The sequence below is a fragment of the Phyllobates terribilis genome, unplaced genomic scaffold (genome assembly GCF_046119375.1).
Source record: "Phyllobates terribilis strain yellow unplaced genomic scaffold, ASM4611937v1 Scaffold_11__3_contigs__length_659146591, whole genome shotgun sequence".
Taxonomy (NCBI): domain Eukaryota; kingdom Metazoa; phylum Chordata; class Amphibia; order Anura; family Dendrobatidae; genus Phyllobates; species Phyllobates terribilis.
The window spans coordinates 583,989,095-584,133,273 of record NW_027362771.1 but is presented as its reverse complement, the minus strand read 5'-3'; the positions used below and the strand labels follow the sequence as shown (position 1 = coordinate 584,133,273).

At 47.4% G+C, this 144,179-nt stretch overlaps 1 protein-coding gene across 5 annotated transcripts; it reads right to left on the bottom strand.

Annotated features, from left to right (window-relative positions):
- Positions 1-37,248: 37,248 nt before the first annotated feature.
- Positions 37,249-140,929, bottom strand: DNASE2 (deoxyribonuclease 2, lysosomal). 5 transcript variants are annotated; one of them, XM_073654284.1, is made up of 8 exons: positions 140,840-140,929; positions 135,332-135,396; positions 50,946-51,086; positions 50,490-50,661; positions 44,396-44,468; positions 42,852-43,013; positions 42,573-42,770; positions 37,249-38,032 (listed from the first exon to the last, which is right to left on the bottom strand). In XM_073654284.1, exons 1-8 carry the CDS (start codon positions 140,912-140,914, stop codon positions 37,689-37,691), a joined length of 1,230 nt encoding a protein of 409 aa, XP_073510385.1. In that variant the 5' UTR covers positions 140,915-140,929; the 3' UTR covers positions 37,249-37,688. The 5 variants fall into 5 exon arrangements, with proteins under 5 accessions (XP_073510385.1, XP_073510389.1, XP_073510386.1 ...); XM_073654288.1 differs by having other exon boundaries at positions 50,946-51,054; positions 140,840-140,907; XM_073654285.1 differs by lacking the exon at positions 140,840-140,929 and adding an exon at positions 140,711-140,767.
- Between the last annotated feature and the right edge of the window lie 3,250 nt (positions 140,930-144,179).

Here is a 144,179-nt window from a genome sequence, read left to right as displayed (position 1 = left end):
GGAGATATAGGGGGATATATGGAGTAATAGGAGGAGATATAGGGAGGATATATGGAGTAATAGGAGGAGATATAGGGAGGATATATGGAGTAATAGGAGGAGATATAGGGGAGGATATTTGGAGTAATAGGAGGAGATAGTGGGAGGATATATGGAGTAATAGGAGGAGATAAAGGGGATATATGGAGTAATAGGAGGAGATATAGAAGGATATATGGAGTAATAGGAGGAGATATAGGGAGGATATATGGAGTAATAGGAGGAGATATAGGGGGATATATGGAGTAATAGGGGGAGATATAGGGAGGATATATGGAGTAATAGGGGGAGATATAGGGGATATATGGAGTAATAGGAGGAGATATAGGGAGGATATATGGAGTAAGAGGAGGAGATATAGGAGGATATATGGAGTAATGGGAGGAGATATAGGGAGGATATATGGAGTAATAGGAGGAGATATAGGAGGATATATGGAGTAATAGGAGGAGATATAGGAGGATATATGGAGTAATAGGAGGAGATATAGGAGGATATATGGAGTAATGGGAGGAGATATAGGGAGGATATATGGAGTAATGGAGGAGATATAGGGAGGATATATGGAGTAATATGAAGAGATATAGGGGAGGATATATGGAGTAATAGGAGGAGATATAGGGGAGGATATATGGAGTAATAAGAGGAGATATAGGGAGGATATATGGAGTAATAGGGGGAGAAATAGGGGGTTGTATGGAGTAATAGGAGGAGATATAGGGAGGATATAAGGAGTAATAGGAGGAGATATAGGGGGATATATGGAGTAATAGGAGGAGATATAGGGAGGATATATGGAGTAATAGGAGGAGATATAGGAGGATATATGGAGTAATAGGGGGAGATATAGGAGGATATATGGAGTAATAGGAGGAGATATAGGGAGGATATAAGGAGTAATAGAATTAGATATAGGAGGATATATGGAGTAATCGGAGGAGATATAGGGAGGATATATGGAGTAATAGGGGGAGATATAGGTGGATATATGGAGTAATAGGAGGAGATATAGGCAGGATATATGGAGTAATAGGAGGAGATATATGGGGGATATATGGAGTAATAGGAGGAGATATAGGGAGGATATATGGAGTAATAGGAGGAGATATAGGGAGGATATATGAAGCAATAGGAGGAGATATAGGGAGGATATATGGAGTAATAGGAGCAGATGTAGAGGAGGATATATGGAGTAATAGGAGCAGATATAGGAGGATATATGGAGTAATAGGGGAAATTATAGGGAGGATATATGGAGTAATAGGAGGAGATATAGGGAGGATACATGGAGTAATAGGGGAAGATATAGGGAGGATATATGGAGTAATAGGAGGAGATATAGGGGGGATATATGGAGTAATAGTAGGAGATATAGGGGGATATATGGAGTAATAGGAGGAGATATAGGGAGGATATATGGAGTAATAGGAGGAGATATAGGGGGATATATGGAGTAATAGGAGGAGATATAGGGGAGGATATATGGAATAATAGGAGGAGATATAGGGGAGGATATATGGAGTAATAGGAGGAGATATAGGAGGATATATGGAGTAATAGAAGGAGATATAGGGAGGATATATGGAGTAATAGGAGGAGATATAGGGAGGATATATGGAGTAATAGGAGGAGATATAGGGGGATATATGGAGCAATAGGAAGAGATATAGGGGGATATGTAGAGTAATAGGAGGAGATATAGGAGGATATATGGAGTAATAGGAGGAGATATAGGGAGGATATATGGAGTAATAGGAGGAGATATAGGGAGGATATATAGAGTAATAGGGGAGGATATATGGAGTAATAGGAGGAGATATAGGGAGGATATATGGAGTAATAGGAGGAGATATAGGGAGGATATATGGAGTAATTGGAGGAGGTATAGGGAGGATACATGGAGTAATGGGAGGAGAGATAGGGAGGATATATGGAGTAATAGGAGGAGATAGAGGGAGGATATATGGAGTAATAGGAGGAGATATAGGGGAGGATATATGGAGTAATAGGAGGAGATATAGGATGATATATGGAGTAATAGGAGGAGATATAGGGAGGATATATGGAGTAATTGGAGGAGATATAGAAGGATATATGGAGTAATAGGAGGAGATATAGGGAGGATATATGGAGTAATAGGAGGAGATATAGGGGTATATATGGAGTAATAGGGGGAGATATAGGGAGGATATATGGAGTAATAGGGGGAGATATAGGGGGATATATGGAGTAATAGGGGGAGATATAGGGAGGATATATGGAGTAAGAGGAGGAGATATAGGAGGATATATGGAGTAATAGGAGGAGATATAGGGAGGATATATGGAGTAATAGGAGGAGATATAGGAGGATATATGGAGTAATAGGAGGAGATATAGGAGGATATATGGAGTAATAGGAGGAGATATAGGAGGATATATGGAGTAATGGGAGGAGATATAGGGAGGATATATGGAGTAATAGGAAGAGATATAGGGAGGATATATGGAGTAATAGGAGGAGATATAGGGAGGATATATGGAGTAATAGGAGGAGATATAGGAGGATATATGGAGTAATAGGAGGAGATATAGGGAGGATATATGGAGTAATAGGGGGAGATATAGGGGGATATATGGAGTAATAGGAGGAGATATAGGGAGGATATAAGGAGTAATAGGAGGAGATATAGGGGGGATATATGGAGTAATAGGAGGAGATATAGGGAGGATATATGGAGTAATAGGAGGAAATATAGGAGGATATATGGAGTAATAGGGGGAGATATAGGAGGATATATGGAGTAATAGGAGGAGATATAGGGAGGATATATGGAGTAATAGAAGGAGATATAGGAGGATATATGGAGTAATAGGAGGAGATATAGGGAGGATATATGGAGTAATAGGGGGAGATATAGGGGGATATATGGAGTAATAGGTGGAGATATAGGGAGGATATATGGAGTAATAGGAGGAGATATAGGGGGGATATATGGAGTAATAGGAGGAGATATAGGGTGGATATATGGAGTAATAGGAGGAGATATAGGGAGGATATATGAAGCAATAGGAGGAGATATAGGGAGGATATATGGAGTAATAGGAGCAGATGTAGGAGAGGATATATGGAGTAATAGGAGTAGATATAGGGAGGATATATGGAGTTATAGGAAGAGATATAGGGAGGATATATGGAGTAATAGGAGGAGATATAGGGAGGATATATGGAGTAGTAGGAGGAGATATAGGGAGGATATATGGAGTAGTAGGAGGAGATATAGGGAGGATATATGGAGTAATAGGAGCAGATATTGGAGGATATATGGAGTAATAGGGGAAATTATAGGGAGGATATATGGAGTAATAGGAGGAGATATAGGGAGGATATATGGAGTAATAGGGGAAGATATAGGGAGAATATATGGAGTAATAGGAGGAGATATAGGGGGGATATATGGAGTAATAGTAGGAGATATAGGGGGATATATGGAGTAATAGGAGGAATATAGGGAGGATATATGGAGTAATAGGAGGAGATATAGGGGGATATATGGAGTAATAGGAGGAGATATAGGGGAGGATATATGGAATAATAGGAGAGATATAGGGGAGGATATATGGAGTAATAGGAGGAGATATAGGAGGATATATGGAGTAATAGAAGGAGATATAGGGAGGATATATGGAGTAATAGGAGGAGATATAGGGGAGGATATATGGAGTAATAGGAGGAGATATAGGGGGATATATGGAGCAATAGGAAGAGATATAGGGGGATATGTAGAGTAATAGGAGGAGATATAGGAGGATATATGGAGTAATAGGAGGAGACATAGGGAGGATATATGGAGTAATAGGAGGAGATATAGGGAGGATATATGGAGTAATAGGGGAGATATAGGGGAGGATATACGGAGTAATAGGAGTAGATATAGGGAGGATATATGGAGTAATAGGAGGAGATATAGGGAGGATATATGGAGTAATTGGAGGAGGTATAGGGAGGATACATGGAGTAATGGGAGGAGAGATAGGGAGGATATATGGAGTAATAGGAGGAGATAGAGGGAGGATATATGGAGTAATAGGAGGAGATATAGGGGAGGATATATGGAGTAATAGGAGGAGATATAGGAGGATATGTGGAGTAATAGGAGGAGATATAGGGAGGATATATGGAGTAATAGGAAGAGATATAGGGGGATATGTAGAGTAATAGGAGGAGATATAGGAGGATATATGGAGTAATAGGAGGAGATATAGGGGGATATATGGAGCAATAGGAAGAGATATAGGGGGATATGTAGAGTAATAGGAGGAGATATAGGAGGATATATGGAGTAATAGGAGGAGATATAGGGAGGATATATGGAGTAATAGGAGGAGATATAGGGAGGATATATGGAGTAATAGGGGAGATATAGGGGAGGATATATGGAGTAATAGGAGGAGATATAGGGAGGATATATGGAGTAATAGGAGGAGATATAGGGAGGATATATGGAGTAATTGGAGGAGGTATAGGGAGGATACATGGAGTAATGGGAGGAGAGATAGGGAGGATATATGGAGTAATAGGAGGAGATAGAGGGAGGATATATGGAGTAATAGGAGGAGATATAGGGGAGGATATATGGAGTAATAGGAGGAGATATAGGAGGATATATGGAGTAATAGGAGGAGATATAGGGAGGATATATGGAGTAATTGGAGGAGATATAGAAGGATATATGGAGTAATAGGAGGAGATATAGGGAGGATATATGGAGTAATAGGAGGAGATATAGGGGGATATATGGAGTAATAGGGGAGATATAGGGAGGATATATGGAGTAATAGGGGGAGATATAGGGGGATATATGGAGTAATAGGGGAAAAATTAGGGAGGATATATGGAGTAAGAGGATGAGATATAGGAGGATATATGGAGTAATAGGAGGAGATATAGGGAGGATATATGGAGTAATAGGAGGAGATATAGGAGGATATATGGAGTAATAGGAGGAGATATAGGAGGATATATGGAGTAATAGGAGGAGATATAGGAGGATATATGGAGTAATGGAAGGAGATATAGGGAGGATATATGGAGTAATAGGAATAGATATAGGGGAGGATATATGGAGTAATAGGAGGAGATATAGGGAGGATATATGGAGTAATAGGAGGAGATATAGGAGGATATATGGAGTAATAGGAGGAGATATAGGGAGGATATATGGAGTAATAGGGGGAGATATAGGGGGATATATGGAGTAATAGGAGGAGATATAGGGAGGATATAAGGAGTAATAGGAGGAGATATAGGGGGGATATATGGAGTAATAGGAGGAGATATAGGGAGGATATATGGAGTAATAGGAGGAGATATAGGAGGATATATGGAGTAATAGGGGAGATATAGCAGGATATATGGAGTAATAGGAGGAGATATAGGGAGGATATATGGAGTAATAGAAGGAGATATAGGAGGATATATGGAGTAATAGGAGGAGATATAGGGAGGATATATGGAGTAATAGGGGAGATATAGGGGGATATATGGAGTAATAGGAGGAGATATAGGGAGGATATATGGAGTAATAGGAGGAGATATAGGGGGGATATATGGAGTAATAGGAGGAGATATAGGGTGGATATATGGAGTAATAGGAGGAGATATAGGGAGGATATATGAAGCAATAGGAGGAGATATAGGGAGGATATATGGAGTAATAGGAGCAGATGTAGGAGAGGATATATGGAGTAATAGGAGTAGATATAGGGAGGATATATGGAGTTATAGGAAGAGATATAGGGAGGATATATGGAGTAATAGGAGGAGATATAGGAGGATATATGGAGTAGTAGGAGGAGATATAGGGAGGATATATGGAGTAGTAGGAGGAGATATAGGGAGGATATATGGAGTAATAGGAGCAGATATTGGAGGATATATGGAGTAATAGGGGAAATTATAGGGAGGATATATGGAGTAATAGGAGGAGATATAGGGAGGATATATGGAGTAATAGGGGAAGATATAGGGAGAATATATGGAGTAATAGGAGGAGATATAGGGGGGATATATGGAGTAATAGTAGGAGATATAGGGGGATATATGGAGTAATAGGAGGAGATATAGGGAGGATATGTGGAGTAATAGGAGGAGATATAGGGGGATATATGGAGTAATAGGAGGAGATATAGGGGGATATATGGAGCAATAGGAAGAGATATAGGGGGATATGTAGAGTAATAGGAGGAGATATAGGAGGATATATGGAGTAATAGGAGGAGACATAGGGAGGATATATGGAGTAATAGGAGGAGATATAGGGAGGATATATGGAGTAATAGGGGAGATATAGGGGAGGATATACGGAGTAATAGGAGTAGATATAGGGAGGATATATGGAGTAATAGGAGGAGATATAGGGAGGATATATGGAGTAATTGGAGGAGGTATAGGGAGGATACATGGAGTAATGGGAGGAGAGATAGGGAGGATATATGGAGTAATAGGAGGAGATAGAGGGAGGATATATGGAGTAATAGGAGGAGATATAGGGGAGGATATATGGAGTAATAGGAGGAGATATAGGAGGATATGTGGAGTAATGGGAGGAGATATAGGGAGGATATATGGAGTAATAGGAAGAGATATAGGGAGGATTTATGGAGTAATAGGAGGAGATATAGGGGAGGATATATGGAGTAATAGGAGGAGATATAGGGGGATATATGGAGTAATAGGAAGAGATATAGGGGAATATATAGAGTAATAGGAGGAGATATAGGAGGATATATGGAGTAATAGGAGGAGATATAGGGAGGATATATGGAGTAATAGGAGGAGATATAGGGAGGATATATGGAGTAATAGGGGAGATATAGGGGAGGATATATGGAGTAATAGGAGGAGATATAGGGAGGATATATGGAGTAATAGGCGGAGATATAGGGAGGATATATGGAGTAATTGGAGGAGATATAGGGAGGCTACATGGAGTAATGGGAGGAGATATAGGGAGGATATATGAAGTAATAGGAGGAGATATAGGAGAGGATATATGGAGTAATGGGAGGAGATATAGGGAGGATATATGAAGTAATAGGAGGAGATATAGGAGAGGATATATGGAGTAATGGGAGGAGATATAGGGAGGATATATGGAGTAATAGGAGAAGATAGAGGGAGAATATATGGAGCAATAGGAGATATAGGGGGATATATGGAATAATAGGAAGAGATATAGGAGGATATATGGAGTAATAGGGGGAGATATAGGGGAGGATATATGGAGTAATAGGAGGAGATATAGGAAGGATATATGGAGTAATAGGGGGAGATATAGGGGGATATATGGAGTAATAGGAGGAGATATAGGGGGATATATGGAGTAATAGGAGGAGATATAGGAGGATATATGGAGTAATAGGGGGAGATATAGGGGATGATATATGGAGTAATAGGAGGAGATATATGGAGTAATAGGAAGAGATATAGGAGGATATATGGAGTAATAGGGGGAGATATAGGGGATGATATATGGAGTAATAGGAGGAGATATAGGGAGGATATATGGAGTAATAGGAGGAGATATAGGGAGGATATATGAAGTAATAGGAGGAGATATAGGGAGGATATATGGAGTAATAGGAGGAGATATAGGGGAGGATATATGGAGTAATAGGAGGAGATATAGGGGGGATATATGGAGTAATAGGAGGAGATATAGGGAGCATATATGGAGTAATAGGAGGAGATATATGGAGGATATATGGAGTAATAGGAGGAGATATAGGGAGTATATATGGAGTAATAGGAGTAGATATAGGAGAGGATATATGGAGTAATTGGAGGAGATATAGGGAGGATACATGGAGTAATAGGAGGAGATATAGGGAGAATATATGGAGTAATACGAGGAGATATAGGGAGGATATATGGAGTAATAGGAGGAGATATAGGGAGGATATATGGAGTAATAGGAAGAGATATAGGGGAGGATATATGGAGTAATAGGAGGAGATATAGGGAGTATATATGGAGTAATAGGAGGAGATATAGGAGAGGATATATGGAGTAATAGGAGGAGATATAGGGAGGATATATGGAGTAATAGGAGGAGATATAGGGGAGGATATATGGAGTAATAGGAGGAGATATAGGGGGGATATATGGAGTAATAGGAGGAGATATAGGGGAGGATATATGGAGTAATAGGAGGAGATATAGGGGGGATATATGGAGTAATAGGAGGAGATATAGGGAGCATATATGGAGTAATAGGAGGAGATATATGGAGGATATATGGAGTAATAGGAGTAGATATAGGGAGTATATATGGAGTAATAGGAGTAGATATAGGAGAGGATATATGGAGTAATAGGAGGAGATATAGGGAGGATACATGGAGTAATAGGAGGAGATATAGGGAGAATATATGGAGTAATACGAGGAGATATAGGGAGGATATATGGAGTAATAGGAGGAGATATAGGGAGGATATATGGAGTAATAGGAAGAGATATAGGGGAGGATATATGGAGTTATAGGAGGAGATATAGGGAGTATATATGGAGTAATAGGAGGAGATATAGGAGAGGATATATGGAGTAATAGGAGGAGATATAGGGAGTATATATGGAGTAATAGGAGGAGATATAGGAGAGGATATATGGAGTAATAGGGGGAGATATAGGGAGGATATATGGAGTAATAGGAGGAGATATAGGGGGAATATATGGAGTAATAGGAGGAGATATAGGGAGTATATATGGAGTAATAGGAGGAGATATAGGAGAGGATATATGGAGTAATAGGAGGAGATATAGGGAGTATATATGGAGTAATAGGAGGAGATATAGGAGAGGATATATGGAGTAATAGGGGGAGATATAGGGAGGATATATGGAGTAATAGGAGGAGATATAGGGAGGATATATGGAGTAATAGGAGGAGATATAGGGAGGATATATGGAGTAATAGGAGGAGATATAGGGAGGATATATGGAGTAATAGGAGGAGATATAGGGAGGATATATGGAGTAATAGGAGGAGATATAGGGAGGATATATGGAGTAATAGGAGGAGATATAGGGAGGATATATGGAGTAATAGGAGGAGATATAGGGAGGATATATGGAGTAATAGGAGGAGATATAGGAGAGGATATATGGAGTAATAGGAGGAGATATAGGGGGATATATGGAGTAATAGGAGAAGATATAGGAGGATATATGGAGTAATAGGAGGAGATATAGGAGGATATATGGAGTAATAGGAGGAGATATAGGAGAGGATATATGGAGTAATAGGAGGAGATATAGGGAGGATATATGGAGTAATAGGAGGAGATATAGGGAGGATATATGGAGTAATAGGAGGAGATATAGGGAGGATATATGGAGTAATAGGAGGAGATATAGGAGAGGATATATGGAGTAATAGGAGGAGATATAGGGGGATATATGGAGTAATAGGAGGAGATATAGGGAGGATATATGGAGTAATAGGAGGAGATATAGGGAGGATATATGGAGTAATAGGAGGAGATATAGGGAGGATATATGGAGTAATAGGAGGAGATATAGGGAGGATATATGGAGTAATAGGAGGAGATATAGGGAGGATATATGGAGTAATAGGAGGAGATATAGGGAGGATATATGGAGTAATAGGAGGAGATATAGGAGAGGATATATGGAGTAATAGGAGGAGATATAGGGGGATATATGGAGTAATAGGAGAAGATATAGGAGGATATATGGAGTAATAGGAGAAGATATAGGAGGATATATGGAGTAATTGGAGGAGATATAGGGAGGATATATGGAGTAATAGGGGGAGATATAGGGAGGATATATGGAGTAATAGGAGGAGATATAGGGAGGATATATGGAGTAATAGGAGGAGATATAGGGAGGATATATGAAGTAATAGGAGGAGATATAGGGAGTATATATGGAGTAATAGGAGGAGATATAGGGAGGATATATGGAGTAATAGGAGGAGATATAGGGAGGATATATGGAGTAATAGGAGGAGATATAGGGAGGATATATGGAGTAATAGGAGGAGATATAGGGAGGATATATGGAGTAATAGGGGGAGATATAGGGGGGATATATGGAGTAATAGGAGAAGATATAGGAGGATATATGGAGTAATAGGAGGAGATATAGGAGGATATATGGAGTAATAGGAGGAGATATGGGGGTTATATATGGAGTAATAGGGGAAGATATAGAGAGGATATATGGAGTAATAAGAGGAGATATAGGAGGATATATGGAGTAATAGGGGGAGATATAGGGAGGATATATGGAGTAATAGGAGGAGATATAGGAAGGATATATGGAGTAATAGGGGGAGATATAGGGGGATATATGGAGTAATAGGAGGAGATATAGGAGGATATATGGAGTAATAGGAGGAGATATAGGAGGATATATGGAGTAATAGGAGGAGATATAGGGAGGATATATGGAGTAATAGGGGGAGATATAGGGGGGATATATGGAGTAATAGGAGAAGATATAGGAGGATATATGGAGTAATAGGAGGAGATATAGGAGGATATATGGAGTAATAGGAGGAGATATGGGGGTTATATATGGAGTAATAGGGGAAGATATAGAGAGGATATATGGAGTAATAAGAGGAGATATAGGAGGATATATGGAGTAATAGGGGGAGATATAGGGAGGATATATGGAGTAATAGGAGGAGATATAGGAAGGATATATGGAGTAATAGGGGGAGATATAGGGGGATATATGGAGTAATAGGAGGAGATATAGGAGGATATATGGAGTAATAGGAGGAGATATAGGAGGATGTATGGAGTAATAGGAGGAGATATGGGGGGGATATATGGAGTAATAGGGGAAGATATAGAGAGGATATATGGAGTAATAAGATATATATTGATTATTGGAAAAGTTTATATTGAGCACGTGGACATGACAGAAAGATAATTCTAGAGTCAGAAGAGAGAAATGTGTCCCTTATATCTGTGTAATGAACACTGCCTGGTTGTCGCCATGATGTGTGATTGATAGTGGATGGTTTCAGGGGATGTATTTTATGGGTGTATCCCCCTGCTGTGTTTTCGCCTCAGTATATCATCCAGCCTCTATTACTATAGGACTGATGAGCACATCCTAATGTGGGAGCAGCCGGGGTTATTTGTGGCAATGAGGGGCGTTACAGGGACAGGATCTATGGGAGAACAGGGCTTATATGTATCGCTGTTTGTGATCCCCCCTTTCTGTCCTCCCGCCTCCTTTCTACATGCACCAGCCACCCCTCCCTGCCCCCAGCATTTATCATACAGTCTGCCCTTAATGTCCTGCTTTTCTTAGAAAAACACATTCAAGGCTGCGGGGCGGGGAATGGGGTATTTAAGGACACAGTCAACATATGGTGACAGCAAACCTTTTACATTGCTACTAATCCCTCCCAAACTAGGGACAGACAGAGCATTACTCCCTGCAAACACCTACAGAGCATTGCTCCCCATTCACTGCATCAGGTATTAACCCTTTTGCGACAGACGGACCTGTAAACGCTTGTTCCTAAATTATTACATTCAGAGGGTAGATCACTGCTCACTTAAAGGGGGCAAGAATAGAAAATTAGTTTATTTTTTTCAATAAATGGAGCCACTTATTGCAGTTTATCTCTTTTCAAGTAAATGGAGTCAGGCTGCAATACCCAACATGGCCTGCGTTCAAGAGTGGTGCTGTTTCCAGAAAAAAAATTGTTGTCCTTTTTTACATTCTTATATAACGACCCCACCAATAATTTGCAGAATTGTTCTTCATTGACCCCAAAAGGAAGACAAAAACTGCAAGGTCTTACAGTATCGCTCATTAAAAGTTTTTGCTCTTACTTTATTCCTGCTGCTCCCGCTGTATTTTGTTTTGTTAAAATCCGCCATACGATTGCAGAGATATTTGCCTTTAGGTTTAGTAGTTATTTTCATGGTCTTTACCAAGGGGGCGTGGCTCACAGCATCATCGAGAGTGTGTCTTTAGGCTGCTCAGCATTAGTGAACCACACCCCCTTGTTAAATACCATAAAAAGTAGAGCTAAACAAAAAGGCCCATATGTCTGGAACCATATGGAGAACGGATTATTCAAGGGCGCAAAAATTGGTCATTTATGACCCGATGATAGGTATGCTTTAAAGGGTTGTCCTTAGTAGTTGAACTCTTTTTTGTTAGAGAAAGTTGTTCAGTAGTGAATAATCACAGAGTGTGTCATTAAAGGTGCTTTCTGGAATGCAAAAGCATGTGTTCAATTTCCCTACAGCACTCCCGCAGGAAGAGTGAAGTATTACAATAAAATCAGGCACACTGGGTCCTCCCAAGAAGGAGACACTCTTTGTATCTGCTCTTACTGTGGTTATTAGATGAAGTGTAGATCATTGGGCGACATGGTAATTCTGGGTCCACTGTCTAACCCATCCTCAACTTGACAAATGTGAATTGTGTCCTCCTCCTCCAAGATCACTCCATGGCACAGTATGCAGAATATTGCTCCTTAGACTGGCAGAGCACCGCTCCAGGCTCCTGCACAGATAGTTTTTTTTATGTAATTAGTACTTGCTCTGTTACATAAACATACAAAAAGTTTTTACACCACTTTTGGCTGTGAGCTTATTTACAAGGCAGCCGTGTCCGGGATGTGGGTGAAGATACAGGGCTGGCGTAGTATTTGGCAGATGTGTTGTGCGATGTTTCCATGTGGCCTCTTGGAAAGAAGCTTTCTGTCAATAATAATGTTATTCCTCCCTCCCTGTCTCCCTACTATATTACATCAAGAGTACATATAAAGTTGTAGAGATTAATTATGTGCGTATTGATAGATGAGAAAAACAATCCAGAAACTGAAGGCCAACAGGATGGTTGGATTATGGTAAACCGGATGGTCGGCTGATGGTCAATCAGATGGTTTGGCTGATGGCACAATCGTTGGTCAGCTGATGGTCAATCGAATAGTCAGCTGATGGTCAACTTGAAAGCCGGGTGATCATAAACTAGATGGTAGACTGATGGTAAACCAGATGATTGGCTGATGGTGAACCAGATCGTTAGCTGATGGTCAACAAGGTGGTCATCTGATGGTCAACCGGTTTGTCAGCTGATTGTCAACCGGTTGGTCGGCTGATGGTCAATCAGGTGGTCATCTGATGGTCAACAGGATGGTGTGCTGATAGTCAGCTGATGATCAATCGGATGGTCGGCTAATGGCCAACCGGACGGTTGGCTGATGGTCAACTGGATGGTTGGCTGATGGTCAACCAGTTGGTCAGCCTACAACCTTAGCAGTTATTTATCCTGACAATCCATATACATGAATGCTTGGCCTGAAAGAACAAGTTACATTTATGAATTCCAATATATCTGGAATGGAAAACCAATGTGTCACTTGTCATCAGCTGCGATCTGGGAACAATGTATGGTAATGCCATGCAAAAAATGTCACTACTTTTGGTGTTGTTTTGCCAGGAAGTTTAACTTTACGTTAGCATGGAGCTATCTGATGATGTGAGTCCCGGCTTAGATGGAAAGTATCAGGCAATAACCTGGTCATACCAATGATTTACCATCACGCTGACATTTCTGAGATGCATAACTGTGTTGTGGCTGTGTGATCATTACATGACCATGGAAGATCTTAAAAACGATAAGAAATATCTTGGGATCTCCATCATATGGCAGGATACATGGTGGTTGAGAGGGATGAGGGCACATTTCCTCTAAGCCACCATGACAATAGTGTTCTCCACATATGGGGAATGTATTTATGCTCAGTGGATCTGGGACATTTTCCAGCAATGTTGTACTTGTCTGCGGGTGAGTCCAGACCCCTGTGACCCAAACTTTACCAGTGGGATGAAGCAAGATAGTACCCTGCCTGTCCAGAGCGGCCATAAGTTATTGTAACCATCAAATGTTGTGAGTGCCACCGCCTGTAAATACATGGGGGCACAGTAGGGACAATACTTGAGGCACAGTATGAACAATACATGGGAGCACTGTAGGCACAATACATGGGGGCACAGTATGAACAATACATGGGGGAACAGTAGGGACAATCCATGGGTGCACAGTAGGGACAATACAAGGGGGCACAGTTGGGGCAATACATGGGGGCACAATACATGAGGGCACAGTAGGCACAATACATGGGGGCACAGTATGAAGAATACATGAGGGCACAATATGAACAATACACTGGGGTACAGTAGGGACAATACATGGGGGCACAGTATGAAGAATATATGAGGGCACAGTATGGACAATACATTGGGGTACAGTAGGGACAATACATTATGGCACAGTAAGAACAATACATGGGGGCACAGTATGAAGAATATATGAGGGCACGGTATGGACAATACATTGGGGTACAGTAGGGACAATACATTATGGCACAGTATGAACAATACATGGGGGCACAATAGGCACAATACATGGGGGCACAGTAGGCACAATATGTGGGGGCACAGTATTAACAATACATGAGGGCACAGTATGAACAATCCATGGGGACATGACCAATCCATGGGGAGTATGAACAATAGATGAGAGCACTGTAGGCACAATACATGAGGGCCCAGTAGGGACAATGCATGGGGGCCCAGTAGGTGCAATACATGGGGGCACAGTAGGCACAATACATGGGGGCACAGTGTGAACAATACATTGGGGTACAGTAGGGAAAATACACGAGGGCACAGTATGAACAATACATGAGAGCACTGTAGGGACAATACATGAGGGCACAGTATGAACAATCCATGGGGACATGAACAATCCATGGGGAGTATGAACAATAGATGAGAGCACTGTAGGCACAATACATGAGGGCCCAGTAGGTGCAATACATGGGGGCACAGTAGGCACAATACATGGGGGCACAGTGTGAATAATACATTGGGGTACAGTAGGGAAAATACACGAGGGCACAGTATGAACAATACATGAGAGCACTGTAGGGACAATACATGAGGGCACAGTATGAAGAATACATGGGGGCACAGTAAGGACAATACATGGGGGAACAGTAGGCACAATACATGGGGCACAGTAAGTACAATACATGGGGGGACAGTAGGGATAATACTTGGTGGAACAATATGAACAATATATGGGGGCACTGTAGGGGCAATACATGGGGGCACAGTAGGCACAATACATAGGGCACAGTAGGAACGATACATGGGGGCACAGTAGGGATAATACATGGTGGCAGAGTATGAACAATGCATGGGGGCACTGTAGGGGCAATACATGGGGGCACAGTAGGCACAATACATGGGGCACAGTAGGGATAATACATGGTGGCACAGCATGAACAATGCATGGGGGCACAATAGGCACAATACATGGGGGCACAGTATGAAGAATACATGGGGGCACAGTAAGCACAATACATGGGTACATGGGGGTACAGTAGTGACAATACGTGGGGGCACAGTAGGCACAATACATGGGGCACAGTAGGGACAATACATGAGGGCACAGTAGGGATAATACATGGTGGCACAGTATGAACAATGCATGGGGGCACAATAGGCACAATACATGGGGGCACAATAGGCACAATACATGGGGGCACAGTAGGCACAATACATGGGGGCACAGTATGAACAATACATGGGGGCACAATAGGCACAATACATGGGGGCACAGTAACAACAATACATGGGGTACAGACAGTAAGCGCAACACATGGGGGTACAGTAGACACAATACATGGTGATACAGTAGGCGCAATACATGGTGGTACAGTAGGCACAATATATGGTGGTACAGTAGGCACAATACAGAAGGGCATAGCAAGTACAGCGCAAAGGGTCGGCCAAATCTGAATTTTGATATGTAGTTCCTTACTGACGAGCCACAATATATTAGATAACTTTGCATGGTACAGTGAATAAACTTTATTTTTACAATTCACAACACTCCATAAACCATAAAAGTGCCAGTTTATATTGAGTGAGCAGCTATGATGCCACAGTATTAATCATATGCATGGAAAGTCGCTGACACGTAAGTCATTCTCTCAATATACCTGCCATAAATTATCACTTGCAGTGTGACACAGACAATGCCGCTTGTGTCACACCACTCATTGGGAAAGTGTATAACGTGGTGCAATGTGTCACCGTCACCGACGATTGACTGTACCGGAGTACCCTGCGTAGTCAGGACGAAGAAATGTAGAAAATGAATAAATAATATTTAACATCTGGTGTCAGGCCTGGACCTGGGTCCCTACGACAACACCTCCTGTCACTGTGGTCTGGCATCTCAGGGATATGAAGACGGCACTTCACTATGGCAGAGACAATAGAGCATTACATAAAATCCACAGAAATCCCCAAAAAAGAAGTCATGGACACACAGCCCCAGCCTTAAGGTCAGACTGCTCCAGTTACAGAAGTGATTCACCTAATAGAAGTGATGACATAACATCCCAAAATGTTACCTCTGTGCACTAATACCACAGACTGTCTGGACGGAGAGTGCATGACCCGAGATTATAAAACAGATTTTACAATAATCTGGGCTTTGAAAAGCAGCTGGCGTGTGTGGGAGTCTGAAGGTGATGTCTGGGATTAAGTAGCAGCAAATGAAGGATTTTTCTATCTACAGTGGATATAAAAAGTCTACACACCCCTTTTGTTATGTAAAAATAATCACACCAAGAAGAATCATTCAGAACTTTCTCCACCTTTAATTTCGCCCATAATCTGTATAAATCCATTAAGGAAAAAAATAAATAAATAAATAAAGTGATTGCATAAGTGTGCCTGTACTTAACTCAGATGTTGCAAAATAAAAAAGCTTCCAAACACATGACATCAACATGTGGGCAGTCCAGAATTGTTTAAAGGGAACCTGCTCTGTCCTGTCTACAATGTAAACTGCCCCAATGTGCATCACTAACACTAACACATTTTTAATTTAATTTCTCACATTCAGTGAGGGCTGGCGCTGCTGACGCACATGACTTCTGCTCCCGGCTTGCGCAGCATGACACAGCCAGCAAAGCTTGCAGCGCTGGGAGCCACGCATGCGCTGTGACGAGCGGCTCCCGGGCGTGCGCAGTGAGGCTGTGTAGTTCCCAGCAGCCTCACTACACAGCCTCACTGTGTACGGCCGGAACTACACAGCCTCACTGTGTACAGCCGGAACTACACAGCCTCACTGTGTACAGCCGGAACTACACAGCCTCACTGTGTACGGCCGGAACTACACAGCCTCACTGTGTACGGCCGGAACTACACAGCCTCACTGTGTACGGCCGGAACTACACAGCCTCACTGTGTACGGCCGGAACTACACAGCCTCACTGTGTACGGCCGGAACTACACAGCCTCACTGTGTACGGCCGGAACTACACAGCCTCACTGTGTACGGCCGGAACTACACAGCCTCACTGTGTACGGCCGGAACTACACAGCCTCACTGTGTACAGCCGGAACTACACAGCCTCACTGTGTACGGCCGGAACTACACAGCCTCACTGTGTACGGCCGGAACTACACAGCCTCACTGTGTACGGCCGGAACTACGCAGCCTCACTGTGTACGGCCGGAACTACGCAGCCTCACTGTGTACGGCCGGAACTACGCAGCCTCACTGTGTACGGCCGGAACTACGCAGCCTCACTGTGTACGGCCGGAACTACGCAGCCTCACTGTGTACGGCCGGAACTACGCAGCCTCACTGTGTACGGCCGGAACTACGCAGCCTCACTGTGTACGGCCGGAACTACGCAGCCTCACTGTGTACGGCCGGAACTACGCAGCCTCACTGTGTACGGCCGGAACTACGCAGCCTCACTGTGTACGGCCGGAACTACGCAGCCTCACTGTGTACGGCCGAAACTACACACCCTCACTGTGTACAGCCGGAACTACACAGCCTCACTGTGTACAGCCGGAACTACACAGCCTCACTGTGTACAGCCGGAACTACACAGCCTCACTGTGTACAGCCGGAACTACACAGCCTCACTGTGTACGGCCGGAACTACACAGCCTCACTGTGTACGGCCGGAACTACACAGCCTCACTGTGTACGGCCGGAACTACACAGCCTCACTGTGTACGGCCGGAACTACACAGCCTCACTGTGTACGGCCGGAACTACACAGCCTCACTGTGTACGGCCGGAACTACACAGCCTCACTGTGTACGGCCGGAACTACACAGCCTCACTGTGTACGGCCGGAACTACACAGCCTCACTGTGTACGGCCGGAACTACACAGCCTCACTGTGTACGGCCGGAACTACACAGCCTCACTGTGTACGGCCGGAACTACACAGCCTCACTGTGTACGGCCGGAACTACACAGCCTCACTGTGTACGGCCGGAACTACACAGCCTCACTGTGTACGGCCGGAACTACACAGCCTCACTGTGTACGGCCGGAACTACACAGCCTCACTGTGTACGGCCGGAACTACACAGCCTCACTGTGTACGGCCGGAACTACACAGCCTCACTGTGTACGGCCGGAACTACACAGCCTCACTGTGTACGGCCGGAACTACACAGCCTCACTGTGTACGGCCGGAACTACACAGCCTCACTGTGTACGGCCGGAACTACACAGCCTCACTGTGTACGGCCGGAACTACACAGCCTCACTGTGTACGGCCGGAACTACACAGCCTCACTGTGTACGGCCGGAACTACACAGCCTCACTGTGTACGGCCGGAACTACACAGCCTCACTGTGTACGGCCGGAACTACACAGCCTCACTGTGTACGGCCGGAACTACACAGCCTCACTGTGTACAGCCGGAACTACACAGCCTCACTGTGTACAGCCGGAACTACACAGCCTCACTGTGTACAGCCGGAACTACACAGCCTCACTGTGTACAGCCGGAACTACACAGCCTCACTGTGTACAGCCGGAACTACACAGCCTCACTGTGTACAGCCGGAACTACACAGCCTCACTGTGTACGGCCGGAACTACACAGCCTCACTGTGTACGGCCGGAACTACACAGCCTCACTGTGTACGGCCGGAACTACACAGCCTCACTGTGTACGGCCGGAACTACACAGCCTCACTGTGTACAGCCGGAACTACGCAGCCTCACTGTGTACGGCCGGAACTACGCAGCCTCACTGTGTACGGCCGGAACTACGCAGCCTCACTGTGTACAGCCGAAACTACACACCCTCACTGTGTACAGCCGGAACTACACAGCCTCACTGTGTACAGCCGGAACTACACAGCCTCACTGTGTACGGCCGGAACTACACAGCCTCACTGTGTACGGCCGGAACTACACAGCCTCACTGTGTACAGCCGGAACTACGCAGCCTCACTGTGTACGGCCGGAACTACACAGCCTCACTGTGTACGGCCGAAACTACACAGCCTCACTGTGTACGGCCGGAACTACACAGCCTCACTGTGTACGGCCGGAACTACACACCCTCACTGTGTACAGCCGGAACTACACAGCCTCACTGTGTACGGCCGGAACTACACAGCCTCACTGTGTACGGCCGGAACTACACAGCCTCACTGTGTACAGCCGGAACTACACAGCCTCACTGTGTACGGCCGGAACTACGCAGCCTCACTGTGTACGGCCGGAACTACGCAGCCTCACTGTGTACAGCCGAAACTACACACCCTCACTGTGTACAGCCGGAACTACACAGCCTCACTGTGTACAGCCGGAACTACACAGCCTCACTGTGTACGGCCGGAACTACACAGCCTCACTGTGTACAGCCGGAACTACACAGCCTCACTGTGTACGGCCGGAACTACACAGCCTCACTGTGTACGGCCGGAACTACACAGCCTCACTGTGTACGGCCGGAACTACACAGCCTCACTGTGTACGGCCGAAACTACACAGCCTCACTGTGTACGGCCGGAACTACACAGTATAACTGTGTACAGCCGGAACTACACAGCCTCACTGTGTACGGCCGGAACTACACAGCCTCACTGTGTACAGCCGAAACTACACACCCTCACTGTGTACAGCCGGAACTACACAGCCTCACTGTGTACGGCCGGAACTACACAGCCTCACTGTGTACGGCAGGAACTACACAGCGTCACTGTGTACGGCCGAAACTACACAGCCTCACTGTGTACGGCAGGAACTACACAGCCTCACTGTGTACGGCTGGATCTACACAGCCTCACTACACGGCCGGAACTACACAGCCTCACTGTGTACAGCCGGAACTACACAGCCTCACTACACGGCCGGAACTACACAGCCTCACTGTGTACAGCCGGAACTACACAGCCTCACTGTGTACAGCCGGAACTACACAGCCTCACTGTGTACGGCCAAAACTACACAGCCTCACTGTGTACAGCCGGAACTACACAGCCTCACTGTGTACAGCCGGAACTACACAGCCTCACTACACGGCCGGAATTACACAGCCTCACTGTGTACGGCCGGAACTACACAGCCTCACTGTGTACGGCCGGATCTACACAGCCTCACTGTGTACAGCCGGAACTACACAGCCTCACTACACGGCCGGAACTACACAGCCTCACTGTGTACAGCCGGAACTACACAGCCTCACTGTGTACAGCCGGAACTACACAGCCTCACTGTGTACGGCCGAAACTACACAGCCTCACTGTGTACAGCCGGAACTACACAGCCTCACTGTGTACAGCCGGAACTACACAGTCTCACTACACGGCCGGAACTACACAGCCTCACTGTGTACAGCCGGAACTACACAGCCTCACTGTGTACGGCCGAAACTACACAGCCTCACTGTGTACAGCCGGAACTACACAGCCTCACTGTGTACGGCAGGAACTACACAGCCTCACTGTGTACGGCCGGATCTACACAGCCTCACTGTGTACGGCCGAAACTACACAGTCTCACTGTGTACGGCCGAAACTACACAGCCTCACTGTGTACGGCCGAAACTACACAGCCTCACTGTGTACGACCGAAACTACACAGCCTCACTGTGTACGGCCGAAACTACACAGCCTCACTGTGTGTGGCCGGAACTACACAGCCTCACTGTGTACGGCCGAAACTACACAGCCTCACTGTGTACGGCCGAAACTACACAGCCTCACTGTGTACGGCCGAAACTACACAGTCTCACTGTGTACGGCCGAAACTACACAGCCTCACTGTGTACGGCCGAAACTACACAGCCTCACTGTGTACGACCGAAACTACACAGCCTCACTGTGTACGGCCGAAACCACACAGCCTCACTGTGTACGGCCGAAACCACACAGCCTCACTGTGTACGGCCGAAACTACACAGCCTCACTGTGTACAGCCGGAACTACACAGCCTCACTGTGTACGGCCGAAACTACACAGCCTCACTGTGTACGGCCGAAACTACACAGTCTCACTGTGTACGGCCGAAACTACACAGCCTCACTGTGTACGGCCGAAACTACACAGCCTCACTGTGTACGACCGAAACTACACAGCCTCACTGTGTACGGCCGAAACCACACAGCCTCACTGTGTACGGCCGAAACTACACAGCCTCACTGTGTACAGCCGGAACTACACAGCCTCACTGTGTACGGCCGAAACCACACAGCCTCACTGTGTACGGCCGAAACTACACAGCCTCACTGTGTACAGCCGGAACTACACAGCCTCACTGTGTACGGCCGAAACTACACAGCCTCACTGTGTACGGCCGAAACTACACAGTCTCACTGTGTACGGCCGAAACTACACAGCCTCACTGTGTACGGCCGAAACTACACAGCCTCACTGTGTACGACCGAAACTACACAGCCTCACTGTGTACGGCCGAAACCACACAGCCTCACTGTGTACGGCCGAAACCACACAGCCTCACTGTGTACGGCCGAAACTACACAGCCTCACTGTGTACAGCCGGAACTACACAGCCTCACTGTGTACGGCAGGAACTACACAGCCTCACTGTGTACGGCCGAAACTACACAGCCTCACTGTGTACGGCCGGAACTACACAGCCTCACTGTGTACGGCCGGATCTACACAGCCTCACTGTGTGTGGCCGGAACTACACAGCCTCACTGTGTACGGCCGAAACTACACAGCCTCACTGTGTACGGCCGGAACTACACAGCCTCACTGTGTACGGCCGGATCTACACAGCCTCACTGTGTGTGGCCGGAACTACACAGCCTCACTGTGTACGGCCGAAACTACACAGCCTCACTGTGTACGGCCGAAACTACACAGCCTCACTGTGTACGGCCGAAACTACACAGCCTCACTGTGTACGGCCGGATCTACACAGCCTCACTGTGTACGGCCGGAACTACACAGCCTCACTGTGTACGGCCGGAACTACACAGCCTCACTGTGTACGGCCGGAACTACACAGCCTCACTGTGTACGGCCGGAACTACACAGCCTCACTGTGTACGGCCGGAACTACACAGCCTCACTGTGTACGGCCGGAACTACACAGCCTCACTGTGTACGGCCGGAACTACACAGCCTCACTGTGTACGGCCGGAACTACACAGCCTCACTGTGTACGGCCGGAACTACACAGCCTCACTGTGTGCGGCAGGAACTACACAGCCTCACTGTGTACGGCCGAAACTACACAGCCTCACTGTGTACGGCCGGATCTACACAGCCTCACTGTGTACGGCCGGAACTACACAGCCTCACTGTGTACGGCCGGAACTACACAGCCTCACTGTGTACAGCCGGAACTACACAGCCTCACTGTGTACAGCCGGAACTACACAGCCTCACTGTGTACGGCCGGAACTACACAGCCTCACTGTGTACGGCCGGAACTACACAGCCTCACTGTGTACGGCCGGAACTACACAGCCTCACTGTGTACAGCCGGAACTACGCAGCCTCACTGTGTACGGCCGGAACTACGCAGCCTCACTGTGTACGGCCGGAACTACGCAGCCTCACTGTGTACAGCCGAAACTACACACCCTCACTGTGTACAGCCGGAACTACACAGCCTCACTGTGTACAGCCGGAACTACACAGCCTCACTGTGTACGGCCGGAACTACACAGCCTCACTGTGTACGGCCGGAACTACACAGCCTCACTGTGTACGGCCGGAACTACGCAGCCTCACTGTGTACGGCCGGAACTACACAGCCTCACTGTGTACGGCCGAAACTACACAGCCTCACTGTGTACGGCCGGAACTACACAGCCTCACTGTGTACGGCCGGAACTACACACCCTCACTGTGTACAGCCGGAACTACACAGCCTCACTGTGTACGGCCGGAACTACACAGCCTCACTGTGTACGGCCGGAACTACACAGCCTCACTGTGTACAGCCGGAACTACACAGCCTCACTGTGTACGGCCGGAACTACGCAGCCTCACTGTGTACGGCCGGAACGACGCAGCCTCACTGTGTACGGCCGAAACTACACACCCTCACTGTGTACAGCCGGAACTACACAGCCTCACTGTGTACAGCCGGAACTACACAGCCTCACTGTGTACGGCCGGAACTACACAGCCTCACTGTGTACAGCCGGAACTACACAGCCTCACTGTGTACGGCCGGAACTACACAGCCTCACTGTGTACGGCCGGAACTACACAGCCTCACTGTGTACGGCCGGAACTACACAGCCTCACTGTGTACGGCCGAAACTACACAGCCTCACTGTGTACGGCCGGAACTACACAGTATAACTGTGTACAGCCGGAACTACACAGCCTCACTGTGTACGGCCGGAACTACACAGCCTCACTGTGTACAGCCGAAACTACACACCCTCACTGTGTACAGCCGGAACTACACAGCCTCACTGTGTACGGCCGGAACTACACAGCCTCACTGTGTACGGCAGGAACTACACAGCGTCACTGTGTACGGCCGAAACTACACAGCCTCACTGTGTACGGCAGGAACTACACAGCCTCACTGTGTACGGCTGGATCTACACAGCCTCACTACACGGCCGGAACTACACAGCCTCACTGTGTACAGCCGGAACTACACAGCCTCACTACACGGCCGGAACTACACAGCCTCACTGTGTACAGCCGGAACTACACAGCCTCACTGTGTACAGCCGGAACTACACAGCCTCACTGTGTACGGCCAAAACTACACAGCCTCACTGTGTACAGCCGGAACTACACAGCCTCACTGTGTACAGCCGGAACTACACAGCCTCACTACACGGCCGGAATTACACAGCCTCACTGTGTACGGCCGGAACTACACAGCCTCACTGTGTACGGCCGGATCTACACAGCCTCACTGTGTACAGCCGGAACTACACAGCCTCACTACACGGCCGGAACTACACAGCCTCACTGTGTACAGCCGGAACTACACAGCCTCACTGTGTACAGCCGGAACTACACAGCCTCACTGTGTACGGCCGAAACTACACAGCCTCACTGTGTACAGCCGGAACTACACAGCCTCACTGTGTACAGCCGGAACTACACAGTCTCACTACACGGCCGGAACTACACAGCCTCACTGTGTACAGCCGGAACTACACAGCCTCACTGTGTACGGCCGAAACTACACAGCCTCACTGTGTACAGCCGGAACTACACAGCCTCACTGTGTACGGCAGGAACTACACAGCCTCACTGTGTACGGCCGGATCTACACAGCCTCACTGTGTACGGCCGAAACTACACAGTCTCACTGTGTACGGCCGAAACTACACAGCCTCACTGTGTACGGCCGAAACTACACAGCCTCACTGTGTACGACCGAAACTACACAGCCTCACTGTGTACGGCCGAAACTACACAGCCTCACTGTGTGTGGCCGGAACTACACAGCCTCACTGTGTACGGCCGAAACTACACAGCCTCACTGTGTACGGCCGAAACTACACAGCCTCACTGTGTACGGCCGAAACTACACAGTCTCACTGTGTACGGCCGAAACTACACAGCCTCACTGTGTACGGCCGAAACTACACAGCCTCACTGTGTACGACCGAAACTACACAGCCTCACTGTGTACGGCCGAAACCACACAGCCTCACTGTGTACGGCCGAAACCACACAGCCTCACTGTGTACGGCCGAAACTACACAGCCTCACTGTGTACAGCCGGAACTACACAGCCTCACTGTGTACGGCAGGAACTACACAGCCTCACTGTGTACGGCCGAAACTACACAGCCTCACTGTGTACGGCCGGAACTACACAGCCTCACTGTGTACGGCCGGATCTACACAGCCTCACTGTGTGTGGCCGGAACTACACAGCCTCACTGTGTACGGCCGAAACTACACAGCCTCACTGTGTACGGCCGAAACTACACAGCCTCACTGTGTACGGCCGAAACTACACAGCCTCACTGTGTACGGCCGGATCTACACAGCCTCACTGTGTACGGCCGGAACTACACAGCCTCACTGTGTACGGCCGGAACTACACAGCCTCACTGTGTACGGCCGGAACTACACAGCCTCACTGTGTACGGCCGGAACTACACAGCCTCACTGTGTACGGCCGGAACTACACAGCCTCACTGTGTACGGCCGGAACTACACAGCCTCACTGTGTACAGCCGGAACTACACAGCCTCACTGTGTACGGCCGGAACTACACAGCCTCACTGTGTACGGCCGGAACTACACAGCCTCACTGTGTGCGGCAGGAACTACACAGCCTCACTGTGTACGGCCGAAACTACACAGCCTCACTGTGTACGGCCGGATCTACACAGCCTCACTGTGTACGGCCGGAACTACACAGCCTCACTGTGTACGGCCGGAACTACACAGCCTCACTGTGTACAGCCGGAACTACACAGCCTCACTGTGTACGGCAGGAACTACACAGCCTCACTGTGTACGGCCGGATCTACACAGCCTCACTGTGTACGGCCGGAACTGCACAGCCTCACTGTGTACGGCCGGAACTGCACAGCCTCACTGTGTACGGCCGGAACTGCACAGCCTCACTGTGTACGGCCGGAACTGCACAGCCTCACTGTGTACGGCCGGAACTACGCAGCCTCACTGTGTACGGCCGGAACTACACAGCCTCACTGTGTACAGCCGGAACTACACAGCCTCACTGTGTACGGCCGGAACTACGCAGCCTCACTGTGTACGGCCGGAACTACACAGCCTCACTGTGTACAGCCGGAACTGCACAGCCTCACTGTGTACGGCCAGAACTACACAGCCTCACTGTGCGCGGCCGGAACTACACAGCCTCACTGTGTGCGGCAGGAACTACACAGCCTCACTGTGTACGGCCGAAACTACACAGCCTCACTGTGTACGGCCGGATCTACACAGCCTCACTGTGTACGGCCGGAACTACACAGCCTCACTGTGTACGGCCGGAACTACACAGCCTCACTGTGTACAGCCGGAACTACACAGCCTCACTGTGTACGGCAGGAACTACACAGCCTCACTGTGTACGGCCGGATCTACACAGCCTCACTGTGTACGGCCGGAACTGCACAGCCTCACTGTGTACGGCCGGAACTGCACAGCCTCACTGTGTACGGCCGGAACTGCACAGCCTCACTGTGTACGGCCGGAACTGCACAGCCTCACTGTGTACGGCCGGAACTACGCAGCCTCACTGTGTACGGCCGGAACTACACAGCCTCACTGTGTACAGCCGGAACTACACAGCCTCACTGTGTACGGCCGGAACTACGCAGCCTCACTGTGTACGGCCGGAACTACACAGCCTCACTGTGTACAGCCGGAACTGCACAGCCTCACTGTGTACGGCCAGAACTACACAGCCTCACTGTGCGCGGCCGGAACTACACAGCCTCACTGTGCATTCTCTCTCTCTCATTATTCTGCCATTTGGCAAATATTAAAAATGATGGTAATCCTAATTGAAATAAAACGGGAAAGATTTATTCTGATTTCATGTCAGATATTGAGAAAAACATGCAGATGTGTCTTTTTATATTGTGTATGTAAACTTCTGGTTTCTACTGTAGATGGCTACAAGAAACGTCAGCAATGCCAAAGGTGCCTTGATTGCAGCACATGCTGTTTCTTCTTTGAAATTGCAACATGGAAGTTGAAAAACAATGTTTTATTGCTGTATTACTTTGGACCACTAATTAAAAAATCCTGAGGATATAACTTTGGTACAATTCAATTTATTTCTGAAGATATTGTACAGTCTATGAAATAAATGAAGGGGTCCCAATAATGGTGAGGAGCACTGTATGTAGACTACGTACCGGCAGTGATATGAGGACACTGAAGCTGTTCTTTTAAGGCTGCGGTGAGCCCAGAGCCGCGTGTTCCCCTCTCACTACAGTACGGGAATGATTGAGTGCTATATTTTTGGCAGCTGAAAGCTGCTATCATTCCGGGCGTCTGTGTAACGCCATTCTTGGTGCGCATCATGCCACAAATGATTGGTCGCAGCAAAATCAGCTGACATACTGTACAACACAAACAGTGATCCCGGAGCACCCCGAGTCCTGCCCTCATCCGGATGAAGGCAGCTGCAGGAGACACGGGGTGGCGTCTGACATCGCAGCGTTCACTACATGGAGCTTAGACACGATGTTATTGGAAACGGAACGTTCGAGCTTTCTCTGTCCCTCCGGCACAGGACGCGGCTATTCCATTCACACCGTGCCCAGCTTGTGCGGGGACGGGCGGGCGGGCGGTTGGATCGATGTAAACAACTGGCAGATATAGTAATAGCCAAGAGAATATAGGAGGGGACGAGCTGTGCCACCTCCTTATACTTCCTTGTCCTCAAACGCCCGTCTGGACAGAGGCCCAGAGCTTGTTAATGTAAAACTGACAGTCTGCACGTAGCCGTCTGCAGACACACAAAAACACAGCGACTGATCAAGCAGGACATCACAACTTGTACAGCACTGAACCCAAGCAGCTTAACCCCACGCATACTGATATCCACCGTCCTCTGCTGCTAACGACATGTCTGTACATAATGAAGACACGTGCCGTATGGAAATCTCACCAGAAGCCGCCGAGGCAGTAATGAACATTGATTCACTTAGGCAAGGACATCATTCACAACGAAGCACGCCATATATATGACGTCAGGTTATATTCCGTCATGCATACGTTTCCATAAATCCACATGAATCGCAACTTAAGTCACAGCCGATATCAACAGGAATAATCAGTCCAATCCTACGTCAAATGCAAATGATCAAATATCAGAATATTCCACCCTTGTATGAGGGTACAAGAATATACCTACTATAATACTGCCCCCTATGTACAAGAATATAACTACTATAATACTGCCCCCTATGTACAAGAATATAACTACTATAATACTGCCCCCTATGTACAAGAATATAACTACTATAATACTGCCCCCTATGTACAAGAATATAACTACTATAATACTGCCCCCTATGTACAAGAATATACCTACTATAATACTGCCCCCTATGTACAAGAATATAACTACTATAATACTGCCCCCTATGTGCAAGAATATAACTACTATAATACTGCCCCCTATGTACAAGAATATAACTACTATAATACTGCCCCCTATGTACAAGAATATAACTACTATAATACTGCCCCCTATGTACAAGAATATAACTACTATAATACTGCCCCCTATGTACAAGAATATACCTACTATAATACTGCCCCCTATGTACAAGAATATAACTACTATAATACTGCCCCCTATGTACAAGAATATACCTACTATAATACTGCCCCCTATGTACAAGAATATAACTACTATAATACTGCCTCCTATGTACAAGAATATACCTACTATAATACTGCCCCTATGTACAAGAATATAACTACTATAATACTGCCCCTATGTACAAGAATATAACTACTATAATACTGCCCCTATGTACAAGAATATAACTACTATAATACTGCCCCCTATGTACAAGAATATAACTACTATAATACTGCCCCCTATGTACAAGAATATAACTACTATAATACTGCTCATATGTACTAGAATATAACTACTATAATACTGCCCCTATGTACAAGAATATAACTACTATAATACTGCCCCCTATGTACAAGAATATAACTACTATAATGCTGCCCCTATGTACAAGAATATAACTATTATAATACTGCCCCCTATGTACAAGAATATAACTACTATAATACTGCTCCTATGTACAAGAATATAACTACTATAATACTGCCCCCTATATACAAGAATATAACTACTATAATACTGCTCCTATGTACAAGAATATACCTACTATAATACTGCTCCTATGTACAAGAATATAACTACTATAATACTGCCCCTATGTACAAGAATATAACTACTATAATACTGCCCCTATGTACAAGAATATACCTACTATAATACTGCTCCTATGTACAAGAATATAACTATTATAATACTGCCCCTATGTATAAGAATATAACTACTATAATACTGCCCCCTATGTACAAGAATATAACTACTATAATACTGCTCCTATGTACAAGAATATACCTACTATAATACTGCTCCTATGTACAAGAATATAACTACTATAATACTGCCCCTATGTACAGAAATATAACTACTATAATACTGCCCCCTATGTACAAGGATATAACTACTACAATACTGCTCCTATGTACAAGAATATAACTACTATAATACTGCCCCTATGTACAAGAATACAACTACTATAATACTGCCTGCTATGTACAAGAATATAACTACTATAATACTGCCCCTATGTACAAGAATACAACTACTACAATACTGCCCCCTATATACAAGAATATAACTACTATAATACGGCCCCTGTGTACAAGAATATAACTACTATAATACTGCCCCCTATGTACAAGAATATAACTACTATAATACTGCTCCTATGTACAAGAATATAACTACTATAATACTGCCCCCTATGTACAAGAATATAACTACTATAATACTGCCCCCTATGTACAAGAATATAACTACTATAATACTGCCCCCTATGTACAAGAATATAACTACTATAATACTGCTCCTATGTACAAGAATATAACTACTATAATACTGCCCCCTATGTACAAGAATATAACTACTATAATACTGCCCCCTATGTACAAGAATATAACTACTATAATACTGCTCCTATGTACAAGAATATAACTACTATAATACTGCCCCTATGTACAAGAATATAACTACTATAATACTGCTCCCTATGTACAAGAATATAACTACTATAATACTGCTCCCTATGTACAAGAATATAACTACTATAATACTGCTCCTATGTACAAGAATATAACTACTATAATGCTGCCCCCTATGTACAAGAATATAACTACTAGAATACTGTCCCCTATGTACAAGAATATAACTACTATAATACTGCTCCTATGTACAAGAATATAACTACTATAATACTGCCCCTATGTACAAGAATATAACTACTATAATACTGCCCCCTATATACAAGAATATAACTACTATAATGCTGTCCCTATGTACAAGAATATAACTACTATAATACTGCTCCTATGTACAAGAATATAACTACTATAATGCTGCCCCCTATGTACAAGAATATAACTACTAGAATACTGTCCCCTATGTACAAGAATATAACTACTATAATACTGCCCCTATGTACAAGAATATAACTACTATAATACTGCCCCCTATATACAAGAATATAACTACTATAATGCTGTCCCTATGTACAAGAATATAACTACTATAATACTGTCCCTATGTACAAGAATATAACAACTATAATACTGCCCCCTATGCACAAGAATATAACTACTATAATACTGTCCCTATGTACAAGAATATAACTACTATAATACTGCCCCCTATGTACAAGAATATAACTACTATAATACTGCCCCCTATGTACAAGAATATAACTACTATAATACTGTCCCCTATGTACAAGAATATAACTACTATAATACTGCCCCCTATGTACAAGAATATAACTACTATAATACTGCCCCCTATGTACAAGAATATAACTACTATAATACTGCCCCCTATGTACAAGAATATAACTACTATAATACTGCCCCTATGTACAAGAATATAACTACTATAATACTGCTCCCTATGTACAAGAATATAACTACTATAATACTGCTCCCTATGTACAAGAATATAACTACTATAATACTGCTCCTATGTACAAGAATATAACTACTATAATGCTGCCCCCTATGTACAAGAATATAACTACTAGAATACTGTCCCCTATGTACAAGAATATAACTACTATAATACTGCTCCTATGTACAAGAATATAACTACTATAATACTGCCCCTATGTACAAGAATATAACTACTATAATACTGCCCCCTATATACAAGAATATAACTACTATAATACTGTCCCTATGTACAAGAATATAACTACTATAATACTGTCCCTATGTACAAGAATATAACAACTATAATACTGCCCCCTATGTACAAGAATATAACTACTATAATACTGTCCCTATGTACAAGAATATAACTACTATAATACTGCCCCCTATGTACAAGAATATAACTACTATAATACTGCCCCCTATGTACAAGAATATAACTACTATAATACTGTCCCCTATGTACAAGAATATAACTACTATAATACTGCTCCTATGTACAAGAATATAACTACTATAGTACTGCCCCTATGTACAAGAATATAACTACTATAATACTGCCCCCTATATACAAGAATATAACTACTATAATACTGCCCCTATGTACAAGAATTTAACTACTATAATACTGCCCCTATATACAAGAATATAACTACTATAATACTGCCTCTATGTACAAGAATATAAGTACTATAGTACTGCCTCTATGTACAAGAATATAACTACTATAAATACTGCTCGTATGTACAAGAATATAACTACTATAATACTGCCCCTATCTACAAGAATATAACTACTATAATACTGCCCCCTATGTACAAGAATATAACTACTATAATACTGTCCCCTATGTACAAGAATATAACTACTATAATACTGCTCCCTATGTACAAGAATATAACTACTATAATACTGCCCCCTATGTACAAGAATATAACTACTATAATACTGCCCCCTATGTACAAGAATATAACTACTATAATACTGCTCCTATGTACAAGAATATAACTACTATAATACTGGCTCCTATGTACAAGAATATAACTACTATAATACTGGCTCCTATGTACAAGAATGTAACTACTATAATACTGTCCCCTATGTACAAGAATATAACTACTATAATACTGTCCCCTATGTACAAGAATATAACTACTATAATACTGCCCCCTATGTACAAGAATATAACTACTATAATACTGTCCCCTATGTACAAGAATATAACTACTATAATACTGCTCCCTATGTACAAGAATATAACTACTATAATACTGCCCCCTATGTACAAGAATATAACTACTATAATACTGCCCCCTATGTACAAGAATATAACTACTATAATACTGCTCCTATGTACAAGAATATAATTACTATAATACTGCCCCCTATGTACAAGAATATAACTACTATAATACTGTCCCCTATGTACAAGAATATAACTACTATAATACTGGCTCCTATGTACAAGAATATAACTACTATAATACTGGCTCCTATGTACAAGAATATAACTACTATAATACTGTCCCCTATGTACAAGAATATAACTACTATAATACTGTCCCCTATGTACAAGAATATAACTACTATAATACTGCCCCCTATGTACAAGAATATAACTACTATAATACTGTCCCCTATGTACAAGAATATAACTACTATAATACTGCTCCCTATGTACAAGAATATAACTACTATAATACTGCCCCCTATGTACAAGAATATAACTACTATAATACTGCCCCCTATGTACAAGAATATAACTACTATAATACTGCTCCTATGTACAAGAATATAATTACTATAATACTGCCCCCTATGTACAAGAATATAACTACTATAATACTGTCCCCTATGTACAAGAATATAACTACTATAATACTGGCTCCTATGTACAAGAATATAACTACTATAATACTGGCTCCTATGTACAAGAATATAACTACTATAATACTGTCCCCTATGTACAAGAATATAACTACTATAATACTGTCCCCTATGTACAAGAATATAACTACTATAATACTGCCCCCTATGTACAAGAATATAACTACTATAATACTGTCCCCTATGTACAAGAATATAACTACTATAATACTGCTCCCTATGTACAAGAATATAACTACTATAATACTGCCCCCTATGTACAAGAATATAACTACTATAATACTGCCCCCTATGTACAAGAATATAACTACTATAATACTGCTCCTATGTACAAGAATATAATTACTATAATACTGCCCCCTATGTACAAGAATATAACTACTATAATACTGCCCCCTATGTACAAGAATATAACTACTATAATACTGCCCCCTATGTACAAGAATATAACTACTATAATACTGCTCCTATGTACAAGAATATAATTACTATAATACTGCCCCCTATGTACAAGAATATAACTACTATAATACTGTCCCCTATGTACAAGAATATAACTACTATAATACTGGCTCCTATGTACAAGAATATAACTACTATAATACTGCTCCCTATGTACAAGAATATAACTACTATAATACTGCCCCCTATGTACAAGAATATAACTACTATAATACTGCCCCCTATGTACAAGAATATAACTACTATAATACTGCTCCTATGTACAAGAATATAATTACTATAATACTGCCCCCTATGTACAAGAATATAACTACTATAATACTGTCCCCTATGTACAAGAATATAACTACTATAATACTGGCTCCTATGTACAAGAATATAACTACTATAATACTGCCCCTATATACAATAATATAACTACTATAATACTGCCCCCTATGTACAAGAATATAACTACTATAATACTGCTCCTATGTACAAGAATATAACTACTATAATACTGCCCCTATATACAATAATATAACTACTATAATACTGCCCCCTATGTACAAGAATATAACTACTATAATACAGCTCCTATGTACAAGAATATAACTACTATAATACTGGCTCCTATGTACAAGAATATAACTACTATAATACTGCCCCTATATACAATAATATAACTACTATAATACTGCCCCCTATGTACAAGAATATAACTACTATAATACTGCTCCTATGTACAAGAATATAATTACTATAATACTGCCCCCTATGTACAAGAATATAACTACTATAATACTGCCCCCTATGTACAAGAATATAACTACTATAATACTGCCCCCTATGTACAAGAATATAACTACTATAATACTGCCCCTATATACAAGAATATAACTACTATAATACTGCCCCCTATGTACAAGAATATAACTACTATAATACTGCCCCTATATACAAGAATATAACTACTATAATACTGCCCCCTATGTACAAGAATATAACTACTATAATACTGCCCCTATATACAAGAATATAACTACTATAATACTGTCCCCTATGTACAAGAATATAACTACTATAATACTGCCCCTATATACAAGAATATAACTACTATAATACTGCCCCCTATGTACAAGAATATAACTACTATAATACTGCCCCCTATGTACAAGAATATAACTACTATAATACTGCCCCTATATACAAGAATATAACTACTATAATACTGCTCCTATGTACAAGAATATAATTACTATAATACTGCCCCCTATGTACAAGAATATAACTACTATAATACTGCCCCTATATACAAGAATATAACTACTATAATACTGTCCCCTATGTACAAGAATATAACTACTATAATACTGCTCCTATGTACAAGAATATAATTACTATAATACTGCCCCCTATGTACAAGAATATAACTACTATAATACTGCCCCTATATACAAGAATATAACTACTATAATACTGTCCCCTATGTACAAGAATATAACTACTATAATACTGCTCCTATGTATAAGAATATAACTACTATAATACTGCTCCTTATGTACAAGAATATAACTACTATAATACTGCCCCCTATGTACAAGAATATAACTACTATAATACTGCCCCCTATGAACAAGAAGACACCCAATGTGCTATAATACTGCGAGTATAGAGTTAGGAATGTCTTCCTCAGTCAGTAGCATTGTGCTGAGCATGGTCAGGGTCAGTGTCGCTGGTGTTAATAGAACATTCAGTGGGATGAAGCAATCCTATCAGGATGTGTATAAGATAACATTACCAGGAGGCAGGACATGGTGGGTAATTTGCCTGGTAAATATATGGGTGAAAGTTTCTTTCCGGTGACAGGTAAACTGAGGTTACAGCATAATCAGTTTTGTGAACATGATAATTGAGAACAATGGCAGCGAGGAGTAACGATCTGGCGGATGAGCTCGCCTTCCTCTTAGCGGGAATTCTCTCATGTAAAGCGCAATCAAAGATTTCACAGGAGATCATTCCAATGAAATAGATAAAAAATGACTGGATGACAGGAGGGCCAGCTGTGTATAAGGGAAAAAAACGTCAAAAACGTTTAGGTGCAATGTGAAAGCCACACTTTTTGTTATAAAACAACAATGGGATTAAGGGTGTGTTCACACTGAGTCTTTTTGCTGTAGCAGAAACACCATGTTTGTGAGGACCTTTGCTTTTTTTAAGGAGGGTTTTGGAGTGTTTCTGCTCCAAAAAACTCAACAAGAAGACTCAATGTGAACACGCCGATAAGGCCACGTGCACACAGCAACTATTTCAGGTCTCAAGAATGACGAGGCCACCGGTGAAGCTGCCCCCGGAGTTTTCCTGAAGCAGCTTCGCCTGGGCAAACATGGTAGCTGTGCTTTTTTAATGTGGATTTTGGTGCAGATTCTGCTTCAAAATCCACATGAAAAATAGCTTTGAATGCCCTTTTAGGCGGCGTTCACACGACGAGCTGTTGGTGAATTTTTGATGTTGCAGATTTCCTGCACCCATTAAGCATAATAGTTTATTTGCATTTTTTCGAAAATACGCAGCGTAAAAAACTCACCAAAAACTCATTGAGGGAACGTAGCCTAAATAAGCTTCCTAGGATCTAGACTGAGTTGTTGTTTTTTTTGCTGACTTTTCATAGAAAAAAAGTCTCCAGCTTTTCAAGCAAAACTCACGGTTTTTTGAAGCGTTTCTGTTTCAAAAACTCAGCAAAAAAAAACTTCAGTATGAACACACCCCAAGAATTGCTATATTGCTTCTTTTTCCACATGGAAAAAAAAAAACAGGACAATGTACACTATAAGAGTGTTTTCCCACTGAAACAGCGTCTTTTTCAAGTGGATTCTGGCCAGAGAAGTCTCATACATAAACATCAATTCAAAAGCTAGAAAAAAATCTGCATTAAAAAATAACTGCATAAATACATCCTCAAAGGACATTCACATGACTTGAAGAATGGGTCCGCTTTTTTTTTTTTTTTTTTTAAGAAACAGCGCCACTTTTGTCCATAGGTCATACCTGGTACTGCAGCGCAGCCCCATTCATTACTCGTCATAACTAATCAGCGTGCTCCGTTCACAGTCTAACCTGCTCTGTGAAATTCATGTGCTGATCACATGTCCTAACACCAGGAATGGTGATGTACATGCAATTCAAAGTGTTTACCACAGAAATCAGTGATTGACTGCAGCGGTCACATTATGTCATTGGAGACTGGTCAGGGACAAGAGAAGAAGTAAGGAAGGAAATCAGGTGGCAGATCCCCTTTAAAATAAAGGCCAAAACAAAGTGCCCTGTAAATTTCATATATCACAAAACTTTTATTTTCTAGGTGGTATTATAGAAATAGTTGACCTAAACCCTTGTACTGAACTCCAAATTCTTCAGTTTACTTACCTGCAGTCACCACTAGAGGGAGCCTATTGAAGACAAAGCTCCCGTTCAAGTTAATAATAATTCTGTATGCAGTGAGCTCCCCCTAGTGGTGACAGACAGAATGAGATAAGGGAACTTCTTATCTTGTTGCAATGAAGATCTAGAAGTAGGTTTCCTGCTCTTCTGTGCAATGGCTGTAATGAATCACAGCAGAAGGCGCCTACTTATGCAGCCCTGCAAGCGAAACACAGGTAGACAGTGATGGGATACTGCCCTCTAGTGGATCCTACAGGTATTAATTTTTATATCTCAAGTGTTTACTCCGATGCTTATTTGCGTTTCCAGTCTAGGACACTTTTGATGCTTTAACAGCAGCTGCCTGACATTGGTTGCTAAAGTAACAAATGTCAAGTTAACAGTTTCACAATTTTTTATTTCAAACCAAAAAAATTGGCAAAAATCTAAATTTTATCAATTGATTAAATAGCAGAAAAGAAGTAAATCACCGGTAGAAAACAATAATAACCCAAGCTCAAAAGAAATATCTGCGAAGCGCAGGATGCACATACATCAATGACATCACTAGTGACATCACAGGTGTGGCAACGCTCACTGATGACATCACCAGGCTGGGAATCCGGTGGGGGACACAAGAAAGTATAGATTTTTTTTTTTCTAAAAATGTATCGGACCCCCAACGATCATCAAGTTATTCCCTATTCAATGGAAAGGGTATAACTTGATTTTTGGGAACAACAGTTTAATAAGTGTGAAAACACATTTTAAAGACAGTGATGACATCACATAACTCAACAGTGTCGTGATGTCATCATCACAGATGAGATCACTCTTTCATACTTTGCTACATTTGCTGTAATTAAATACTAAGATTTTAAAAGATTTCCAGATCATGGGGTCTGAGGTACACAATGTCCCCCCTCCTCTCTGCATTTCCTCAAAATCCCGATTCATATCACCAATGCAGGCCCAGCCCGGGGTGTCGGACCAGGTCACACACCACTTGGAGTGGTCAATATGAGACGAGTAACTGACAGAGGAGTCAAAGGAGATATTCTGAATGTCATATGTATGATACGATAAGGAGCAATTGGACGGGAGAATGCCCCGGGAATTCAACCAGAACTGCACACACAGGTCCGACTTCAGCACCGTAGACACCCAACCAGAATACAGATCTGTGGAGGTAATAAAGTGAGAACATGATATCCCTGTAACCTCTTATTACAGTAACCCGGCTCCTGATCCTCTTATTACCCTGTAACCTCTTATTACAGTAACCCGGCTCCTGATCCTCTTATTACCCCTGTAACCTCTTATTACAGTAACCCGGCTCCTGATCCTCTTATTACCCCTGTAACCTCTTATTACAGTAACCCGGCTCCTGATCCTCTTATTACCCCTGTAACCTCTTATTACAGTAACCCGGCTCCTGATCCTCTTATTACCCCTGTAACCTCTTATTACAGTAACCCGGCTCCTGATCCTCTTTCTACCCCTGTAACCTATTATTACAGTAACCCAGCTCCTGATCCTCTTATAACCCCTGTAACCTCTTATTACAGTAACCCGGCTCCTGATCCTCTTATTACCTCTGTAACCTCTTATTACAGTAATCCGGCTCCTGCTCCTCTTCTTACCCCTGTAACCTCTTATTACAGTAACCCAACTCCTGATCCTCTTATTACCCCTGTAACCTCTTATTACAGTAACCCGGCTCCTGATCCTCTTATTACCCCTGTAACCTCTTATTACAGTAACCTGGCTCCTGATCCTCTTATTACCTCTGTAACCTCTTATTACAGTAACCCAGCTCCTGATCCTCTTATTACCTCTGTAACCTCTTATTACAGTAACCTGGCTACTGATCATCTTATTACCTCTGTAACCTCTTATTACAGTAACCCAGCTCCTGATCCTCTTATTACCCCTGTAACCTCTTATTACAGTAACCCATCTCCTGATCCTCTTATTACAGTAACCCAACTCCTGATCCTCTTATTACCCCTGTAACCTCTTATTACAGTAACCCAACTCCTGATCCTCTTATTACCCCTGTAACCTCTTATTACAGTAACCCGGCTCCTGGTCCTCTTATTACCCCTGTAACCTCTTATTACAGTAACCTGGCTCCTGATCCTCTTATTACCTCTGTAACCTCTTATTACAGTAACCCAGCACCTGATCCTCTTATTACCTCTGTAACCTCTTATTACAGTAACCTGGCTACTGATCCTCTTATTACCTCTGTAACCTCTTATTACAGTAACCCAGCTCCTGATCCTCTTATTACCCCTGTAACCTCTTATTACAGTAACCCGGCTCCTGATCCTCTTATTACCCCTGTAACCTCTTATTACAGTAACCTGGCTCCTGATCCTCTTATTACCTCTGTAACCTCTTATTACAGTAACCTGGCTACTGATCCTCTTATTACCTCTGTAACCTCTTATTACAGTAACCCAGCTCCTGATCCTCTTATTAGCCCTGTAACCTCTTATTACAGTAACCCGGCTCCTGATCCTCTTATTATCCTTGTAACCTCTTATGACAGTAACCCAGCTCCAGATTCTCTTATTATCCTTGTAACCTCTTATTACAGTAACCCAACTCCTGATCCTCTTATTACCCCTGTAACTTCTTATTACAGTAACCCAACTCCTGATCCTCTTATTACCCCTGTAACCTCTTATTACAGTAACCCCGCTCCTGATCCTCTTATTACCCCTGTAACCTCTTATTACAGTAACCTGGCTCCTGATCCTCTTATTACCTCTGTAACCTCTTATTACAGTAACCTGGCTACTGATCCTCTTATTACCTCTGTAACCTCTTATTACAGTAACCCAGCACTTGATCCTCTTATTACCTCTGTAACCTCTTATTACAGTAACCTGGCTACTGATCCTCTTATTACCTCTGTAACCTCTTATTACAGTAACCCAGCTCCTGATCCTCTTATTACCACTGTAACCTCTTATTACAGTAACCCGGCTCCTGATCCTCTTATTACCCCTGTAACCTCTTATTACAGTATCCCAACTCCTGATCCTCTTATTACCCCTTAACCTCTTATTACAGTAACCCAACTTCTGATCCTCTTATTACCCCTGTAACTTCTTATTACAGTAACCCAACTCCTGATCCTCTTATTGCCCCTGTAACCTCTTATTACAGTAACCCGGCTCCTGATCATCTTATTACCCCTGTAACCTCTTATTACAGTAACCCGGCTCCTGATCCTCTTATTACCCCTGTAACCTCTTATTACAGTAACCTGGCTCCTGATCCTCTTATTACCTCTGTAACCTCTTATAACAGTAACCCAGCTCCTGATCCTCTTATTACCCCTGTAACCTCTTATTACAGTAACCTGGCTACTGATCCTCTTATTACCTCTGTAACCTCTTATTATAGTAACCCAGCTCCTGATCCTCTTATTACCCCTGTAACATCTTATTACAGTAACCCGGCTCCTGATCCTCTTATTACCCCTGTAACCTCTTATTACAGTATCCCAACTCCTGATCCTCTTATTACCCCTGTAATCTTTTATTACAGTATCCCAACTCCTGATCCTCTTATTACCCCTGTAACTTCCTATTACAGTAACCCAACTCCTGATCCTCTTATTACTCCTGTAACCTCTTATTACAATAACCCGGCTCCTGATCCTCTTATTACCCCTGTAACCTCTTATTACAGTAACCTGGCTCCTGATCCTCTTATTACCTCTGTAACCTCTTATTACAGTAACCTGGCTACTGATCCTCTTATTACCTCTGTAACCTCTTATTACAGTAACCCAGCTCCTGATCCTCTTATTATCCTTGTAACCTCTTATGACAGTAACCCAGCTCTAGATTCTCTTATTATCCTTGTAACCTCTTATTACAGTAACCCAACTCCTGATCCTCTTATTACCCCTGTAACTTCTTATTACAGTAACCCAACTCCTGATCCTCTTATTACCCCTGTAACCTCTTATTACAGTAACCCCGCTCCTGATCCTCTTATTACCCCTGTAACCTCTTATTACAGTAACCTGGCTCCTGATCCTCTTATTACCTCTGTAACCTCTTATTACAGTAACCTGGCTACTGATCCTCTTATTACCTCTGTAACCTCTTATTACAGTAACCCAGCACCTGATCCTCTTATTACCTCTGTAACCTCTTATTACAGTAACCTGGCTACTGATCCTCTTATTACCTCTGTAACCTCTTATTACAGTAACCCAGCTCCTGATCCTCTTATTACCCCTGTAACCTCTTATTACAGTAACCCGGCTCCTGATCCTCTTATTACCCCTGTAACCTATTACAGTATCCCAACTCCTGATCCTCTTATTACCCCTGTAACCTCTTATTACAGTAACCCAACTTCTGATCCTCTTATTACCCCTGTAACTTCTTATTACAGTAACCCAACTCCTGATCCTCTTATTACCCCTGTAACCTCTTATTACAGTAACCCGGCTCCTGATCCTCTTATTACCCCTGTAACCTCTTATTACAGTAACCTGGCTCCTGATCCTCTTATTACCTCTGTAACCTCTTATTACAGTAACCTGGCTACTGATCCTCTTATTACCTCTGTAACCTCTTATAACAGTAACCCAGCTCCTGATCCTCTTATTACCCCTGTAACCTCTTATGACAGTAACCCAGCTCCAGATTCTCTTATTATCCTTGTAACCTCTTATTACAGTAACCCAACCACTGATCCTCTTATTACCCCTGTAACTTCTTATTACAGTAACCCAACTCCTGATCCTCTTATTACCCCTGTAACCTCTTATTACAGTAACCCGGCTCCTGATCCTCTTATTACCCCTGTAACCTCTTATTACAGTAACCTGGCTCCTGATCCTCTTATTACCTCTGTAACCTCTTATTGCAGTAACCTGGCTACTGATCCTCTTATTACCTCTGTAACCTCTTATTACAGTAACCCGGCTCCTGATCCTCTTATTATCCTTGTAACCTCTTATGACAGTAACTCAGCTCCAGATTCTCTTATTATCCCTGTACCTCTTATTACAGTAACCCGGCTCCTGATCCTCTTATTACCCCTGTAACCTCTTATCACAGTAACCCGGCTCCTGATCCTCTTATTACCCCTGTAACCTCTTATTACAGTAACCAGGCTCCTGATCCTCGTATTACCTCTGTAACCTTTTATTACAGTAACCCAGCTCCTGACCCTCTTATTACCTCTGTAACCTCTTATTACAGTAACCTGGATACTGATCCTCTTATTACCTCTGTAACCTCTTATTACAGTAACCCGGCTCCTGATCCTCTTATTACCCTTGTAACCTCTTATTACAGTAACCCGGCTCCTGATCCTCTTATTACCCCTGTAACCTCTTATTACAGTAACCCGGCTCCTGATCCTCTTATTACCTCTGTAACCTTTTATTACAGTAACCCAGCTCCTGACCCTCTTATTACCTCTGTAACCTCTTATTACAGTAACCTGGATACTGATCCTCTTATTACCTCTGTAACCTCTTATTACAGTAACCCGGCTCCTGATCCTCTTATTACCCTTGTAACCTCTTATTACAGTAACCCGGCTCCTAATCCTCTTATTACCACTGTAACCTCTTATTACAGTAACCCAGCTCCTGACCCTCTTATTACCCTGTAACCTCTTATTACAGTAACCCAGCTCCTGATACCCCTATAACATGCCAGTACAAAAATATCTTACCATCTCCAAATCTTGCATGTTTGGCAAAACTAGTGAATTGTTTTCCGCCAACTGAGGTAAGGGTGATTTGCCGGTTCCATGGTGGTTTGGTTACTTGCTTCTTCATTGCTGCAGACGTCAGGTCAGGCAAGTCGCTACTGAAGGTATCGGGAATCGAAGAATCATAAGGGGTGATGGTGTTGTACATGAGCTGGGTGCCTACGACACAGAAAATATCAGACGGTCAGTCCTTCCCGCCCGGGATCAATCAGTTTGGTTACGGCTTTGCCCATTCCTTACCAATGTCTCTGAACTGTGCGTATGGGTACGTGACACAGATAAAGGACTGACCATTGTGAAAGGCATTGGAGGGCCAGTCGTACTTTTGTGAACTGGATGGCGGGAAGTGAGGAGTGCTGTGTATCAGCCAGAAGCCCTGATTTTTATCTAGGAGAACTACACCTGAAAACAGAGGATGATGAGAGTTCTCAGCTGTCGTAGACTTCATAACCAGACACAGAAGGAAATAAAATAATACAGCAATGAATAGAAGAAAAAACTAACTCTTGAGGTCATAGGAGCCCGAGAAGCGGTTCCTCATGGTGGAAAACGTTCCGAAACAAGACACTGTCCAATCCAAAAGCTGTAAATAATCACTTCAGAGAAAAGAAAAACTCTTTTGCAATGCTTCTGGAAATGAAAAACGCCTCCAAAAACTCAAAGATGGAGCATTTTCTGCCTAAGAAAAAAACATTTTTGACAGTCTCAAAAAAAAAACCCACCTTTGTGCACGTGTCCTTAGACAATGTTCACACAGAATTTTTGAGGCATTCAAAAATGAAGAATTTTTCAAGCTTAAATCAATTTTTTTTTGGAGGGGGGAGAGAGTTTTTTCTCTTTTCCTGAAGCTGTTTTGGACGAGGTTTTTTTTCCTGAGTCATTCTTTGCAGCCTTTTGAGAAGTGACACTTTCTTCACCCCCAGGTGTTTTTTTCAGGGCAAAAAGAAAATTAAAAAAAATCTCTCAAAAAACTCATATGAACAGCAAAGTGGTTGAAATTAATATAGAAAGTGTTAAATATTTTTTTGAGGAGAATCCGCTTTAAAAAAAACTATATGTGAACACAGCCTTGGGATATGTGTACCCAACATCTTTATCTACCGCCAAGGTTTTCTTAGGTGATGCCAATTCAGGAAAAAGTCTTCTTTTTCCTGAAGCGGCTTTGACATACTTTTTGCTCTTTTTTTGCAGCACTTTTTCAGGCACATTACAGACATAGCAGATGACAATTGGTGCTTTTAATATTCTATGGAGGAGGGAGGAGCTAGAGGTCGACACAGATATTCTGCTGAAAGGACAGTTCCATAGAACTTAATGAGCACCAACTGTCATCTCCTATCCCACTAATAGGAAAATCTGTATTCACGGAAGACAAATTTTACCTGCTTAACTGAGAATTTTGAAGATGAAAGATGGTGGTGGTGAAAAATTGTAATGTCAGCCCATGGCCTTTCTGGCAGTTCAGAACATCGAACTGTGTAAGTGTAATTTAGGGAAATTAGTAACGCCTTCACATATGCCTTAAAGGGGAGGTTCACAAAAACCGTCAGACTACGGTAATTAAGAGAAGAAATGCATAGACTCTTAAAGTTGACAAAAAATGTCAAAACTGTTGCATTAGTGAAAGTCATAAACTGCAGTTTTCCTATGTACCGCAGGGTCGCTGGCAGTCACGTGATCATCACTCGCCATGTGACTGTTTCAGTTTCAGTAAATAGAGTGCATGTGCATCCTGTAAAGTGCATGTGCATCCTGTAAAGAAGCGGAGTTAGTGATTCGGGCACCTTTGGTGTGGCCGCGGATGGCATTAGACACAGACGCAGGGGGCTGATCATTGTACAGCACATAAGCCACGTCCTATAAGAGAAAAACGAAACATTTAGCAACAGTGTGAACTGCAGCCACAGGTTGGGGATCCCTGACACAAAGTAACGGAATCATTCTGGTTTAAGTCTCACTCCCAGAGTACGAGCAATGAGTGGAGTCCCACTCTTCACTTTCGATTTTTTTACTCCTCGACTTACAAGAGCTAGAACTATTTTTTCCGTATATAGTTTTCTGTGATACCAACTCTAGTTTGTACCCTTTATCGTTTTGGGGTATAATCTAATTTTAATCCATTTTTTTGGCAAGTGAATTGACCATAAAACAGCGATTCTGCCATTTTATTTAAATTTGTTTCTTTCGTAAGGGATAAATATTATTAAATATTCTGATATTTTATTATTCCGGTTACGAATGTCTGATTCCAATTATGTCTTTCTTTTTCTTTTTAATTATTTTGTGGGGGAAAAAAAGGATGATATCACTGTTTATATAAATATAAAAAATAAAAGTTGATATCATCCTGCTTTTCCAATAAAATAATTCTAAATATAAAAAAATAAAGAACAAATTTGGTGTTGTACATTTGTAACCGGAATAGTAAAATATCATAATATGTAAGAATATTTATATATATATTTATAATAATGTACAAAAAAAATAAATAAAAAAAAAAATAAAAATATATATTTATATAAATAAATGTGTGTGTGTATATACAGTACAGACCAAAAGTTTGGACACACCTTCTCATTTAAAGATTTTTCTGTATTTTCATGACTGAAAATTGTACATTCACACTGAAGGCATCAAAACTATGAATTAACACATGTGGAATTATATACTTAACAAAAAGTGTGAAACAACTGAAAGTATGTCTTATATTCTAGGTTCTTCAAAGTAGCCACCTTTTGCTTTGATGACTGCTTTGCACACTCTTGGCATTCTCTTGATGAGCTTCAAGAGGTAGTCACCGGAAATGGTCTTCCAACAATCTTGAAGGAGTTCCCAGAGATGCTTAGCACTTGTTGGCCCTTTTGCCTTCACTCTGCGGTCCAGCTCACCCCAAACCATCTCGATTGGGTTCAGGTCTGGTGACTGTGGAGGCCAGGTCATCTGGCGTAGCACCCCATCACTCTCCTTCTTGGTCAAATAGCCCTTACACAGCCTGGAGGTGTTTGGGGTCATTGTCCTGTTGAAAAATAAATGATGGTGCAACTAAACGCAAACCGGATGGAATAGCATGCCGCTGCAAGATGCTGTGGTAGCCATGCTGGTTCAGTATGCCTTCAATTTTGAATAAATCCCCAACAGTGTCACCAGCAAAGCACCCCCACACCATCACACCTCCTCCTCCATGCTTCACGGTGGGAACCAGGCATGTAGAGTCCATCCGTTCACCTTTTCTGCGTCGCACAAAGACACGGTGGTTGAAACCAAAGATCTCAAATTTGGACTCATCAGACCAAAGCACAGATTTCCACTGGTCTAATGTTCATTCCTTGTGTTCTTTAGCCCAAACAAGTCTCTTCTGTTGTTGCCTGTCCTTAGCAGTGGTTTCCTAGCAGCTATTTTACCATGAAGGCCTGCTGCACAAAGTCTCCTCTTAACAGTTGTTGTAGAGATGTGTCTGCTGCTAGAACTCTGTGTGGCATTGACCTGGTCTCTAATCTGAGCTGCTGTTAACCTGCGATTTCGGAGGCTGGTGACTCGGATAAACTTATCCTCAGAAGCAGAGGTGACTCTTGGTCTTCCTTTCCTGGGGCGGTCCTCATGTGAGACAGTTTCTTTGTAGCGCTTGATGGTTTTTGCAACTGCACTTGGGGACACTTTCAAAGTTTTCCCAATTTTTCGGACTGACTGACCTTCATTTCTTAAAGTAATGATGGCCACTCATTTTTCTTTACTTAGCTGCTTTTTTCTTGCCATAATACAAATTCTAACAGTCTATTCAGTAGGACTATCAGCTGTGTATCCACCAGACTTCTGCACAACACAACTGATGGTCCCAACCCCATTTATAAGGCAAGAAATCCCACTTATTAAACCTGACAGGGCACACCTGTGAAGTGAAAACCATTTCCGGTGACTACCTCTTGAAGCTCATCAAGAGAATGCCAAGAGTGTGCAAAGCAGTCATATACATCTATATTTTTATTATTTTTTATAATTTTTTTAATTTTTTTTTTGCATATTATTGTTTTATTGGTCCACCCTTGGGGACTTGAACCTGCAATCACGTGTCCAATAATACCGTAATGTTGTAGTGTATGATAAAATTACCCATATACTGTGAAGCCCAACCACAGACCACAAACATGTTAGATACATGGGGCCTCCAACAGACTCCCCCACAATCTTGTTGGGAGGATCACTGATGGGCGTCAGAAGGGAATTTTCCCCTATTTTTAACTTCTTAATTGCCGCTGTCATGATTGTCAGCACCATTCAAGAGGTTGAACTGCAGCCACCCCTGAAGGATCAATGGGGTCCCTTAGGTAAGTTTATAATTAAAGGGGTTGTCCACCTTTAAGGTCCTTTTGCTTTTTTTTACTTAAATGCATTTTGGGCTAAAAATTATTTTTGCAATTGGGTTTCATTAAAATTTTTGCACCGTTTGGCTTTTACAGGCTCTTTGTTTCTCTGAACATTCAACTTTGATGTGGCCTGTGATCATAAATCAGCTGAAAGGAGCTCAGAAAAAGAGAGATAAAAAAATTACTAACTCCCCATCAGAACGAGCTCACTGACGGATACTCAGTTAACTCATTTTCCAGCCAGCAATAGACAACACAACACAGAGAGTATAGAAGGCAAACGGTGCAATGTTTTTAATGAAAACCTATTACAAAAAGTGATTTTTAGCCACAATTATATACACTTAAGTAGTGCAGCCTCAGGCTTTGGGCCTGTAACTTCAAGTGATCGTTTTTCAGCATCACAAGTCACATTTCAGAAAACGGTTTTTACCGTTCTACCGGCTGTCTGCTCAAGTGAGTGCAGCTCTCAACTGTATCAGCGACCACAGGGGCACTCTGAAGGCATTATTACTTTATAAGGGGGCACTCTGGGGGCATTATTACTTTATAAGGGGGCACTCTGGGAGCATTATTATTTTATAAGGGGGCACTCTGGGGGCATTATTACTTTATAAGGGGCACTCTGGGGGCATTATTACTTTATAAGGGGCACTCTGGGGGCATTATTACTTTATAAGGGGCACTTTGGGGGCATTATTACTTTATAAGGGGCACTTTGGGGGCATTATTACTTTATAAGGGGCACTCTGGGGGCATTATTACTTTATAAGGGGCACTCTGGGGGCATTATTACTTTATAAGGGGCACTCTGGGGGCATTATTACTTTATAAGGGGCACTCTGGGGGCATTATTACTTTATAAGGGGCACTCTGGGGGCATTATTACTTTATAAGGGGCACTTTGGGGGCATTATTACTTTATAAGGGGCACTCTGGGGGCATTATTACTTTATAAGGGGCACTCTGGGAGCATTATTACTTTAAAAGGGGGCACTCTGGGAGCATTATTACTTTATAAGGGGGCACTCTGGGAGCATTATTACTTTATAAGGGGGCACTCTGGGAGCATTATTATTTTATAAGGGGTACTCTGGGGGCATTATTACTTTATAAGGGGGCACTCTGGGGGCATTATTACTTTATAAGGGGGCACTCTGGGGGCATTATTACTTTATAAGGGGGCACTCTGGGGGCATTATTACTTTATAAGGGGCACTTTGGGGGCATTATTACTTTATAAGGGGCACTCTGGGGGCATTATTACTTTATAAGGGGCACTCTGGGGGCATTATTACTTTATAAGGGGCACTCTGGGGGCATTATTACTTTATAAGGGGCACTCTGGGGGCATTATTACTTTATAAGGGGCACTCTGGGGGCATTATTACTTTATAAGGGGCACTTTGGGGGCATTATTACTTTATAAGGGGCACTCTGGGGGCATTATTACTTTATAAGGGGCACTCTGGGAGCATTATTACTTTATAAGGGGGCACTCTGGGGGCATTATTACTTTATAAGGGGGCACTCTGGGGCATTATTACTTTATAAGGGGCACTCTGGGGGCATTATTACTTTATAAGGGGCACTCTGGGGGCATTATTACTTTATAAGGGGCACTCTGAGGGCATTATTACTTTATAAGGGGCACTCTGGGGGCATTATTACTTTATAAGGGACACTCTGAGAGCATTATTACTTTATAAGGGAGCATTATTACTTTATAAGGGGCACTCTGGGAGCATTATTACTTTATAAGGGGGCACTCTGGGAGCATTATTACTTTATAAGGGGCACTCTGGGGGCATTATTACTTTATAACGGGCACTCTGGGGGCATTATTACTTTATAACGGGCACTCTGGGGGCATTATTACTTTATAAGGGGCACACTGGGGGCATTATTACTTTATAAGGGGCACTCTAGGGGCATTATTACTTTATAAGGGGCACTCTGGGGGCATTATTACTTTATAAGGGGCACTCTGGGGGCATTATTACTTTATAAGTGGGCATTATTACTTTATAAGGGGCTCTCTGGGAGCATTATTATTTTATAAGGGGCACTCTGGGGGCATTATTACTTTATAAGGGGCACTCTGGGGGCATTATTACTTTATAAGGGGGCACTCTGGGGGAATTATTACTTTATAAGGGGCACTCTGGGGGCATTATTACTTTATAAGGGGCACTCTGGGGGCATTATTACTTTATAAGGGGGCACTCTGGGGGAATTATTACTTTATAAGGGGCACTCTGGGGGCATTATTACTTTATAAGGGGCATTCTGGGGGCATTATTACTTTATAAGGGACACTCTGGGGGCATTATTACTTTATAAGGGGTACTCTGAGAGCATTATTACTTTATAAGTGGGCATTATTACTTTATAAGGGGCACTCTGGGAACATTATTATTTTATAAGGGGGCACTCTGGGAGCATTATTACTTTATAAGGGGCACTCTGGGAGCATTATTACTTTAGAAGGGGCACTCTGGGGGCATTATTACTTTATAAGGGGGCACTCTAGGGGCATTATTACTTTATAAGGGGCACTCTGCGAGCATTATTACTTTATAAGGGGCACTCTGCGAGCATTATTACTTTATAAGGGGGCACTCTTAAGGAATTATTTCTTTACAAGAGGGCACTCTGGGGGCATTATTACTTTATAAGGGGGCACTCTGGGGCATTATTACTTTATAAAGGGGCACTCTGGAGCATTATTACTTTATAAGGGGGCACTCTTGAGGAATTATTTCTTTACAAGAGGGCACTCTGAGGGCATTATTACTTTATAAGGGGGCACTCTTCAGGAGTTATTTCTTTACAAGAGGGCACTCTGGGGGAATTATTACTTTATAAGAGGGCACTCTGGGGGCATTATTACTTTATAAGGGGCACTCTGGGGGCATTATTACTTTATAAGGGGCACTCTGGGAGCATTATTACTTTATAAGGGGCACTCTGGGAGCATTATTACTTTATAAGGGGCACTCTGGGAGCATTATTACTTTATAAGGGGGCACTCTAGAGGCATTATTACTTTATAAGGGGCATTCTTGAGGAATTATTTCTTTACAAGAGGGCACAATGGGGGTATTATTACTTTATAAGAGGGCACTCTGGGGCATTATTACTTTATAAGAGGGCAATCTGGGGCATTATTACTCTATAAGAGGGCAATCTGGGGCATTATTACTTTATAAGAGGGCACTCTGGGGCATTATTACTTTATAAGAGGGCAATCTTGGGTATTATTAATAAATAAGAGGGCACTTTAGGCATTATTAGATTAATAATGGGACATTTGTTGCCTTACTAACTTATAGGGGGCACTCGGGGAATTATAACTTTCAAAAGGGGCACTCTTGAGGTTCTAAGATTTCTTCGCATAGAACGAGGCTGCCGACCATCTTTCAAAGCTGAATGTGGCTCTCTAGGTAAGAAAGGTTGGGACCCCTAGTCTTGAAGGTGCATGTAGGGGATACAATAGAGTATAATATGGCATTACCTTGGAATCAGAAGATTGATAGAGCTGACTGAGCGTTCTTCCCACCGCGCTTTCTGTGTCATTCATTAATGAGGCACCATGCAGCCATCCTTTGCTGTTACTGTCCTGGTACATGTATTTTATGCCCGCTTCAGGGGTGTGATCTAACCGAGGCAACTTGTACACAATGAACCTGGTGATAGAGAAAAAAAAAGGCAGGAAGGATTCTTTACTGTAAGAACATTTTAGAAATCTGAACAGATACAGTATATAGGATGTGACAAATGTGATATATTTTTTTCACATAAAAATGAAATGAAATCAAATTAATAAAAGGATGTACATTTTCATGGTCAGAAAGGAACGGGTGTAAAATTCACCCATGTCTGGTAGAAAAAATTGTTGTAGTATTTGCCGCATGTGCATGACCTCTGCATAGTTCACTGTTGTATGACATAGCCCAGTATCAGTCCTCACCAGTCTACCGGTTGTCCATGGTCCCCATAGCAGGAGATGGCCGCAGAGCAGAGACCGGGCAGGATGAGGCTCATCAAGAACTGAAGAGTCATCTTATAACCGGAGGAGGCTGGATGGAAGAAAAAGGGAAGTTCAAGCGACCTGAAAAACCCAAATAATTAAATGGTGATTGTCGTTTCAACAAACTTTGCATAAAAATAGTACAAGCGAATATAGGAAAGGCTGTAATATATCTTATCAGTAAAATCTGCTTCTTTCTCCACCTATAAGCCACTTATTCACCTCCCCCAACCTGATGAACTCAACATTCACTCTGAAAAGCTGCTAAAATCCGTCCTGGTCAAACCAAGACAGATGGTCAGCTGAGCTCACTGATGGAAAGGGCAGAGTTAGAAACATACAGATCATACAGCTGCTCACTAAAATGGGTTTTATCTCACTCCAAGGCTGGATTCACAGCAACAATGCTCAGTACTGCTATATAATGTCATCCATGCTGCAGGTTTCTAGTGATTTATCTCACACCAGAACTGGATTTACAGCTATACTGCTCAGTACTGCTGTATAATGTTTTCCTTGCTGCAGCTTTCTAGTGTTTTATCTCACCCCAGAGCTGGATTCACAGCTATACTGCTGTATAATGTTGTCCATGCTGCAGCTTTCTAGTGTTTTATCTCACTCCAGACTAGGATTCACAACTATGCTGCTCAGTACTGCTGTATAATGTTGACCATGCTGCAGCTTTCTACTGTTTTATCTCACCCCAGAGTTGGATTCACAGCTATGCTGCTTAGTACTGCTGTATAATGTTGACCATGCTGCTGCTTTCTAGTGATTTATCTCACCCCAGAGCTGAATTCACAGCTATACTGCTCAGTACTGCTGTATATTATTGTCCATGCTGCAGCTTTCTAGTGTTTTATCTCACCCCAGGGTTGGATTCACAGCTATGCTACTCACTACTGCTGTATAATGTTGATCATGCTGCAGCTTTCTAGTGTTTTATCTCACCCCAGACCTGAATTCACAGCTATACTGCTCAGTACTGATGTATAATGTTCTCCATGCTGCAGTTTTCTAGTGTTTTCTCTCACCCCAGAGCTGGATTCCTAGCTACACTGCTCAGTACTACTGTATAATGTACTCCATTCTGCTATTGTTTTCTAGTGTTTTATTTCATCCCAGTGCAGGATTCATAGCTGCACTGCTCAGTACTGCAGTATAACTTCATTCAGGCCACTGCCTCTTAAGTTTCATTTCACGCCAGACCAGGATTCCTAGCTACACTGCTCAGTACAGTTGTATAATGTCATCCATGCTGCAGCTTTTTAGTGCTTTATCTCACCTCAGAGCTGGAGTCCTGGCTATACTACTCAGTACTGCTGTATAAAGTTGTCAGTGCTGCAGCTTTCTAGTGTTTTATCTCAGCCCAGAGCCGGATTCCTACCTACACTGCGCAGTACTGCTGTATAATGTCCTCCATTCTGTTGTTTTTTTCTAGTAAGTGTTTTATTTCACCTCAGTGCTTAATTCATAGCTACAGTGCTCAGTACAGCAGTATAATAGCATTCAAGCTGCTACATCTTTCTTGTGTTATATTTCACCCCAGTTCTGGATTCACAACTACACTGCTTAGTACTGCTAGCATAATGTCCTCCATGCTGATTTCCAGTGTTTTATTTCACCCCAGAGCTGGATTCACAACTACACTACTTAGTACTGCTGTGTAATATGCTCCATGCTGCAACTACTGCTTCCGAACATGTGCTACATAGAGACAGAAATCCCTCAAGACTGTGGTTGCAATACATGGGAGACATCAGGGCACCTAGTCATATGATGGCAATTCCTCATTTACACATACGACTGCTTATCAAAAGGGCCCCATTTAATCCTTGGTTTGGGGACCCTCATCTTTACATATGTCCCTGCAGAGATGCTTAAAGGGAAGGTCCAGCGCCCCACTTCTCCGTGGGTTGTGTCTGGTACTGCAGCTCAGCTCTTCTACAGTGCGTCACCAGCCACATCCACTGACAGAAGAGATGTAGGAAGCACCACCCTGCGCCATTCTCGGGAGCGTAGTTTGTGGCCTGTTCATTTTGAAGATCTAACACATTTTAAACTTCCCCTTTTTGTTTCGCTTGATGCTTACGGCAGCATTTCCACTTTCAACCACAAACCACAGTTTTGATTTACATGAAAAGTTATAAGTGTTTCATGTATGTAAGTAATAAGGGTATAATCATCACATTGTGGTGTCAGATCCAGATGGCTAGAGACGAGCGGCGCTGTATTGGCACTGCTTATCTCCTCCGGAGGAAGCAATCCATCAGAGATCACTGCTGAAACAAGATGTTCTTCAGCAGCTGCTGTAAACATAATACAGGCTACAGCTGATACAGAACTTCACAAAGGACACCTCAGCTACTGCAGAAACTCATAATATACAACTGCTGCAGAACCTCATCATACTCCTCAGCTGCTGCTGAATCTCATAATATACAGCTGCTGCAGAGCCTCATAATACACCTCAGCTGCTGCAGAATCTCATAATATACAGCTGCTGCAGAGCCTCATAATACACCTCAGCTGCTGCAAAATCTCATAATATACCTCAGCTGCTGCAGAACCTCATAATACACCTCAGCTACTGCAGAACCTCATAATACACACCTCAGCTGCTGTAGAACCTCATAATACACCTCAGCTGCTGCAGAACCTCATAATATACAACTGCTGCAGAACCTCATCATACTCCTCAGCTGCTGCTGAATCTCATAATATACAGCTGCTGCAGAGCCTCATAATACACCTCAGCTGCTGCAAAATCTCATAATATACCTCAGCTGCTGCAGAACCTCATAATACACCTCAGCTGCTGCAGAACCTCATAATATACAACTGCTGCAGAACCTCATAATACACCTCAGCTGCTGAATCTCATAATATACAGCTGCTGCAGAGCCTCATACTACACCTCAGCTGCTGCAGAACCTCATAATACACCTCATTTGCTGCAGAACCTCATAATACACCTCAGCTGCTGCAGAACCTCATAATACACCTCAACTGATGCAGAACCTCATAATACACCTCAGCTGCTGTAGAACCTCATAATACACCTCAGCTGCTGCAGAACCTCATAATACACCTCAGCTGCTGCAGAAACTCATAATACACCTCAGCTGATGCAGAATCTCATAATACACCTCAGCTGCTGCAGAAACTCATAATACACCTCAGCTGATGCAGAATCTCATAATACACCTCAGCTGCTGCAGAACCTCATCATACACTTCAGCTGCTGCAGAACCTCACAGTACACCTCAGCTGCTGCAGAACCTCACAGTACACCTCAGCTGCTGCAGAACCTCATAATGCACCTCAGCTGCTGCAGAACCTCATCATACACTTCAGCTGCTGCAGAACCTCATCATACACCTCAGCTGCTGCAGAACCTCATAATACACCTCAGCTGCTGCAGAGCCTCATCATTCACCTCAGCTGCTGAACCTCATCATACACCTCAGCTGCTCCAGAACCTCATAATACACCTCAGCTGCTGCAGAGCCTCATCATTCACCTCAGCTGCTGCAGAACCTCATAATACACCTCAGCTGCTGCAGAATCTCATTATACATTTTGGCTGCTGGAGAACCTCATAATATACCTCAGCTGCTACAGAACCTCATAATACACCTCAGTAGCTGCAGAACCTCATGATACAACTCAGCTGCTGCAGAACCTCATAATACACCTCAGCTGCTGCAGAACCTCATCATACACTTCAGCTGCTGCAGAACCTCATCATACACCTCAGCTGCTGCAGAACCTCATAATACACCTCAGCTGCTGCAGAGCCTCATCATTCACCTCAGCTGCTGAACCTCATCATACACCTCAGCTGCTCCAGAACCTCATAATACACCTCAGCTGCTGCAGAGCCTCATCATTCACCTCAGCTGCTGCAGAACCTCATAATACACCTCAGCAGCTGCAGAACCTCATAATACAACTCAGCTGCTGCAGAACCTCATAATACACCTCAGCTGCTGCAGAACCTCATAATACACCTCAGCTGCTGCAGAACCTCATCACATACAGAGCTAGTTATAACCCCGCACACTCACGTGTCAGACAGCGGCGGTGCGATACACGGAGATGTCGCCCTCGCGGCTGCACATACAGGGGGGACGGACGCGGCGGACCGGACCACGAGTCTCACTTCTCTTTATTAGTATTATGTGTCAGCTTTATCCACTGGAGGAAACACCAGGACGATGATTCACAGAGATGCAAAAGTGTTCACCCCCCTCCCCGGCTGTACAGAGATCAGAAGATCACACAGACCCCAGAGCGGCAATGATAAAACGACGGCCAGTGGCGCCCAAACAATAACTACGGCGACCGAAGACTAATATTTAAATATTTAAATATTTTCTTAGTGGAGAAAAAAACAAAACAATATAAATGTGGTGTCCATGTCGTCCTACAGACCAGCAAAACAGGACAACTTTACCACAAAGTGAACCATTCAGACCCCAGTCTATACAGCAGAAACATGATGGGATGGATATTTATGCAATTGTCCAGCTAGCAGCAATTATAATATGCAAATAACTACAAACAAAAGTGTCAGAGCTGAAAAGCACAAAACAGCCTGTGCTGCTGCTACAGGTGAGCGGCGACCGGACACAACAGCAGCTACAACAACAGCAGCTACAACAACAGCAGCTACAACAACAGCAGCAGCACAGTGCTAGCATCCACAACAGCAACAACACAGCACCATCAGGACGGCTATTGTACTGCGCATGCGCACTACATCACCCAGGCTTTCACGAGCATGTCTGTGTAGTCAACGTAACGCGCGTGCGCTCTGCGTCTCACCAGTTTCCCGCCTTTTTTACCTGACTGGATTTCGGTTAGTCGGTGTTGCCGTCACAGCTGCCGGTTTGTGTCTCCGCGGAGCAGATACAGGACGAGCTGTGCCGGTTATTACATAACTCTGTTATCAGTGATCAGTACAAAGATAGATGTGAGGAAGGAGATGTGGGCAACATGTTGTATCATCATGAGGGCTGAACGTCTTACTCCATAGTAGTGTCACAGATCACCTTATACCAGTGTGTGCCGGCCGCATATGCCCCCTAATAGTGTGTGCCGGCCCTATATGCCCCCTAATAGTGTGTGCCGGCCGCATATGCCCCCTAATAGTGTGTGCCGGCCGCATATGCCCCCTAATAGTGTGTGCCGGCCGCATATGCCCCCTAATAGTGTGTGCCGGCCGCATATGCCCCCTAATAGTGTGTGCCGGCCGCATATGCCCCCTAATAGTGTGTGCCGGCCATATATGCCCCCTAATAGTGTGTGCCGGCCATATATGTCCCCTAATAGTGTGTGCCGGCCATATATGCCCTATAATAGTGTGTGCCGGCCGCATATGCCCCCTAATAGTGTGTGCCGGCCATACATGCCCCATAATAGTGTGTGCCGGCCGCATATGCCCCCTAATAGTGTGTGCCGGCCGCATATGCCCCCTAATAGTGTGTGCCGGCCATATATGCCCCCTAATAGTGTGTGCCGGCCGCATATGCCCCCTAATAGTGTGTGCTGGCCGCATATGCCCCCTAATAGTGTGTGCCGGCCATATATGCCCCCTAATAGTGTGTGCCGGCCGCATATGCCCCCTAATAGTGTGTGCCGGCCATATATGCCCCCTAATAGTGTGTGCCGGCCGCATATGCCCCCTAATAGTGTGTGCTGGCCGCATATGCCCCCTAATAGTGTGTGCCGGCCATACATGCCCCATAATAGTGTGTGCCGGCCATACATGCCCCCTAATAGTGTGTGCCGGCCGTATATGCCCTATAATAGTGTGTGCCGGCCATACATGCCCCATAATAGTGTGTGCCGGCCATATTTGCCCCCTAATAGTGTGTGCCGGCCATATTTGCCCCCTAATAGTGTGTGCCGGCCATATATGTCCCCTAATAGTGTGTGCCGGCCATACATGCCCCATAATAGTGTGTGCCGGCCGTATATGCCCTATAATAGTGTGTGCCGGCCGTATATGCCCCCTAATAGTGTGTGCTGGCCGTATATGCCCTATAATAGTGTGTGCTGGCCGCATATGCCCCCTAATAGTGTGTGCCGGCCGTATATGCCCCCTAATAGTGTGTGCTGGCCGTATATGCCCTATAATAGTGTGTGCTGGCCGCATATGCCCCCTAATAGTGTGTGCCGGCCGTATATGCCCCCTAATAGTGTGTGCTGGCCGTATATGCCCTATAATAGTGTGTGCTGGCCGCATATGCCCCCTAATAGTGTGTGCCGGCCCTATATGCCCCATAATAGTGTGTGCCGGCCATATATGCCCCATAATAGTGTGTGCCGGCCGTATATGCCCCCTAATAGTGTGTGCCGGCCATATATGCCCCCTAATAGTGTGTGCCGGCCGTATATGCCCCCTAATAGTGTGTGACGGCCGTATATGCCCCATATTAGTATATGCCCCCTAATAGTGTGTGCCGGCCGCATATGCCCCCTAATAGTGTGTGCCGGCCATACATGCCCCATAATAGTGTGTGCCGGCCATAGATGCCCCCCTAATAGTGTGTGCCGGCCATACATGCCCCATAATAGTGTGTGCCGGCCGCATATGCCCCCTAATAGTGTGTGCCGGCCTTACATGCCCCATAATAGTGTGTGCCGGCCGCATATGCCCCCTAATAGTGTGTGCCGGCCATACATGCCCCATAATAGTGTGTGCCGGCCGCATATGCCCCCTAATAGTGTGTGCCGGCCTTACATGCCCCATAATAGTGTGTGCCGGCCGCATATGCCCCCTAATAGTGTGTGCCGGCCGCATATGCCCCCTAATAGTGTGTGCCGGCCGCATATGCCCCCTAATAGTGTGTGCCGGCCGTATATGCCCCACAATAGTGTGTGCCGGCCGCATATGCCCCCTAATAGTGTGTGCCGGCCATACATGCCCCATAATAGTGTGTGCCGGCCGCATATGCCCCCTAATAGTGTGTGCCGGCCGCATATGCCCCCTAATAGTGTGTGCCGGCCATAGATGCCCCCTAATAGTGTGTGCCGGCCTTACATGCCCCATAATAGTGTGTGCCGGCCGCATATGCCCCCTAATAGTGTGTGCCGGCCATACATGCCCCATAATAGTGTGTGCCGGCCGCATATGCCCCCTAATAGTGTGTGCCGGCCTTACATGCCCCATAATAGTGTGTGCCGGCCGCATATGCCCCCTAATAGTGTGTGCCGGCCGCATATGCCCCCTAATAGTGTGTGCCGGCCGCATATGCCCCCTAATAGTGTGTGCCGGCCGTATATGCCCCACAATAGTGTGTGCCGGCCGCATATGCCCCCTAATAGTGTGTGCCGGCCATACATGCCCCATAATAGTGTGTGCCGGCCGCATATGCCCCCTAATAGTGTGTGCCGGCCGCATATGCCCCCTAATAGTGTGTGCCGGCCATAGATGCCCCCTAATAGTGTGTGCCGGCCATACATGCCCCATAATAGTGTGTGCCGGCCGCATATGCCCCCTAATAGTGTGTGCCGGCCGCATATGCCCCCTAATAGTGTGTGCCGGCCATACATGCCCCATAATAGTGTGTGCCGGCCGCATATGCCCCTAATAGTGTGTGCCGGCCGCATATGCCCCCTAATAGTGTGTGCCGGCCATATATGCCCCCTAATAGTGTGTGCCGGCCATATATGCCCCCTAATAGTGTGTGCCGGCCATATATGTCCCCTAATAGTGTGTGCCGGCCATACATGCCCCATAATAGTGTGTGCCGGCCATATATGCCCTATAATAGTGTGTGCCGGCCGTATATGCCCCCTAATAGTGTGTGCCGGCCGCATATGCCCCCTAATAGTGTGTGCCGGCCGCATATGCCCCCTAATAGTGTGTGCCGGCCATAGATGCCCCCTAATAGTGTGTGCCGGCCATACATGCCCCATAATAGTGTGTGCCGGCCGCATATGCCCCCTAATAGTGTGTGCCGGCCGCATATGCCCCCTAATAGTGTGTGCCGGCCATATATGCCCCCTAATAGTGTGTGCCGGCCATATATGCCCCCTAATAGTGTGTGCCGGCCGCATATGCCCCCTAATAGTGTGTGCCGGCCGCATATGCCCCCTAATAGTGTGTTGCGGCCATATATGCCCCCTAATAGTGTGTGCCGGCCGCATATGCCCCGTAATAGTGTGTGCCGGCCATACATGCCCCATAATAGTGTGTGCCGGCCGCATATGCCCCCTAATAGTGTGTGCCGGCCATACATGCCCCATAATAGTGTGTGCCGGCCGCATATGCCCCCTAATAGTGTGTGCCGGCCATACATGCCCCATAATAGTGTGTGCCGGCCGCATATGCCCCCTAATAGTGTGTGTCGGCCGCATATGCCCCCTAATAGTGTGTGCCGGCCATATATGCCCCCTAATAGTGTGTGCCGGCCATATATGCCCCCTAATAGTGTGTGCCGGCCATATATGCCCCCTAATAGTGTGTGCCGGCCATACATGCCCCATAATAGTGTGTGCCGGCCGTATATGCCCCCTAATAGTGTGTGCTGGCCGTATATGCCCTATAATAGTGTGTGCTGGCCGCATATGCCCCCTAATAGTGTGTGCCGGCCGCATATGCCCCATAATAGTGTGTGCCGGCCGCATATGCCCCCTAATAGTGTGTGCCGGCCGCATATGCCCCCTAATAGTGTGTGCCGGCCATACATGCCCCATAATAGTGTGTGCCGGTCGCATATGCCCCCTAATAGTGTGTGCTGGCCGCATATGCCCCCTAATAGTGTGTGCCGGCCATACATGCCCCATAATAGTGTGTGCCGGCCATACATGCCCCCTAATAGTGTGTGCCGGCCGTATATGCCCTATAATAGTGTGTGCCGGCCATACATGCCCCATAATAGTGTGTGCCGGCCATATTTGCCCCCTAATAGTGTGTGCCGGCCATATTTGCCCCCTAATAGTGTGTGCCGGCCATATATGTCCCCTAATAGTGTGTGCCGGCCATACATGCCCCATAATAGTGTGTGCCGGCCGTATATGCCCTATAATAGTGTGTGCCGGCCGTATATGCCCCCTAATAGTGTGTGCTGGCCGTATATGCCCTATAATAGTGTGTGCTGGCCGCATATGCCCCCTAATAGTGTGTGCCGGCCGTATATGCCCCCTAATAGTGTGTGCTGGCCGTATATGCCCTATAATAGTGTGTGCTGGCCGCATATGCCCCCTAATAGTGTGTGCCGGCCGTATATGCCCCCTAATAGTGTGTGCTGGCCGTATATGCCCTATAATAGTGTGTGCTGGCCGCATATGCCCCCTAATAGTGTGTGCCGGCCCTATATGCCCCATAATAGTGTGTGCCGGCCATATATGCCCCATAATAGTGTGTGCCGGCCGTATATGCCCCCTAATAGTGTGTGCCGGCCATATATGCCCCCTAATAGTGTGTGCCGGCCGTATATGCCCCCTAATAGTGTGTGACGGCCGTATATGCCCCATATTAGTATATGCCCCCTAATAGTGTGTGCCGGCCGCATATGCCCCCTAATAGTGTGTGCCGGCCATACATGCCCCATAATAGTGTGTGCCGGCCATAGATGCCCCCCTAATAGTGTGTGCCGGCCATACATGCCCCATAATAGTGTGTGCCGGCCGCATATGCCCCCTAATAGTGTGTGCCGGCCTTACATGCCCCATAATAGTGTGTGCCGGCCGCATATGCCCCCTAATAGTGTGTGCCGGCCATACATGCCCCATAATAGTGTGTGCCGGCCGCATATGCCCCCTAATAGTGTGTGCCGGCCTTACATGCCCCATAATAGTGTGTGCCGGCCGCATATGCCCCCTAATAGTGTGTGCCGGCCGCATATGCCCCCTAATAGTGTGTGCCGGCCGCATATGCCCCCTAATAGTGTGTGCCGGCCGTATATGCCCCACAATAGTGTGTGCCGGCCGCATATGCCCCCTAATAGTGTGTGCCGGCCATACATGCCCCATAATAGTGTGTGCCGGCCGCATATGCCCCCTAATAGTGTGTGCCGGCCATATATGTCCCCTAATAGTGTGTGCCGGCCATACATGCCCCATAATAGTGTGTGCCGGCCATATATGCCCTATAATAGTGTGTGCCGGCCGTATATGCCCCCTAATAGTGTGTGCCGGCCGCATATGCCCCCTAATAGTGTGTGCCGGCCGCATATGCCCCCTAATAGTGTGTGCCGGCCATAGATGCCCCCTAATAGTGTGTGCCGGCCATACATGCCCCATAATAGTGTGTGCCGGCCGCATATGCCCCCTAATAGTGTGTGCCGGCCGCATATGCCCCCTAATAGTGTGTGCCGGCCATATATGCCCCCTAATAGTGTGTGCCGGCCATATATGCCCCCTAATAGTGTGTGCCGGCCGCATATGCCCCCTAATAGTGTGTGCCGGCCGCATATGCCCCCTAATAGTGTGTGCCGGCCATATATGCCCCCTAATAGTGTGTGCCGGCCGCATATGCCCCGTAATAGTGTGTGCCGGCCATACATGCCCCATAATAGTGTGTGCCGGCCGCATATGCCCCCTAATAGTGTGTGCCGGCCATACATGCCCCATAATAGTGTGTGCCGGCCGCATATGCCCCCTAATAGTGTGTGCCGGCCATACATGCCCCATAATAGTGTGTGCCGGCCGCATATGCCCCCTAATAGTGTGTGCCGGCCGCATATGCCCCCTAATAGTGTGTGCCGGCCATATATGCCCCCTAATAGTGTGTGCCGGCCATATATGCCCCCTAATAGTGTGTGCCGGCCATATATGCCCCCTAATAGTGTGTGCCGGCCATACATGCCCCATAATAGTGTGTGCCGGCCGTATATGCCCCCTAATAGTGTGTGCTGGCCGTATATGCCCTATAATAGTGTGTGCTGGCCGCATATGCCCCCTAATAGTGTGTGCCGGCCGCATATGCCCCATAATAGTGTGTGCCGGCCGCATATGCCCCCTAATAGTGTGTGCCGGCCGCATATGCCCCCTAATAGTGTGTGCCGGCCATACATGCCCCATAATAGTGTGTGCCGGCCGCATATGCCCCCTAATAGTGTGTGCCGGCCGCATATGCCCCCTAATAGTGTGTGCCGGCCATATATGCCCCATAATAGTGTGTGCCAGCCGCATATGCCCCCTAATAGTGTGTGCCAGCCCCATATGCCCCCTAATAGTGTGTGCCGGCCATACATGCCCCATAATAGTGTGTGCCGGCCGCATATGCCCCCTAATAGTGTGTGCCGGCCGCATATGCCCCCTAATAGTGTGTGCCGGCCATATATGCCCCCTAATAGTGTGTGCCGGCCATATATGCCCCCTAATAGTGTGTGCCGGCCATATATGTCCCCTAATAGTGTGTGCCGGCCATACATGCCCCATAATAGTGTGTGCCGGCCATATATGTCCTATAATAGTGTGTGCCAGCCGTATTTGCCCCCTAATAGTGTGTGCTGGCCGTATATGCCCCATAATAGTGTGTGCCGGCCGTATATGCCCCCTAATAGTGTGTGTCGGCCCTATATGCCCCATAATAGTGTGTGTCGGCCCTATATGCCCCATAATAGTGTGTGCCGGCCATATATGCCCCATAATAGTGTGTGCCGGCAGTATATGCCCCCTAATAGTGTGTGCCGGCCATATATGCCCCCTAATAGTGTGTGCCGGCCGTATATGCCCCCTAATAGTGTGTGACGGCCGTATATGCCCCATATTAGTATATGCCCCCTAATAGTGTGTGCCGGCCGCATATGCCCCATATTAGTATATGCCCCATAATAGTGTGTGCCGGCCATATATGCCCCCTAATAGTGTGTGCCGGCCGTATATGCCCCCTAATAGTGTGTGACGGCCGTATATGCCCCCTAATAGTGTGTGCCGGCCGTATATGCCCCCTAATAGTGTGTGTCGGCCGTATATGCCCCATAATAGTGTGTGCTGGCCGTATATGTCCCATAATAGTGTGTGCTGGCCATATGTGCCCCCTAATAGTGTGTGCCGGCCATATTTGCCCCCTAATAGTGTGTGCCGGCCGTATATGCCCCATAACAGTGTGTGCCGGCCGTATAAGCCCCCTAATAGTGTGTGCCGGCCGTATATGTCCCATAATAGTGTGTGCCGGCCGTATATGCCCCCTAATAGTGTGTGCTGGCCGTATATGTCCCATAATAGTGTGTGTCGGCCCTATATGCCCCCTAATAGTGTGTGCCGGCCGTATATGCCCCCTAATAGTGTGTCGGCCCTATATGCCCCCTAATAGTGTGTGTCGGCCCTATATGCCCCCTAATAGTGTGTGCCGGCCGTATATGCCCCACAATAGTGTGTGCCGGCCGTATATGCCCCATAATAGTGTTTGTGAGAATTGCAGATGTACTGGGTTTCTGACACGAGCTGGCACTCTCCCCATCGGGCCGAGATGGCCATAACAGAACCAGTCCCGGCACCATTATTGCGGCATCCACAGCACATTTGCATTCAGACAGATGAAGTGGAAAAAGTGGTTGTGGTGAAGTTGGTACAAACACATCAACTTATCAAATTGTTACCGTATCACCCGGAGGATATAACATGGTGTAGACTTATAGGAGTTTTCCCCAGAAAACCTAAAGTGCTGCGGCCCCTTTCTAGCGGTCGGATCTGTGCCAGTTGTTGACAATTTCTAGTATTTCGCCATCACTGCTTTTTACAATTCCGGTGTCCAGCTCCTGCGAGCATCACACTGCTATTTCCACTGGTTTGTATGAAGGGCAACAATTCTGAAACATGGGCACCATGACATGGGTGCACAGTAACTTACAACAATATGATGAGAGGAGGCTGATGGGTTATAATCATTGCAGGATTAGGAAATTGATAAAAAAAAGTACCAGCCGTACCGCCGCCAACTTGTACTATTGCCATATATTATATTCGCTATGATTTTCTTCTTGCTATAGGCGCTGAGATTGGTAACATGGAAAACTCTAGCACTGGTGTCCGACTGTCTAATATCTACGCCTTCCTGAAATATGTCGTGGTCTTCATAAATGCTGTCATATTTGTAAGTGTGGTCTTATGCGTGCTACCGAGAGTTGGGGAGGAATAGTGGGGTCCACGTTCACAAAACACTGGGAGTACAGGATAATGACACTTGGGGTACAGGAAATAGACACAGTTTCGTTCTAGATCTGGCAGCTCTTCTGCGCTGTATATTTTTTATGAAGAAATTTTCGCTATTATTTGAGTGTTATTTTGTGGACATTTGACCATTATAGAGGATTTTTCCACCACAGTCATTGGTGTCTGATGTGCATCTTCATGTCTACATGTTCCAGAAATCGCGTACAGCACCTGCCTATATTGTCGCGTTTTCTCCTCAGTTATATTGGCTCTTTTGGCTCTTCTCTTCCACCATTTGGTTCTTTTTTAGATCTGCGGCTCCGTACTGATAGGACTGGGAGTGTGGATTAAGTACGTGAGCGACTCCTTTGTGACGACTCTGGGAAGCCATTCTGCTTACTTCCTGCACGTCTGCTTGTTCTGCATCGCAGCAGGAGTTATTATGATTGTCCTGGGATTTTTGGGTTGTTACGAAGCCCTCAAGAAGAGACGTTTCTTTCTTTTAATTGTAAGTTTTCATTGGAAATTAGTAAATTTTTATAGGTTTTTCCTACTTTACACATTTTTGGCTCATCAAGAGGGCAAATTTCTGGTGGGCATGACTGCACCTCAGGAAACCCTCAACTACTGGGATAATTGGGGTCCTGGCCCTAATTCCGCAAGCCGACAAGGCAGAGACAACAAATGTAAATCTCTTCATTGTGCGGACAAATGCCACAGGGGCCAATTTTTGGGATATTGGGCATCCCATGGATCTGACTCCACTGCAAAGTTGGACACAAGTCCACTACTGAATCCACATGTGTGTCTTGCAAATTTCACTCTGAATTTCATCCTCCCCTTACACTGAATGTGATGTAAAAAAAAAATTCTTCAAGGTGTGAACAGGATTTAGAAAACCACGATTTATACGCAGCCCAATTGTATTTCTTTATATAAGATAATTGGGTTATATCAACATTGTGAAAATGTGATCCTTTTTATTTACGGTCACAGTAATAGGACTCATTCAGATGTCCAAGATCGGACTGCAATGCACGGACTGGCCGCAGGTCTTCTGACCCGGTGGGACAGCCTCGTAGAAATACATGAAGCTGCAAGGCTTGGGTCGGGAGAGCCGCCGGGCAGTCCGTGCACTGCGGTCCGATCTTGGACCAATTTGCACAGACATCTTAACAGAAATGAGAATCAGTACAAGATAAGTACTGTATCTACAAGGTGACTCAACCTTATTTCCATAAATACTATTTGCAAACTATAAATGGGCACAAGGTGGAGATACTGAATATAGGACAGGCACATAAGGTAACAACAATCATTAATTTATTTTGTCATAAATAAAAAAATGTATCTCAAGAAAACTGGTCTAGGGCAAAAGACCCCCTGCAATAAGGAAGCTTACATTATCAAATCTCCAGATACCTTACTTTTGTACCCACCCTGGAACACTAATAACTGGAACACCAAAAATATTGGAAACCATGAACTAGAGCAGTAGAACTCTCAACATCAAAGTTAAAGGGTGAAGATACCTGCTATCCATAGATTATGGCATAAATGTCACGCAGGGTGTGGGAAAGACTTAGTGCAACACAGAGGGAAAGGGAGCCCAGACACTAGGGAAAGGGGGAAGTGAAGACCTCCTAGTCTGGTCTAGTGTCACCCTTTCTCAACTACTGTCCCTATATTACCTCTTCACCAATCACCGCATGCGTGCCTCGCCCTAACTTTCCCTAGCGTATGGCTAAGGCTAGGGAAGGGAGGAGATGAGCACTAGTCGATCTCCACTAAACTCTATAGACAACAAGGGTAGACAAACAGGGGGAAGAATGCTTAGCTTTAGACGACTCCTGCCAAATGCACAGACCGCCTCAAGCTGCAGAGATGAAAAAGTACTGCTCTTGCTAAAGCCTCACAAGTAGTAATGAATATCACCAGCACCTCCCTCTCAGACACACCAGGTATTTATACACTCAGGCCAGGGAGCTAATTAGCTAGAGGGAGGTAGCCGCTGGGTCCTAGAGACAGCCTCTAAGAAGATGTCTGTAATGCCAAACGTAGAGATCTCCTGCAACCAACTGCAGGGCGACTGTCACCTCTGACACACCCGTGACAATAAATTCCCGATCACTAGGGGTCCAACCGCCGGTACCCCGACCAATCCTGAGAACAGGGCTCTGAAGAGTCCCATCAGAATGGAGCGAAGGCCAAATATGTGCACCTCAGCTCCATTCATTGTCAATGGGAGCACTTGAGATAGCCGATCGCTGCACTCATTGTCATTGGCAATCCATGGCTAATCATGGCACAAGTCCTACACTTTAGAGAAAATTTGGCTAACTCCGATTTCACCTTTCAACCCAACTGATGAAGTCAGGGAGAGAAGGCATTGGACAAGCTGAAATACAAGGTTCTATCCCTTTCCTCCTCCAGGAGATAAGCGGCCTCCAGAGGTGTCTGCTGCTCATTCACCCTCCATATTTATAACGCATGCTTCAGTTTGGGAGAAATAGCCAACTGCTTTCTAAGGTGTATGGTACATTTTGGGGCACATGGAAACAAAGGTAGACATCAAGGCACTATGGTTAAGGCGGCCAAACCACAGAGCACCTAGACCAGTGGTACCAATCCACAAGTCTCCAGGTTAGGAACATCTATATATATAATCGTCTTATCCCGTCTTTCTGTCTGTCTGTCCAGGAAATCCCACGTCGCTGATTGGTCCGGCCGCGGCCAATCAGCGACGCGGGATTTCAGAAAAAGATGGCGGCCGTTAGCGGCTCATCTGCCGGACGGAGGTCAGCGGCGATGCAGCAGGGACATGACCGGCGCGAGGCGCTCATCTCCCCGCTGCTGGCAGCACAAGTACCCCGACAGGCGGCGTCGCTCACCTCCATGCAGCTAATGTCGGGAGATCAGCGGCTTGGCCCGCTGATCTCCGGAGGGCAAGTGTGAACGGAGGACCGGGGAGCGGCGCCGCCGGTCAGGATGCTTCTGCTGCGAGTAGCCGCTCATCTCCCGGCTTCTCGCAGCGGAAGTAGCCGCACAGGCAGCGCCGCTCCTCGGTCCTCACTAATACGACGCTGATTGGTCGCGGTCGACGCCCGCGACCAATCAGTGATATGGGCGGCAAATTTAAACGCCACTCTGCTGATTGGTCGCGGCCGCCAGCCGCGACCAATCAGCGAGATTGGCGCCAAATTTAAACAACGCTCTGCTGATTGGTCGCAGCCGACTGCGACCAATCAGCGAGATTGACGCCAAATTTAAACAACGCTCTGCTGATTGGTCGGGGCTGGCGTCCGCGACCAATCAGCAGAGCGTTGTTTAAATTTGGCGTCAATTTCGCTGATTGGTCGCGGTCGGCTGGCGGCCGCGACCAATCAGCGAGATTGGCGCCAAATTTAAACAACGCTCTGCTGATTGGTCGCGGCTGCCAGCCGACCGCGACCAATCAGTGAGATTGGCGCCAAATTTAAACAACGCTCTGCTGATTGGCGCCAAATTTAAAACACGCTCTGCTGATTGGTCGCGGCCGCCAGCCACAACCAATCAGCGAGATTGGCGCCAAATTTAAACAACGCTCTGCTGATTGGTCGCGGCTGCCAGCTGCAACCAATCAGCGATATTGGCACCAAATTTAAACACCGCTCTGCTGATTGGTCGCAACCGCCGGCCGCGACCAATCAGCGATATTGGCGCCAAATTTAAACACCCCTCTGCTGATTGGTCGCGACCGCCAGCTGCGACCAATCAGCGATATTGGCGCCAAATTTAAACACCGCTCTGCTGATTGGTCGTGACCGCCAGCTGCGACCAATCAGCGATATTGGCGCCAAATTTAAACAACGCTCTGCTGATTGGTCGTGGCCGCCAGCTGACCGCGACCAATTAGCGAGATTGACGCCAAATTTAAACAACGCTCTGCTGATTGGTCGCAGCCGACCGCGACCAATCAGCGAGATTGACGCCAAATTTAAACAACGCTCTGCTGATTGGTCGCGGACTCCAGCCCCGACCAATCAGCGAGATTGGCGCCAAATTTAAACAACGCTCTGCTGATTGGTCGCGGCCGCCAGCTGACCGCGACCAATCAGTGAGATTGGCGCCAAATTTAAACAACGCTCTGCTGATTGGCGCCAAATTTAAACAACGCTCTGCTGATTGGTCGCGGCCGCCAGCCGCAACCAATCAGCGAGATTGGCGCCAAATTTAAACAACTCTCTGCTGATTGGTCGCGGCTGCCAGCTGCGACCAATCAGCGATATTGGCGCCAAATTTAAACACCCCTCTGCTGATTGGTCGCGACCGCCAGCTGCGACCAATCAGCGATATTGGCGCCAAATTTAAACACCGCTCTGCTGATTGGTCGTGACCGCCAGCTGCGACCAATCAGCGACATTGGCGCCAAATTTAAACACCGCTCAGCTGATTGGTCGCGGTCGCCGGCCGCAACCAATCAGCATTATTGGCGCCAAATTTAAACACCGTTTTGCTGATTGGTCACGGCCGGCAACCGCAACCAATCAGCGATTTTGGCGGCAAATTTAGACAACGTTCTGCTGATTGCACCCGGTCGGCTGCATACATATTCTAGAATACCCGATGCGTTAGAATCGGGCCACCATCTAGTCATACCATAAGGAGCCAAGGTTAAGGGCACAAAGTGACATGCACCAATCCATGTGGAAACATGATCAGGGCGATTCAGCTACAAACAAGTTGGAACATCAAACCACTGGACACCGGTCCTCAATTAGGAGCCCAGAATAGGGTCGGGACCTAAACTGCTGAAATTATTGGGGTCCATGAATGGATACTAAGGCACTGGACATAACAGGCTGTATATTATTCTCTTAGTGAGCAGTAAAGATGAATAGTGAGTGGCTCACTGGTAAGAGGGGGTATAACGCTACGCCATCTTGGTCTTATCTGACCAGCTCCTGTCATGTGATTCCCCGGGTTCACCACGTCGCTGCTTCTCTGATCGCAGGTCTGATCACTAGATGTAGCTGTAGGAAAGGTAACTGGGGGATAATGTGTGCAAGTGGGTAAATAGCTGGCTGAGTGATAGAAAGCAGAGGGTGGTTATCAATGGAGTAAGCTCAGGGTGTGTCAGGGTTACTAGCGGGGTGCCTCAAGGGTCTGTCTTGGGCCCTATATTATTTAATATATTTATTAATGATTTAGTGGAAGGGTTGCATAGTAAAATAGCAATATTTGCAGATGATACTAAACTTTGTAAAGTAGTTAACACAGATGAGGATAGGGCACAGCTACAGGAGGATTTAGATAAATTGGGGAGTTGGGCCAAAAAATGGCAAATGGGGTTCAATGCCGATAAATGTAAGGTCATGCACATGGGAAAGAAAAACAGCAGTCACCCATACATATTAAATGGGAAAACGTTGGGGAAATCTGACATGGAGAAGGACCTGGGCGTCTTGGTTAATAGCAAATTAAATTGGAGTGCCCAGTGTCAGGCAGCAGCTGCGAAGGCAAATAGAGTCATGGCATGCATCAGAAGAGGAATAGGGGCATATGATGAGAACATTGTTCTTCCTCTGTATAAAGCGCTGGTAAGGCCGCACTTAGAATATTGTGCACAGTTCTGGGCTCCGGTGCTCAGGAAAGACATATTGGAGCTAGAGAGGGTACAAAGGAGGGCGACTAAGGTAATAAAGGGAATGGAGGGACTAGAATACCCAGAGAGGTTGTCAAAATTAGGCCTATTTACGTTGGAAAAGAGAAGGCTTAGGGGAGACCTCATAAACATGTATAAATACATCAGGGGGCAGTACAGAGATCTCTCACATGACCTGTTTATACCAAGGATGGTGACAAAGACGAGGGGGCACACTATGCGTCTGGAGGAAAGGAGGTTCCTGCACCAACATAGAAGGGGATTCTTTACGGTCAGAGCCGTGAGACTCTGGAACTCTCTGGGAGAGGAAGTGGTGATGTCCAACTCACTTAATGAGTTCAAGAGAGGCCTGGACGCCTTTCTTGAGAACAATAAAATTACATCTTATGCTTAGTGATAGTTAATTAATCCAGATTGGTGTCGGGAAGTGAATTTTTTCCTCAATGATGTCAATTGGCCTATACCGCATGGTTTTTTGTTGCCTTCCCCTGGATCAACGCTTCGGAATAGCTGCAGTGCACAAGAAATAGGCTGAACTGGATGGACGCTTGTCTTTTTTCGGCCTTATAAACTATGTAACTATATGTAACTATGTAACTGGACTACTGCGAAATCACATAACATGATATTGCTTCCTCTAAAAAAAAAAATTCAATGGTGAGATTGTCCTCCATCACAGTACATTACTCAAAAGAACAATGGCAAAAGCCAACAGATTTCCTGTACGGCATAATACAAGTATTCACATCTATGATTGTGTTTTTTTATTTGTGTCAATATATTTGAGAGTCATTTCCTCGTGTTTTGTGTCACTTTGTAAATGAGTCTTATTGTTACTGTCCAGTTTTTGCTGACAATGCTGGCCCTGGTTATCTGTGAGGTGGCAGCAGCTGTTCTGGTTCTGGCTTTCGCTAATGCGGTGAGTAGTAATTGTTCATTGTCTGCACTGAGGGTGAAAGTGCTGCGGTACTGATGCTGTTACCTGTCCCATGGGGTGTGCACTGCATCATATGGTATAGGCTGACATCACATCTATACTTTAAAAGGGTTGTTCAGGATTAATGCACACCTACAGGGGAAAGGCGGAGGAGTCTGCTTATATGTAAAGTCATGTCTAAAGCCCAGACTAAGGGAAGATATAGGAGAGGGAGAAGAGGGGGTCGAGTCCATGTGGGTAGAGATAGAGGGAACTAAAAATAATAATAAAATATTACTGGGGGTCTGCTATAAGCCACCCAATATAACAGAGGAGAATGAGAATCTGCTATTAGGACAAATAGACAAAGTAGCAAAACATAATGAAGTGATTGTAATGGGGGATTTCAACTACCCGGATATTGACTGGGAAACAGAAACCTGTAGATCTCAGAAAGGAAAAAGGTTCTTGACAAATATTAAGGATAATTATCTCTCCCAACTAGTGCAGGAACCAACGAGAGGGAAGGCCGTGTTGGACTTAATATTGACTAATAGGCCTGATAGAATAACTGAGGTACAGATAGGGGGGCACCTAGGTAATAGCGACCATAATATTATCGACTTCAAAATGCCCTTCAGTAGGGTTATCAATAAGGGAACAACAAAAACATTAAACTTTAGGAGGGCGAAGTTTGATCAGCTGAAAGAAAACCTTCAACTTATAGACTGGGACAAAGTTCTTAATCAAAGGAATACGAATAGTAAATGGGAAACCTTCAAAAGAATTCTGAATACTCAGTGCGCGAGGTATATACCGTATGGGAATAAAAGGGCCAGAAATAAGAGGAAACCAATATGGTTGAACAAGAACGTAAAAGGGGCGTTAAATAGCAAAAAAGAGGCATTCAAGAGATTAAAACAGGAAAACAGTAAGGAGGCACTAATGTGTTACAAGGAAAAAACGAGAACCTGTAGAAAACAAATAAAAATAGCGAAGGAGGAAACAGAGAGACGTATTGCTAGGGAAAGTAGATCAAATCCCAAACTGTTCTTTACGTATATAAATAGTAAAAGGATTAAATCGGATAATATTGGACCGATAAAAAGTGAGGAAGGCAAAATCATAGAGAAAGATGAGGATAAAGCTAATCTATTAAATAATTTTTTTTCTACCACTTTCACAAAGGAAATCGAACTAACAGGAGAAATGAGAAGTGACAAGCTTAATCCTCCACTAAGTATGACAAATCTAACCCAAGCTGGGGTACAGAAACGCCTCAGTAACATTAAAATAAACAAATCACCAGGACCTGATGGCATACACCCACGGGTACTAAGGGAACTAAGTAATGTGATAGACAGACCGTTATATCTTATATTTAAGGACTCTGTTGAGACTGGGTCTGTGCCACTTGATTGGCGACAGGCGAATGTAGTGTCAATATTCAAAAAGGGAGCGAAAAGTGACGCCGGAAACTATCGGCCGGTGAGTCTGACGTCCGTTTGTGGGCAAAATTTTTGAAAGCTTCATTAAAGAGGCAATTACGGAGCATCTTGATGCTAATAATCTATTAACCCCGAACCAACATGGATTCATGAGGAATCGCTCCTGCCAAACAAACCTGATTGACTTCTACGAGGAGGTTAGCTCTCGAGTAGATCAGGGGGAACCAGTGGATGTCGTGTATCTCGACTTCTCAAAAGCGTTCAATAGCGTGCCACATAATAGGTTGGTATACAAAATGAGAATGATGGGGCTGGGGGAAAATGTCTGCAAGTGGGTAGCTAACTGGCTAAAGGATAGAAGGCAGAGGGTGGTTATAAATGGAATATACTCAGATTGGGTAAGCGTCACTAGTGGGGTACCACAGGGGTCTGTACTAGGCCCAATGTTATTTAATATCTTTATTAACGACATAGTCAATGGGATAAATAGTAAAATATCAATATTTGCAGATGACACAAAGTTATGTAAAACAATTAATACAAAAGAGGACAGTGCAGACCTACAGAGGGATTTGGATAAGCTGGGTAGGTGGAGCATTAAATGGCAAATGAGGTTTAACGAGGAGAAATGTAAGGTCATACATATGGGAAGGAAAAATGGAAGTCACCAGTACTCACTGAATGGGAAACCATTGGGGAATTCAGAGATGGAGAAGGACTTGGGCATCTTGATTGATAGCAAACTAAATTGGAGTGCCCAAAGTCAGGCCGCTGCTGTAAGGGCAAACAGGGTAATGGGATGTATCAGAAGAGGTATAGCTGCAAAGGATGAGAACATTGTTCTTCCACTGTACAAAGCACTGGTCAGACCACACTTGGAATACTGTGCTCAGTTATGGGCCCCAATATATAGAAAGGATATAAATGAGCTTGAAAAGGTACAAAGGAGGGCAACAAAATTAATAAGGGGAATGGAGGGACTGCAATACCCAGAGAGGTTGTCAAAACTAGGACTATTCAGCATGGAAAAGAGAAAGTTGAAGGGGGACATAATAAATGTGTACAAACATGTTAGGGGACAGTATAGAGATCTTGCCCGGGATTTGTTCAAAAGGAGGGATATTACGGTAACAAGAGGGCATTCACTAAGACTGGAAGAGAAAAGGTTCCAGCACCAGCATAGGAAGGGGTTCTTTACGGTAAGAGCAGTGAGAATATGGAATTCACTGAGTGAGGAGACGGTGATGTCGGATTCACTACACCAGTTCAAGCGGGGACTGGATGCATTTCTAGATACCAGGCAGATTTCAGCATATACTTAAAAATAAAATAAAATAGTAGGTTGATACAGGGATTTATTCTGACTGCTGGTTTCAGAGTCGGGAGGGAATTTTTCCTCAGGTGAAGATTGGCTAAATCATTTGGGGTTTTTGCCCTCCTCTGGATCAACTTTAGCAATTACAGAACTAACAGGTCGAACTTGATGGACGCAAGTCTTTATTCGGCTTTACAAACTATGACTATGACTACTTTCTTCCAAAAACATCATCACACATGGCCACAGGTTATGTGTGGTATTCCAGCTCAGCGCCATTTAGACTCGCGCTGCAATACCAGACTCATCACATGTACAGGTCCTGCGCTGTTTCTGGGGGAAAATAGCTGTGTGTTGTGTTTTCTTTTATATGTTTTTTTGTTTTTTTTTAAATCCTGGACAACCCTTTTAATCTTCACTTTGCTTTCCCACGCTAATTCTTTGCACTCCTTAATTTATTTCTATAAATGTAGGCTCCAATTTGCAAGAAACGTTGTACTTTATTTACTCAAATTGACATTTTCAGCCTGAAAAAAATCAGTACAATTTGGTGTCTCTCACCTGTGTAACTTGCTATTCTCTGCCTGTTATCATCAAACGTAAACCATCTCTAGTAGCAAAGATGCCGAGAAGGATTACAGGAAGTGGGGTCCAGTCTTTGTCTCTCTACAGGAAGTGGGGGGTGGGTTTTGTCTTTCTGCAAGAAATGGCAGTAGGTCTCTGTCTCTACAGGAGGTGGGGGCAGATTTTTGTCTCTACAGGAAGTTCGCGTGGGTCTTAGTCTCTTCTACAGGAAGTGGGGGCAGGTCTTTGTCTCCTACAGGATGTGGGGGCAGTGCTTTGTCTCACTACAAGAAGTGGGGGCGGGTTTTCGTCTCTTCTACAGGAAATGGGAACGGGTTTTTATTGGCTGTACAAGAAGTGGCGCGGGTCTTTGTCTCTCTACAGGAAGTGGGGGGTGGGTTTTTGTCTTTCTACAGGAAATGGCAGTAGATCTCAGTTTCTACAGGAGGTGGGGGCAGATTTTTGTCTCTACAGGAAGTGGGGGCGGTTATTTGTCTCTTCTACAGGAAATGGGGTCTGGTCTTGTTGCTCTACAGAAAATCGGGTCTGGTCTTTGTCTTTTCTACAGGAAGTGGGGGCGGTTCTTTGTGTCTTCTGCAGGAAGTGGGGGCGGTTCTTTGTGTCTTCTGCAGGAAGTGGGGGTGGTTCTTTGTCTCTTCTGCAGGAAGCGGGGGCGGTTCTTTGTCTCTTCTACAGGAAGTTTGGGCTGGTCTTTGTCTCTTCTACAGAAAATAGGTGTGGTTCTTTGTCTCTTTTACAGGAAGTGGCGGCGGTTCTTTGTCCCTTCTACAGGAAATGGGTGCGGTTCTTTTTCTCTTCTACAGGAAGTAGGTGCAGTTATTTGTCTCTTCTACAGGAAGTGGGAGCAAGGCTTTGTCTCTACAGTAAATGGGGCAGGTCTTTGTGTCTACAGGAACTGGGATGGGTCTTTGCCTCTATACAGTAGGTGGAGGTGGGTCTTTGTCTTTCTACAGGAATTTTGGACAAATCTTCGTGTCTGTGTAGGAAGTGGGGGCATATCTTTGTCTCTGCTCTTGCTAGCCTGTGTTTCAAACTCCATAACGGTATAGCAGAAAGGCAGGATTTCAGCTCAGTGCATAGAAGTCATTGGATGGTAGAGTAGCAATACATGCTAGGAAGTGAGGGACAAAGAAGTTCCAGTGCCTATAACGCTGGCAGAATGCTAATGAATAAGAACTGTCTATTGAAAAAGAATGTATGGCAAGTTACATAGCATGAGAATCAGGACAGTTCGTGGACATGTTAGTCTGGTATTTCTACCAAAAACAGTTTAACCTTGTGAGGAATGATGGCAGCTAGACCATGCTTTTCTGTACTTTTTGTGTGAACGGATAGACACACTCCAAATAAACTTAAATTACATTTTAGAACAATTTAGCCCTGAAATTTTATTGTAATAGTACCTTGGTTATCATGGCATGGCCGCCCACTCTACACCTGCAGGCCAGGAGGGAAAAAGAGCTCTGACTCAGGGAGAGCGTTCCCTTTTTATTTTAGTCAGGTTGTGTGAACATGGAATATTTCCTTCCTATATTTCACTCAGATGTGCTCCTCATTATGTGAGCACTGGTCTAATGTTAACATTCAATATCCCGGATCCTTCTTTCCCCCAAATCTGAATTTACAGCATTGTCAGTAAATACTCATATACACTAGATGGTTGTAGCATCTGTCAAAACATTGTAGGTTTGATAAACATTCATCTAATAGTAATCTCCATCATGAAGAAGACCTGTGCAATTTTAGGGTAAATTCACATGTGACAGGAATTTCTGCAACATATTTGCCATGGGTTAATTTCCCCTCAGTTGAGGTCAGGGACATGTAGTACAATACCCGGCCTGACCTGAGGCGTATATGAGGCAGGTAACTCCGGTTAGAGGACACGTATTACAATACCCGGCCTGACCTGAGGTGTATATGAGGCAGGTAACTCAGGTCAGAGGACACGTATTACAATACCCGGCCTGACCTGAGGTGTATATGAGACAGATAACTCAGGTCAGAGGACACGTATTACAATACCCGGCCTGACCTGAGGCGTATATGAGGCAGGTAACTCAGGTCAGAGGACACGTATTACAATACCCGGCCTGACCTGAGGCGTATATGAGGCAGGTAACTCCGGTTAGAGGACACGTATTACAATACCCGGCCTGACCTGAGGTGTATATGAGGCAGGTAACTCAGGTCAGAGGACACGTATTACAATACCCGGCCTGACCTGAGGTGTATATGAGACAGATAACTCAGGTCAGAGGACACGTATTACAATACCCGGCCTGACCTGAGGCGTATATGAGGCAGGTAACTCAGGTCAGAGGACACGTATTACAATACCCGGCCTGACCTGAGGCGTATATGAGGCAGGTAACTCTGGTCAGAGGATACATATTACAATACCCGGCCTGACCTGAAATGTATATGAGGCAGATAACTCAGGTCAGAGGACACGTATTACAATACCCGGCCTGACCTGAGGCGTATATGAGGCAGGTAACTCAGGTCAGAGGACACGTATTACAATACCCGGCCTGACCTGAGGTGTATATGAGGCAGGTAACTCAGGTCAGAGGACACGTATTACAATACCCGGCCTGACCTGAGGTGTATATGAGACAGATAACTCAGGTCAGAGGACACGTATTACAATAGTCTGTGTCAGACTGAAGTCTGTGTCCCTCAGCTTAAGTGTCCATGAGCTGAAGTGTCTGAAATTTGAATTAATCCTGAATTGAACCTGAAGTGAACTGAAGGTACCTGGATACTAAGTCACAGTAAACAATGTTTGTTTTTGTTTTCACTCTCACCCCCTTAATCCTTCACTTCTTTCAACCACCCCTAATCCCTACACCTGGAAAGGAACTCTTCATCTCTCCCTCCATTCTCCCCACCCATCTCACCTCTTCCTCAGAGCTATTCCACAACATACAATCCTTTGTCTCCAAACACAGACAGCCACCTCATGCCCTCTCCTGCTCCCACCTAATAACGCTTTCTCTGCTCCTCCTTACTGCCGGCGACATCTCTCCAAATCCTGGCCCTCCTCACCACATCCCTACATTCACTTCCACCTCCTACCCTCGATCTATCCCAAACTCTCGTAACCCTTCTAACCTTATACCCATCCGCCCAGCCTCCGCTTCCCCAGTCCCTCTAACAGGAGCTCTATGGAACGCTCGCTCTGTCTGCAATAAACTTTCCTACATTCACGATCTCTTCATCACTAACAAGCTTTCCTTCCTCGGAATCACTGAAACCTGGCTCACCCCCTCCGACACAACCTCTCCTGCTGCACTTTCGTATGGCGGATTCCACCTCTCCCATACCCCCCGCCCCAACGGCAAGCACGGTGGAGGAATAGGTTTCCTCCTCTCAGAAAACTGCTCCTTCACCCAGATCCCACTGCCGCCCGCAATTACTCTCCCGTCTTTTGAAGTGCACTGTGTGCGCATCTACTCCCCCTCCAACCTCCAACTGGCTGTCATCTACCGCCCCCCAGGATCAGCCACCACTTTCTTTGACCACTTCACCACCTGGCTACTTCATTTCCTCTCTGTTGACATCCCCACTATCCTCATGGGCGACTTTAACATCCCCATTGATACTTCCCTCTCAGCTGCCTCTAAGCTTCTATCCCTCACTTCCTCCTTTGGTCTTACCCAGTGGTCTTCCACACCCACCCACAAAGACGGCCACACGCTGGACCTCATCTTCACCCGCCTCTGTTCCCTATCTAACCTCTCTAACTCACCTCTCCCTCTCTCTGACCACAACCTACTCACATTCTCTTCTCTCTCCTCCCCGGGGCAACAATCCCCACTCCACAAACTTGAATACCCTCGTAGAAATCTCAAACACCTTGACCTACACTCTCTCTCTGAATCCCTCCTCCCTCTTACAGACATTAGTTCCTTACATGATGCAGATGCTGCTGCCACTTTATACAACACCACAACAGCTGCAGCTCTCGATTCGGTCGCCCCCCTCATGCATACCAAGACTCGCACAATCAACAGACAACCCTGGCACACCAGCCTAACTAAAGAACTGCGACGGGCCTCCAGGGCTGCTGAACGTAGATGGAAAAGGTCCCACTCCCATGAGCACTTCATCGCATTCAAACAGTCCCTCACTACCTTCAAGTCCACACTCACTGCAGCAAAACAAACATACTTCACATCTCTCATATCCTCCCTGTCCCACAACCCCAAACAACTATTCAACACCTTCAATTCTCTCCTCCGTCCCCCAGTGCCTCCTCCCTCTCCTCTTATTTCAGCCGAAGACTTTGCCTCATTCTTCAAGCAGAAGATTGACACCATCAGACAAAGCTCCCCACAGCCCCTCCCCACACCTACTCAACGCTCCTCCTCCAAACCTACATTCTCCACCATTTCTGAAGATCAACTTTCCTCCTTACTCTCCAAATCACACCTCACCACCTGTAAACTTGACCCAATCCCGTCCCACCTCATCCCAAACCTTACCACTATCTTCATCCCAGCCCTAGCCCACCTCTTCAACCTGTCACTAACAACTGGTGTCTTCCCCTCATGTTTCAAACATGCCTCAATCACACCCATCCTCAAAAAGCCCTCCCTTGACCCATCCTCTGTGTCTAGCTATCGCCCCATATCACTTCTCCCCTATGCCTCAAATCTACTGGAACAACATGTCCATTCTGAACTGTCCTCCCACCTCTCCTCCTGCTCCCTCTTTGACCGCCTACAATCTGGTTTCCGACCGCACCATTCTACTGAAACTGCACTGATTAAAGTCACAAACGACCTACTAACCGCCAAATCTAAGCGACACTACTCTGTCCTCCTCCTCCTAGACCTGTCATCTGCCTTTGACACAGTGGACCATTCCCTCTTACTACAGACTCTCTCATCTCTCGGCATCACAGACTTGGCCCTATCCTGGATCTCCTCATACCTAACAGACCGGACATTCAGTGTCTCCCACTCACACACCACCTCTTCATCTCGCCCCCTATCTGTCGGTGTCCCCCAAGGTTCAGTTCTAGGACCCCTGCTCTTCTCCATCTACACCTTAGGCCTGGGACAGCTCATAGAGTCTCATGGCTTTCATTATCACCCCTATGCTGATGACACACAGATCTACCTCTCTGGACCCGATATCACCTCCGTATTAACCAAAATCCCACAATGTCTGTCTGCTATTTCATCCTTCTTCTCTGCTAGATTTCTAAAACTTAACATGGACCAAACAGAATTCATCATCTTTCCGCCATCTCATTCAACCCTCCCAACTGACCTATCCATCATAGTCAATGGCTGCCCACTCTCCCCAGTTCCTCAAGCTCGCTGCCTCGGGGTAACCCTGGACTCGGAACTCTCCTTCAAACCACATATCCAAGCCCTTTCCACTTCCTGCCGACTCCAACTTAAAAATATCTCCCGGATCCGCACATTCCTAAACCATGAATCTGCAAAAACACTAGTGCACGCCCTCATCATCTCCCGCCTTGACTACTGCAACCTCCTGCTCTGTGGCCTCCCCTCTAACACTCTCGTACCCCTCCAATCTATCATAAACTCTGCTGCTCGACTAATCAACCTGTCCCCCCGCTATTCCCCGGCCTCTCCTCTCTGTCAATCTCTTCACTGGCTCCCCATTGCTCAGAGACTCCAGTTCAAAACCCTAACCATGACATACAAAGCCATTCACAACCTGTCTCCTCCATATATCTCCGACCTAGTCTCCCGTTACATACATGCACGCAACCTCCGATCCTCACAAGATCTCCTGCTCTACTCCCCTCTTATCTCCTCCTCCCACAACCGTATACAAGATTTCTCCCGTGCTTCCGCCCTACTCTGGAACTCTCTACCCCAACGTATCAGACTCTCGCCTACCGTGGAAACCTTCAAAAGGAACCTGAAGACCCACCTCTTCCGACAAGCCTACAACCTGCAGTAACCACCGCTCCACCATACCGCTGCACGACCAGCTCTACCCTCACCTACTGTATCCTCACCCATCCCTCGTAGATTGTGAGCCCTCACGGGCAGGGTCCTCGCTCCGCCTGTACCAGTCGCTGTCACATTGTGTTCAAGATTATTGAAATTGTTCTTGTATTATACCCCCTTTTTCACATGTAAAGCGCCATGGAATAAATGGCGCTATAATAATAAATAATAATAATAAAATAATAATAATACCCGGCCTGACCTGAGGCGTATATGAGGCAGATAACTCAGGTCAGAGGACACGTATTACAATACCCGGCCTGACCTGAGGTGTATATGAGGCAGGTAACTCAGGTCAGAGGACACGTATTACAATACCCGGCCTGACCTGAGGTGTATATGAGGCAGGTAACACAGGTCAGAGGACACGCATTACAATACCCGGCCTGACCTGAGGTGTATATGAGGCAGGTAACTCCGGTCAGAGGACACGTATTACAATACCCGGCCTGACCTGAGGCGTATATGAGGCAGATAACTCAGGTCAGAGGACACGTATTACAATACCCGGCCTGACTTGAGGCGTATATGAGGCAGGTAACTCAGGTCAGAGGACACGTATTACAATACCCGGCCTGACCTGAGGCGTATATGACGCAGGTAACTCAGGTCAGAGGATACATATTACAATACCCGGCCTGACCTGAGGCTTATATGAGGCAGGTAACTCATGTCAGAGGACAGGTATTACAATACCCGGTCTGACCTGAGGTGTATATGAGGCAGGTAACTCCGGTCAGAGGACACGTATTACAATACCCGGCCTGACCTGAGGCGTATATGAGGCAGGTAACTCCGGTCAGAGGATACATATTACAATACCCGGCCTGACCTGAGGCATATATGAGGCAGATAACTCAGGTCAGAGGACACGTATTACAATACCCGGCCTGACCTGAGGTGTATATGAGGCAGATAACTCAGGTCAGAGGACACGTATTACAATACCCGGCCTGACCTGAGGTGTATATGAAGCAGAAAACTCAGGTCAGGAACATGTAGTACAATACCCGGCCTTACCTGAGGCGTATATGAGGCAGGTAACTCCGGTCAGGGACATGTAGTACAATACCCGGCCTGACCTGAGGCGTATATGAGGCAGGTAACTCCGGTCAGGGACACGTAGTACAATACCCGGCGTGACCTGAGGCGTATATGAGGCAGATAACTCAGGTCAGAGGACACGTATTACAATACCCTGCCTGACCTGAGGTGTATATGAGGCAGATAACTCAGGTCAGAGGACACGTATTACAATACCCGGCCTGACCTGAGGCGTATATGAGGCAGGTAAATCCGGTCAGAGGATACATATTACAATACCCGGCCTGACCTGAGGCGTATATGAGGTAGGTAACTCCGGTCAGAGGACAGGTATTACAATACCCGGCCTGACCTGAGGAGTATATGAGGCAGGTAACTCCGGTCAGAGGATACATATTACAATACCCGGCCTGACCTGAGGTGTATATGAGGCAGGTAACTCCGGTCAGAGGACAGGTATTCCAATACCTGGCCTGACCTGAGGTGTATATGAGGCAGATAACTCAGGTCAGAGGACACGTATTAAAATACCCGGCCTGCTCTGAGGTGTATATGAGGCAGGTAACTCAGGTCAGAGGACACGTATTACAATACCCGACCTAATCTGAGGCTTATATGAGGCAGGTAACTCAGGTCAGAGGACACGTATTACAATACCCGGCCTGACCTGAGGCGTATATGAGGCAGGTAACTCAGGTCAGAGGACACGCATTACAATACCCGGTCTGACCTGAGGTGTATATGAGGCAGGTAACTCAGGTCAGAGGACACGTATTACAATACCCGGCCTGACCTGAGGTGTATATGAGGCAGGTAACTCCGGTCAGAGGACAGGTATTACAGTACCCGGCCTGACCTGAGGCGTATATGAGACAGGTAACTCCGGTCAGAGGATACATATTACAATACCCGGCCTGACCTGAGGCGTATATGAGGCAGGTAACTCCGGTCAGAGGACAGGTATTACAATACCCGGCCTGACCTGAGGCGTATATGAGGTAGGTAACTCCGGTCAGAGGACAGGTATTACAATACCCGGCCTGACCTGAGGTGTATATGAGGCAGATAACTCAGGTCAGAGGACACGTATTACAATACCCGGCCTGACCTGAGGCTGATATGAGGCAGGTAACTCAGGTCAGAGGACAGGTATTACAATACCCGGCCTGACCTGAGGCTTATATGAGGCAGGTAACTCAGGTCAGAGGATACATATTACAATACCCGGCCTGACCTGAGGTGTATATGAGGCAGGTAACTCCGGTCAGAGGACAGGTATTACAATACCCGGTCTGACCTGAGGCGTATATGACGCAGGTAACTCAGGTCAGAGGATACATATTACAATACCCGGCCTGACCTGAGGTGTATATGAGGCAGGTAACTCCGGTCAGAGGACAGGTATTACAATACCCGGCCTGACCTGAGGCGTATATGAGGCAGGTAATTCAGGTCAGAGGATACATATTACAATACCCGGCCTGACCTGAGGCGTATATGAGGCAGGTAATTCAGGTCAGAGGATACATATTACAATACCCGGCCTGACCTGAGGCGTATATGAGGCAGGTAACTCCGGTCAGGGACATGTAGTACAATACCCGGCCTGACCTGAGGCGTATAGGAGGCAGGTAACTCAGGTCAGAGGACACGTATTACAATACCCGGCCTGACCTGAGGCGTATATGAGGCAGGTAACTCAGGTCAGAGGATATATATTACAATACCCGGCCTGACCTGAGGTGTATATGAGGCAGATAACTCAGGTCAAAGGATACGTATTACAATACCCGGCCTGACCTGAGGCGTATATGAGGCAGATAACTCAGGTCAGAGGATACGTATTACAATACCCGGCCTGACCTGAGGTGTATATGAGGCAGGTAACTCCGGTCAGAGGACACGTATTACAATACCCGGCCTGACCTGAGGTGTATATGAGGCAGGTAACTCAGGTCAGAGGACACGTATTACAATACCCGGCCTGACCTGAGGTGTATATGAGGCAGTTAACTCAGGTCAGAGGACACGTATTACAATACCCGGCCTGACCTGAGGTGTATATGAGGCAGGTAACTCAGGTCAGAGGATACATATTACAATACCCAGCCTGACCTGAGGCGTCTATGAGGCAGGTAACTCCGGTCAGAGGACACGTATTACAATACCCGGCCTGACCTGAGGCGTATATGAGGCAGGTAACTCAGGTCAGAGGACACGTATTACAATACCCGGCCTGACCTGAGGTGTATATGAGGCAGGTAACTCCGGTCAGAGGACACGTATTACAATACCCGGCCTGACCTGAGGCGTATATGAGGCAGGTAACTCAGGTCAGAGGATACATATTACAATACCCGACCTGACCTGAGGTGTATATGAGGCAGGTAACTCCGGTCAGAGGACACGTATTACAATACCCGGCCTAACCTGAGGCGTATATGAGGCAGATAACTCAGGTCAGAGGATACATATTACAATACCCGGCCTGACTTGAGGTGTATATGAGGCAGATAACTCAGGTCAGAGGACATGTATTACAATAGCTGGCCTGACCTGAGGCGTATATGAGGCAGATAACTCAGGTCAGAGGATACATATTACAATACCCGGCCTGACCTGAGGTGTATATGAGGCAGGTAACTCAGGTCAGAGGATACATATTACAATACCCGGCCTGACCTGAGGCGTATATGAGGCAGATAACTCCGGTCAGAGGACACGTATTACAATACCCGGCCTAACCTGAGGCGTATATAAGGCAGATAACTCCGGTCAGAGGACACGTATTACAATACCTGGCCTGACCTGAGGCGTATATGAGGCAGGTAACTCAGGTCAGAGGACACGTATTACAATACCCGGCCTGACCTGAGGCGTATATGAGGCAGATAACTCAGGTCAGAGGATACATATTACAATACCCGGCCTGACCTGAGGCGTATATAAGGCAGGTAACTCCGGTCAGAGGACACGTATTACAATACCCGGCCTGACCTGAGGTGTATATGAGGCAGGTAACTCCGGTCAGAGGACACGTATTACAATACCCGGCCTAACCTGAGGCGTATATGAGGCAGATAACTCAGGTCAGAGGACACGTATTACAATACCCGGCCTGACCTGAGGCGTATATGAGGCAGATAACTCAGGTCAGAGGACACGTATTACAATACCCGGCCTGACCTGAGGCGTATATGAGGCAGATAACTCAGGTCAGAGGATACATATTACAATACCCGGCCTGACCTGAGGCGTATATAAGGCAGGTAACTCCGGTCAGAAGACACGTATTACAATACCCGGCCTGACCTGAGGTGTATATGAGGCAGGTAACTCAGGTCAGAGGACACGTATTACAATACCCGGCCTGACCTGAGGCGTATATGAGGCAGGTAACTCACTTCAGAGGACACGTATTACAATACCCGGCCTGACCTGAGGCGTATATGAGGCAGATAACTCCGGTCAGAGGACACGTATTACAATACCCGGCCTGACCTGAGGCGTATATGAGGCAGGTAACTCCCGTCAGAGGACACGTATTACAATACCCGGCCTGACCTGAGGCTTATATGAGGCAGGTAACTCAGGTCAGAGGACACGTATTACAATACCCGGTCTGACCTGAGGTGTATATGAGGCAGGTAACTCAGGTCAGAGGATACATATTACAATACCCGGCCTGACCTGAGGCGTATATGAGGCAGGTAAATCAGGTCAAAGGATACATATTACAATACCCGGCTTGACCTGAGGCGTATATGAGGCAGATAACTCAGGTCAGAGGATACATATTACAATACCCGGCCTGACCTGAGGCTTATATGAGGCAGGTAACTCAGGTCAGAGGACACGTATTACAATACCCGGCCTGACCTGAGGCGTATATGAGGCAGATAACTCAAGTCAGAGGACACGTATTACAATACCTGGCCTGACCTGAGATGTATATGAGACAGGTAACTCAGGTCAGAGGATACATATTACAATACCCGGCCTGACCTGAGGCGTATATGAGGCAGATAACTCAGGTCAGAGGACACGTATTACAATACCCGGCCTGACCTGAGGCGTATATGAGGCAGGTAACTCAGGTCAGAGGATACATATTACAATACCCGGCCTGACCTGAGGTGTATATGAGGCAGATAACTCAGGTCAGAGGATACATATTACAATACCCGGCCTGACCTGAGGTGTATATGAGGCAGGTAACTCAGGTCAGAGGATACATATTACAATACCCGGCCTGACCTGAGGTGTATATGACGCAGGTAACTCAGGTCAGAGGACACGTATTACAATACCCGGCCTGACCTGAGGCGTATATGAGGCAGATAACTCAGGTCAGTGGACACTTATTACAATACCCGGCCTGACCTGAGGTGTATATGAGGCAGATAACTCAGGTCAGAGGACACGTATTACAATACCCGGCCTGACCTGAGGCGTATATGAGGCAGGTAACTCCGGTCAGAGGACACGTATTACAATACTCGGCCTGACCTGAGGCGTATATGAGGCAGATAACTCAGGTCAGAGGACACGTATTACAATACTCGGCCTGACCTGAGGCGTATATGAGGCAGATAACTCAGGTCAGAGGACACGTATTACAATACCCGGCCTGACCTGAGGCGTATATGAGGCAGGTAACTCCGGTCAGAGGACAGGTATTACAATACCCGGCCTGACCTGAGGCGTATATGAGGCAGGTAACTCCGGTCAGAGGATACATATTACAATACCCGGCCTGACCTGAGGCGTATATGAGGCAGATAACTCAGGTCAGAGGACAGGTATTACAATACCCGGCCTGACCTGAGGCGTATATGAGGCAGATAACTCAGGTCAGAGTACACGTATTACAATACCCGGCCTGACCTGAGGTGTATATGAGGCAGATAACTCAGGTCAGAGGACACGTATTACAATACCCGGCCTGACCTGAGGCGTATATGAGGCAGATAACTCAGGTCAGAGGACACGTATTACAATACCCGGCCTTACGTGAGGTGTATATGAGGCAGATAACTCAGGTCAGAGGACACGTATTACAATGCTCGGCCTGACCTGAGGCGTATATGAGGCAGATAACTCAGGTCAGAGAACACGTATTACAATACTCGGCCTGACCTGAGGCGTATATGAGGCAGATAACTCAGGTCAGAGAACACGTATTACAATACTCGGCCTGACCTGAGGCGTATATGAGGCAGATAACTCAGGTCAGAGGACACGTATTACAATACCCGGCCTGACCTGAGGTGTATATAAGGCAGATAACTCAGGTCAGTGGACACGTATTACAATACTCGGCCTGACCTGAGGCGTATATGAGGCAGATAACTCAGGTCAGAGGACACGTATTACAATACCCGGCCTGACCTGAGGCGTATATGAGGCAGGTAACTCCGGTCAGAGGACAGGTATTACAATACCCGGCCTGACCTGAGGCGTATATGAGGCAGGTAACTCCGGTCAGAGGATACATATTACAATACCCGGCCTGACCTGAGGCGTATATTAGGCAGATAACTCAGGTCAGGGACATGTTGTGCAATACCCTGCCTGACCTGAGGCGTATATGAGGCAGATAACTCAGGTCAGAGGACAGGTATTACAATACCCGGCCTGACCTGAGGCGTATATGAGGCAGATAATTCAGGTCAGAGTACACGTATTACAATACCCGGCCTGACCTGAGGTGTATATGAGGCAGATAACTCAGGTCAGAGGACACGTATTACAATACCCGGCCTGACCTGAGGCGTATATGAGGCAGATAACTCAGGTCAGAGGACACGTATTACAATACCCGGCCTTACCTGAGGTGTATATGAGGCAGATAACTCAGGTCAGAGGACACGTATTACAATACTCGGCCTGACCTGAGGCGTATATGAGGCAGATAACTCAGGTCAGAGGACACGTATTACAATACTCGGCCTGACCTGAGGCGTATATGAGGCAGATAACTCAGGTCAGAGGACACGTATTACAATACCCGGCCTGACCTGAGGCGTATATGAGGCAGATAACTCAGGTCAGAGGACACGTATTACAATACTCGGCCTGACCTGAGGCGTATATGAGGCAGATAACCCAGGTCAGAGGACACGTATTACAATACCCGGCCTGACCTGAGGTGTATATGAGGCAGATAACTCAGGTCAGAGGACACTTATTACAATACCCGGCCTGACCTGAGGCGTATATGAGGCAGGTAACTCAGGTCAGAGGACAGGTATTACAATACCCGGCCTGACCTGAGGTGTATATGAGGCAGGTAACTCCGGTCAGAGGATACGTATTACAATACCCGGCCTGACCTGAGGCGTATATGAGGCAGGTAACTCAGGTCAGAGGACAAGTATTACAATACCCGGCCTGACCTGAGGCGTATATGAGGCAGGTAACTCCGGTCAAAGGACACGTATTACAATACCCGGCCTGACCTGAGGGGTATATGAGACTGGTAACTCCGGTCAGAGGACACGTATTACAATACCCGGCCTGACCTGAGGTGTATATGAGACAGGTAACTCAGGTCAGAGGATACATATTACAATACCCGGCCTGACCTGAGGCGTATATAAGGCAGATAACTCCGGTCGGAGGACACGTATTACAATACCCGGCCTGACCTGAGGCGTATATGAGGCAGGTAACTCAGGTCAGAGGATACATATTACAATACCCGGCCTGACCTGAGGCGTATATGAGGCAGGTAAATCAGGTCAGAGGACACGTATTACAATACCCGGCCTGACCTGAGGTGTATATGAGGTAGGTAAATCAGGTCAGAGGATACATATTACAATACCCGGCCTGACCTGAGGCGTATATGAGGCAGATAACTCAGGTCAGAGGATACATATTACAATACCCGGCCTGACCTGAGGCGTATATGAGGCAGGTAACTCCGGTCAGAGGACAGGTATTACAATACCCGGCCTGACCTGAGGGGTATATGAGGCAGATAACTCAGGTCAGGGACATGTAGTGCAATACCCGGCCTGACCTGAGGCGTATATGAGGCAGATAACTCAGGTCAGAGGACAGATATTACAATACCCGGCCTGACCTGAGGCGTATATGAGGCAGATAACTCAGGTCAGAGGACACGTATTACAATACCCGGCCTGACCTGAGGTGTATATGAGGCTGATAACTCCGGTGAGAGGATACGTATTACAATACGCGGCCTGACCTTAGGCGTATATGAGGCAGATAACTCCGGTCAGAGGACAGGTGTTACAATACCCGGCCTGACCTGAGGCGTATATGAGGCTGGTATCTCCGGTCAGAGGACATGTATTACAATACCCGGCCTGACCTGAGACATATATGAGGCAGATAACTCAGGTCAGAGGACACCTATTACAATACCCGGCCTGACCTGAGGCGTATATGAGGCAGATAACTCAGGTCAGGGACATGTAGTGCAATACTCGGCCTGACCTGAGGCGTATATGAGGCCGATAACTCAGGTCAGAGGACACGTATTATAATACCCGGCCTGACCTGAGGTGTATATGAGGCAGATAACTCAGGTCAGAGGACACGTATTACAATACCCGGCCTGACCTGAGGCGTATATGAGGCAGGTAACTCAGGTCAGAGGACAGGTATTACAATACCCGGCCTGACCTGAGGTGTATATGAGGCAGGTAACTCCGGTCACAGAACACTTATTACAATACCCGGCCTGACCTGAGGCGTATATGAGGCAGGTAACTCTGGTCAGAGGATACATATTACAATACCCGGCCTGACCTGAGGTGTATATGAGGCAGGTAACTCCGGTCACAGAACACTTATTACAATACCCGGCCTGACCTGAGGGGTATATGAGGCAGGTAACTCAGGTCAGAGGACAGGTGTTACAATACCCGGCCTGACCTGAGTCGTATATGAGGCAGGTAACTCCGGTCAGAGGACAGGTATTACAATACCCGGCCTGACCTGAGGCGTATATGAGGCAGGTAACTCCGGTCAGAGGACAGGTATTACAATACCCGGCCTGACCTGAGGCGTATATGAGGCAGGTAACTCAGGTCAGAGGACACGTATTACAATACCCGGCCTGACGTGAGGCGTATATGAGGCAGGTAACTCCGGTCAGAGGACAGGTATTACAATACCCGGCCTGACCTGAGGCGTATATGAGGCAGGTAACTCCGGTCAGAGGACACGTATTACAATACCCGGCCTGACCTGAGGCGTATATGAGGCAGGTAACTCAGGTCAGAGGACACGTATTACAATACCCGGCCTGACGTGAGGCGTATATGAGGCAGGTAACTCCGGTCAGAGGACAGGTATTACAATACCCGGCCTGACCTGAGGCGTATATGAGGCAGGTAACTCCGGTCAGAGGATACATATTAAAATACCCGGCCTGACCTGAGGCGTATATGAATCAGATAACTCAGGTCAGGGACATGTAGTGCAATACCCGGCCTGACCTGAGGCGTATATGAGGCAGATAACTCAGGTCAGAGGACAGGTATTACAATACCCGGCCTGACCTGAGGCGTATATGAGGCAGATAACTCAGGTCAGAGTACACGTATTACAATACCCGGCCTGACCTGAGGTGTATATGAGGCAGATAACTCAGGTCAGAGGACACGTATTACAATACCCGGCCTGACCTGAGGCGTATATGAGGCAGGTAACTCAGGTCAGAGGACAGGTATTACAATACCCGGCCTGACCTGAGGTGTATATGAGGCAGGTAACTCCGGTCAGAGGATACGTATTACAATACCCGGCCTGACCTGAGGTGTATATGAGGCAGGTAACTCAGGTCAGAGGACACGTATTACAATACCCGGCCTGACCTGAGGCGTATATGAGGCAGGTAACTCAGGTCAGAGGACAGGTATTACAATACCCGGCCTGAGCTGAGGTGTATATGAGGCAGGTAACTCCGGTCACAGAACACTTATTACAATACCCGGCCTGACCTGAGGCGTATATGAGGCAGGTAACTCTGGTCAGAGGATACATATTACAATACCCGGCCTGACCTGAGGCGTATATGAGGCAGATAACTCAGGTCAGGGACATGTAGTACAATACCCGGCCTGACCTGAGGGGTATATGAGGCAGGTAACTCAGGTCAGAGGACAGGTGTTACAATACCCGGCCTGACCTGAGTCGTATATGAGGCAGGTAACTCCGGTCAGAGGACAGGTATTACAATACCCGGCCTGACCTGAGGCGTATATGAGGCAGGTAACTCCGGTCAGAGGACAGGTATTACAATACCCGGCCTGACCTGAGGCGTATATGAGGCAGGTAACTCAGGTCAGAGGACACGTATTACAATACCCGGCCTGACGTGAGGCGTATATGAGGCAGGTAACTCCGGTCAGAGGACAGGTATTACAATACCCGGCCTGACCTGAGGCGTATATGAGGCAGGTAACTCAGGTCAGAGGACACGTATTACAATACCCGGCCTGACGTGAGGCATATATGAGGCAGGTAACTCCGGTCAGAGGACAGGTATTACAATACCCGGCCTGACCTGAGGCGTATATGAGGCAGGTAACTCCGGTCAGAGGATACATATTAAAATACCCGGCCTGACCTGAGGCGTATATGAATCAGATAACTCAGGTCAGGGACATGTAGTGCAATACCCGGCCTGACCTGAGGCGTATATGAGGCAGATAACTCAGGTCAGAGGACAGGTATTACAATACCCGGCCTGACCTGAGGCGTATATGAGGCAGATAACTCAGGTCAGAGGACACGTATTACAATACTCGGCCTGACCTGAGGCGTATATGAGGCAGATAACTCAGGTCAGAGGACCCTTATTACAATACCCGGCCTGACCTGAGGTGTATATGAGGCAGATAACTCAGGTCAGAGGACACGTATTACAATACCCGGCCTGACCTAAGGCGTATATGAGGCAGATAACTCAGGTCAGAGGACACGTATTACAATACTCGGCCTGACCTGAGGCGTATATGAGGCAGATAACTCAGGTCAGAGGACAAGTATTATAATACCCGGCCTGACCTGAGGCGTATATGAGGCAGGTAACTCAGGTCAGGGACATGTAGTACAATACCCGGCCTGACCTGAGGTGTATATGAGGCAGGTAACTCATGTCAGAGGACACGTATTACAATACCCGGCCTGACCTGAGGCGTATATGAGGCAGGTAACTCAGGTCAGAGGATACATATTACAATACCCGGCCTGACCTGAGGCGTATATGAGGCAGATAACTCCGGTCAGAGGACACGTATTACAATACCCGGCCTGACCTGAGGCGTATATGAGGCAGGTAACTCAGGTCAGAGGACACGTATTACAATACCCGGCCTGACCTGAGGTGTATATGAGGCAGGTAACTCCGGTCAGAGGATACATATTACAATACCCGGCCTGACCTGAGGCGTATATGAGGCAGGTAACTCCGGTCAGAGGACACGTATTACAATACCCGGCCTGACCTGAGGCTTATATGAGGCAGGTAACTCAGGTCAGAGGACACGTATTACAATACCCGGCCTGACCTGAGGCGTATATGAGGCAGGTAACTCACTTCAGAGGACACGTATTACAATACCCGGCCTGACCTGAGGCGTATATGAGGCAGATAACTCCGGTCAGAGGACACGTATTACAATACCCGGCCTGACCTGAGGCGTATATGAGGCAGGTAACTCCCGTCAGAGGACACGTATTACAATACCCGGCCTGACCTGAGGCTTATATGAGGCAGGTAACTCAGGTCAGAGGACACGTATTACAATACCCGGTCTAACCTGAGGTGTATATGAGGCAGGTAACTCAGGTCAGAGGATACATATTACAATACCCGGCCTGACCTGAGGCGTATATGAGGCAGGTAAATCAGGTCAGAGGATACATATTACAATACCCGGCCTGACCTGAGGTGTATATGAGACAGGTAACTCCGGTCAGAGGACACGTATTACAATACCCGGCCTGACCTGAGGTGTATATGAGGCAGATAACTCAGGTCAGAGGACACTTATTACAATACCCGGCCTGACCTGAGGCGTATATGAGGCAGATAACTCAGGTCAGAGGACACGTATTACAATACCCGGCCTGACCTGAGGTGTATATGAGACAGGTAACTCAGGTCAGAGGATACATATTACAATACCCGGCCTGACCTGAGGCGTATATGAGGCAGATAACTCCGGTCAGAGGACACGTATTACAATACCCGGCCTGACCTGAGGCGTATATGAGGCAGGTAACTCAGGTCAGAGGATACATATTACAATACCCGGCCTGACCTGAGGTGTATATGAGGCAGGTAACTCAGGTCAGAGGACACGTATTACAATACCCGACCTGACCTGAGGTGTATATGAGGCAGGTAACTCCGGTCAGAGGACACGTATTACAATATCCGGCCTGACCTGAGGTGTATATGAGGCAGGTAACTCCGGTCAGAGGACACGTATTACAATACCCGACCTGACCTGAGGCGTATATGAGGCAGGTAACTCAGGTCAGAGGATACATATTACAATACCCGGCCTGACCTGAGGCGTATATGAGGCAGGTAACTCTGGTCAGAGGACACGTATTACAATACCCGGCCTGACCTGAGGCTTATATGAGGCAGGTAACTCAGGTCAGAGGACACGTATTACAATACCCGGCCTGACCTGAGGTGTATATGAGGCAGGTAACTCAGGTCAGAGGATACATATTACAATACCCGGCCTGACCTGAGGCGTATATGAGGCAGGTAAATCAGGTCAGAGGATACATATTACAATACCCGGCTTGACCTGAGGCGTATATGAGGCAGGTAACTCCGGTCAGAGGACACGTATTACAATACCCGGCCTGACCTGAGGCGTATATGAGGCAGATAACTCAGGTCAGAGGATACATATTACAATACCCGGCCTGACCTGAGGCGTATATAAGGCAGGTAACTCCGGTCAGAGGACACGTATTACAATACCCGGCCTGACCTGAGGTGTATATGAGGCAGGTAACTCCGGTCAGAGGAGACGTATTACAATACCCGGCCTAACCTGAGGCGTATATGAGGCAGATAACTCAGGTCAGAGGACACGTATTACAATACCCGGCCTGACCTGAGGCGTATATGAGGCAGATAACTCAGGTCAGAGGACACGTATTACAATACCCGGCCTGACCTGAGGCGTATATGAGGCAGATAACTCAGGTCAGAGGATACATATTACAATACCCGGCCTGACCTGAGGCGTATATAAGGCAGGTAACTCCGGTCAGAGGACACGTATTAAAATACCCGGCCTGACCTGAGGTGTATATGAGGCAGGTAACTCAGGTCAGAGGACACGTATTACAATACCCGGCCTGACCTGAGGCGTATATGAGGCAGGTAACTCACTTCAGAGGACACGTATTACAATACCCGGCCTGACCTGAGGCGTATATGAGGCAGATAACTCCGGTCAGAGGACACGTATTACAATACCCGGCCTGACCTGAGGCGTATATGAGGCAGGTAACTCCCGTCAGAGGACACGTATTACAATACCCGGCCTGACCTGAGGCTTATATGAGGCAGGTAACTCAGGTCAGAGGACAAGTATTACAATACCCGGTCTGACCTGAGGTGTATATGAGGCAGGTAACTCAGGTCAGAGGATACATATTACAATACCCGGCCTGACCTGAGGCGTATATGAGGCAGGTAAATCAGGTCAAAGGATACATATTACAATACCCGGCTTGACCTCAGGCGTATATGAGGCAGATAACTCAGGTCAGAGGATACATATTACAATACCCGGCCTGACCTGAGGCTTATATGAGGCAGGTAACTCAGGTCAGAGGACACGTATTACAATACCCGGCCTGACCTGAGGCGTATATGAGGCAGATAACTCAAGTCAGAGGACACGTATTACAATACCTGGCCTGACCTGAGATGTATATGAGACAGGTAACTCAGGTCAGAGGATACATATTACAATACCCGGCCTAACCTGAGGCGTATATGAGGCAGATAACTCAGGTCAGAGGACACGTATTACAATACCCGGCCTGACCTGAGGCGTATATGAGGCAGGTAACTCAGGTCAGAGGATACATATTACAATACCTGGCCTGACCTGAGGTGTATATGAGGCAGATAACTCAGGTCAGAGGATACATATTACAATACCCGGCCTGACCTGAGGTGTATATGAGGCAGGTAACTCAGGTCAGAGGATACATATTACAATACCCGGCCTGACCTGAGGTGTATATGACGCAGGTAACTCAGGTCAGAGGACACGTATTACAATACCCGGCCTGACCTGAGGCGTACATGAGGCAGATAACTCAGGTCAGAGGACACTTATTACAATACCCGGCCTGACCTGAGGTGTATATGAGGCAGATAACTCAGGTCAGAGGACACGTATTACAATACCCGGCCTGACCTGAGGCGTATATGAGGCAGGTAACTCCGGTCAGAGGACACGTATTACAATACTCGGCCTGACCTGAGGCGTATATGAGGCAGTTAACTCAGGTCAGAGGACACGTATTACAATACTCGGCCTGACCTGAGGCGTATATGAGGCAGATAACTCAGGTCAGAGGACACGTATTACAATACCCGGCCTGACCTGAGGCGTATATGAGGCAGGTAACTCCGGTCAGAGGACAGGTATTACAATACCCGGCCTGACCTGAGGCGTATATGAGGCAGGTAACTCCGGTCAGAGGATACATATTACAATACCCGGCCTGACCTGAGGCGTATATGAGGCAGATAACTCAGGTCAGAGGACAGGTATTACAATACCCGGCCTGACCTGAGGCGTATATGAGGCAGATAACTCAGGTCAGAGTACACGTATTACAATACCCGGCCTGACCTGAGGTGTATATGAGGCAGATAACTCAGGTCAGAGGACACGTATTACAATACCCGGCCTGACCTGAGGCGTATATGAGGCAGATAACTCAGGTCAGAGGACACGTATTACAATACCCGGCCTTACCTGAGGTGTATATGAGGCAGATAACTCAGGTCAGAGGACACGTATTACAATGCTCGGCCTGACCTGAGGCGTATATGAGGCAGATAACTCAGGTCAGAGAACACGTATTACAATACTCGGCCTGACCTGAGGCGTATATGAGGCAGATAACTCAGGTCAGAGAACACGTATTACAATACTCGGCCTGACCTGAGGCGTATATGAGGCAGATAACTCAGGTCAGAGGACACGTATTACAATACCCGGCCTGACCTGAGGCGTATATGAGGCAGGTAACTCCGGTCAGAGGACAGGTATTACAATACCCGGCCTGACCTGAGGCGTATATGAGGCAGGTAACTCCGGTCAGAGGATACATATTACAATACCCGGCCTGACCTGAGGCGTATATGAGGCAGATAACTCAGGTCAGGGACATGTTGTGCAATACCCTGCCTGACCTGAGGCGTATATGAGGCAGATAACTCAGGTCAGAGGACAGGTATTACAATACCCGGCCTGACCTGAGGCGTATATGAGGCAGATAATTCAGGTCAGAGTACACGTATTACAATACCCGGCCTGACCTGAGGTGTATATGAGGCAGATAACTCAGGTCAGAGGACACGTATTACAATACCCGGCCTGACCTGAGGCGTATATGAGGCAGATAACTCAGGTCAGAGGACACGTATTACAATACCCGGCCTTACCTGAGGTGTATATGAGGCAGATAACTCAGGTCAGAGGACACGTATTACAATACTCGGCCTGACCTGAGGCGTATATGAGGCAGATAACTCAGGTCAGAGGACACGTATTACAATACTCGGCCTGACCTGAGGCGTATATGAGGCAGATAACTCAGGTCAGAGGACACGTATTACAATACCCGGCCTGACCTGAGGCGTATATGAGGCAGATAACTCAGGTCAGAGGACACGTATTACAATACTCGGCCTGACCTGAGGCGTATATGAGGCAGATAACCCAGGTCAGAGGACACGTATTACAATACCCGGCCTGACCTGAGGTGTATATGAGGCAGATAACTCAGGTCAGAGGACACTTATTACAATACCCGGCCTGACCTGAGGCGTATATGAGGCAGGTAACTCAGGTCAGAGGACAGGTATTACAATACCCGGCCTGACCTGAGGTGTATATGAGGCAGGTAACTCCGGTCAGAGGATACGTATTACAATACCCGGCCTGACCTGAGGCGTATATGAGGCAGGTAACTCAGGTCAGAGGACAAGTATTACAATACCCGGCCTGACCTGAGGCGTATATGAGGCAGGTAACTCCGGTCAAAGGACACGTATTACAATACCCGGCCTGACCTGAGGGGTATATGAGACTGGTAACTCCGGTCAGAGGACACGTATTACAATACCCGGCCTGACCTGAGGTGTATATGAGACAGGTAACTCAGGTCAGAGGATACATATTACAATACCCGGCCTGACCTGAGGCGTATATGAGGCAGGTAACTCAGGTCAGAGGATACATATTACAATACCCGGCCTGACCTGAGGCGTATATGAGGCAGGTAAATCAGGTCAGAGGACACGTATTACAATACCCGGCCTGACCTGAGGTGTATATGAGGTAGGTAAATCAGGTCAGAGGATACATATTACAATACCCGGCCTGACCTGAGGCGTATATGAGGCAGATAACTCAGGTCAGAGGATACATATTACAATACCCGGCCTGACCTGAGGCGTATATGAGGCAGGTAACTCCGGTCAGAGGACAGGTATTACAATACCCGGCCTGACCTGAGGGGTATATGAGGCAGATAACTCAGGTCAGGGACATGTAGTGCAATACCCGGCCTGACCTGAGGCGTATATGAGGCAGATAACTCAGGTCAGAGGACAGATATTACAATACCCGGCCTGACCTGAGGCGTATATGAGGCAGATAACTCAGGTCAGAGGACACGTATTACAATACCCGGCCTGACCTGAGGTGTATATGAGGCTGATAACTCCGGTGAGAGGATACGTATTACAATACGCGGCCTGACCTTAGGCGTATATGAGGCAGATAACTCCGGTCAGAGGACAGGTGTTACAATACCCGGCCTGACCTGAGGCGTATATGAGGCTGGTATCTCCGGTCAGAGGACATGTATTACAATACCCGGCCTGACCTGAGACATATATGAGGCAGATAACTCAGGTCAGAGGACACCTATTACAATACCCGGCCTGACCTGAGGCGTATATGAGGCAGATAACTCAGGTCAGGGACATGTAGTGCAATACTCGGCCTGACCTGAGGCGTATATGAGGCCGATAACTCAGGTCAGAGGACACGTATTATAATACCCGGCCTGACCTGAGGTGTATATGAGGCAGATAACTCAGGTCAGAGGACACGTATTACAATACCCGGCCTGACCTGAGGCGTATATGAGGCAGATAACTCAGGTCACAGAACACTTATTACAATACCCGGCCTGACCTGAGGCGTATATGAGGCAGGTAACTCTGGTCAGAGGATACATATTACAATACCCGGCCTGACCTGAGGTGTATATGAGGCAGGTAACTCCGGTCACAGAACACTTATTACAATACCCGGCCTGACCTGAGGGGTATATGAGGCAGGTAACTCAGGTCAGAGGATACATATTACAATACCCGGCCTGACCTGAGTCGTATATGAGGCAGGTAACTCCGGTCAGAGGACAGATATTACAATACCCGGCCTGACCTGAGGCGTATATGAGGCAGGTAACTCCGGTCAGAGGACAGGTATTACAATACCCGGCCTGACCTGAGGCGTATATGAGGCAGGTAACTCAGGTCAGAGGACACGTATTACAATACCCGGCCTGACGTGAGGCGTATATGAGGCAGGTAACTCCGGTCAGAGGACAGGTATTACAATACCCGGCCTGACCTGAGGCGTATATGAGGCAGGTAACTCCGGTCAGAGGACACGTATTACAATACCCGGCCTGACCTGAGGCGTATATGAGGCAGGTAACTCAGGTCAGAGGACACGTATTACAATACCCGGCCTGAAGTGAGGCGTATATGAGGCAGGTAACTCCGGTCAGAGGACAGGTATTACAATACCCGGCCTGACCTGAGGCGTATGTGAGGCAGGTAACTCCGGTCAGAGGATACATATTAAAATACCCGGCCTGACCTGAGGCGTATATGAATCAGATAACTCAGGTCAGGGACATGTAGTGCAATACCCGGCCTGACCTGAGGCGTATATGAGGCAGATAACTCAGGTCAGAGGACAGGTATTACAATACCCGGCCTGACCTGAGGCGTATATGAGGCAGATAACTCAGGTCAGAGTACACGTATTACAATACCCGGCCTGACCTGAGGTGTATATGAGGCAGATAACTCAGGTCAGAGGACACGTATTACAATACCCGGCCTGACCTGAGGCGTATATGAGGCAGGTAACTCAGGTCAGAGGACAGGTATTACAATACCCGGCCTGACCTGAGGTGTATATGAGGCAGGTAACTCCGGTCAGAGGATACGTATTACAATACCCGGCCTGACCTGAGGTGTATATGAGGCAGGTAACTCAGGTCAGAGGACACGTATTACAATACCCGGCCTGACCTGAGGCGTATATGAGGCAGGTAACTCAGGTCAGAGGACAGGTATTACAATACCCGGCCTGACCTGAGGTGTATATGAGGCAGGTAACTCCGGTCACAGAACACTTATTACAATACCCGGCCTGACCTGAGGCGTATATGAGGCAGGTAACTCTGGTCAGAGGATACATATTACAATACCCGGCCTGACCTGAGGCGTATATGAGGCAGATAACTCAGGTCAGGGACATGTAGTACAATACCCGGCCTGACCTGAGGGGTATATGAGGCAGGTAACTCAGGTCAGAGGACAGGTGTTACAATACCCGGCCTGACCTGAGTCGTATATGAGGCAGGTAACTCCGGTCAGAGGACAGGTATTACAATACCCGGCCTGACCTGAGGCGTATATGAGGCAGGTAACTCCGGTCAGAGGACAGGTATTACAATACCCGGCCTGACCTGAGGCGTATATGAGGCAGGTAACTCAGGTCAGAGGACACGTATTACAATACCCGGCCTGACGTGAGGCGTATATGAGGCAGGTAACTCCGGTCAGAGGACAGGTATTACAATACCCGGCCTGACCTGAGGCGTATATGAGGCAGGTAACTCCGGTCAGAGGACACGTATTACAATACCCGGCCTGACCTGAGGCGTATATGAGGCAGGTAACTCAGGTCAGAGGACACGTATTACAATACCCGGCCTGACGTGAGGCGTATATGAGGCAGGTAACTCCGGTCAGAGGACAGGTATTACAATACCCGGCCTGACCTGAGGCGTATATGAGGCAGGTAACTCCGGTCAGAGGATACATATTAAAATACCCGGCCTGACCTGAGGCGTATATGAATCAGATAACTCAGGTCAGGGACATGTAGTGCAATACCCGGCCTGACCTGAGGCGTATATGAGGCAGATAACTCAGGTCAGAGGACAGGTATTACAATACCCGGCCTGACCTGAGGCGTATATGAGGCAGATAACTCAGGTCAGAGTACACGTAATACAATACCCGGCCTGACCTGAGGTGTATATGAGGCAGATAACTCAGGTCAGAGGACACGTATTACAATACCCGGCCTGACCTGAGGCGTATATGAGGCAGATAACTCAGGTCAGAGGACACGTATTACAATACCCGGCCTGACCTAAGGCGTATATGAGGCAGATAACTCAGGTCAGAGGACACGTATTACAATACTCGGCCTGACCTGAGGCGTATATGAGGCAGATAACTCAGGTCAGAGGACAAGTATTACAATACCCGGCCTGACCTGAGGCGTATATGAGGCAGATAACTCAGGTCAGAGGACACGTATTACAATACTCGGCCTGACCTGAGGCGTATATGAGGCAGATAACTCAGGTCAGAGGACCCTTATTACAATACCCGGCCTGACCTGAGGTGTATATGAGGCAGATAACTCAGGTCAGAGGACACGTATTACAATACCCGGCCTGACCTAAGGCGTATATGAGGCAGATAACTCAGGTCAGAGGACACGTATTACAATACTCGGCCTGACCTGAGGCGTATATGAGGCAGATAACTCAGGTCAGAGGACAAGTATTATAATACCCGGCCTGACCTGAGGCGTATATGAGGCAGGTAACTCAGGTCAGGGACATGTAGTACAATACCCGGCCTGACCTGAGGTGTATATGAGGCAGGTAACTCATGTCAGAGGACACGTATTACAATACCCGGCCTGACCTGAGGCGTATATGAGGCAGGTAACTCAGGTCAGAGGATACATATTACAATACCCGGCCTGACCTGAGGCGTATATGAGGCAGATAACTCCGGTCAGAGGACACGTATTACAATACCCGGCCTGACCTGAGGCGTATATGAGGCAGGTAACTCAGGTCAGAGGACACGTATTACAATACCCGGCCTGACCTGAGGTGTATATGAGGCAGGTAACTCCGGTCAGAGGATACATATTACAATACCCGGCCTGACCTGAGGCGTATATGAGGCAGGTAACTCCGGTCAGAGGACACGTATTACAATACCCGGCCTGACCTGAGGCTTATATGAGGCAGGTAACTCAGGTCAGAGGACACGTATTACAATACCCGGCCTGACCTGAGGCGTATATGAGGCAGGTAACTCACTTCAGAGGACACGTATTACAATACCCGGCCTGACCTGAGGCGTATATGAGGCAGATAACTCCGGTCAGAGGACACGTATTACAATACCCGGCCTGACCTGAGGCGTATATGAGGCAGGTAACTCCCGTCAGAGGACACGTATTACAATACCCGGCCTGACCTGAGGCTTATATGAGGCAGGTAACTCAGGTCAGAGGACACGTATTACAATACCCGGTCTAACCTGAGGTGTATATGAGGCAGGTAACTCAGGTCAGAGGATACATATTACAATACCCGGCCTGACCTGAGGCGTATATGAGGCAGGTAAATCAGGTCAGAGGATACATATTACAATACCCGGCCTGACCTGAGGTGTATATGAGATAGGTGACTCCGGTCAGAGGACACGTATTACAATACCCGGCCTGACCTGAGGTGTATATGAGGCAGATAACTCAGGTCAGAGGACACGTATTACAATACCCGGCCTGACCTGAGGCGTATATGAGGCAGATAACTCAGGTCAGAGGACACGTATTACAATACCCGGCCTGACCTGAGGTGTATATGAGACAGGTAACTCAGGTCAGAGGATACATATTACAATACCCGGCCTGACCTGAGGCGTATATGAGGCAGATAACTCCGGTCAGAGGACACGTATTACAATACCCGGCCTGACCTGAGGCGTATATGAGGCAGGTAACTCAGGTCAGAGGATACATATTACAATACCCGGCCTGACCTGAGGTGTATATGAGGCAGGTAACTCAGGTCAGAGGACACGTATTACAATACCCGACCTGACCTGAGGTGTATATGAGGCAGGTAACTCCGGTCAGAGGACACGTATTACAATATCCGGCCTGACCTGAGGTGTATATGAGGCAGGTAACTCCGGTCAGAGGACACGTATTACAATACCCGACCTGACCTGAGGCGTATATGAGGCAGGTAACTCAGGTCAGAGGATACATATTACAATACCCGGCCTGACCTGAGGCGTATATGAGGCAGGTAACTCTGGTCAGAGGACACGTATTACAATACCCGGCCTGACCTGAGGCTTATATGAGGCAGGTAACTCAGGTCAGAGGACACGTATTACAATACCCGGCCTGACCTGAGGTGTATATGAGGCAGGTAACTAAGGTCAGAGGATACATATTACAATACCCGGCCTGACCTGAGGCGTATATGAGGCAGGTAAATCAGGTCAGAGGATACATATTACAATACCCGGCTTGACCTGAGGCGTATATGAGGCAGGTAACTCCGGTCAGAGGACAGGTATTACAATACCCGTCCTGACCTGAGGCGTATATGAGGCAGATAACTCAGATCAGAGGATACATATTACAATACCCGGCCTGACCTGAGGCGTATATGAGGCAGATAACTCAAGTCAGAGGACACGTATTACAATACCTGGCCTGACCTGAGATGTATATGAGACAGGTAACTCAGGTCAGAGGATACATATTACAATACCCGGCCTGACCTGAGGTGTATATGAGGCAGATAACTCAGGTCAGAGGACACGTTTTACAATACCCGGCCTGACCTGAGGCGTATATGAGGCAGATAACTCAAGTCAGAGGACACGTATTACAATACCTGGCCTGACCTGAGATGTATATGAGGCAGGTAACTCAGGTCAGAGGATACATATTACAATACCAGGCCTGACCTGAGGTGTATATGAGGCAGATAACTCAGGTCAGAGGATACATATTACAATACCCGGCCTGACCTGAGGTGTATATGAGGCAGGTAACTCAGGTCAGAGGATACATATTACAATACCCGGCCTGACCTGAGGTGTATATGAAGCAGGTAACTCAGGTCAGAGGACACGTATTACAATACTCGGCCTGACCTGAGGCGTATATGAGGCAGATAACTCTAGTCAGAGGACACTTATTACAATACCCGGCCTGACCTGAGGCGTATATGAGGCAGGTAACTCCGGTCAGAGGACACGTATTACAATACTCGGCCTGACCTGAGGCGTATATGAGGCAGATAACTCAGGTCAGAGGACACGTATTACTTTACTCGGCCTGACCTGAGGCGTATATGAGGCAGATAACTCAGGTCAGAGGACACGTATTACAATACTCGGCCTGACCTGAGGCGTATATGAGGCAGGTAACTCCGGTCAGAGGACAGGTATTACAATACCCGGCCTGACCTGAGGCGTATATGAGGCAGGTAACTCCGGTCAGAGGATACATATTACAATACCCGGCCTGACCTGAGGCGTATATGAGGCAGATAACTCAGGTCAGAGGACAGGTATTACAATACCCGGCCTGACCTGAGGCGTATATGAGGCAGATAACTCAGGTCAGAGTACACGTATTACAATACCCGGCCTGACCTGAGGCGTATATGAGGCAGATAACTCAGGTCAGAGGACACGTATTACAATACCCGGCCTGACCTGAGGCGTATATGAGGCAGATAACTCAGGTCAGAGGACACGTATTACAATACCCGGCCTGACCTGAGGCGTATATGAGGCAGATAACTCAGGTCAGAGGATACATATTACAATACCCGGCCTGACCTGAGGCGTATATGAGGCAGATAACTCAGGTCAGAGGACACGTATTACAATGCTCGGCCTGACCTGAGGCGTATATGAGGCAGATAACTCAGGTCAGAGGACACGTATTACAATACTCGGCCTGACCTGAGGCGTATATGAGGCAGATAACTCAGGTCAGAGGACACGTATTACAATACCCGGCCTGACCTGAGGCGTATATGAGGCAGATAACTCAGGTCAGAGGACACGTATTACAATATTCGGCCTGACCTGAGGCGTATATGAGGCAGATAACTCAGGTCAGAGGACACGTATTACAATACCCGGCCTGACCTGAGGTGTATATGAGGCAGATAACTCAGGTCAGAGGACACGTATTACAATGCTCGGCCTGACCTGAGGCGTATATGAGGCAGATAACTCAGGTCAGAGGACACGTATTACAATACTCGGCCTGACCTGAGGCGTATATGAGGCAGATAACTCAGGTCAGAGGACACGTATTACAATACCCGGCCTGACCTGAGGCGTATATGAGGCAGGTAACTCCGGTCAGAGGACAGGTATTACAATACCCGGCCTGACCTGAGGCGTATATGAGGCAGGTAACTCCGGTCAGAGGATACATATTACAATACCCGGCCTGACCTGAGGCGTATATGAGGCAGATAACTCAGGTCAAGGACATGTTGTGCAATACCCTGCCTGACCTGAGGCGTATATGAGGCAGATAACTCAGGTCAGAGGACAGGTATTACAATACCCGGCCTGACCTGAGGCGTATATGAGGCAGATAATTCAGGTCAGAGGACACGTATTACAATACCCGGCCTTACCTGAGGTGTATATGAGGCAGATAACTCAGGTCAGAGGACACGTATTACAATGCTCGGCCTGACCTGAGGCGTATATGAGGCAGATAACTCAGGTCAGAGGACACGTATTACAATACTCGGCCTGACCTGAGGCGTATATGAGGCAGATAACTCAGGTCAGAGGACACGTATTACAATACCCGGCCTGACCTGAGGCGTATATGAGGCAGATAACTCAGGTCAGAGGACACGTATTACAATATTCGGCCTGACCTGAGGCGTATATGAGGCAGATAACTCAGGTCAGAGGACACGTATTACAATACTCGGCCTGACCTGAGGTGTATATGAGGCGGATAACTCAGGTCAGAGGACACGTATTACAATACTCGGCCTGACCTGAGGCGTATATGAGGCAGATAACTCAGGTCAGAGGACACGTATTACAATTCTCGGCCTGACCTGAGGCGTATATGAGGCAGATAACTCAGGTCAGAGGACACGTATTACAATACCCGGCCTGACCTGAGGCGTATATGAGGCAGGTAACTCCGGTCAGAGGACAGGTATTACAATACCCGGCCTGACCTGAGGCGTATATGAGGCAGGTAACTCCGGTCAGAGGATACATATTACAATACCCGGCCTGACCTGAGGCGTATATGAGGCAGATAACTCAGGTCAGGGACATGTTGTGCAATACCCTGCCTGACCTGAGGCGTATATGAGGCAGATAACTCAGGTCAGAGGACAGGTATTACAATACCCGGCCTGACCTGAGGCGTATATGAGGCAGATAATTCAGGTCAGAGTACACGTATTACAATACCCGGCCTGACCTGAGGTGTATATGAGGCAGATAACTCAGGTCAGAGGACACGTATTACAATACCCGGCCTTACCTGAGGTGTATATGAGGCAGATAACTCAGGTCAGAGGACACGTATTACAATACCTGGCCTGACCTGAGGCGTATATGAGGCAGATAACTCAGGTCAGAGGACACGTATTACAATACCCGGCCTGACCTGAGGCGTATATGAGGCAGATAACTCAGGTCAGAGGACACGTATTACAATACCCGGCCTTACCTGAGGTGTATATGAGGCAGATAACTCAGGTCAGAGGACACGTATTACAATACCCGGCCTGACCTGAGGTGTATATGAGGCAGATAACTCAGGTCAGAGGACACGTATTACAATACTCGGCCTTACCTGAGGCGTATATGAGGCAGATAACTCAGGTCAGAGGACACGTATTACAATACTCGGCCTGACCTGAGGCGTATATGAGGCAGATAACTCAGGTCAGAGGACACGTATTACAATACCCGGCCTGACCTGAGGCGTATATGAGGCAGATAACTCAGGTCAGAGGACACGTATTACAATACTCGGCCTGACCTGAGGCGTATATGAGGCAGATAACTCAGGTCAGAGGACACGTATTACAATACCCGGCCTGACCTGAGGCGTATATGAGGCAGATAACTCAGGTCAGAGGACACGTATTACAATACTCGGCCTGACCTGAGGCGTATATGAGGCAGATAACTCAGGTCAGAGGACACGTATTACAATACCCGGCCTGACCTGAGGCGTATATGAGGCAGGTAACTCCGGTCAGAGGACAGGTATTACAATACCCGGCCTGACCTGAGGCGTATATGAGGCAGGTAACTCCGGTCAGAGGATACATATTACAATACCCGGCCTGACCTGAGGCGTATATGAGGCAGATAACTCAGGTCAGGGACATGTTGTGCAATACCCTGCCTGACCTGAGGCGTATATGAGGCAGATAACTCAGGTCAGAGGACAGGTATTACAATACCCGGCCTGACCTGAGGCGTATATGAGGCAGATAATTCAGGTCAGAGTACACGTATTACAATACCCGGCCTGACCTGAGGTGTATATGAGGCAGATAACTCAGGTCAGAGGACACGTATTACAATACCCGGCCTTACCTGAGGTGTATATGAGGCAGATAACTCAGGTCAGAGGACACGTATTACAATACCCGGCCTGACCTGAGGCGTATATGAGGCAGATAACTCAGGTCAGAGGACACGTATTACAATACCCGGCCTGACCTGAGGCGTATATGAGGCAGATAACTCAGGTCAGAGGACACGTATTACAATACTCGGCCTGACCTGAGGCGTATATGAGGCAGATAACTCAGGTCAGAGGACACGTATTACAATACCCGGCCTGACCTGAGGTGTATATGAGGCAGATAAGTCAGGTCAGAGGACACGTATTACAATACTCGGCCTGACCTGAGGCGTATATGAGGCAGATAACTCAGGTCAGAGGACACGTATTACAATACTCGGCCTGACCTGAGGCGTATATGAGGCAGATAACTCAGGTCAGAGGACACGTATTACAATACCCGGCCTGACCTGAGGCGTATATGAGGCAGGTAACTCCGGTCAGAGGACAGGTATTACAATACCCGGCCTGACCTGAGGCGTATATGAGGCAGGTAACTCCGGTCAGAGGATACATATTACAATACCCGGCCTGACCTGAGGCGTATATGAGGCAGATAACTCAGGTCAGGGACATGTTGTGCAATACCCTGCCTGACCTGAGGCGTATATGAGGCAGATAACTCAGGTCAGAGGACAGGTATTACAATACCCGGCCTGACCTGAGGCGTATATGAGGCAGATAATTCAGGTCAGAGTACACGTATTACAATACCCGGCCTGACCTGAGGTGTATATGAGGCAGATAACTCAGGTCAGAGGACACGTATTACAATACCCGGCCTTACCTGAGGTGTATATGAGGCAGATAACTCAGGTCAGAGGACACGTATTACAATACCCGGCCTGACCTGAGGCGTATATGAGGCAGATAACTCAGGTCAGAGGACACGTATTACAATACCCGGCCTGACCTGAGGCGTATATGAGGCAGATAACTCAGGTCAGAGGACACGTATTACAATACTCGGCCTGACCTGAGGCGTATATGAGGCAGATAACTCAGGTCAGAGGACACGTATTACAATACCCGGCCTGACCTGAGGTGTATATGAGGCAGATAAGTCAGGTCAGAGGACACGTATTACAATACTCGGCCTGACCTGAGGCGTATATGAGGCAGATAACTCAGGTCAGAGGACACGTATTACAATACTCGGCCTGACCTGAGGCGTATATGAGGCAGATAACTCAGGTCAGAGGACACGTATTACAATACCCGGCCTGACCTGAGGCGTATATGAGGCAGGTAACTCCGGTCAGAGGACAGGTATTACAATACCCGGCCTGACCTGAGGCGTATATGAGGCAGGTAACTCCGGTCAGAGGATACATATTACAATACCCGGCCTGACCTGAGGCGTATATGAGGCAGATAACTCAGGTCAGGGACATGTTGTGCAATACCCTGCCTGACCTGAGGCGTATATGAGGCAGATAACTCAGGTCAGAGGACAGGTATTACAATACCCGGCCTGACCTGAGGAGTATATGAGGCAGATAATTCAGGTCAGAGTACACGTATTACAATACCCGGCCTGACCTGAGGTGTATATGAGGCAGATAACTCAGGTCAGAGGACACGTATTACAATACCCGGCCTTACCTGAGGTGTATATGAGGCAGATAACTCAGGTCAGAGGACACGTATTACAATACCCGGCCTGACCTGAGGCGTATATGAGGCAGATAACTCAGGTCAGAGGACACGTATTACAATACCCGGCCTGACCTGAGGCGTATATGAGGCAGATAACTCAGGTCAGAGGACACGTATTACAATACCCGGCCTTACCTGAGGTGTATATGAGGCAGATAACTCAGGTCAGAGGACACGTATTACAATACTCGGCCTTACCTGAGGCGTATATGAGGCAGGTAACTCAGGTCAGAGGACACGTATTACAATACCCGGCCTGACGTGAGGCGTATATGAGGCAGATAACTCAGGTCAGAGGACACGTATTACAATACTCGGCCTCACCTGAGGCGTATATGAGGCAGATAACTCAGGTCAGAGGACACGTATTACAATACCCGGCCTGACCTGAGGCGTATATGAGGCAGATAACTCAGGTCAGAGGACACGTATTACAATACTCGGCCTGACCTGAGGCGTATATGAGGCAGATAACTCAGGTCAGAGGACACGTATTACAATACCCGGCCTGACCTGAGGTGTATATGAGGCAGATAACTCAGGTCAGAGGACACTTATTACAATACCCGGCCTGACCTGAGGCGTATATGAGGCAGGTAACTCAGGTCAGAGGACAGGTATTACAATACCCGGCCTGACCTGAGGTGTATATGAGGCAGGTAACTCCGGTCAGAGGATACGTATTACAATACCCGGCCTGACCTGAGGCGTATATGAGGCAGGTAACTCAGGTCAGAGGACAAGTATTACAATACCCGGCCTGACCTGAGGCGTATATGAGGCAGGTAACTCCGGTCAAAGGACACGTATTACAATACCCGGCCTGACCTGAGGCGTATATGAGACTGGTAACTCCGGTCAGAGGACATGTATTACAATACCCGGCTTTACCTGAGGCGTATATGAGGCAGATAACTTCGGTCAGAGGACAGGTGTTACAATACCCGGCCTGACCTGAGGCGTATATGAGGCAGGTAACTCCGGTTAGAGGACACGTATTACAATACCCGGCCTGACCTGAGGCGTATATGAGGCAGGTAACTCCGGTCAGAGGACAGGTATTACAATACCCGGCCTGACATGAGGGGTATATGAGGCAGGTAACTCAGGTCAGTGGACACGTATTACAATACCCGGCCTGACCTGAGGTGTATATGAGGCAGGTAACTCAGGTCAGAGGATACATATTTCAATACCCGGCCTGACCTGAGGCGTATAGGAGGCAGGTAACTCCGGTCAGAGGACACGTATTACAATACCCGGCCAGAACTGAGGTGTATATGAGGCAGGTAACTCAGGTCAGAGGATACATATTTCAATACCCGGCCTGACCTGAGGCGTATATGAGGCAGGTAAATCAGGTCAGAGGATACATATTACAATACCCGGCCTGACCTGAGGCGTATATGAGGCAGATAACTCAGGTCAGAGGACACGTATTACAATACCCGGCCTGACCTGAGGCGTATATGAGGTAGATAACTCAGGTCAGAGGACACGTATTACAATACCCGGCCTGACCTGAGGTGTATATGAGACAGGTAACTCAGGTCAGAGGATACATATTACAATACCCGGCCTGACCTGAGGCGTATATAAGGCAGATAACTCCGGTCGGAGGACACGTATTACAATACCCGGCCTGACCTGAGGCGTATATGAGGCAGGTAACTCAGGTCAGAGGATACATATTACAATACCCGGCCTGACCTGAGGCGTATATGAGGCAGGTAAATCAGGTCAGAGGACACGTATTACAATACCCGGCCTGACCTGAGGCGTATATGAGGCAGGTAAATCAGGTCAGAGGATACATATTACAATACCCGGCCTGACCTGAGGCGTATATGAGGCAGATAACTCAGGTCAGAGGATACATATTACAATACCCGGCCTGACCTGAGGCGTATATGAGGCAGGTAACTCCGGTCAGAGTACAGGTATTACAATACCCGGCCTGACCTGAGGGGTATATGAGGCAGATAACTCAGGTCAGGGACATGTAGTGCAATACCCGGCCTGACCTGAGGCGTATATGAGGCAGATAACTCAGGTCAGAGGACAGATATTACAATACCCGGCCTGACCTGAGGCGTATATGAGGCAGATAACTCAGGTCAGAGGACACGTATTACAATACCCGGCCTGACCTGAGGTGTATATGAGGCTGATAACTCCGGTGAGAGGATACGTATTACAATACCCGGCCTGACCTGAGGCGTATATGAGGCAGATAACTCCGGTCAGAGGACAGGTGTTACAATACCCGGCCTGACCTGAGGCGTATATGAGGCTGGTATCTCCGGTCAGAGGACATGTATTACAATACCCGGCCTGACCTGAGGCGTATATGAGGCAGATAACTCAGGTCAGAGGACACCTATTACAATACCCGGCCTGACCTGAGGCGTATATGAGGCAGATAACTCAGGTCAGGGACATGTAGTGCAATACCCGGCCTGACCTGAGGCGTATATGAGGCAGATAACTCAGGTCAGAGGACACGTATTACAATACTCGGCCTTACCTGAGGCGTATATGAGGCAGATAACTCAGGTCAGAGGACACGTATTACAATACCCGGCCTGACCTGAGGTGTATATGAGGCAGGTAACTCCGGTCAGAGGATACGTATTACAATACCCGGCCTGACCTGAGGTGTATATGAAGCAGATAACTCAGGTCAGAGGACACGTATTACAATACCCGGCCTGACCTGAGGCGTATATGAGGCAGATAACTCAGGTCAGGGACATGTAGTGCAATACCCGGCCTGACCTGAGGCGTATATGAGGCAGATAACTCAGGTCAGAGGACTCGTATTACAATACTCGGCCTGACCTGAGGCGTATATGAGGCCGATAACTCAGGTCAGAGGACACGTATTATAATACCCGGCCTGACCTGAGGTGTATATGAGGCAGGTAACTCCGGTCAGAGGATACGTATTACAATACCCGGCCTGACCTGAGGTGTATATGAGGCAGGTAATTCAGGTCAGAGGACACGTATTACAATACCCGGCCTGACCTGAGGCGTATATGAGGCAGGTAACTCAGGTCAGAGGACAGGTATTACAATACCCGGCCTGACCTGAGGTGTATATGAGGCAGGTAACTCAGGTCAGAGGATACATATTACAATACCCGGCCTGACCTGAGGCGTATATGAGGCAGATAACTCAGGTCAGAGGATACATATTACAATACCCGGCCTGACCTGAGGCGTATATGAGGCAGATAACTCAGGTCAGGGACATGTAGTACAATACCCGGCCTGACCTGAGGGGTATATGAGGCAGGTAACTCCAGTCAGAGGACAGTATTACAATACCCGGCCTGACGTGAGGCGTATATGAGGCAGGTAACTCCGGTCAGAGGACAGGTATTACAATACCGGCCTGACCTGAGGCGTATATGAGGCAGGTAACTCCGGTCAGAGGATACATATTACAATACCCGGCCTGACCTGAGGCGTATATGAGGCAGATAACTCAGGTCAGGGACATGTAGTGCAATACCCGGCCTGACCTGAGACGTATATGAGGCAGATAACTCAGGTCAGAGGACAGGTATTACAATACCCGGCCTGACCTGAGGCGTATATGAGGCAGATAACTCAGGTCAGAGTACACGTATTACAATACCCGGCCTGACCTGAGGTGTATATGAGGCAGATAACTCAGGTCAGAGGACACGTATTACAATACCCGGCCTGACCTGAGGCGTATATGAGGCAGATAACTCAGGTCAGAAGACACGTATTACAATACCCGGCCTGACCTTAGGCGTATATGAGGCAAATAACTCAGGTCAGAGGACACGTATTACAATACTCGGCCTGACTTGAGGCTTATATGAGGCAGATAACTCAGGTCAGAGGACAAGTATTACAATACCCGGCCTGACCTGAGGCGTATATGAGGCAGATAACTCAGGTCAGAGGACACGTATTACAATACTCGGCCTGACCTGAGGCGTATATGAGGCAGATAACTCAGGTCAGAGGACACGTATTACAATACCCGACCTGACCTGAGGTGTATATGAGGCAGATAACTCAGGTCAGAGGACCCTTATTACAATACCCGGCCTGACCTGAGGCGTATATGAGGCAGGTAACTCAGGTCAGAGGACAAGTATTACAATACCCGGCCTGACCTGAGGCGTATATGAGGCAGGTAACTCCGGTCAAAGGGCACGTATTACAATACCCGGCCTGACCTGAGGCGTATATGAGGCTGGTAACTCCGGTCAGAGGACATGTATTACAATACCCGGCATGACCTGAGGCGTATATGAGGCAGATAACTTCGGTCAGAGGACAGGTGTTACAATACCCGACCTGACCTGAGGCGTATATGAGGCAGGTAACTCAGGTCAGAGGACACGTATTACAATACCCGGCCTGACCTGAGGCGTATATGAGGCAGGTAACTCAGGTCAGAGGACAAGTATTACAATACCCGGCCTGACCTGAGGCGTATATGAGGCAGGTAACTCCGGTCAAAGGGCACGTATTACAATACCCGGCCTGACCTGAGGCGTATATGAGGCTGGTAACTCCGGTCAGAGGACATGTATTGCAATACCCGGCTTGACCTGAGGCGTATATGAGGCAGATAACTTCGGTCAGAGGATACATATTACAATACCCGGCCTGACCTGAGGTGTATATGAGGCAGGTAACTCCGGTCAGAAGATACGTATTACAATACCAGGCCTGACCTGAGGCGTATATGAGGCAGGTAACTCAGGTCAGAGGACAAGTATTACAATACCCGGCCTGACCTGAGGCGTATATGAGGCAGGTAACTCCGGTCAAAGGGCACGTATTACAATACCCGGCCTGACCTGAGGCGTATATGAGGCAGATAACTTCGGTCAGAGGACAGGTGTTACAATACCCGGCCTGACCTGAGGCGTATATGAGGCAGGTAACTCCGGTCAGAGGACACGTATTACAATACCCGGCCTGACCTGAGGTGTATATGAGGCAGATAACTCAGGTCAGGGACATGTAGTGCAATACCCGGCCTGACCTGAGGCGTATATGAGGCAGATAACTCAGGTCAGAGGACACGTATTACAATACTCGGCCTTACCTGAGGCGTATATGAGGCAGATAACTCAGGTCAGAGGACACGTATTACAATACTCGGCCTGACCTGAGGCGTATATGAGGCCGATAACTCAGGTCAGAGGACACGTATTATAATACCCGGCCTGACCTGAGGTGTATATGAGGCAGGTAACTCCGGTCAGAGGATACGTATTACAATACCCGGCCTGACCTGAGGTGTATATGAGGCAGGTAACTCAGGTCAGAGGACACGTATTACAATACCCGGCCTGACCTGAGGCGTATATGAGGCAGGTAACTCAGGTCAGAGGACAGGTATTACAATACCCGGCCTGACCTGAGGTGTATATGAGGCAGGTAACTCAGGTCAGAGGATACATATTACAATACCCGGCCTGACCTGAGGCGTATATGAGGCAGATAACTCAGGTCAGAGGATACATATTACAATACCCGGCCTGACCTGAGGCGTATATGAGGCAGATAACTCAGGTCAGGGACATGTAGTACAATACCCGGCCTGACCTGAGGGGTATATGAGGCAGGTAACTCCAGTCAGAGGACACGTATTACAATACCCGGCCTGACGTGAGGCGTATATGAGGCAGGTAACTCCGGTCAGAGGACAGGTATTACAATACCGGCCTGACCTGAGGCGTATATGAGGCAGGTAACTCCGGTCAGAGGACAGGTATTACAATACCCGGCCTGACCTGAGGCGTATATGAGGCAGATAACTCAGGTCAGGGACATGTAGTGCAATACCCGGCCTGACCTGAGACGTATATGAGGCAGATAACTCAGGTCAGAGGACAGGTATTACAATACCCGGCCTGACCTGAGGCGTATATGAGGCAGATAACTCAGGTCAGAGTACACGTATTACAATACCCGGCCTGACCTGAGGCGTATATGAGGCAGATAACTCAGGTCAGAAGACACGTATTACAATACCCGGCCTGACCTGAGGCGTATATGAGGCAGATAACTCAGGTCAGAGGACACGTATTACAATACCCGGCCTGACCTGAGGCGTATATGAGGCAGATAACTCAGGTCAGAAGACACGTATTACAATACCCGGCCTGACCTTAGGCGTATATGAGGCAAATAACTCAGGTCAGAGGACACGTATTACAATACTCGGCCTGACCTGAGGCTTATATGAGGCAGATAACTCAGGTCAGAGGACAAGTATTACAATACCCGGCCTGACCTGAGGCGTATATGAGGCAGATAACTCAGGTCAGAGGACACGTATTACAATACTCGGCCTGACCTGAGGCGTATATGAGGCAGGTAACTCAGGTCAGAGGACAAGTATTACAATACCCGGCCTGACCTGAGGCGTATATGAGGCAGATAACTCAGGTCAGAGGACACGTATTACAATACCCGACCTGACCTGAGGTGTATATGAGGCAGATAACTCAGGTCAGAGGACCCTTATTACAATACCCGGCCTGACCTGAGGCGTATATGAGGCAGGTAACTCAGGTCAGAGGACAGGTATTACAATACCCGGCCTGACCTGAGGTGTATATGAGGCAGGTAACTCCGGTCAGAAGATACGTATTACAATACCCGGCCTGACCTGAGGCGTATATGAGGCAGGTAACTCAGGTCAGAGGACAAGTATTACAATACCCGGCCTGACCTGAGGCGTATATGAGGCAGGTAACTCCGGTCAAAGGACACGTATTACAATACCCGGCCTGACCTGAGGCGTATATGAGGCAGGTAACTCCGGTCAGAGGACACGTATTACAATACCCGGCCTGACCTGAGGCGTATATGAGGCAGGTAACTCTGGTCAGAGGATACATATTACAATACCTGGCCTGACCTGAGGCGTATATGAGGCAGATAACTCAGGTCAGGGACATGTAGTACAATACCCGGCCTGACCTGAGGGGTATATGAGGCAGGTAACTCAGGTGAGAGGACACGTATTACAATACCCGGCCTGACCTGAGGCGTATATGAGGCAGATAACTCAGGTCAGAGGATACATATTACAATACCCGGCCTGACCTGAGGCGTATATGAGGCAGATAACTCAGGTCAGGGACATGTAGTACAATACCCGGCCTGACCTGAGGCGTATATGAGGCAGATAACTCAGGTCAGAGGACACGTATTACAATACCCGGCCTGACCTGAGGTGTATATGAGGCAGGTAACTCAGGTCAGAGGACACGTATTACAATACCCGGCCAGACCTGAGGTGTATATGAGGCATGTAACTCCGGTCAGAGGACACGTATTACAATACCCGGCCTGACCTGAGGTGTATATGAGGCAGGTAACTCCGGTCAGAGGATACACATTACAATACCCGGCCTGACCTGAGGCGTATATGAGGCAGATAACTCAGGTCAGGGACATGTAGTACAATACCCGGCCTGACCTGAGGTGTATATGAGGCAGGTAACTCAGGTCAGGGACATGTAGTACAATACCCGGCCTGACCTGAGGCGTATATGAGGCAGATAACTCAGGTCAGAGGACACGTATTACAATACCCGCCTGACCTGAGGTGTATATGAGGCAGATAACTCAGGTCAGAGGACACGTATTACAATACCCGGCCTGACCTGAGGCGTATATGAGGCAGATAACTCAGGTCAGAGGACACCTATTACAATACCCGGCCTGACCTGAGGCGTATATGAGACAGGTAACTCAGGTCAGAGGACACGTATTACAATACCCGGCCTGACCTGAGGCGTATATGAGGTAGATAACTCCAGTCAGAGGACAGGTGTTACAATACCCGGCCTGACCTGAGGCGTATATGAGGCAGATAACTCAGGTCAGAGGACACGTATTACAATACCCGGCCTGACCTGAGGCGTATATGAGGCTGGTATCTCCGGTTAGAGGACATGTATTACAATACCCAGCCTGACCTGAGGCGTATATGAGGCAGATAACTCAGGTCAGAGGACACCTATTACGTTACCCGGCCTGACCTGAGGCGTATATGAGTCAGATAACTCAGGTCAGGGACATGTAGTGCAATACCCGGCCTGACCTGAGGCGTATATGAGGCAGATAACTCAGGTCAGAGGACACGTATTACAATACTCGGCCTTACCTGAGGCGTATATGAGGCAGATAACTCAGGTCAGAGGACACGTATTACAATACCCGGCCTGACTTGAGGTGTATATGAGGCAGATAACTCAGGTCAGAGGACACGTATTACAATACTCGGCCTGACCTGAGGCGTATATGAGGCAGATAACTCAGGTCAGAGGACACGTATTATAATACCCGGCCTTACCTGAGGTGTATATGAGGCAGATAACTCAGGTCAGAGGACACGTATTACAATACCCGGCCTGACCTGAGGCGTATATGAGGCAGGTAACTCAGGTCAGAGGACAGGTATTACAATACCCGGCCTGACCTGAGGCTTATATGAGGCAGGTAACTCAGGTCAGAGGACACGTATTACAATACCCGGCCTCACCTGAGGTGTATATGAGGCAGGTAACTCAGGTCAGAGGACACGTATTACAATACCCGGCCTGACCTGAGGCGTATATGAGGCAGGTAACTCAGGTCAGAGGACAGGTATTACAATACCCGGCCTGACCTGAGGTGTATATGAGGCAGGTAACTCCGGTCAGAGGATACATATTACAATACCCGGCCTGACCTGAGGCGTATATGAGTCAGGTAACTCTGGTCAGAGGATACATATTACAATACCCGGCCTGACCTGAGGCGTATATGAGGCAGATAACTCAGGTCAGGGACATGTAGTACAATACCCGGCCTGACCTGAGGGGTATATGAGGCAGGTAACTCAGGTCAGAGGACACGTATTACAATACCCGGCCTGACCTGAGGCGTATATGAGGCAGTGAACTCCGGTCAGAGGACACGTATTACAATACCCGGCCTGACGTGAGGCGTATATGAGGCAGGTAACTCCGGTCAGAGGACTGGTTTTACAATACCCGGCCTGACCTGAGGCGTATATGAGGCAGATAACTCAGGTCAGGGACATGTAGTGCAATACCCGGCCTGACCTGAGGCGTATATGAGGGAGATAACTCAGGTCAGAGGACAGGTATTACAATACCCGGCCTGACCTGAGGCGTATATGAGGCAGATAACTCAGGTCAGAGTACACGTATTACAATACCCGGCCTGACCTGAGGTGTATATGAGGCAGATAACTCTGGTCAGAGGACACGTATTACAATACCCGGCCTGACCTGAGGCGTATATGAGGCAGATAACTCAGGTCAGAGGACACGTATTACAATACCCGGCCTGACCTGAGGTGTATATGAGGCAGATAACTCAGGTCAGAGGACACGTATTACAATACTCGGCCTGACCTGAGGCGTATATGAGGCAGATAACTCAGGTCAGAGGACACGTATTACAATACCCGGCCTGACCTGAGGCGTATATGAGGCAGATAACTCAGATCAGAGGACACGTATTACAATACCCGGCCTGACCTAAGGTGTATATGAGGCAGATAACTCAGGTCAGAGGACACGTATTACAATACTCGGCCTGACCTGAGGCGTATATGAGGCAGATAACTCAGGTTAGAGGACACGTATTACAATACCCGGCCTGACCTGAGGTGTATATGAGGCAGATAACTCAGGTCAGAGGACACTTATTACAATACCCGGCCTGACCTGAGGCGTATGTGAGGCAGGTAACTCAGGTCAGAGGACAGGTATTACAATACCCGGCCTGACCTGAGGTGTATATGAGGCAGGTAACTCCGGTCAGAGGATACGTATTACAATACCCGGCCTGACCTGAGGCGTATATGAGGCAGGTAACTCAGGTCAGAGGACAAGTATTACAATACCCGGCCTGACCTGAGGCGTATATGAGGCAGGTAACTCCGGTCAAAGGACACGTATTACAATACCCGGCCTGACCTGAGGCGTATATGAGGCAGGTAACTCAGGTCAGAGGACACGTATTACAATACCCGGCTTGACCTGAGGCGTATATGAGGCAGATAACTTCGGTCAGAGGACAGGTGTTACAATACCCGGCCTGACCTGAGGCGTATATGAGGCAGATAACTCAGGTCAGAGGACACCTATTACAATACCCGGCCTGACCTGAGGCGTATATGAGGCAGGTAACTCCGGTCAGAGGACAGGTATTACAATACCCGGCCTGACCTGAGGCGTATATGAGGCAGGTAACTCAGGTCAGAGGACACGTATTACAATACCCGGCCTGACCTGAGGTGTATATGAGGCAGATAACTCAGGTCAGAGGATACATATTACAATACCCGGCCAGACCTGAGGTGTATATGAGGCAGGTAACTCCGGTCAGAGGACACGTATTACAATACCCGGCCTGACCTGAGGTGTATATGAGGCAGATTACTCAGGTCAGAGGATACATATTACAATACCCGGCCAGACCTGAGGTGTATATGAGGCAGGTAACTCCGGTCAGAGGACACGTATTACAATACCCGGCCTGACCTGAGGTGTATATGAGGCAGGTAACTCAGGTCAGAGGATACATATTACAATACCCGGCCTGACCTGAGTCGTATATGAGGCAGGTAACTCCGGTCAGAGGATACATATTACAATACCCGGCCTGACCTGAGGCGTATATGAGGCAGATAACTCAGGTCAGGGACATGTAGTACAATACCCGGCCTGACCTGAGGTGTATATGAGGCAGGTAACTCAGGTCAGGGACATGTAGTACAGTACCCGGCCTAACCTGAGGCGTATATGAGGCAGGTAACTCAGGTCAGAGGACACGTATTACAATACCCGGCCTGACCTGAGGCGTATATGAGGCAGATAATTCAGGTCAGAGGACACGTATTACAATACCCGGCCTGACCTGAGGTGTATATGAGGTAGATAACTCAGGTCAGAGGACAGGTATTACAATACCCGGCCTGACCTGAGGTGTATATGAGGCAGGTAACTCAGGTCAGAGGATACATATTACAATACCCGGTCTGACCTGAGGCGTATATGAGGCAGGTTACTCTGGTCAGAGGACACGTATTACAATACCCGGCCTGACCTGAGGCGTATATGAGGCAGATAACTCAGGTCAGAGGACACGTATTACAATACCCGGCCTGACCTGATGCGTATATGAGGCAGGTAACTCAGGTCAGAGGATACATATTACAATACCCGGCCTGACCTGAGGCGTATATGAGACAGGTAACTCAGGTCAGAGGACAGGTATTACAATACCCGGCCTGACCTGAGGTGTAAATGAGGCAGATAACTCAGGTCAGAGGACACGTATTACAATACCCGGCCTGACCTGAGGTGTATATGAGGCAGATAACTCAGGTCAGAGGACACGTATTACAATACCCGGCCTGACCTGAGGCGTATATGAGGGAGGTAACTCAGGTCAGAGGACACGCATTACAATACCCGGCCTGACCTGAGGCGTATATGAGGCAGATAACTCAGGTCAGAGGACACGTATTACAATACCCGGCCTGACCTGAGGCGTATATGAGGCAGGTAACTCAGGTCAGAGGACACGCATTACAATACCCGGCCTGACCTGAGGCGTATATGAGGCAGATAACTCAGGTCAGAGGACACGTATTACAATACCCGGCCTGACCTGAGGTGTATATGAGGCAGATAACTCAGGTCAGAGGACACGTATTACAATACTCGGCCTGACCTGAGGTGTATATGAGGCAGGTAACTCCGGTCAGAGGACACGTATTACAATACTCGGCCTGACCTGAGGCGTATATGAGGCAGATAACTCAGGTCAGAGGACACGTATTACAATACCCGACCTGACCTGAGCTGTATATGAGGCAGATAACTCAGGTCAGAAGACACGTATTACAATACCCGGCCTGACCTGAGGCGTATATGAGGCAGATAACTCAGGTCAGAGGACACGTATTACAATACCCGGCCTGACCTGAGGCGTATATGAGGCAGATAACTCAGGTCAGAGGACACGTATTACAATACCCGGCCTGACCTGAGGCGTATATGAGGCAGATAACTCAGGTCAGAGGACACGAATTACAATACCCGGCCTGACCTGAGGCGTATATGAGGCAGGTAACTCAGGTCAGAGGACAGGTATTACAATACCCGCCCTGACCTGAGTTGTATATGAGGCAGGTAACTCCGGTCAGAGGATACATATTACAATACCCGGCCTGACCTGAGGTGTATATGAGGCAGATAACTCAGGTCAGAGGACACGCATTGCAATACCCGGCCTGACCTGAGGTGTATATGAGGCAGGTAACTCCGGTCAGAGGATACGTATTACAATACCCCGCCTGACCTGAGGCGTTTATGAGGCAGATAACTCCGGTCAAAGGACACGTATTACATTACCCGGCCTGACCTGAGGAGTATATGAGGCAGATAACTTCGGTCAGAGGACACGTATTACAATACCCGGCCTGACCTGAGTTGTATATGAGGCAGGTAACTCCGGTCAGAGGACACGTATTACAATACCCGGCCTGACCTGAGGTGTATATGAGGCAGGTAACTCAGGTCAGAGGATACATATTACAATACCCGGCCTGACCTGAGGCGTATATGAGGCAGATAACTCAGGTCAGAGGACACATATTACAATACCCGGCCTGACCTGAGGCGTATATGAGGCAGATAACTCCGGTCAGAGGATACATACTACAATACCCGGCCTGACCTGAGGTGTATATGAGGCAGATAACTCAGGTCAGAGGATACATATTACAATACCCGGCCTGACCTGAGGTGTATATGAGGCAGATAACTCAGGTCAGAGGACACGTATTACAATACCCGGCCTGACCTGAGGCGTATATGAGGCAGATAACTCCGGTCAAAGGATATATACTACAATACCCGGCGTGACCTGAGGTGTATATGAGGCAGATAACTCAGTTCTGAGGACACGTATTACAATACCCGGCCTGACCTGAGGTGTATATGAGGCAGATAACTCAGGTCAGAGGACACGTATTACAATACCCGGCCTGACCTGAGGTGTATATGAGGCAGGTAACTCAGGTCAGAGGACACGTATTACAATACCCGGCCTGACCTGAGGCGTATATGAGGCATGTAACTCCGGTCAGAGGACACGTATTACAATACCCGGCCTGACCTGAGGCGTATATGAGGCAGGTAACTCCGGTCAGAGGATACACATTACAATACCCGGCCTGACCTGAGGCGTATATGAGGCAGATAACTCAGGTCAGGGACATGTAGTACAATACCCGGCCTGACCTGAGGTGTATATGAGGCAGGTAACTCAGGTCAGGGACATGTAGTACAATACCCGGCCTGACCTGAGGCGTATATGAGGCAGATAACTCAGGTCAGAGGACACGTATTACAATACCCGCCTGACCTGAGGTGTATATGAGGCAGATAACTCAGGTCAGAGGACACGTATTACAATACCCGGCCTGACCTGAGGCGTATATGAGGCAGATAACTCAGGTCAGAGGACACCTATTACAATACCCGGCCTGACCTGAGGCGTATATGAGACAGGTAACTCAGGTCAGAGGACACGTATTACAATACCCGGCCTGACCTGAGGCGTATATGAGGCAGATAACTCCAGTCAGAGGACAGGTGTTACAATACCCGGCCTGACCTGAGGCGTATATGAGTCAGATAACTCAGGTCAGAGGACACGTATTACAATACCCGGCCTGACCTGAGGCGTATATGAGGCAGATAACTCAGGTCAGGGACATGTAGTACAGTACCCGGCCTGACCTAAGGCGTATATGAGGCAGATAACTCAGGTCAGAGGACACGTATTACAATACCCGCCTGACCTGAGGTGTATATGAGGCAGATAACTCAGGTCAGAGGACACGTATTACAATACCCGGCCTGACCTGAGACGTATATGAGGCAGATAACTCAGGTCAGAGGACACCTATTACAATACTCGGCCTGACCTGAGGCGTATATGAGACAGGTAACTCAGGTCAGAGGACACGTATTACAATACCCGGCCTGACCTGAGGCGTATATGAGGCAGATAACTCCAGTCAGAGGACAGGTGTTACAATACCCGGCCTGACCTGAGGCGTATATGAGTCAGATAACTCAGGTCAGGGACATGTAGTGCAATACCCGGCCTGACCTGAGGCGTATATGAGGCAGATAACTCAGGTCAGAGGACACGTATTACAATACTCGGCCTTACCTGAGGCGTATATGAGGCAGATAACTCAGGTCAGAGGACACGTATTACAATACCCGGCCTGACTTGAGGTGTATATGAGGCAGATAACTCAGGTCAGAGGACACGTATTACAATACTCGGCCTGACCTGAGGCGTATATGAGGCAGATAACTCAGGTCAGAGGACACGTATTATAATACCCGGCCTTACCTGAGGTGTATATGAGGCAGATAACTCAGGTCAGAGGACACGTATTACAATACCCGGCCTGACCTGAGGCGTATATGAGGCAGGTAACTCAGGTCAGAGGACAGGTATTACAATACCCGGCCTGACCTGAGGCTTATATGAGGCAGGTAACTCAGGTCAGATGACACGTATTACAATACCCGGCCTCACCTGAGGTGTATATGAGGCAGGTAACTCAGGTCAGAGGACACGTATTACAATACCCGGCCTGACCTGAGGCGTATATGAGGCAGGTAACTCAGGTCAGAGGACAGGTATTACAATACCCGGCCTGACCTGAGGTGTATATGAGGCAGGTAACTCCGGTCAGAGGATACATATTACAATACCCGGCCTGACCTGAGGCGTATATGAGGCAGGTAACTCTGGTCAGAGGATACATATTACAATACCCGGCCTGACCTGAGGCGTATATGAGGCAGATAACTCAGGTCAGGGACATGTAGTACAATACCCGGCCTGACCTGAGGGGTATATGAGGCAGGTAACTCAGGTCAGAGGACACGTATTACAATACCCGGCCTGACCTGAGGCGTATATGAGGCAGTGAACTCCGGTCAGAGGACACGTATTACAATACCCGGCCTGACGTGAGGCGTATATGAGGCAGGTAACTCCGGTCAGAGGACTGGTTTTACAATACCCGGCCTGACCTGAGGCGTATATGAGGCAGATAACTCAGGTCAGGGACATGTAGTGCAATACCCGGCCTGACCTGAGGCGTATATGAGGCAGATAACTCAGGTCAGAGGACAGGTATTACAATACCCGGCCTGACCTGAGGCGTATATGAAGCAGATAACTCAGGTCAGAGTACACGTATTACAATACCCGGCCTGACCTGAGGTGTATATGAGGCAGATAACTCTGGTCAGAGGACACGTATTACAATACCCGGCCTGACCTGAGGCGTATATGAGGCAGATAACTCAGGTCAGAGGACACGTATTACAATACCCGGCCTGACCTGAGGTGTATATGAGGCAGATAACTCAGGTCAGAGGTCACGTATTACAATACCCGACCTGACCTGAGGCGTATATGAGGCAGATAACTCAGGTCAGAGGACACGTATTACAATACCCGACCTGACCTGAGGTGTATATGAGGCAGATAACTCAGGTCAGAGGACACGTATTACAATACTCGGCCTGACCTGAGGCGTATATGAGGCAGAAAACTCAGGTCAGAGGACACGTATTACAATACCCGGCCTGACCTGAGGCGTATATGAGGCAGATAACTCAGATCAGAGGACACGCATTACAATACCCGGCCTGACCTGAGGTGTATATGAGGCAGATAACTCAGGTCAGAGGACACGTATTACAATACTCGGCCTGACCTGAGGCGTATATGAGGCAGATAACTCAGGTTAGAGGACACGTATTACAATACCCGGCCTGACCTGAGGTGTATATGAGGCAGATAACTCAGGTCAGAGGACACTTATTACAATACCCGGCCTGACCTGAGGCGTATGTGAGGCAGGTAACTCAGGTCAGAGGACAGGTATTACAATACCCGGCTTGACCTGAGGCGTATATGAGGCAGATAACTCCGGTCAGAGGATACGTATTACAATACCCGGCCTGACCTGAGGCGTATATAAGGCAGGTAACTCAGGTCAGAGGACAAGTATTACAATACCCGGCCTGACCTGAGGCGTATATGAGGCAGGTAACTCCGGTCAAAGGACACGTATTACAATACCCGGCCTGACCTGAGGCGTATATGAGGCAGGTAACTCAGGTCAGAGGACACGTATTACAATACCCGGCTTGACCTGAGGCGTATATGAGGCAGATAACTTCGGTCAGAGGACAGGTGTTACAATACCCGGCCTGACCTGAGGCGTATATGAGGCAGGTAACTCCGGTCAGAGGACAGGTATTACAATACCCGGCCTGACCTGAGGCGTATATGAGGCAGGTAACTCAGGTCAGAGGACACGTATTACAATACCCGGCCTGACCTGAGGCGTATATGAGGCAGGTAACTCCGGTCAGAGAACACGTATTACAATACCCGGCCTGACCTGAGGCGTATATGAGGCAGGTAACTCTGGTCAGAGGATACATGTTACAATACCCGGCCTGACCTGAGGCGTATATGAGGCAGATAACTCGGGTCAGGGACATGTAGTACAATACCCGGCCTGACCTGAGGGGTATATGAGGCAGGTAACTCAGGTCAGAGGACACGTATTACAATACCCGGCCTGACCTGAGGCGTATATGAGGCAGGTAACTCGGGTCAGAGGATACATATTACAATACCCGGCCTGACCTGAGGTGTATATGAGGCAGGTAACTCCGGTCAGGAACATGTAGTACAATACCCGGCCTGACCTGAGGTGTATATGAGGCAGATAACTCAGGTCAGAGGATACATATTACAATACCCGGCCAGACCTGAGGTGTATATGAGGCAGGTAACTCCGGTCAGAGGACACGTATTACAATACCCGGCCTGACCTGAGGTGTATATGAGGCAGGTAACTCCGGTCAGGAACATGTAGTACAATACCCGGCCTGACCTGAGGTGTATATGAGGCAGATAACTCAGGTCAGAGGATACATATTACAATACCCGGCCAGACCTGAGGTGTATATGAGGCAGGTAACTCCGGTCAGAGGACACGTATTACAATACCCGGCCTGACCTGAGGTGTATATGAGGCAGATAACTCAGGTCAGAGGATACATATTACAATACCCGGCCAGACCTGAGGTGTATATGAGGCAGGTAACTCCGGTCAGAGGACACGTATCACAATACCCGGCCTGACCTGAGGTGTATATGAGGCAGGTAACTCAGGTCAGAGGATACATATTACAATACCCGGCCTGACCTGAGGCGTATATGAGGCAGATAACTCAGGTCAGGGACATGTAGTACAATACCCGGCCTGACCTGAGGTGTATATGAGGCAGGTAACTCAGGTCAGGGACATGTAGTACAGTACCCGGCCTGACCTGAGGCGTATATGAGGCAGGTAACTCAGGTCAGAGGACACGTATTACAATACCCGGCCTGACCTGAGGTGTATATGAGGTAGATAACTCAGGTCAGAGGACACGTATTACAATACCCGGCCTGACCTGAGGTATATATGAGGCAGGTAACTCAGGTCAGAGGATACATATTACAATACCCGGTCTGACCTGAGGCGTATATGAGGCAGGTTACTCTGGTCAGAGGACACGTATTACAATACCCGGCCTGACCTGAGGCGTATATGAGGCAGATAACTCAGGTCAGAGGACACGTATTACAATACCCGGCCTGACCTGATGCGTATATGAGGCAGGTAACTCAGGTCAGAGGATACATATTACAATACCCGGCCTGACCTGAGGCGTATATGAGGCAGATAACTCAGGTCAGAGGACACGTATTACAATAGCCGGCCTGACCTGAGGCGTATATGAGACAGGTAACTCAGGTCAGAGGACACGTATTACAATACCCGGCCTGACCTGAGGTGTATATGAGGCAGATAACTCAGGTCAGAGGACACGTATTACAATACCCGGGCTGACCTGAGGCGTATATGAGGGAGGTAACTCAGGTCAGAGGACACGCATTACAATACCCGGCCTGACCTGAGGCGTATATGAGGCAGATAACTCAGGTCAGAGGACACGTATTACAATACCCGGCCTGACCTGAGGCGTATATGAGGCAGGTAACTCAGGTCAGAGGACACGTATTACAATACCCGGCCTCACCTGAGGCGTATATGAGGCAGATAACTCCGGTCAGAGGACACGTATTACAATACCCGGGCTGACCTGAGGCGTATATGAGGGAGGTAACTCAGGTCAGAGGACACGCATTACAATACCCGGCCTGACCTGAGGCGTATATGAGGCAGATAACTCAGGTCAGAGGACACGTATTACAATACCCGGCCTGACCTGAGGCGTATATGAGGCAGGTAACTCAGGTCAGAGGACACGTATTACAATACCCGGCCTGACCTGAGGCGTATATGAGGCAGATAACTCAGGTCAGAGGACACGTATTACAATACTCGGCCTGACCTGAGGTGTATATGAGGCAGGTAACTCCGGTCAGAGGACACGTATTACAATACTCGGCCTGACCTGAGGCGTATATGAGGCAGATAACTCAGGTCAGAGGACACGTATTACAATACCCGACCTGACCTGAGCTGTATATGAGGCAGATAACTCAGGTCAGAAGACACGTATTACAATACTCGGCCTGACCTGAGGCGTATATGAGGCAGATAACTCAGGTCAGAGCACACGTATTACAATACCCGGCCTGACCTGAGGTGTATATGAGGCAGATAACTCAGGTCAGAGGACACGTATTACAATACCCGGCCTGACCTGAGGCGTATATGAGGCAGATAACTCAGGTCAGAGGACACGAATTACAATACCCGGCCTGACCTGAGGCGTATATGAGGCAGGTAACTCAGGTCAGAGGACAGGTATTACAATACCCGCCCTGACCTGAGTTGTATATGAGGCAGGTAACTCAGGTCAGAGGACAGGTATTACAATACCCGGCCTGACCTGAGGCGTTTATGAGGCAGATAACTCCGGTCAAAGGACACGTATTACATTACCCGGCCTGACCTGAGGAGTATATGAGGCAGATAACTTCGGTCAGAGGACACGTATTACAATACCCGGCCTGACCTGAGTTGTATATGAGGCAGGTAACTCCGGTCAGAGGACACGTATTACAATACCCGGCCTGACCTGAGGTGTATATGAGGCAGATAACTCAGGTCAGAGGACACATATTACAATACCCGGCCTGACCTGAGGCGTATATGAGGCAGATAACTCCGGTCAGAGGATACATACTACAATACCCGGCCTGACCTGAGGTGTATATGAGGCAGATAACTCAGGTCAGAGGATACATATTACAATACCCGGCCTGACCTGAGGCGTATATGAGGCAGATAACTCAGGTCAGAGGACACGTATTACAATACCCGGCCTGACCTGAGGCGTATATGAGGCAGATAACTCCGGTCAAAGGATATATACTACAATACCCGGCCTGACCTGAGGTGTATATGAGGCAGGTAACTCAGGTCAGAGGATACATATTACAATACCCGGCCTGACCTGAGGTGTATATGAGGCAGATAACTCAGGTCTGAGGACACGTATTACAATACCCGGCCTGACCTGAGGCGTATATGAGGCAGATAACTCCGGTCAGAGGACACGTATTACAATACCCGGCCAGACCTGAGGCGTATATGAGGCAGGTAACTCCGGTCAGAGGACATGTATTACAATACCCGGCCTGACCTGAGGCGTATATGAGGCAGGTAACGCCGGTCAGAGGACACGTATTACAATACCCGGCCTGACCTGAGGCGTATATGAGGCAGGTAAGGCTATGTGCCCACGATGCAGAAATGAAGCAGAAAATTTCTGCAGCGTTTCAGCATCTCCCTTACCAGAAAAACGCATGCGTTTATTGGGTGCATTTTTGACGCGTTTTAACGCGTTTTTGCATGCGGATTTTACTTGCGTTTTTGTTGCATATTTAGGGTATGTGCACACGATGCAGAAATGCTCAGGATTTTTTCCTGAGCATTTCTGCATCTCCCTGGCAGGAAAAAACGCATGCGGATTGTACATGCGGTTTCCTGCCAGGGACATGCGGAAATGAAGCGGTCTTCACTTTAATTTCCGCATGCGGGTTGACAAGCGCTTCCCAAGCGATTTTAGCATCACTTGGAAATTGCTTGTCAACTTCACACTATATAAATCCATGCAACCGGCATGGATTTATATAGTGTGTGAATGTCAAAAAATAAAAAATAAATATATACTTTACCCTCTGATGGCCCCCGGTGTCCTGCTTTGCTCGGTCCCGGCTACCGGCAGTGAAGACTGAAGGACCTGCCAACGTCAGCGTCACGTGACCCGTCACATGACTCTGACGTCAGCGAAGGTCCTTTTTCATTCAACCGCGAAGTGCGGGGAACCAAGAAGGAGCGCTGCGCGGGCCGTCAGAAGGTGAGTATATATATATATATTTTATTTTATTCTTTTTTTTTTAATGGTGCCTGGGTCTGGATGAGAGTCCTCTCATCCACACCCGGGTACCATCCGCACTTTAGACCGCATGGAATGCGCATCAACATATACAGTGATGCGGATTCCATGCGGTCTAATGCAAGTCAATGGCGCCAAAAAAGCAGCGTTTCCGCAAAATTAATTGATATGCTGCGGATTTTTGAGCGCAGCGTTTACGCTGCGGAAAAATCCGCACCATGGGCACAGCACATGCAGATTTCAATTGGGGAACATTGCTGCCCTTCTACCATGCGTTTTTCATGCGTTTCCGCGGCATTTACGCAACTGCAAAAACGCCGCGGAAACGCATCAAAAACGCATCGTGTGAACTCAGCCTTAAAGCATTTTTGAGACCAAATAAAGTTATTAAAAAAAAAAAAAAAGGGGGAAATTCTGATGTCATTTCCTAGTTCAAACCCTCTTCACCATTTTGCTTTTTGTAATAGAAAAGATGCCAGAGGAATTGCAGCCCCTGCTGCGCAGCAGACAATGCCTTTTGCTGATGACTTGCATTAATCTCATGTACTACTACGTTGAGCAGGTAATATAAAGTAGATGTTTTTTGTGTTACATTATTTGTATGTAGTGTGTGTACTAACCTATATTGTTCTATAGGAGCGGTTAAGGAGGAGAAGACGACAAAAAAAGATGTGGGTGCACCCTATCTTGCATGAGCGGGCGGACAAGGGCCACTTCAATGTTCTTTACCAGGATTTAAGGAGGTAAGATATATGTTAACAAAGTATAATGTCACACGTGTATACCTTTTTTTTTTTTGTAAGGTTTTGCTTGTATACTATGTTACAAAATTATATTTTAATCCTTTTTTTTTTTTTTTAATAAAGTTTTCCAGAAAAAATTCAACAATTTTGCCGTCTGACCATTACTGCGTTTGATCGGCTGCTAAGCCTTATTTCTCCTGACCTGGACTACAAAGACACCGTAATGCGAAGGGCCATCTCTGCTGAGGAAAGGCTGCTCATCACCTTGCGGTAAGTTGAATGTTATATATTTTTATTTTTTTTTTACATCTACGCAACATATGCTGCCATGGCCAGAAAAATCATTGATTCAGTATTTCCACATTATGTTGTTCAGCTGGTATTTTTTTCTCCGATTTAGGACAATAGTACATTTTTATAATAGAAACACCTCACCAGTTCTGCATTTATCAACCATAGCCAGTTTCACATGAACACATATCTCCAGCACCTTCCCAAAAAATGTTCTAGCGATCCGTTCCCCGTGTGTCGTGTGTGTTTTTCGTGTTGTAGTTGTGTGCTTTACGTGTGCTTCACCTGGATCACATGGACGGACTTATGGGAGTCAGCACTACAATCGATAATCACAGGAGTCGGTGCTGAACGCTGCCCTCATCATGGTTCTCTACTGGCACTGTGCTCAGCACCAGCAGGGACCATGATGGGGGGGTTAGCAGTGTGTCCCCACCTGTAAAAATTAAGAATAAAGTAATAGCAATCATTATGTCTCTTGTCTCCGGTATGTCTGGAAACTGTCATCACTCATACCGGAGAAACTGATTAGTTAGTTAGTCACCCTCTGGTGATGGCTCCCCTGTGTCTGTGTACCTAATTTTGGCTTGACTATGAGATCAGCATGCACACAGATCAGACTGAAAAGGTCACTGATGTGTGAACTTGTATTTCTTTTTCTGGCTTTTCTAATTTTATATTTTTCCTTTTCAGGCCACAGGAGAGAGCGATACATCACTGCACCTCCAATTTCGGGTTGGTAAGTCCACCATTTCCAGAATTGTGAGGTGCACATGTAGCGTCATCTGGCAGAAGTTGCAGCCCATTGTGATGCCTTCCCCAACCGAGAAGACTTGGCTGCAGGTCGCAGCAGGCTTTCAAACTGTGGCCAATTTCCCCAACTGCATTGGTGCTGTTGATGGCAAACATGTGAGAGTTCAGCAGCCACCACGATCAGGATCACGCTTCTTTAATTATAAGAAGTATTTTTCCATGGTCCTGATGGCGGTGGCTGATGCACATTACAAATTTGTTGCCATCGACGTTGGTGCTTATGGCAGTAGAGGGGACTCTCGGGTGTTTAGATCATCACAGATTGGGCTGCAAATTCTTCAAGATGGCGGAACACTCCCAGCCCCAAGACCTTTGCCGGGTTCCACACATCCAGTTCCTTTTGTGATGGTATCGGATGAGGCATTTCCCTTACAGACCAACCTGCTGCGCCCATACCCACGAAGGGCAATGGATGACCGGTGGAGGATTTTTCATTATCGGCTGAGTTGTGCACACAGATATGTGGAATGCACCTTCGGAATCATGTGTAGTCAGTGGAGGATCTTTCCCACTGCCATCCAGTTGTATACGGAGACCGTTGACACTGTAATTAAGGCATGCTGTGTACTCCAGCAATGAATACATTGTAGTCACATCATTAATCCATGGCCACTGGACTACGGCCCTGTGAACCCCTCTGGTTCCTTTTTTGATTAGTCAGACTGGTGTAGCATCATGCCTGACAGTGGGGCAGGCTGACTAATCAGAAGAGGAGCCGAAGGGGTTTGCTGGTCGGTGGTCTGGCACTGGGCCGGGGTCCTGTAAGTCTTTTTGATCATTTGTTCCCACAAGGGGACTTGAACATGTATGAGCCCGTGTATCTTTTAATTTAGCACTGACAGGGTTTTATATTAGCACTTAAGGTCAGGGCTGCCATGGGGGGCCATTCCTAGGCCCTGTGCTGCCATGACAATCCATCAACACCCAACATATGTGTTGTGAAGTGACTGATGGAGCCCTTTGCCTCTGTCAAACCACTTAGATGCTATAGGCTCTATTTAGGGCATATAATGGGGTAAAATTCGGTAAACTGGGTAAAATTGCAAAGTAGAAACAAGCTACAACTTGTCTCTATTTAATTAATATTAAAATATTAATTTTATAGCTCACTTCTTCATGCCTAGGTTACCGGCCACCTTTGCAGTTTATCAGAGGTGGTCAGTCACCTAGACAAGGGTCAAGTGCTTACAGCTCTTTGCTATAGAGCTTGTCAGCGCTGCTCTGAAGCTGGCCAGATCGATGGATGTGGCCAGCTACAGTGTTGCTGTGCTCCTCCATTGCTGCAGAGGATAAGCTGCACAATTTTGGACCGGCAGCGTGACCATGCCCCTGGCCTGATATGTCAATCATCAGGAGCGCACCGCCACTTAGCAAGAAGGAGGCAGAGGTTAGGGAGCGGTGCGTTCCTCAAGACAAAAAAATGGGACAAACCCTTAACTTCTCTCCGATCTTCGCAGTTTCAGTAGGAGCCTGGCTATGTGTATGTGTCTGTCATGTGGCGCTATGTAACGCTTCCTCATGATAGATATATATATATATATATATATATACACATATATAAGGAGGTAAATTTACCCATGAAAACCCAATATTTACCTCACTCCATTACATCCTCCCCCTAAAAATACAAAACCTGACCGACACCGCCTAATAAAAGTGTGTACAACAGCCGTGTACACAGAGAGCTTTGTCTATTACGCTCCCAGGCTGATTTTCGTTTTTTAGAAAGAGGCAATATAAATATACTAGATCGTGGCCCGATTCTAACGCATCGGGTAATCTAGAATATATATGCGGCCGACAGGGCGCGACTAATCAGCGAAGCAGTATTTAAATGGGCTGTGCACTACTTTAAATTAGCCCCCCAATGAATCCCCCCGGGGCCCCTAATGAATTTTGGAGGACCGAGGAGCAAGGCCACCGGTCTTGGTACTTCTGCTGCGAACAGCCGGGAGATGACCGGTTAGCACAGGTTGAACGGGTGAGCGTGTGAGGTGAGGGAGATGACCGGCTAGCACAGGGTGTGAGGGTGAGCGTGTGGAGGTGTGTGTGTGAGCGTGTGAGGGTGACCGTGTGCGTGTGAGGGTGAGCGTGTGCGTGGGAGCGAGTGAGAGGGTGAGGGTGAGCGTGTGGTCGTGAGCGTGTGAGGGTGAGTGTGTGAGGGTGAGCGTGTGAGGAAGAGGGTGAGTGTGTGGGGGTGAGCATGTGAGGGTGAACGGGTGAGCGCGTGTGAGGGTGACGGTGTGAGTGTCTGAGGGTGTGCGTGTGAGGGTGAGAGTGTGAGCATCTGTGGGTGTGAGGGTGTGTGTGTGAGCGTCTGAGGGTGTGTGTGTGAGCGGGTGAGCTGGTGAGCGGGAGAGTGTGATGGTGAGAAGGTGTGTGTGTGAGGCTGAGCGTGTGAGGGTGATCGTGTGAGAGTGAGGGTGTGCGTGTGAGGGTGATCATGTGAGGGTGAGCGTGTGAGGGTGAGAGCGTCTGAGGGTGAGCGGGTGAGCACGTGTGAGGGTGACTGTGTGAGCGTCTGAGGGTGTGCAGGTGATGGTGTGAGGGTGAGTGTCTGTGGGTGTGCATGTGAGCGGGTGAACGTGTGAGCGTCTGAGGGTGTGTATGAGCTGGTGAGGGTGTGCGTGTGAGGGTGTGCGTGTGAGGGTGTGCGTGTGAGGGTGTGCGTGTGAGGGTGAGATTGAGAGGGTGTGCATGTGAGGCTGAGCGTGTGATTGTGAGGGTGAGCGGGTGAGGGTGAGATTGAGAGGGTGAGCGTGTGAGGGTGAGCGTGTGAGGGTCTGTGGGTGTGCGTGTGAGCATGTGAGTGAGGGTGTGAGGGTGATCGTGTGAGAGTGAGGGTGAGCGTGTGAGGGTGTGCGTGTGAGGGTGTGCGTGTGAGGGTGTGCGTGTGAGGGTGAGAGTGTGAGGGTGAGCCTGTGAGGGTGAGCCTGTGCAGGTATGAGGGTGAGCGTGGGAGCATGTGAGGGTGAGCGTGGGAGGGTGTGAGCGTGTGAGGGTGAGCGTGTGAGGGTGTGAGCGTGTGAGGGTGAGGGGGTGAGGGTGAGGGGGTGAGGGTGAGGGGGTGAGGGTGAGGGGGTGAGGGTGAGGGGGTGAGGGTGAGGGTGTGAGTGTGAGGGTGTGAGGGTGTGAGGGTGTGAGGGTGTGAGGGTGTGAGTGTGAGGGTGTGAGGGTGTGAGGGTGTGAGGGTGAGGGTGTGAGTGTGAGGGTGTGAGTGTGAGTGTGAGGGTGTGAGTGTGAGGGTGTGAGTGTGAGGGTGTGAGTGTGAGGGTGTGAGTGTGAGGGTGTGAGTGTGAGTGTGAGGGTGTGAGTGTGAGGGTGTGAGTGTGAGGGTGTGAGTGTGAGGGTGTGAGTGTGAGGGTGTGAGTGTGAGAGGGTGAGCTTCTGAGGCTGAGCGTCTGAGGTTGAGGTTGTGCGTGTGAGGGTGAGCGTGTGAGGGTCAGCATGTGAGAGTGTGAGGGTGAGCGTCTGCTGGTGAGCTTCTGAGGAGGTGAGGGTGTGCTTTTGAGGGTGAGCCTGTGGGTGTGAGGGTCTGCGGTTGAGGGTGTGAGGGTGAGCGTGTGAGGGTGAGCCTGTGCAGGTGTGCGTGTGAGGGTGAGCGTGTGCGTGGGAGCGTGTGCGGGTCAGCATGTGAGGGGGTGAGCGTGTGAGGGTGAGCGTCTGAGGGTGAGGGTGAGCGTGTGAGCATCTGAGGGTGAGCGTGTGACGATGAGCGTGTGAGGGTGAGCGTAGGAGCGTCTGAGGGTGTGCGGTTGAGGGTGAGCCTGTGCATGTGTGCGTGGGAGGGTGAGCGTGGGAGCGTGTGAGGGTGAGCGTGTGCGGGTGAGCGTAGGAGCATGAGCGTGTGAGGGTGGGAACGTCTGAGGGTGAGCGTCTAAGCGTGTGAGGGTGAGTGTGTGAGCGTCTGAGGGTGAGCATCTGAGGTTGAGGGTGTGTGTGTGAGGGTGTGAGCGTTTGAGGGTCAGCGGGTGAGGGTGAGTGTGTGCGGGTGTGAGGGTGAGCGGGTGTGAGGGTGAGCATGTGCAGGTGTAAGGGTGAGCGTGGGAGCGTGTGAGGGTGAGCATGGGATCGTGTGCGGGTGAGCGTGTGCGGGTGAGCGTGTGAGGGTAAGCTTCTGAGCGTGGGAGGGTGGGAACATCTGGGGGTGAGCGTCTGAGGGTGAGGGTGTGCGTGTGAGGGTGAGCGTGTGAGCATCTGAGGGTGAGCATCTGAGGGTGAGCGTCTGAGGGTGAGCGTGTGAGCATCTGAGGGTGAGAGTCTGAGGGTGAGGGTGTGCGGTTGAGGGTGAGCGCGTGAGGGTGTGCGTGTGAGGGTGAGCGTGTGAGGATGAGCATGTGAGGGTGAGTGTAGGATTGTGTGAGGGTGAACGTGGGAGCATGTGAGGGTGAGCATCTGAGGTTGAGGGTGTGCGTGTGAGGGTCAGCATCTGAGGGTGTGAGTGTGAGCGTCTGAGGGTGAGCGTGTGAGCATCTGAGGGTGAGCGGGTGAGCATCTGAGGGTGAGCGGGTGAGCATCTGAGGATGAGCGTCTGAGGGTGAGGGTGTGAGCGTGTGAGGGTGAGCATGGGAGCATGTGAGGGTGTGCAGTTGAGGGTGTGCGTGTGAGGGTGAGCCTGTGCAGGTGTGAGGGTGAGTGTGTGAGGGTGTGCATGGGAGGGTGAGCGCGGGAGCGTGTGAGGGTGAGGGTGTGCGGTTAAGGGCGTGTGAGGGTGAGCGTCTGAGGTTGAGGGTGTGCGTGTGTGCGTGTGAGGGTGAGCATGGGAGCGTGTGAGGATGAGGGTGTGAGCATGTGAGGGTGTGAGCATGAGAGGGTGAGCGTCTGAGGGTGAGCGTGTGAGCATCTGAGGGTGAGCATCTGAGGGTGAGCGTGTGAGGGTGAGCGTGTGAGGGTGATCTCCCGGCTGCATCGCCGCTGACCTCCGTGCGGCAGATGAGCCGCTAATGGCCGCCATCTTGTTCTGAAATCCCGCGCCGCTGATTGGCCGCGGCCAGACCAATCAGCGACGTTGGATTTCCTGGACAGACAGACAGACCGACGGGATAAGACAATTATATATATTAGATACAGGCTGTAAAAGAAACACTGAGAAATATGAAAGTAACACAAATCATCCTACCTCGTACTGACAAGCCGGCGCCTCGGATCTGTCACCTGTGCTGACGGTCCGGCCCTGACAGCATCCTAGAGGAAGAAACAGATACAGCATGTAAATCTCTGACCTCGCCGCACTGATTGCCGCACTACTTTGGGTTTTTTGATATTTACCGTTCTCTGCTGCTGATCATGTTTAGTCTAACCGTGTGACCGCTGCAGCTAATCACTGTTTGTCTGCTAGATGCCACATGATCAGCTGAGGGGATGTTCAGGAAGTATCATTTATTGGGGACTTAGCCCTTAGTGAGAGGTAATGGGGTGTCTGCTCAGGCCCGGGCTTCTGTACTGTGCACGCTCAGTCTCTGGTTTCTGTGTTTGCAGCTGTCATTCATCCTGGTTTCGCTGAGGTTATTCGTCAGACTGGGGTAACGCCGGGTGCCTGCGGGCAGGCATCACCATACACTTCAGAGGACAGTGCCCCAGTGAGTAGTCCACAACGCTGGCACGCCGCACAATGCTCTCGCCTGCAGGATCCTTTCTTCATTTAATAAGCCCAGTTTCGTGTGTTTCGTTTCGTTACGTTTTATTATTACCTTTTATCAAATATTGTATTTGCATTGTTAGGATGGAAAATATTTTTTGTGTATCGCGTCTCTGAAGGACGCCGGGGCCTGGAGAACGGCAATTAAATGCAATAGAAAAAATCCTTCAAAAGCTGGGAGCTCAGCCCGTGATTTCTAATTCATCCCTGCGCAGAATATAATATGGCGCCGAATGTATTATTTCCTCACACTGAGCTTTTCTCTCCGCTTTGGTTTCTGCTAATGAGTCTCCCTCCAGCCTTTTCTTACATTGTACAGAGCACAATAGCCGGCGGTGCTGAACGAACGCTGACAGCTACCAACGCCTGATCGGACGAACAGTGTCCAGAACTCAGGCAATTTGGGGAGGGTTTTGCTCTTTTTTTCAAAACCCATGCAAATAGAAAATAGAAAATAATTGTAACCAATCAAGTTTAGAAAATAATTGGTTGCTATGGGCATCAGCAAATATTTCCCCTATTTATCCTTACAATTAGGCTCTGTTCACATTTTGCAGGCAAATGCAGAGAACATAACTTCCAAGCAAACACCGATGTGCCATAGGCCTCAATTCACTCAGCACTTGTCAAAATAATGTCCCTCACACTGAATTAGTAAAGCATAAGCTGCATCACTACTCAGAGAATCACAGTAAAAATATGTATACCGAGCAGTATATAATGTGGCGGCAAACATCAGAGGCCTGAAAACGAGACGTGAAGCAAAACTACATACTATATTACAAGGGCCGCCGCTGGTATTTCCATTATATGGACAGTAGAGGGTGCTACTAGTCTTAAATACATAGGTATCGAGTCCTCACAATACTAAATCTACTGCGTTACCATAAGCGCATGAAACATACAGATCTTTATGTAAAGTATTAAAGAAAAGCATATCAAAAAGAGGTCAGTATACCACAAAAATAAATAAATAAGAATAACATTATATATATATATATATATATATATATATATATATATATATATATATATATATATATATATACAGTGCTGGCCAAAAGTATTGGCATCCCTGCAATTCTGTCAGATAATACTCAGTTTCTTCCTGAAAATGATTGTGTGGCACCCCAGGGGTCTGGTTTCCACAGTAACAACAATGTTATGTCTGAGAGCAGGTGGGAGGTCTCTTGGTCAGGAATCCTATGCATGCCACACCTCCTGCCCAGTCCTGGGAGGGGAAGAACTTCCCCTGTATAAACCTGGGGCTGAGGCAGGGTTAGAGAGTTGAGAGGGAGAGTTCAGCCAGGAGGGCTGACAGGGAGCTGTGGCTCCGGCTGGGCCCAGCTCCTGGGCCATGCCAGAAGTAGAGAAGAGAAGCAGCATAGGAAGAAACAACAGGAGCTCTGTGGGAGCAGTGTTACAAAGAGTCAGGGGCTGGCAGCTGCAGAGCTCGCCCTGACTGAGAAGATTTCTTACCGGACCCGGAGTCCGAGGCTGTGGGGACTAACTCCTACCCAGCAGCAGAATCCGTCAGGCAGGGGATTTCAGGTCCTCTGGCCAAGAAACCCGAAGGCACGGTCACACGCATGGGGCCAGCACCGCCGTCGTGGAGCGGAAGCTACTAGAAGGCCCCGAGTCACCGGCCATACGGGTGAGCACCACACGGTACACTCAGGGACGTGGGCTACTTATACTCGCTTCTAGCAAGGTAGCCAGAAGAGTATCGTTAGTTTGTGAGGCCTACAACTCCGCCTGGCCAGGGGAGATCCCATCTGCTCAAGGACTGACCAGGCCCCAACCGCTAGCCAGTACTCCGGGAGGGTCTATCTTTGTCACCAGTAAAGACCCTGAACTACACAGCATCGTCTCTGAGTGGTTCCTGCTACCCCCATCATCCACGTCGGCTGCCCTGAGGCCATACCCCTCCCGTTGGGGGTTATACCATCCACGCTGCACCATCCTTCCACCGGCCTCAGCGGTCTGCCCTGCAGCGGCAGCTCCATAGCTGCATTCAACGGGTGGCGTAGTCGTCCATCATCTACCGCTGATACAGCGCCACTTAGTCTGACTCCCTGGGCACGGACCGGATCACCGCCACGAGACTACAACCCTCAAGAGATCCGGCTCCGGGTAAGCTCCCGCGTGCGCAACGCAGCGCGACACAGGCCCAGGGGCGCGTCAACTTCAATCACAAATTCTTTGGTATTATTCTCTTCATTTAATTTGTCTTCAATGAAAAAACACAAAAAGAATTGTCCTAAAGCCAAATTGGATACAATTCCACACCAAACCTAAAAGAGGGGGTGGACAAAAGTATTGGCACTGTTTGAAAAATCATGTGATGCTTCTCTAATTCGTGTAATTAACAGCACCTGTAACTTACCTGTGGCACCTAACAGGTGTTGGCAATAACTAAATCACACTTGCAGCCAGTTAACATGGATTAAAGTTGACTCAACCTCTGTCCTGTGTCCTTGTGTGTACCACATTGAGCATGGAGAAAAGAAAGAAGACCAAAGAACTGTCTGAGGACTTGAGAAACCAAATTGTGAGGAAGCATGAGCAATCTCAAGGCTACAAGTCCATCTCCAAAGACCTGAATGTTCCTGTGTCTTCCGTGCGCAGTGTCATCAAGAAGTATAAAGCCCATGGCACTGTGGCTAACCTCCCTAGATGTGGACGGAAAAGAAAAATTGACGAGAGATTTCAACGCAAGATTGTGCAGATGGTGGATAAAGAACCTCGACTAACATCCAAACAAGTTCAAGCTGCCCTACAGTCCGAGGGTACAACAGTGTCAACCCGTACTATCCGTCGGCGTCTGAATGAAAAGGGACTGTATGGTAGGATACCCAGGAAGACCCCACTTCTTACCCCGAGACATAAAAAAGCCAGGCTGGAGTTTGCCAAAACTTACCTGAGAAAGCCTAAAACGTTTTGGAAGAATGTTCTCTGGTCAGATGAGACAAAAGTAGAGCTTTTTGGGAAAAAGCATCAACATAGAGTGTACAGGAAAAAAAAGAGGCATTCAAAGAAAAGAACACGGTCCCTACAGTCAGACATGGCGGAGGTTCCCTGATGTTTTGGGGTTGCTTTGCTGCCTCTGGCACTGGACTGCTTGACCGTGTGCATGGCATTATGAAGTCTGAAGACTACCAACAAATTTTGCAGCATAATGTAGGGCCCAGTGTGAGAAAGCTGGGTCTCCCTCAGAGGTCATGGGTCATCCACCAGGACAATGACCCAAAACACACTTCCAAAAGCACTATAAAATGGTTTGAGAGAAAGCACTGGAGACTTCTAAGGTGGCCAGCAATGAGTCCAGACCTGAATCCCATAGAACACCTGTGGAGAGATCTCAAAATGGCAGTTTGGAGAAGGCACCCTTCAAATATCAGGGACCTGGAGCAGTTTGCCCAAGAAGAATGGTCTACAATTCCAGCAGAGCATTGTAGGAAACTCATTGATGGTTACCGGAAGCGGTTGTTCGCAGTTATTTTGGCTAAAGGTTGTGCAACCAAGTATTAGGCTGAGGGTGCCAATACTTTTGTCTGGCCCATTTTTGGAGTTTTGTGTGAAATTATCAATGATTTGATTTTTGCTTCATTCTCTTTTGTGTTTTTTCCTTGCAAGAAAATTAAATGAAGATAATAATACCAAAGAATTTGTGATTGCAATCATTTTCAGGAAGAAACTGAGTATTATCTGACAGAATTGCAGGGGTGCCAATACTTTTGGCCAGCACTGTATATGTATGTATGCATATGTATATATATATATATTTTTTTTATTATTATTATTTTCCCTCCTGATTTAGTGCCAAGTATTTCAGTGGAACTACTGATAGGAGAGACAAGCGGCTCCGCTGCGATACTTGGACTCTGTCTGTTGACTGTGTAAGCTATTTTTGTGGTTAAATGACACACACCATGACAGAACCTGAAGAGTGCAGTTGGGGTCCATTAAGGGAAATCTGATAGCACCATAATGCAAGGGCAGAGACCCTGATTCCAACCATGTGTCACTTACTAGGCTGTGTGCTGTTGTGTCAATAAAATTAGTGTTTTAACAGCAGGAGATTATCATTACAAAACTAGGTGTCTCTGTATCCCCGCCCCCACAGCTGATTGGCAGCATTTTGTCAATGTACACAGGAAGCAGCCAATCAGTGGTGTGGGCGGGGCAGGTCTGCTGGATCTACAGCAAAGAAAACTGTGATTGTATCAAAATAACAGCAAGCAGCCCAGCAAGTGACCCATCGCTGGAATCAGGGTCTCAGCCCCTACATTATGCTGCTCTCAGATTACATGGTAAAAGCTTGCTGACAGATTCCCTTTAAGAAAGGAGCTGTATGCTCTGTAGTAGGGCATGTGTTCACCACTCACTGCTGCTCCGCTCCTATGGAAGTGAATGTGATCTGAGCTGCAGTACCTGACAACGGCCACTACACGGTGTACGGAGCTGGGCTGTTCCGTCTGTCTCTGGATAACACTGACAGATGTCACTCATGTAACGCGCAGACGTGCCAGGTCCTCTCTCCTTGTAGCCAGTTTTCCAGCCTGGATAAATGGGGGGACGACTGAATGAGAGGCGTCTTCCTATTAATATCTTTCCGAGTATGTGCACAGCAGACTCTCAGCTTTGCCAGAAGAAGACGCTCCAGGAAAACACCAATATGGACCAAACAATCACATGAGAGGACGGAACAGGGCCACTGAACTGAAGATTGATAGATGGACATCATAGAAGTGTCACGCGCGTTATTGCTACATGGTGTGATCCTACAGCACAGAGAACGGACGGGGCGCTAGGGAGAAAGCATGTGCTGCGCCTCATAGGTTTCTGAGGTTTACTTACATTTTTTTCCACATCTGTGCCCTCAGTCTGTCAGGCAGAACTGGCAGCGAACGTGTTAGCATTGTGTTAGTTAAGTGGGTTTACACTTATGTACAAGAACACACAGTCATAGATCTGCAGCCTATTTACCTTCCTGCGCCTCAGAGAAGCCGAACAAAAGGGATCGACGGACTTCCTGGAACAGTCACAGGAGAACTGTGTCATGTAGGATGGGCGTGAGACGGCCTCCTGCTGCACACTCAACACGTTACCCTCCGTCTGCACCATATAGACACACAGGCGTAATACACCGCGAGCTTCACCGTACACCCCAGTGCAAAAATACTGACATAGAGGGGTGTGTGGGCCACCTAATACACAGGGGTCTGGGGGTGACTGCTATATTAACTGAATGCAGCACGGTGGCTCAGTGGCAGGGCCGGCTCCAGGTTTTTGTGGGTCCCGGGCGAAAGAGTCTCAGTGGGCTAGATATATATATATAGTACAATGCCGAAGATTTCACTTCTTACATTACATGTGTGATATCTATTGTAAATTCTACAATAGCTCAGAAACCGGCGAATCGCTCCACACAGTATACAGGCCCCCATAAAATGCTCTATACAGAATACTGGCCTCCATATAACGCTCCATACAGGATACTGGCCCCCATATAACGCTCCATACAGGATACTGGCCCCCATATAACGCTCCATACAGAATACTGGCCCCCATATAACACTCCATGCAGGCTGTGCCCCCACATAATGCTCCATGCAGGCTGTTCTCCACACATAATGCCTCATGCAGGATGTCACCTCTCCCTCCTCCCTTATAATGCCTCATGCAGGATGTCACCCCCCCCCTCGCTTATAATGCCCCATGCAGGATGTCACACACCCCCACCCCACGATATAATGCCCATGCCTCCATACAATAAAAAAAATAAATCAAAAACTCACCTCACTTCTCACCTGCTGCCGCTGCTCCGGACTCCTCACGCACGCCAGTGTCCTCCCGCTCTGCGCTGTGACGGCTCAGGAGAGAGCACGGTGACGTGAGACGTCACCGCAGCAGCCGCGGAAGAGACAGGACCTGCTGCAGAGGCACGGGGAGGGGTAAGTATTGCACCGGAGCCCTGAGCAAGCGGGGGGGGGAGCGGGCGCTGGCACCGCCCTCCTCCGCTCACGGGTCCCATAGCGCGGCGGGGTGCCCGACGGCGAGTGCCCCCCCCCCCCATCCTGCTCAGGGCCCCGACACTTGCCCAAGTGCACCGGGTACTGACGCCGGCCCTGCTCAGTGGTTAGCGCTGTATCTTTGCAGCGCTGGGGTCCTGGGTTCAAATCCAACCAAGGACAACATCTGCGAGCAGTTTGTATGTTCTCCCCATGTTTGCGTGGGTTTCTGCCGGTTTCCTCCCACACTCCAAAGACTGATAGGGACTAGATTGTGAGCCCCAATGGAGAATACCGGTTAACAATGGAGGCCTGGTCAGTCTGAGAGCAACTGGGGAATCCCGCTGGTCAGGGGGAGTTTGTAGGCCTACTGTGCTGACTTCACTCTTTCTTGGCTATCCTGCTGTAGTGTGGTGGTAGCCCACGTCTCTGATTGTACCGTGTTGTTCTTGCCCGTATGACTGGCGACTCGGGCCTTCCATACTTCTCACCCCTCCGGGGCAGTAGTGGTCCCCCTCGTGTGGCTGAGCCTCCGGGCTTCCTTGGGCCAGAAGACTTGAAGTCGCCTGCGTGGTGGTTTTCTGCTGCTGGGATTATAACCCTCACAGCCTCGGACTCCAGTGTCCAGCTTTGTAAGTCTCTAGCCAGGATGAGATCTGCTAGCTCCCCTCCTGGCCTCGTGTTCCTCCTCTGCCTACAGGGACTCTTCAGTCTGCTGCTGACCTGTCCCTATCTGCAACTGCACTGGAACTCCAGTTTATAAAGGGCAGATTTCTCCCCTCCCTGGACTGAGGCAGGAGCTGCTGCATGCTAATTGTCCCCAACCAGGGAACCTCCCACATGCTCTCAGACATGACATTGCTGCCACTGTGGCGACCAGACCTGGGGTGCCACATTCCTAGTGAAATTTAGTACTCCGGGACTAAACACATTTTGCAAAAACACAACAGGTAACAACAATACAGTAACATATATACAAGAAGTTTAGTCTCTTTAGGTCACGGCGCTCACGTAACCAGGTGTCCTTGTCACCCAAGATGCACTTTGAGGGACCCGTCCCAAACCCTCCACGTAGGCCCTGGGGTGGATACAGGGCTTTGATGATCCGGAGTTGGACCACGTTGTTATGCTGTTATGCACACGCCCGGGCTAAGCGGCGTGTGCGTGTGATTGGTAGTGATTCCACTGGACCGTGCCGGAGAGTGAATGCCTGGAGGGGCGTGACTAAGTATTCACCCGATCCGACCAGGGTCGCACGACGGCATACGACGCCAGTGCACCAAGGAGGAACCGAGCAGAGGGACCAGGTGCTACTCCAGGACAGACCCCGGACACGGCTGTTGACCCACACAGGGGAATACAGGAACAGGCTGGTAGGCTGGCACACAGACTGGTGGGTATAGGCAGGCACGACTGGTATGCAGGCAGGCGGGTATGCAGGCAGGGGGGTAAAGGCAAGCACAGCTAGAGTGCAGACAGGGAGGCACTAGCAGGTAGGAACACAGGTGGGATAGGACCCAGTACACACCGGGACTCAGGAACAATACAGGCAGAGGGTTACAGGCAAGCACAGCTAGAGTGCAGACAAGGCTGAGCAGGGAGGACAGGGCTCTGTTCACACGGAACAGACAGGAAGGGAAAGACAGAGCCAGATACTCACACAGTACTTGCAGAGACAACAAGCAGGAGTTAGGTACGAGTTCAGACTCTGCAGAAAAAGGAAGGGAACGGACATAGAGGCAAAACAGGTAAAGGACAGGAGAGAGTTCAGACTGGAACTGAGTGTACGGAGGAGACCGACACTGCAGAGGGATACAGGAGCGGGTCTGGGAATACGGCCCCCAGAGAGGCGGAACGAACAGGCAAGGAGCGTGTTCAGACAGGACAGACCAGACGCAGGAGCGGGTCTAGGAAATCGGCCACTAGAAGGCGAGAGGAACAGGCTAGGAGCGTGTTCAGACAGGACAGACAAGAGAACACAGAAAGGAGTCAGTTCAGACACGGGAGCTGATACCGCAAAGCAGGAGACATACAGGACTCAGTTCAGACACGGGAACTGATACAAAAAGCAGGAGACAAGAGACGGGACCTGGCACCTTCAGAGTGCAAGCACACACTGAAGGAAACACTATGCTCAGGCAGGGATAGAAGGGAGCTGCTGAGCTATATACCAAGTGACAGACAGCAATAGGCTGAGGACGCACAAGGGGTGTGACCCACAGCAGGTACAAAAGGCAGGAAGTGATCGGGCGCCGCCCTTAAGCAGCAGAAACAGACACAAACAGACAGCATGGAGGGAAGCCAGAGAGACATTC

Coding starts and splice junctions, on each gene's coding strand:
- DNASE2 (XM_073654284.1), bottom strand. CDS start 140,914: ATGACACAGTTCTCCTGTGACTGTTCCAGGAAGTCCGTCGATCCCTTT. Junction 50,662..50,945: donor CATGGACAACCGGTAGACTG/GTGAGGACTGAT, acceptor CTCTATCACCAG/GTTCATTGTGTACAAGTTGC. Junction 42,771..42,851: donor CGCACAGTTCAGAGACATTG/GTAAGGAATGGG, acceptor TCTGTGTCGTAG/GCACCCAGCTCATGTACAAC.